The 121,896-nt window shown below is 46.3% G+C and overlaps 4 protein-coding genes and 1 non-coding gene across 7 annotated transcripts in view; 2 read left to right on the plus strand and 3 right to left on the minus strand.

Annotated features, from left to right (window-relative positions):
• SOWAHD (sosondowah ankyrin repeat domain family member D) overlaps positions 1-327 on the plus strand; it is a 4,599-nt gene extending 4,272 nt beyond the window's left edge. For all 3 annotated transcript variants that reach the window (XM_029607826.1, XM_029607824.1, XM_029607825.1), the window contains exon 2: positions 1-327. This exon is cut by the window's left edge and continues 3,204 nt beyond it. The gene's annotated coding sequence lies outside the window, so the exon portion shown is untranslated.
• A 20,928-nt stretch (positions 328-21,255) lies between these two features.
• RPL39 (ribosomal protein L39) lies at positions 21,256-37,436 on the minus strand. Its single transcript, XM_029607827.1, has 3 exons — positions 37,283-37,436; positions 36,745-36,848; positions 21,256-21,463 (listed from the first exon to the last, which is right to left on the minus strand). Exons 1-3 carry the CDS (start codon positions 37,283-37,285, stop codon positions 21,415-21,417), a joined length of 156 nt encoding a protein of 51 aa, XP_029463687.1. The 5' UTR covers positions 37,286-37,436; the 3' UTR covers positions 21,256-21,414.
• On the minus strand, positions 30,521-30,647 carry LOC115094758. Its single transcript, XR_003857612.1, has one exon. It is a non-coding gene; the product is annotated as a small nucleolar RNA SNORA69 (small nucleolar RNA).
• Positions 37,437-43,861: 6,425 nt separating the features above from the next.
• Positions 43,862-96,894, minus strand: UPF3B (UPF3B regulator of nonsense mediated mRNA decay). The gene is made up of 10 exons (XM_029607828.1): positions 96,370-96,894; positions 85,292-85,398; positions 84,346-84,452; positions 84,153-84,251; positions 82,434-82,544; positions 77,640-77,683; positions 77,217-77,405; positions 63,804-63,961; positions 62,248-62,548; positions 43,862-45,156 (listed from the first exon to the last, which is right to left on the minus strand). The coding sequence occupies exons 1-10, from the start codon at positions 96,478-96,480 to the stop codon at positions 45,010-45,012; spliced, it is 1,374 nt and encodes a 457-aa protein (XP_029463688.1). The 5' UTR covers positions 96,481-96,894; the 3' UTR covers positions 43,862-45,009.
• An 878-nt stretch (positions 96,895-97,772) lies between these two features.
• NDUFA1 (NADH:ubiquinone oxidoreductase subunit A1) lies at positions 97,773-121,056 on the plus strand. The gene is made up of 3 exons (XM_029607829.1): positions 97,773-98,039; positions 106,303-106,392; positions 120,940-121,056. The coding sequence occupies exons 1-3, from the start codon at positions 97,938-97,940 to the stop codon at positions 120,958-120,960; spliced, it is 213 nt and encodes a 70-aa protein (XP_029463689.1). The 5' UTR covers positions 97,773-97,937; the 3' UTR covers positions 120,961-121,056.
• Positions 121,057-121,896: the final 840 nt, after the last annotated feature.

Consider the following 121,896-nt stretch of genomic DNA (forward strand, 5'->3'; position numbering starts at 1 on the left):
CAAATCTATGCTAGTTAATGAAAAGCTATTCTTCAAAGGAAACTTCCATTTCAGGAAAGCTGTGAAATAAAAGGCACTCAAAGATAACTGAGCTGCTTTATATGTGGGCATCTTATGAATATGTAGTTTGTTGTGCTGAAAATAGTAATTCTATGTGATATGGTAAAGGGTGTATGTTCTGCTTTAACAGCGTGGGCTTGTAGGACAAGAAGCAGAGACTGCATCAAAGTGAGGAATCAAGGAACTATGTTTTTGTATTTTTGTACCAATTTCTTCATCTACCTTTACTGTACTGTTTTGGATTAAAAGGAAAACTTTAGTTCAGTGCAGCCGTATTCATGTTTTATTTGACATCTACTGCAGTTCTGATATGGTTTGCAGGAAACTAGGGCTCCTGCTATTTTGCTGGGCTACTGCTGTCAAATCTTGCTCCTTCCTATGGCATTGCAGGAGGGGGGGGGGGGTTCTGTCACAGCCCCCTGCCACTGCCAGGTGCTGGCATGCATTCCTCTTCCAGCCCCTGGGCCACCGAACCAGGCAGTGCGCATTACCAGTGTCACAGGATGCGACGGTGTCGGAAAGTGGGAGCGCAATGGGAGGTGAGATTAGGTAAGCAGGAGCGAGGGAGGGGGTCAGTAAGGTGGGGAGGGATAAGATAGGATGAAGATGGCTGGAGACGAGTGAGAAAAAGAAACATAAAAAGGGGGGGAAAAACAGGTGGTAGTGAGAGCAGGATCCTCAAGAGTCAGAAGAGCAAGGCATGAAAAAGTGAGAAAACAACTGGTAAAGGGGAAAACATTCTGGCAGAGTGGAAAATATTTAATTAAAAAGGAACATTGGTTTTGCATATAGAGCTTGCAATTTACTGAAAAATAGCTTCCCCCGCCCCCCTCCCCCCTCATTGGTGCCAAGAGCAGTTGTTCTGTGAAACAATCATTCATGGCAGCTAGGAACTTAACTTCCCTCATGAGACATTCACCAAATTGATTTTGGGGTAATTAAAATCGCCCATTATTCGCGGGGGCGATGCAGTAAGGTCTTGGATTGAGTGCCCGTTTCCCAGACGTGCTCATAGCCACCTTTCCTGGGCGCCCATGTAATATTTTAATGAGCTGCCGCATTAAGGAAGAATTATGCGCCCCTAATGCTCAGATTCATCGGGGTCCCAGGAGAGGTGGCTGTGCGCCCACACCTGCAACGGATGCTCAATACAAGCATCCACTTTTTCCCCGCTTCCGGTCCGTTTCACCCAATATACACACAATAGCAAGAGGCGAAATCGGCCTGGAGCCTGGCTGTTGCACATTCAGAATTAAAAAGAAAAAAAAAAAATCTACAGCCTGCAGTAGATTTAAGTATTGCAACGATAGTAAGTAGGAGGAACCACAGCGGACAGTATCTTTTTAAATTTGTAATGAGCCCTTGACTTGCAGATTAACTTAACGCCAGCGCTGGAGTTAATTTTGCCGTGTTAAAAAATACGTTGGGCGCCCAGTGATTTTCTGCATGGGGGGTAATAGCTCATAGCCTCCTCTACATGGAATTTACAGGTGGTGAGCGTTATCAGCTACGTGTTTAGCGTGCCCAATCCCCTTATTGCATCGGGTGCTGGTCTAGCACATCCAAAACGTGTCCAAACACCCACAAACCTGTGTGCTAGGCTGGGCACCCTTTAATGCATTGGCCCCTCTGTGTGTAGTAGCCTGACTAATATATCTTACATTATTTTAGCCTGCAAGAATCAGCTTGAATTTTGCATTTAGCTATAATGAATTTTTTTTCCATCAATCTGCCCCCTTTAAAAATATTTCTATACAATCTGTTTTGTAGCATAGGTTCCTCAGGTGGTGCTTAGCATGGGGAAGGCTTCCAGCTTTGTTTTAAGGCCCCTGCTTTCCTATAATAAAGGGTTTTAAAAAAAAAACCCAACCCTCTATAGCACAAATTGAAGATTTCGCTGTACGCTTGCAGGTTAATATGTAGATCGGATACTTGGCAATAGTAATCATAATGCAATCTAAATTGAAATAATACCGGTGGGAGAAAATAAAACTACTATAATAGCATTTACCTTCAAAAGGGGAAACTATGAGAAAACTAGATAGGACACTAAAAGGAGCAGATGCAATGGCTGTGGATGTGGGATGGAGACTGTCTAAAAATACTCTGGTAGAAGTTCAGATACATGCCACACGTTTAAAAAGAGGTTAAAACAAGAAAATATGTCTACCAGAGTGGCTAAACGGTGCTGTGAATGAGGCAATCTAAAACCCAAAATTTACCTTTAATAAATAGAGAGCAGGGCCATTGGTGAATTAGATGTTAAACTTTTAAGAAAACAGATCAAGAGAGAATTTGAAAAGACTTGCCAAAGACACACAAGCTAGGAATAAATAAGTGTCAGGTCCATTAGAAACCTGCAAGGGAGCCAGTTGGACCATTAGAAAATGGGGGAAGAGGGAGGGGGTAAAAAGTGCTGATGAAGGATAAAGCCACAGCAGAAAAACTACATGCATCCTTTGCTTCAGTCTTTACCGGGGGGGGGAGATACGCTGGAACTGTTTGTTTTTGTTTTTTTTTGGTGTGTGGCGGGGGGGGGGGGGGGGGGTAATGCGGAGAAACTGAAACACATGCGTGTGAATCTGGAAGATTTGCTAGACCAAACTGATGGTATTCACCCCCACCTGCTACTGGTTCCAATTGATCTGCACCTGGGGACGGGAGGGGTAGGCAGTATAGTGCTACCTTTCAGAAAGGGCTTCAAGGGTGACCCAAGCTTAGTTTAGTTTGGCTTCTTAACTCTTTCCTCATTAATGAAGCACTCACATGGGTTACAATGTTTAAACGTGGAATATAAAACCTCAGCCCACTCTACACAGGCAGCACCTCTACAAGAAGTTTTTTTTTTTTGCTTTAAACCCTCTGTGAGGGCTTCACCAGGTCAGCATCGACTTAGACCACTTTAATCAAAATCACCTCTACTAACATTTACTTTATCCTTGACTCTACTTCAAAATAAGCAGGTCTTCAGAGCCGTTTCAGAGGTTGCCAGATCACTAGCTACAGCCTGGTGAGCCTGACATCAGGCAATGGTAAAATGGCTACAGGCACTTGGTGAGAACAAGATGACTAGCCATAGGAATGGGGAAGAGCCAGCATGCATGTAGCAAAGAGAAGTCATGCATGGAGTAACGTGCTGGTGTTGGGGTTATGATCCTCTAACCAATAAGACTTTATACTGTTGATGCAACTCTAGCATGGCTCTCTGCTTCAATGACAGTGGGAAAAAGGAGAATTAAATTCGTGCAGTGACCAATAAAGGCACCGACTTATATGATGTGGGAAAACAAGTATGAGGGTAACTTGCTGAGGCAGTGGTTACTGCCCTTAACCAATAAGCTTTGATGCTGTTAATGCAATTCTGACATTGCTTTCTGCTTCAAGGGCAAGGCATAGTGTGAGATTTGGATTCACAAACCAATCAACAAGGACCCTGGCTTTTACAGTATGGGAAACAGATAAGCATGGGGATATCCTGCATAGCAGATACTACCCTAAGAAGCTTGCGAGGCAGACTGGATGGACCATTTGGTTCTTTTCTGCCATCATTTCTATGTTTCTATTATATTTAGACAAAGCTGAAGGTGTGAATAAGCAGCTGCATAAAGGTGAGCCAGTTAATGAGTGTATTTAGATTTTCAGAAGCCATTGCATAAAGTCCCTCAGGAGCTTAATGAGTCATGGGCCAGGCGGTTATGTCATAGCGTGGCTAGGTATCAAAAAGTAGGACTACATAGTCAGCTCCTGCAGTGGACTCAGTGGAAAAGGGAGGGGCTGAGGACTCTGTACTGTTGAACTTGTTTATTAATGATCTGGAGAAGGGAGTGACCAGTGAAGTAATCACACTTGTAGATAAGGGAAAGGAGCTTGCCAACATGCTTATCTGAAATTGAATGGGGACAAGTGCAAAAATAATCATAATTAGTATGTTGGCAATGCTATATTCATGATACAGACAAAAGGGTTTTGGAGACATTGTGAACAATATGTTGAAATTCTCAGCTCAGTGGGCAGAGGCAGTTTTAAAAAAAAGCAAATAGAATGTTAGGAATTATTCTGAAAGGAATGGAGAAGAAAACTGAAAATATTTATTTATTCATTTAATGGTGCAACCATGGCTTGAACAATGTGGGCCCTTCTGGTCACTGCATCTCTAAAATGATAGAGTAGCACTAGAAAAGGTGCAGAGAAGGTTAACAAAAATGCTGAAAGGGATTGAACGGCTCCCTGCTGAAGCACTAGTAGCAAAAGCCCATAGGAGGCCAGGGAAGTACTGCGAAGGGTAGGAAGTGCGTGATTGGGACGTGTGGTAGCAGGAGGTGCACCCAGAGCTCGGGTGGAGCGTGTGCTGCTAGAGGGGGACTTGAGTGGGGAGGAGCTTAATTTGCATATGTGGTAGGAGAGAGTGGATTGGACGCTCCAGAGCGAAGGGTGGAGCTGGAGCATACAGGGAAAGAGGGGCAGAGTTCAAGTCCCACACAGAGCGAGGCCAGCGCTACACGGGTGGGGCAACTTTCTTCTGTTATTGGTAGAAAATAGCGCTAAGGTTAAACCTAGAGGTGCATTTCTCCTGCTGTGCCATGAAAAAAAGCCTGAGAAGAGGTTGAGGCATAGCTGCAGCCTTCATTTTCTTCTAGTCCTTCAGGATTCCCTCTCACCGCAGGGAGGTCAGAGAGCAGGGCTTGGTTGTTGCTGGCTCTCCTAGGATCCTGTAGTAAGGGGAGACCTGCGGGTCCCCTGCAGTACCAGTTTTTAAGGGAAGGTGGCAGAGGATGCAGCAGCACCAACAGGTCAATACAGTAAAGTGCGGCCGCGGTTACCCCGCTCCTAACCCGCTTTCTACTCACTTTCCAGCCGCGTTAGTCCAACCCGCAATACACTATCCCCTTTAACCCATTCTTACCGCCTCTTTAAATCACCGGGTAACCCCTTCCGCCCGCGGCATGTATATTAGATGTAAACGATCAAATTAGCTATTCCCTCCCATACAGTAACGCGCGCCCCGACTCGCTTTTTTAACCTGCAGTTTTGCCGCGCATTTAACCTACCTTACCGCCTACCCTTACCCCTGCGTGAGAGGTAAGGGTAGGCGGCAAACCTTCCCCCAGCCCCCTCTCACCTGCCCTGGCTGTGTCCATAGGTGCTGGTCTCCGGGGCAGCCCCAGTCCTCTCTCCCCTCCTCCCGAAGCAACGAAAGCAGAAAAAATAAAAAAAAAGTAGCAACGAAGCGACTTACTTTTCTTGCAGCCCTCCTCCGGAGACGGACATCGGCGGAGATGGACCGCGGCTCCCCTGCCTCCCGGAGGCAGCTGCCGGCGAAGATGGATGCCTGCATGCACATAAGCGGCCCCTGTGCGTGCAATTGGGCCGCTCAAGGCGTGACATCATGACATTTGGCGTCACATAGAAACATGTCACGGCATGTGACATCACATCTTGAGCAGCCAAATTGCAAGCACAGAGGCCACTAGTTTTTGTGCCCTATTGTGAACCGTTGTGATGGCACCCGCTTAACAACGGTATAGAAAAGACTTTAAATAAATAAATAAATATTCAGAGATCCTGGCTTCATTTCCTAGGGCAGAGGTTTGAGGCTGCACAAGTAGCAGTCATAGTTCCCGGGGAAGGAGATTTACAGTCTATGAGGGCCAGCGAGGAGCTCTGGTGTGTGGTCTTGTCGCTATATTGCCTGGGCTAAGTGAGTTGGGAGTAAGATATAAAACAGCACTAGTTTAGTAGGGAAAAGCTGTTCCAAGATATGCTGCAGCCACACAAGCCCCATGGGATACAGTGGAACGGGACAGAAAGGAGTCTGCTCCTGCACTAATCAGCCAAATCCACAGGCTTTATTTTTTAATAGCACAGGGGAAAAAGGACTTCACAGTACTAGAAGAAAGAGCTAGAGGGCCACTCCATGAAACAAACCAGTAGCAGATTTAAAATAATTTTACAAAAGTATTTTTATGGTCAGTGCACAATTTCTAGAAGATAAGCCCATTAACAAGCAGTTGGGCTTGGGGAACGGCGGTGAAGAGGGCATGGATCTGCCCATTGGGATCCATTGAGTACTTCTTCCAAGAAACTCAAAGCAGCCAACATAGGAATTAGGCCCTAAGCATCACCACTGTAATCTGGTAAGAGCTCCCCCACACCCTTTCCTCCTCCCATTTTGTTTTGCCCCAGTACTTATCTCCACTTCCTTTGGGCTTTCAGCTCAGTAGGAAGCTATCTTTATCATTCTACAACAGCATGAGACTTCATTCATTACTATCCAGTTTTCCCTTCATGATTTTATAAACCTTCACCTTAAGACAATCATAGCAGTGACAGTCCTTGACCATGCACCACAGCTCTCGTAAGAGCCCATGATACCTGCACCCCGAGGGTGACCACAACTCGGGTGCAATGACCAAGAATCCTTCCATCTCAGCCTTGGCTGGCCTGGAGACAGAAAGAGCTGAGCTGGAAATTGAACCCAACTCCTCCACGTTACTGTCAGGACTAGCCCAGGTCATCCTTAAAGGAGCTGTGTGCTAGAGGAACCAAACAAAATGGAGTCACAGCAACACAATAAAACTGCTTTTGCTCAATAAGCAGGAAATTGCTTGCACAGCTGAAGTTAGCTAGACAAACTTGAAACTACTATGGCCTCGACAGGTATTGCATCCATCTAAGCAACATATTTTCATCAACATCTCTGCCAGCACCCAACCATTGTCATATGTATGATACATGACTATCTCTGCTAAGAAAACAGCTTGTAAAATCCACTACCAATGGACTACACTAGTCCAAGCACATGGTCTTTCTTTGGTTTCTAGAGATTCATGCAAAAGACCCAGCAAGTTCTCTGAAAGTCTTAAGAGACTATAGAATGGGGTCCCTGCTTGCCACATCTTTGGGAATCTGTTGGCAGGTTTTGTCCATTACTGGGGCATGACTGTAAGCTTGCTAGGTCCCTGTCTAAACTTGCAGACAGTAAAGCTATAAGTGCTCCTGGCCTGCCAGGAACCAAGCACCTGCCAAAACCAGGGCTACAATGGGACCACTTTGTGCTGACTGACCCCAGACCAGGTAAAGCATACCAGGAAGGACCCTCTGCAAGATATATACTTTTATTTTTATATTTTATTTTGATGTTTAAAAAAAACAACCAGAATCCATTCCTTAAGAGACAGACAATTAACTTCAGCAGTATGCTGCGAGTTAGGGACACAAACCTCCAGAGCCATTTTCTGCTAGCTCAGATGGTAGAGTCAAAGGCAGGAAACTGATGGAGGGGTGGAAGCTGAGTATAGCTGCTCCAAATATAAAACAAATCCAGCAGGGTAGGATTTGCCAGCATGAAGCAGAGACCCAACACCTGTACAAAATTCCATGAGAAGCTACCCAAACAAGAAACTGCAGCTATAAAACTCAGGAAAGTACTGTGGACATTTTGCTAAACAGACCATGATTACAATTAAGGTCTGACATGTACAGCCTTGCCATCAAAGTAGATCTGAAATGATGTCTAGCTAATTGTTAACTTGCTGACAGGGCAGTGTCCCTCCCATTGTTGTTTTGCTCTGGTGATGACAATAGGAAATGTTTAATTTGTGTGCATTTATATATTAAATGTTTGTCTTCCTGTAATCTACCTAGCACAAATTGTATTGCTATAGGCAGAATATAATTTTGTAAGTAAAAATAAATAAGGCCCATGAGATATGTGGAAGGCCAGTAATTCAGATGGCTATGAATTGGCTAACCAATGAAAAAAGGTCTAACACTAGATATCAGCCACTTGTGATCCAGATATTAAGAACATAAGAAAATGCCATACTGGGTCAGTCCAAGGGTCCATCAAGCCCAACATCCTGTTTCCCACAGAGGCCAATCCAGGCCATAAGAACCTGGCAAGTACCCAAAAACTAAGTCTATTCCATGTTACCATTGCTAATGGCAGTGGCTATTTTCTAAGTGAACTTAATAGCAGGTAAAGGAAAATTAGTTTCTTACCTGATAATTTTCATTCCTGTAGGACCACGGATCAGTCCAGACACCTGGGTTGTGACTCCGCACCAGCAGATGGAGACAGAGCAACACCTGTCGGGCTCAGCCACATATAGCAAGGTGCCACCCACAGCCCCTCAGTCTTACGTAATGTCAAAGCAGAAAAGGAACAATCAGACTATCTAACTAAACCGCCCTCAACAAGGGCCAATTCAAAAACCCCCAACTGGAACAGAACTCCCAGAACCAGAGGCGAGAACAAATATAACCAAATTAAATAACCGAATCCATCGAGCGGACTCTCCATTACTTCAGAGCAGATAACACGGGCGGGCTCCTGGCCTGATCCGTGGTACTATAGGAATGAAAATTATCAGGTAAGAAACTAATTTTCCTTTCCCTGTACGTACCCGGATCAGTCTAGACACCTGGGATGTACCAGAGCCAACTTACCGAGGGTGGAAACCAGAGAGTCCCGCTTGGAGTACTCTCTCCCCAAAACCCCCCAAATCAGCTGCCTGGACATCCAGCCTATAATGTCTAGTAAAAGTGTGCAACGACTTCCAAGTAGCCGCCCTGCAAATTTCCTGAGGCAACACCTGAGAGGATTCCGCCCAAGAAGCAGCATGCGACCGCGTAGAGTGAGCCCGAAGACCCACGGGAACAGGCTTCCCCTTCATAATATATGTCGAGCCAATGGCCTTCTTGAGCCAACGCGCAATCGTGGTCCGGGAAGCCGCACCACCCCTCTTTGGACCGGAACACAAAACAAAGAGCTGGTCTGAGACACAGAAAGGGTTCGTAACCTCCAGATAGCGAAGGAGAACCCTGCGAACATCTAGTTTCCGTAATTCTCTCGCCCCAGGCTCCGTCCGCTCCCCATCAGGAAAAGCGGGAAGCTCAACCGACTGGTTCAAATGAAACACTGACACCACCTTCGGTAGAAAGGAAGGAACCGTCCTTAAGGATACCCCAGAATCTGAGATCCGTAAGAACGGCTCCCTGCATGACAGAGCCTGCAACTCCGAAACTCGCCTCGCCGAAGTGATCGCGACGAGGAAAACCGCCTTTAGTGTAAGATCCTTCAGAGTCGCCCGTTTGATCGGCTCAAAAGGCGACGAACACAAGGCAGAAAGTACCCAATTGAGATTCCAGGATGGACAAGGATGACGCAACAGAGGACATAGATGCTTAGCCCCCCGAAGAAAACAAGCGACATCCAGGTGTAGTGCCAGGTGTAGTGCCTCTGAGACAACCAAGTGCCACCACCTGAACCCGAAGGGTACTACAAGAGAGACCTTTCGAAAGACCTGCCTGAAGAAAAGCTAGGACATCGGAAACGGAAGCCGTCATAGGATCCACGCTGCGATCCCTACACCAGTCCTCAAACACCGCCCAGACCCGAACGTAGGCCAAGGACGTAGACTGTTTCCTAGACCGCAACAAGGTGGCCACAACCGCATCCGAATACCCTTTATTCTTCAAGCGTTGCCTCTCAAAAGCCATGCCGCGAGACAATAGTGATCCGCGTCCTCCAAACAAACGGGGCCTTGATGGAGGAGAGCCGTGGACCCCTGAAAACGAAGGGAAGGCTCTACTGCAAGTGGAGGAGGTCCACGAACCACGGCCGCCGCAGCCATTCCGGCGCCACCAGAATCACGTACGATGAGTGCAGCTCTATGCGCCGAAGTACCTTGCCTATCAGTGGCCAAGGAGGGAACACATACAGCAACACGTCTGTTGGCCAGGGAAGCACTAGCGCATCGACGCCCTCGGCCCCCCTCTCTCTCTCCGCCGGCTGTAAAATCTTGGAGCCTTTGTGTTCTGAAAAGTGGCCATCAGGTCCATGTGTGGCGCTCCCCACCTTTTGCAGATGAGGTGAAAAGCGTCCTCCCCCAGCTCCCATTCTCCTGGATCCAGATGATGACACCTGAGGAAGTCCGCTTGAACATTGTCGACTCCGGCGATGTGAGACGCCGCAATGTTGCTGAGATTTCGCTCCGCCCAGCACATCAAACGTTGAGCCTCCTCCGCGACTAGCTGACTCCTTGTCCCGCCCTGGCGATTGATGTACGCCACGGTAGTTGCATTGTCCGACAACACTCTGACCGCCTTCCCTCGAATCAGCGGAAGGAAGGATTGCAGCGCCAGTTACCGCCCTGGTCTCCAAGCGATTGATGGACCACCGTGATTGAGCTCTGGACCACTGACCCTGCACCGACCGTCCAAGACAGACCGCTCCCCAACCGGAGAGACTGGCGTCCGTGGTGACTACCGTCCAGTCAGGCACGAGCAGGGATACTCCACATGTCAGATGGTCCGATTCGAGCCACCAGTGAAGACTGGCCCTCGCCTGGTCTGTGAGCGGGAGGTGGAATTGTTCTGACACTGGCTTCCAGCGGGAGAGCAACGCTAATTGCAACGGACATAGATGAGCGAAAGCCCAGGGAACCAAAGCTAGTGTTGATGCCATAGAGCCTAAAATCATCAGATAATCGCACACCTGAGGAATCTGTAGGGACAATAAGCATCTCACTTGACTCTGAAGCTTGCAAACAAGCTCCTTGGAGAGAGACACCTTGCCCTGCTTCGTGTTGAATAGCGCTCCCAGATACTCCAAGGACTGGGTGGGGTCCAGACGACTTGGCAAGATTGTCCACCCATCCGAGAGAGCGCAAGAGCTGGAGGACTCTGCCGACACTATATCTCGGACTTCGTGCGAATCAACCAATCGTCCAGGTAGGGGTGCACCAGGAACCCCTCCCTCCTGAGCTGAGCTGCTACCACTACCATCACCTTGGTAAATGTGCAGGGAGTGGTGGCGAGACCGAAGGGGGAGAGCTCTGAATTGGTAGTGCCTGCCGAGAATGCAGAACCTGAGGAACCTCTGATAAAACGGCTGAACGCCTATATGAAGGTACGTTTCCGTGAGGTCCAACGAAGCCAGGAATTCGCCTGGACGAACTGAGGCGACAACCGACCGAATCGTCTCCATTTTGAAGCGTGGAATGTGAAGACACCTGTTGACCCCTTTCAAGTCCAAAATTGGTCTGAACGTGCCCTCCTTTTTTGGCACGATGAAGTAAATTTATTTTATTTATTTATTTATAACTTTTTTTATACCGAAGTTCAGGTAACAGAATTACTTATCACTCCGGTTTACATTATAACAAGTAGAAAACAATGACAACATATGTCTTACAATGAACAAGGGAGTGAACAACTTGGATAATATAACATAACATAACTAGGAACAGTAGCAGTATGCACTATTAGAGCGAAACTAGCGCATGGGGAGGGAGGTTTGCTAATGGGGGGGTCGGGGGAAGGAAGGTTGTTCGTGGAGGGGGGGAGGAGGGAGAAATTTCTTATTGATGAGTAAAAACATGAGCATAGGTTCTCATGTTTTTACTCATGGAGTTTTTACTCATGGAGTAACGGTCCTCGCGTTGCTGCCCGGGAGGCATGGGGGTTATCGCTCCCAAGTCCTCCAGGTGCCAAGAGTTTCCCGCACCGCTACTCGCTTCTCTCTGCACTTGCAGGGTGAAACGAGAAACTTGCCTGCAGGAATCCGTGCAAAATCTAAAGCATAACCTTGACTTATCACGCCGAGGACCCACTGGTCCGACGTTATTCTGGTCCATTCCTCGGTAAAAAGCTCCAACCTGGCTCCTACATTTGGCATGACTGACGGGATCTGCAGAGAGGAATGGACCGCCCGCGTTTCATTGGGAAGCCTTAGACCCATTCCCGACGAGGGTCCACCTTGCTTCCCAAACCTTTTGCCACGAAAGGACTGAGGCCACGAAGACGGCCTGGAGGAGCCTGAACGGTAAGACGAACCTGAAGATCTGAGGTCGTGACCTTCTGTTCCCCCGGAACAGAGTCCTATTGGAGAAAGAGGTCCGAGGCCTAGGCCTGTCCTCAGGCAACTTTAAATGCCTTGTTTTCTCCGAGCGATTGCATCAGGTCATCCAACTGCTTCCCAAACAACACTTTCCCTTTAAACGGCAGCGAGCCAAGGTGAGCATTAGAGGAACCATCTGCTGCCCAGTTGCGTAGCCAAAGGAGACGGCGCGCGGAAACCGCCGAGACCATGGATCTGGCCGACGTACGCAGCAGGTCATACAGTGCATCCACGCTGTAAGCGATCACCGCCTCCAAACGATTCGCCTGAGCAGATTCCTCTTCCGAGAGACATACATTGGCCTGGAGCACCTGGGCCCAGCGCAGGCCCGCCCGCAGGGCAAAATTACTACAGATGGCTGCGCGGACCCCCAGAGCCGAAACCTCATAGACCTTTTTAAGTTGTAGCTCCAGCTTCCTATCCTGTATGTCCTTGAGTGCTGTGGCCCCTGTGACCGGAATCGACCTCTTCGTTACTGCCGACACTGCTGCGTCCACTCTGGGGAGGCGGAGAAGCTCCAGCGCGACCTCTGGCAGTGGATAAAGCTTATCCATGGCCTTACTCACTTTCAGGCCCAACTCCGGAGTGTCCCATTCTCGGAATAGTATGTCTGACGCAGAGAAGTGAAATGGAAAAGCCACTGCCGGACCACCAAGACCCAACAGCACCAGATCCATTTTGGCCCCCGGCCGGGACTCCACCGGTGGAGCCTCCACACCGAGCTCCTGAAGAATGGCCGGAATGAGCGGGGCCAGTTCATCTTTCCTAAACAGCCGTACCACCTTCAGGTCATTACCATCCACCGGAGTGCCTTTGCTGGTACCAGACTGGGCTGGCACCTCTCCTTCCGCCCCGTCGCCCCCCCCCCCCCAAAGGGGCCCTATGGGCGGGTCCGCCTCATCCAGCGACATGGAGTCTGTGTCCGTGTCCTGAGGGACACCCCGTAAAGGGCGCTTCTCCTTAGACGGGTCCGAGTCCCTCTAGGACCTATCCCTGGATTTCCTCTTCCGGAACCTCGACTGCCTGTCCAAGCCCCCCAAGGCCAACTTCTTACCCACCTTCCGCTTGAAAATTTTGTGCTTCAGCACCTTGTGGAGGAGAAGCGCGAAATCAGAGGAAAAAGAGGAATCCGAAAAAGAAGCTGCCTCCTCTAAACTATCTTCCAACACCGGAGATGCAACCCCCCCCCGGAGGGCCGCTGCTGCGGAGAAAGCGCGGGAGGCATGCCGCCATCACCGGCAGCTACCTGCGTGGCTTCCCGAACGGCTCCCAAAATGGCCGCCATTCCCTCGCTGAGCGGGAACAGCTCTGCACTCCCCTTTGCGTTCGGCCCGACATGCGGCGGCGATCGCGCCGGCCGAGACCAACCCCCCCGACCAGCCTCGGACGGCCCCTCGCCGCCCGAAACAGAATTCGAGCAAACCCCATCGCGCGGCAGGAAGACCCCCGCGGCATCTGCCTCACAGCCGAAGTGCCAGAAAACTAACAACAAAATTAAAATTAAAAAAACGGGCGGCAATGAAACGAAGAACGGAGAGTCGGCGTTCGGTAACCAGAAAAAAACAAGTGGGTTTTTTTTTTTTTTTAACTTGCCGCTGCTGTCCCTGGTCCTGACACTCCTGTTCCAGCGGGGGTTAGTGAACCAGGCTCCCAGATGTCACCCCCGACGCTGCTAACCTGAAGGGCCAGGTCCTCAACCCTTAGCAGCGGCCTTAACCAGGGGGGGGGATGGTCCCCTCAGAACCTTCCAACCCCCCTGGGAGGCTCCCAGGACGAGGGACGTCTGCTAGCTCTTCTTGCCTTTTTTTTTTTTTTTTTACTTAATTCCTTACCAAAGAATCCCTGACTAACTAAGCAACAATCAAAATGCTCTCCAGGGATCCCAGAGGCTGTGGTTGCACCTGTCCCATCTGCTGGAGACAGAGTAAGACTGAGGGGCTGTGGGTGGCACCTTGCTATATGTGGCTGAGCCCGACAGGTCTTGCTCTGTCTCCATCTGCTGGTGCGGAGTCACAACCCAGGTGTCTGGACTGATCCGGGTACACACAGGGAATGGACTTCTCCTCCAAGAACTTATCCAATCCTTTTTTAAACACCGCTATACTAACTGCACTAACCACATCCTCTGGCAACAAATTCCAGAGTTTAATTGTGCATTGAGTAAAAAAGAACTTTCTCCGATTAGTTTTAAATGTGCCCCATGCTAACTTCATGGAGTGCCCCCTAGTCTTTCCACTATCCGAAAGAGTAAATAACCGATTCACATCTACCCATTCTAGACCTTTCCTAATTTTAAACATCTCTATCATATCCCCCCCCAGAGCTGTCTTTTCTCCAAGCTGAAAAGTCCTAACCTCTTTAGTCTTTCCTCATAGGGGAGCTGTTCCATTCCCCTTATTTTGGTCGCCCTTCTCCATCGCAATTATATCTTTTTTGAGATGCGGCGACCAGATATGTACACAGTATTCGAGGTGTGGTCTCACCATGGAGCGATACAGAGGCATTATGACATTTTCCGTTTTATTCACCATTCCCTTTCTAATAATTCCCAACATTCTGTTTGCTTTGACTGCCACAGCACACTGAACCGACTATTTCAATGTGTTATCCACTATGACGCCTAGATCTCTTTCTTGGGTTATAGCACTTAATATGGAACCCAACATTGTGTAATTATAGCATGGGTTATTTTTCCCTATATGCATCACCTTGCACTTATCCACATTAAATTTCATCTGCCATTTGGATGCCCAATTTTCCAGTCTCTCAAGGTCTTCCTGCAATTTATCACAATCTGCTTGTGATTTAACTACTCTGAACAATTTTGTGCCATCTGCAAATTTGATTATCTCGCTCGTCGTATTTCTTTCCAGATCATTTATAAATATATTGAAAAGCAAGGGTCCCAATACAGATCCCTGAGGCACTCCACTGTGGAGTTTAGTTTGATAACAAACTAAACTCCTCCTATGAGAACTACATGCATGTCACAACGGACAAAGTGCTGGGAGCTCAGAGAGCCCTGGCCAATCCTGCTACAGATTTTGATTTGGCCAGAGTCCTGAAGCAACTAAACTTCAGGTGATATAAATCTTATATGGAGGTAGTTTAGTAAGGTTTGTTAATACATTTTGGGTGAACTCCTATTTTTAAGTGATAGTGCATAGTGGTTCTTGGGGGGAAAAAAAAAAAGGTGTGGGGGGGGGGGCGGTCACACAGCCTATAATTAATTTGTACATGATTACAGAACCTGGTCCACTATGGGGGGGGGTCCATTACAATTGGGTTGTACGTTACAATTATAGCATAGAGCTTAATTTGGTGCAAAAGGAATCAAAGATTTTGAGATTAGGTTTGTGATTTGCATTCTCTGCATATAGTCAACTTTTTAGAATGGCAGATTTTTAAATGTCTAGAAAAGGGAAAATTAATGGGCAACAACTGGTGAAATTAATGATAAAGAACCCCTTCCAACAAACAACTGAGGAATGAGAATTTTTGCACCTATGAAGTTAAAGAAAGAATATACAAGTTATTAAACTTTCAGAACAATGCTGTGTGTGCCTTTTGTTTAAAGGAGGAAGTGCAGCTTCTGCTATGCACAGCACAACGCTTTACTTGTGCTGTAATAATTACACAGGAAAGTGGTTAAAAATGTACTCTGTTATAGAGCACACCGAGCCCTGGGTCCCAAACGCAATAATCAGCCTAGGGACATCATCATTAAATTTCTTCACTACAAACAAAAAGAAGAAATTGTTAAACTGGCTTGGGCCCATCCCCAATGGAAATGGCACAACTTAGATATTCTCGTCTATAATGATTTGGCGCCTTCAACACTGCAAAAGCGGTTCTTATTACATGAGGCGACAGCTGCCTTGCGCCAGGCCGACATCCGCTATCGCTGGGCATTCCCTTTTGCCCTGATCTTTCAGCATCAAGGCGTCTCATACAGATTTAAAACGCTAGCGGAGGCTGCTGAATGCTTTACTCAGGCCGGTATCAGCTATGCTTTCACACCAGCTCCAAGGCCGGCGCTACCAGCGGTATCGGATGTGGGTATGCAGTGGAGGAGGCAGGGGCCGGGCCGAGGCAGGCTTAGAAGACGACCTGCAGACATCGGAAATTCAACTACTGACAAAGGCTGAGGAGGACTGATAGTTCTCTGGAACCTCCCCACGGGGTTGGGGAGCAGTGAATAACAAAAAGAAGTCCTTGATCCGTTAAGAATCAACAGTTCTTGGGGTTATCTGTAACTGTTTTAATGTTGATGAGTTGATTCAGTTTATGACTATATGTTGGAAGCTATACTTAACTTAAGATAAATGTTGTGTTAGTCTTTGAAGCATAGGGGTCTGGTTGGCGGGGGGGGGGGGGGGGGGGGGGGGGGGGGGGGGAGATGGTGGCCAGGAGGTGGCGGTGCTTGACGAGCGCTCCCCCCCCGAGGGGGTAGATTCGCAGATGAAGGTGAGAGAATCTTCAGTGGTTCAAACGAAGGGGATAAATTTAGGTAGATTCAGCATGTTCTTTTCTCACCATATGGGAGCCTTAGTATGTAGTCATGGTATGTTAAATACCCAATACCATTTAAAGGGAGGTGTTACACAGAATGATCTTAATAAAGACAGAGCGATGATTCAGTTCCCATTAGATAATGGTTAAAATAGTTTCCTTAAACGTTAAGAGTCTCAATACCCCTAGAAAGCGGTTTCTTCTCAGGAAAGAGTTACTACATCAAAAAGCAGATATAGCATTTATTCAGGAAACACACCTAAAGCATAAGCACGAACATCTGTTACAGTTTAAAGAATTTCCACACGTATTCCTGGCGGCCCGAGGGTTGGAGGCTAAATATTCAGGAACAGGGATTTTGATTTCAAAACACTTGGTATTCGAGCTTCTCTCCTGTGTTACCAACCCGCATGGGAGGTTCCTTATCTTGAACATCCAGACAGGCTCGAAAAAATTAACATTAGTAACGGTCTATGCCCCTAACAGGGATGCTGGGACCTTTTGGAAGGAATTACATGGTGTTCTGGCGGCAAGGGCAGAAGGGCCAATTATCTTAGGGGGTGACTTAAATATTGCGCTCAGACCAGAACTAGATATGTCCAAAACGCACTCTCAGACGGCTGGGCACAGTAGAAAGGCAGTGCAGAACCTTATGTACGATTGGAATTTGGTTGACATATGGAGAAACAGATACCCCCAGTCTAGGACATACATGTTTTTTTCTACACCTCATGATAGCTATTCACGCATAGATTATTTTTTGGTGGATAAAACATTAGGAAACCAGGTACAAGGGGCGGAGATAGAAGTTATCACTTGGTCTGATCACGCTCCCATACTATTGAACATAGATTTCGGTGATCAGGATGTGGGAAGTAGATTTTGGAAGCTAAATGAATCTCTATTGCAAGATGTGGGGTTTGTACAGAGTTTGAATACTCAAATGCAGGAATACTTCCATTTGAACTCTGGCGGGGAGGCATCTCCTAGCTCAGTTTGGGAATGCTCTAAGGCTGTGGCGAGGGGGATTCTCATCTCCCGAGCATCGGCGTGCAAACGCCAAGAACAAGAGTCCAGACGGGTATTGCTGAGTAAAATTGCAGCGCTATCGCAGGTACATATGAAGACCCACTCTAAACAATGCTATAGGAAGTTACTTGCCCTCAAAGATGAGCTAGCGCAACTTGATAATAAACGTAGTCTATATGCCCTAGAATCTCTAAAACAGAAATATTACGAAGGGGGGAATAAGGCAGGTCGTCTGTTAGCATGTAAGTTGCGGGCTCGGATCTCTCAAAATAATATTTTAAAAATTAAAAACTCTGAGGGTGAGATGCTCACCGCTTCGGCGGGAATACACAAGGCTTTCTCTGACTTCTTTCAGAATCTGTACAGGTCTGAAAACTCCATATGTCAGATTGATATACATGACTACCTACACCAGCTAGAATTACCGACTTTGACAGATGAGCAACGACAGAGCCTGGATGACCCGATTCAATCTAGTGAAATTGAGATGGTGATTAAATCATTGAAATCTGGTAAAGCGCCAGGACTAGATGGGCTCACTGGGATATATTATAAAAAATGTATTTCTATAGTGGTGGAGCCCCTAGCCCAATATTTTAACAATATTAGAGACGGTAAAGGAATGGGGCCCCATAATAATACGGCGGGTATAACCGTTATCCCAAAACCTGGAAGAGACCCGGCATGCTGTGGCTCCTATAGACCCATCTCGCTCCTTAATGTGGATCTCAAATTCCTGGCTTGGGTCTTAGCTCAGAGTTTAAATAAATTCCTTCCACAGCTGGTACATACTGACCAAGTGGGGTTTATTCCACAGCGCATGGCGGCAGATAATATAAGAAAGGTCATTGATCTCCTTTGGTGGGCTCGTAGAACTCAGACTCCAGCGGTTTTACTGTCTTTGGATGCCGAGAAGGCCTTTGATTTGGTTCATTGGCCTTTTCTGTTTTCAACTTTAAGGCATATGGCGTTTGGACCTTTCTTTTTACAATGGTTGCAACAACTGTATACTAATCCGACAGCTAGGGTCAAAGTGAATAATGGTTATGGCCCCGCCTTCCCTATAAGGAGGGGCACTAGACAGGGGTGTCCACTGTCACCCCTGTTATTTGCATTATATCTCGAGCCCTTAGTGACGCGGATTCGCAAAGCCAATGATATAAATGGATTTCGACTGGGATCTGCAGAGTACAAGGCATCATTGTTTGCTGACGACATTTTATTAACGCTAACAACTCCAGCCTCGTCGTTGGAAGGGGTTACCCGAGAACTAAATTGCTTTGGTAAAGTAGCAGGCCTTAAAGTGAATTTCGCCAAGTCAGAATTACTTAATGTGACCTTGTGCCCAGATGAAGTGCAAATTATTCGCAGCCGGTTTCCGTATAAATGGGCGAAATCCCACATAAAATATTTAGGGGTCTTTTTAACAGCCCGATTACCTGACCTATATCATCTCAATTACAATCCCTTGATAAATAATATAACCCTGGATATAGTCGTTGGAACAGGTGCAATTTCTCCTGGCTGGGTAGAATAGCCATCACCAAAATGACCATTTTGCCTAAATTTCTTTATCTGTTTTCCTCTTTACCAGTGAGTGTTCCCATGCCTATGATGCGCCGCTGGCAAAAATGGATCTTTGATTTCATATGGCGCAGACGCCCGCCACGTCTAGCACGTCAGGTGTTATATCGACCAAAGCTGCAGGGGGGATTGGGGGTTCCCAACCTCCTTTGGTACTATAGAGCAGCCCAGCTGAGGGCCTTAATGGATATTCACCGTAATACAGAAATTAAGCAATGGGTGGCCATCGAACAAGCAATTCTGGGTCCAATGGCACTACGTGCTATATTTTGGCAACCGCGGAACTCCTGGTGGGCAATTCAGGACATCACATGGTCTCTACGGGTTACCCTGAATATTTGGAAGCAGAGTAGTAAGCAATTAATGGGGGGTTTTCAATATTTTTATCAGTCATCCCTTCTGTATAACAGGCAGGCTCCTCAACCTGCTGTATGGAAGAAAGTGGGTGTAACTACAGTAGGACAGTTGATGTCCCAAGGGTCTATCCTCTCCATGCAGGGACTGATGGATACTTCCTCCTTTAATCCGAACAATTTCTTAGCATATGCCCAAGTAGTTCACTTTATCCGGGAACTACAGCGCACCAAGGTGTTGCGACCAAGTCGCTCATTGTTTGAAGCTTTGATACAATACAGTGACAGAATAAAAGGGCCCATTTCTAAAATTTATCAGGCTTTCTTCCCGGATAAGCAGGAAGCTAGCACGTTTAAAAAACACTGGGACATGGATTTAGGAGAACAACTAAGTACTCAGACATGGGAGGCCATATTATACTGTGCTAGGAAATGTTCGATTTCAGCAGGGTTGCGTGAACACTGTTAGAAAATGATATATAGATGGTATTTTACCCCAGATAAAATTCATAGGATATATCCGGCTGCGTCAGACTTGTGCTGGCGCAGCTGTGGAAATAGGGGAACGTATTTTCATATATGGTGGACATGTCCCAAAATACAGCCCTTTTGGGAGTCTCTGTTCACCTGGTTAAGTGCCCTGCTTCAAGTACCTATTCCGGCCTCTGCTATTGCAGCTTTGCTGCATGTGTATCCCGAGGTTATACATATCCCAGCAGCGCTTCTGTTCTCATGTCTTTATCGCTGCTCGTACGTTGATAGCAGCTAAGTGGAAAACAGCTCAAGTGCCACAGTTGCTGGAGGTCATTGATAAACTCCATACATACTACAGGCTAGCTTCCCTAACAGCCGCCAAATATGGGAGAATGCCTTCAATGATGAAGGCTTGGAAACCGTTATTAGAATATATAGAACAGATGTAAATCTTTTTAGGGCTAGGAGATGGGGACCGGGGGAAAAGTGATGACCTTTAACCATAAAGAATGAGGCTGTTCTTTTCTGCCTTCTAAGGTAGCTCCTTAGACTTTTGTTAAGCATTAGGTATGAAGTTTTGTTATCATTGCTCTGATTGTTCTGTTATTAATGCGGAATGTATTATTGCACTTCATCAATATTTATAGACTCATAGCTGGGAAGCTATAGCTCCTCTAAGATGGTGAGGATGGGGAAGTATTCGGTTTACATATTAATATTGCAATGTCATTGAGATATTACCTGAAAAATTTCAATAAAAGTATTAATTTAAAAAAAATGTACTCTGTTATGTAATAACATTTGTGCACTCTCTTATTTATCTCTGGCTGATGGTGTATATCTCCTCCGTAGTTTACAACCTGACTTGGTAACAGCCAGAATCACTTAAGAGACTGCTCTCGGCTTCTCCTAATATATATCAAATACAAAATTTACCAATGCACTTGCATAAAAAATTAAAAATATGCTGAACTTTCCTACAGTCAAAATATGAAAATCCATTAATTGTGAGCCTATGTACCCCACACCTTGAACCTTGGGATTAGCACAGGTTATAAATCCATGAAATAATCATGAAGACATCTAGGCCCTAAGAGCTTGGGTTGTGTTCAAGATCTAATCAATTTTGGATAGGCTCTGTGGATAAATATCCCCCCACAGCACCACCACTGTGGCACCAGGCTGCCCCACACCTTTGTAAGACAGAAATAGAGTCAATAACTTACTACACCCACAGACCAGACTAAGTGTCCACACACTTTTACACTTAGCACCAGGGGGACAATACCCACAACAGTTTACTAGAGTAGGACGGCCAGCTCTGATACATGCAAGATATCATTAAGCAATTCTTGACACTTTACATTGTCATTTATTTTATCATCTCTAGCAGAGCAGATACATTAAAAATATGAAAACGGTGGCTTTTGAAGCATAACAATGCTTTCAGGTCATATGGAATAAAGGATGAGACTCTTCCACGTGAAACGCTGGATTTTTTTACAAGCCGAGCTTGGTCCTCCTCCAGTGTCTCCTCTTGGAGTTGTACCTAAAAAGGAAAGGAAAAAAAAAAAAGTAGTTTATTACAAGGCATGGATCACGTGTGACTATTTCATTAACTCAAGAGTCACAGTATAAGTGTAACATGTGTGGGGCTGTGGATCTCAACTACAGGGTGGCCCATGGAAAAGTAGCCCGCCTGCGTGGCACTGGTATTATTGGAAGTGGGCTACCCTGTACTAGAGCTACAAGGTGACCTTCTGTTATCACTGCCGACATGTACTTATACTCTCAATCAGTTTGAATAATCCCAATAACAGAGCTGAGTTCTGTAACTTCCCACAGAATTACGAAATGAAACATCTAAAAGAGTGCAGAAGACTACACAATTCATTTTCTGGGACTTTCCTTGAGAAAGTGGATGTTCCACGTCTGTCCCGTGAGTGCTTGCATGCTTCCATTCTGGCTCCTGTAACTTCCACTGAAGTCTGTCCCAGGTGTCCAACCCCCTTCTCAACAAAAGGATTTTCTTATGTGCTTTTTTTTTGTTTCCTTCTCCATACGACACCCCCCTCCCCCATCTTTAAGCTTGTCAATATATGAAAAATGCTACCTGCTAGACATTTGAATGCTTACATCATATTTTCTCTCTTTCTTCTAGAGTGGGCACCTCATGCTCATCCAGTGTATGAGGCTTACAGTGCAGGCCATTCACCATTTTGGAGATCCTCCTTTGAACTGGTTCCACTTTATCAAAGTTCTTTTGGAGATATACTCACCAGAATTGCACACAGTACTCAAAGCAGGGTCTCACCATAGATCTGTACAGAAGTAATATCACTTCCCTCTTGTGGACTAGCCACCTAGTGGTTAGAGCAGCAGGCCATGAGCCAGGGTTCAAATCCCACTGCTGCTCCTTGTGACCTTGGACAACTCACTTTACCCTCCCCATTGCCTCAGGTACAGACAGACTGTAAGCTCCCTGGTGATAGAGAAATACCCAAGATACCTAAAACGTAATCTACTTTGAAGTGTCGAAAAACAGAATTTAACCCCCCCCCCCCCCCCCCCCCCCCCCCCGACTACTAATACACTTTATGCACACAATACTACTAGCTTTCCCAACTGCTGTCACACTTGACTGGCTGCTCTCTCACCACCCTAGATCTCCTTCCTGTTTGGAGATTGCTAGCTCTCTCCACCTCCCATCCAAAAAATTTGTATTTGCCCCTAGAATATCTGCATCCCAGATGGCCAATCTTTTACTTTTTTTTTTTTTTTTTTAATTAAAGCACAGTCACATCTTGCAGCGTTTTGTAACATCTGCAACACACACTCCCCATTATCTCTCAGAGAATGAAGACTGGCCTAGCGTTGTTCCCTGTGGTGCCCCACTGGTCACTATACCTTCAGAATGGACTCCCCCCCCTTTAACAACCAACCCAAATCATGTTCAACAAATCTCTCTCCTAGTTTACAGTTTTCCTTCCAACAACTGAGACTAGCCAAATTGCTCACCAATCTTCTGGGTGAAAGAGTCATAGGTTTTACTAAAAAATGCAGATAGGCCACTTCTGTTGCATTCTGCCTGATCTACTCTTCCTCTGGTAACTTCAGAGAAATAAATCAAGTTTGGCAAGATTTTCCCCTTATTAAAAACTTATCAACCCATGACATGTATTAGTGAGTAGCACCCCTACCGCCAACAATAGAGGGAGCCAGAGTAAATAATGCACAATCAACCATGGTCTGACCAGAACGGCATAGACCACGGAAAGCCATTATTATCCCTGGGAACAGCAAGAAATAGATCAGCTGGGTACTTACAAGCCAGGCTGACCTCTGTCAGGGAAAGTATGCGCAATAGTCCTTGGTATGACCCAGCATGACATCTTCTGTTCTTACAGAACCAGAGGCCCAAGTTGGCTATGATTCTTTCATTTCTTACTAATGTCTTACATTAGTTTAATGTTAGACTGAACAAAGTAACAGATCTATAATTTTCTGTTTCCCCTTTTCCAGTCTCTTAGACCCTCTCCTGTTTCACACGATAAACAGAGCTATGAGGCAGACAACCGTCCTAACCTTCAATTCTGATGACAGTATCTAGAACAGAGATGGGCAAACCACAACCGTAGGAGTTTCATCTGGCCCATGGCAGTGACAGCCTCAGACCTCCTGCCCCTTAGCTGGGAACTCCAGGGTGATCTGCTTGGACTTCGGTGGTAGTGGGATGGGTTTTAAGGAAGGACCCTTGCACTCCTCACCTGGACCACATCTTCAATGGGGGCCTTGGCTCAAAAGTTTACCAGTTCAGCAAATGCCAATTTGTGCCTTGCCTCCTTGCCTTTTGACTGAGCAGTAACCCTCTCCTAGCATGAACATTGAGCAGATGACTTATCTGCTATTTCTGATCCTCCTCTTCTCCTTGCAGGGCCTGATTCCTTATTGCCCCCACCACCACCCATAGACAAAGAACGGGAGAAAAGCCATAGGGAATCAAGCCTTTAGTCTTTACAAGTTTGGAGAAGGAGTGAGACATTGGTATTCAGTAAGAAGCAGCTTTGCACCCAAGGAAGATATTGCCATCTTCTTCTGTTTGAATATTGCTTTAAAACCATCCATAAAAAAAGAGAAAATACTGAATAAATCAAAAAACTGAGAACAGTATAAATCAAACCATTTTCCCAATGCTTCATCAGGATCCTGAAAATAACCCACTCATAGGAGTGTCCTTAGTACCTACATAATCAAACGTCTGCTGCTCCGGAACCACTCGGCCTTTTCCCTCAGCAGGCACAGCCATCCCGACCTTCCCCAGTTTATAAAGTATTTGTTTCAAGACCATTTTCGATCATGCCCCGACGATGCATGGGACCAACTCCCTAGCTCCACCCAGGCTTTTGATTTCAATCCTATTTTATGCACCTGCACTAGGGTAACATCTTATGTAATAAAAGCCAGGGTGGGCTTGTGTCATAGAAGGAGCTGGACAGCAAAGTCTCTCACTGACCAATCAGCTTTTCAAGAGGGTGGCAAGCAACCATGCAGCCACACTGCCAGCCAGCAGCATAAAAGGGAGCTAGCCGACACTGTCAAAGCCCTTCTGAAAATCCAAATAGATTAAGTACTCCGTGAGACTCCTCAGGAAATAGGAGGCAGGGTTCTATTGTGCACTGGTTGAAAGACAGGAAAGAGAGGGTAGGATTAAATGGTCAAGGAACATAAACTGGGACCTGTGCTTTTTAACATTCATAAATTACCCGGAAAAGGGAACAAGCGAGGAGATTAAAATTTGCAGAGGATATACATTTATTCAAAGTTGTTAAAACAGCAGACTGCAAGAAACTGAAGGACCACCTTGTAAGACTAGAGGATTGGGCAAATGAATGGCACATGAAATTTATTGCAGGACAGTGCAATGTGATCAACTAGGGAAAAATGATCCCAACTACAGGAACACAATGCTGGGTTAAAGAGGACCTTGGAATAGTCATGGCCAAGCCATTGAAATCAGATGAGTGTGCAGAAATGGTCAAAAAAGCAGCTAGAATGTTAGGAATGATCGAAGAATGGAGAATCTATTGCCCCCTTGATGCAAGCCTACCTCAAAAAAAGAGGCAGTGGAACTAGAAAATGTGCAGAGGAGCGTTACAAAAAAGCTAAAAGGGATGGAAAGGCTCCCCAGGCTAGGACTCTTCAGCTTGGAAAAGAGATGTCCGAAAGGGATGCATACTAGAAGTTTATACAGCCATGAGTGGGGTGGAACAGGTATAAAGGATGGTTATTTGCCTTCTCAAAAAAATACTAACACTGGCAACCATAAGGTTCAAAATAAATCTTAGAAAGTACTTTTTGATAGGGGAGAAGGGGGAGTAATTGGGAAAACGGGCACTGCAGTAAATGGTTATCGTATTTTGCACAGCAGATTCTTTGTGACCTATTGTATTCATCCTTCTTAATCTGTTATTTTTAGTCAAACTGTTGGTGTATGATTTAGATCATTTATAAGATTCTTTGAGAACATCTACATTCTACAATTTTGTTAATAAAATGTGCATTACAAAAGGAAGAAAGTATTTTTTCACTCCGCACACTTAATAACAAAGTGACTATGGCAGAAAAGAACCAAAACGGCCCATCCAGTTTGCCCAGCAAGCTTCTTCTGGTAGTATCTGCCCCATCACGCGGTTATCCCCTGCACACCGTTATGAACCAGTGATTTTCATGTGAATGACGGTATATAAAGACAAAATATCCCCAAGCCTTATAAGGCTAGTAATACTAATCATAACCAAGCAAATGTCAAATACATTAAAAACAATTACTGCTAGCAACAATTTGACAGAGTGAGAGCTGCCTTCATGAAAATTCAGACAACGCTGCTTGACAAGCTTTGCTTTTGGACCTGGCCATAGAAGCAGGCCGAAAGCACCAGGATCTTCCGAAAGGACGTGATTTACGATTTGCTGCACATCTAGTCCCTGAAGCGGCCGCTTGCTGCAAAAGGAACATGACACCGCTTCTTATCCTCTGGCAAGTGCAGAATCTTGGATGCACCCCATCCATGCACCATCTTCTCCAACTCACTCCCAAACAAGAGAACCTTTAAAAGGTAAACTTGTCAAATCAGACTTAGAAGTCGTATCCACCGACCGGTTCTGCAGCTACAGGAGTCTTGCCACTGTCACGGAAGCAACACCTCTAGCGGCCATGTGTACCAAGTTGCATGCCCGTATCAGCTAAAAATGTGATTCCTGGTTCCATCGCTGGCCTGTTATTGGCTCCCACTCCTCAAGGCTCCTGAGAGAGAGACACAAACCTGCTTGTGCCACCAAGCAGCAGCAAGAAGCTATTTGCAAACGTATTGCCACTGCTTCAAAATGGTTTGCTTGCTGACAGCACACACAAAGGCATCAACCTTCAGGAATCACAACTACTCCCTTGCCTTCAGATCCAAGGGGTACAGGCCCACCAAGGAAGGCCCACCTTTAAACTCGCCTCAAGCCTACCCTACCTCACCCCCCATCACATAAACTTCTTCTGAAATGGATAACCCCAATCCACAATTGTGAACTCGGCCTGAATATGGATTACGATATACCTCTGATTTTGGTACTTTGAACTGTTATAATTTTATGTTTATAGTTATATATACACACACACATATATATATATATATATATATATATATATATATATATATATATATATACACACACATATATATAGGTTATAGTATGTAAATCAATACCCCCCTCCAGTGTATTGCTTCCCTGGTTTTGTTAAGGGCTACGCCCTAAAGTTAACTGTATTTATCTGTTCTTTGTAAGGGCTTCGCCCATAAAGTTCATGTTTTACTGTGAACCGATGCGATGTGCGAACGGACATCGGTATATAAGAGACATTAAATAAATAAATAAATAAGAGCGTTCCACTCACGGTCAATTAACTGATGGAAAGAAACAGATGCCTTGCACAAGGTACTCAAGATGGGATCGATCTTTTGTAATCCCATAGCATCACCCCATCTATTCGGAGCTTTTTCTGGGTCTGAGTCAACAGACCTGCCAATTCGTTCTTATTAAAGAAACGGAGTAGAATCATGTGTGACTCCAAGTCAAGCAGAATTTCCCCTCTTCCAGGTGTGGAATTTGAGTCACTGGAATCATCTTAGAGGTTATGATCCTCACCCTCTTCTACCTCACCAGGGACTGCCTCTCTACAGCATTTGCCCAACTTAGATACCAAGTGGGAAGACCTACAACATGACCTCTCCTTACGGGGCTGCTTAGCCTCCACTGGACGCTTTTTCAGAAAGACCTTTAACCCCTGGAAAAAAGCTACCCAGGAGGAGGAAGAATCCATACCAGGGCCCTTGGGACTGAACATGGCACTCCCTGAACCCTCCCCCAGGGATATCCCTCCCATCGGGAACAAGGGAGGAGGGGGGAACAGTCCATTGTATCACCTCCTGTACCCTCCTCCACACAATCCTCAGTCAGTAGTGGGGATGCCCCAACAGGCAGCAAAATCCTTGGGAGAAAAATAGTCTTTGGCCTCCAGACAGTGCTGGCATAGGCGAAGTGAGAGTGAAGGCTGGATGGTCCTTATATGGCAAGCTGCACAAACAGAAATGCATTTAGACTTTTTTGCCCCAGCACCAATATCAGTCATGAAAAGGCCACTCTTTCTACACAGTCTCCTGCACGCACAACAATGCAAGCGCAGACGTACCCATGCAAGTATGCGCTCAAATCTAGGCCATAGACTTGCGTGCATACATGCACACGTATGAGTGCGCCAACTCTAAGCCACAGCCGAACTGCACCTGAGCGTACTGGGAAAAACACCTGCTGTGGCCTAAGCGTGCTTCGCTGCAGCTGACCTATGACGCAGGGCCTAGAAGAACGCCCCCAGAAGTGTGTGTGGGGGGAGGGGCTTAGCGCTGAGAGAGAGTAACGACACACAGGCCGATACAGAAAAAGTCACGGGAGAGCACAGGCCACTCTCCAGGGCGCGTGATTCAGGAGGGTGGCCTATGCAAATTAGGGCCCGCGGTAAAAAGAGACGCTAGGGACTCTAGCGGGTCCCTAGCGCCTCTTTTTGGACAGGAGCAGCGGCTGTCAGCGAGTTTGACAGCAGACGCTCAATTTTGCCAGCGTCTGTTCTCAAACCTGCTGACAGCCACGGGTTTGGAAACCGGCAAAATTGAGCGTCCGGTTTTCAACTTGCGAGCCACGGGCCGATTTTTTTTTTAATTTTTTGACTATTTTTAACTTTTGGGACCTCCGACTTAATATCGCCATGATATTAAGTCGGAGGGTGCACAAAAAAAGCAGTTTTTACTGCTTTTCTGTGCACTTTCCCGGTGCTGGCAGAAATTAGCGCCTACCTTTGGGTAGGCGCTAATTTCTGAACGTAAAGTGTGCGGCTTGGCTGCACATTTACTTTCTGTATCGCGCGGGAATGACTAATAGGGCCAACAAAATGCATTTGCCCTCAACACGCATTTGCATGTTGTGGGCGCTATTAGTCTCGGGGGGGGGGGGGGGGGGGCCGTTGGACCCGCGTTTGACGCACTATTACCCCTTATTAAATAAGGGGTAAAGCTAGTGCGTCGGAAACGCGCGTCCAAATGCAGGTTAACAGTGCGCTCTACCAGAGCACACTGTACTGTATCGGCCTGATAGTAAGGAAAGGGGGCCTATGACTTTTTCCCTTACCTAGTTGAAAGCACGATCAGGCCAGCAGCTATGAGGGGAAAGAGGGCACAAACCTTCATCGCCGAGCACTCTCTTGCCTCAATCTTTTTTTTCCGAGCCTAAGACTGGCCTGGTACAGAGGCTCAACTGCTCAACTGAGGGAGGGACCCAGCCTGGTGTCACACCAAGTGCACAATCTTTTTTTTTTTTTTCTGAAACACAGGCCAATCCTTACTAGGGAGTTGGATGTCCACCATCTCCTTGAGATGAAAAATACTGGCAGGCTGATGTCAGGGCATGGCTATATGTCAGCGAGCCAGTTTACTCTGTCTCCATCTGCTGGTAGGAATGCAAAACCCAGCTCTGCCTAAATGCAGAGGAAGTAAAGAACGCCTTTGGAAATTGTCTGTACTCTGCTGAATACACCTTTCCGGTCTTGGGAGGAAATGGACAACGTGTGCACTACATCTACTCCATGAATTTTTCAAACTCTCAAATCCCATCATTTATGATGGGCTCTCTCCTAGTTAATTATAAAAAATAGGATGTAAGAAAAAGATGTTAGAGTAAGAAAAAGGGGGACTTGCAAGCCCTTGAGAAATAGGTACAGCAAGGTATGCCTTGAGCATATGCCAAGGTTACTCCTGGGGGAATTCTGCGCACAAAAACTTAAAATGCTATATACTTTATATTGGACAAAATAACAATTTACATGACCATCCTTAAGTAATTACATTTTAAATTAATACAACTTAGGGATCTCTGAAATCGCCTCAGGAATTCTCAACCGGGGGAGGGACCATTAGGTATCACTGCAGAAGAGCAGGGCTTGATCTTTCTCCAATTTAAAGGTAAAATTTCCTCTTCTAAAGAGTACTGTGTTCCCAATAGGGAAGGCACAATCCACATCTGCTAGGAGACGGAGAGATACTGGGGGCCCGAGGTCACTGCAGGGGTATATCCAGGGTGAAGTCAGCTTTGAAACCTGACTCCATCTGCTAGCAGGGGAGCATATAACCCATTAGTCCTGAGTCCATCTGGCTACACGCTAGGAAATAATTTACATGACAGTCTTTGTAATTACATTTTAAGTTAATACAGAAAGTTATTTCTTAGATGCAGAATTTTAAATATTTTGAGCAGAATTTCCCTACAAATTCACTGTAAGAGTGTCCCTTCCACTCACTCTCCCTATTCCTCTGGCCACTTTGCCCTCTCAGGCCCCATCTCCTCCACCTGCCAGTATCTCTTCCCTCCATCTCAACCCCTTCCACTCTATCGCCAGTCCCAGAGTTTAACCCCGTTCTCAGTACTGCCCCTCACACAGGCTCCCTCTGTCCCTCCCTCTCTCACACACAGATGCTCCCTCTCTCTAATACACATCCCCTCATACAGGCTCCCTCTCTCTTCCATCACACACATAAGTTCCCTATGTCTCTTATACAGCCCGTTACACAGGCTCTCTCACACATACACAATCCCTTCACACAGGCTAGCACCCTCACATACACACTAGCACCCAATCTCACACACATACACACTCCTTCACAATCTCCTCATATAGGCTCCCTCTCTCTGGCACCCACACTCAAGCATCCCCATGCTCACACCCCCTCCCCCCCACACATACACAAACTCTCACCGGGCCTTCATCTTCGCCGCGAGTGGAGTGTGTCCCACTGGGGCCTTCATCTTCGCAGCAAACAGTACGCACGCCGTTCGCGGCATACTGGTGTCTCCTCTGCCATTTTCTGCACAGAATTTGGCAATTTTGCACGGGGTGGGGGATTCTGTGCTCTGTAATAGCACAGAATTTCCCCAGGACTACAAGGTATGTCTCTCTCTGACACAGTCCCTGATCAAGAACATACCAGACAAAGTACCTCCTACACAAAGTTTCTAGTTGTAGATGCCAACAATCGATTTCACCCATGCAAAAGTGAAATCAGAATGTTTGGATAGCTTTACTCTTAGCAGGATAATGGCAGTGCTCCCACAAAATGAAGCACTGTAATTGCAGCCTGCTTTCCAGGATTCCCAAACCTCCTTCTCTCAACTACCCAGCATCTTATCTATATAAATCCTGCCTCTCTTTCCCAGCCATTAAAATCTAGAAAGCAAGGCACAGAGGAGACCGATGTCAAGCTTTTGGAATAGTAAAGGGACCATTTGTAAGATGTAAAGCCATTGGGGCCATATAATTATTTTAAAAAAAGGTTCACCCTGCCAGTTATGGAGAGCAGTAGTCCCTGCTATGCTAAAAATTTGGTTTTCAAGTTGTTAAGCAACGGCAATACATTCAAATCATGTAAAGTATCTGGACCCACTGGAAGGCCCACTCTCAAATATGTAAAGGAATCCCCCGCCCAACATAGTAGAAGCCCTGCTCCCCAATGTGCTTTGACAGAAGCCTGAGACACCTTTGCTTCCAATTTGTGGAAACTCAATTTAAATCCACTGAAGGATCCAAAAGTGGAGAACGCCTCCATCCATGCAAGATGTACATAATTGACCTATATGGATGAGCAGATCATCTGCAAAGGCCACAACTTCAAATTTTCTGGTAACCATCTTGATCCCTTCAATATTAGTATTTTAGTAAATTGCTTTTAGCAAAGGATCCAGAGATAAGATGAAAAGAAGCGCTGAAAGGGGACAACCTTGGCACTTGCCTCTCTGTAGAGAAAACTTTTGTGAAAAAAAGTCATTTACCAAAATCTGCGCCACAGGTTTTCTGTATAAAACAATCAAAATACATTCAGCCATAGGCTTGTAAAACTGAATCACTCAAATACAAAAAAAAAGAGAATCCCATGCGACCGATCAAAGGCCTTTTCAACATCGAAACTAAGCAATGAGGGAATTTTATGCCTGAACTCCAATATAAAAAGATGACAAAAAAAACTTTCCTAACATTCAAAAAAGAATGCCTTTCCTCAAACAAACCCTACCTGGTGTCCTGCTATTAAATCCGGCATAAAAAGTGATAGATGGTCTGCAAAACTCTTTTCTAAAAGCTTGAGATCAAAATTGAATAGAGATATAGGCTGGTATGATTCCAGCAGAAGCTGATCCTCACCTTTCTTAGGCAATATAGTGATCAGGGCTTTATTAGTCTTACGGGGAAAACTCAGTTTCAATAACATTCAAACACAGCACGTAATGGCAGTGTCACCGTTATGTATCATTTTATAGACTTCCCCTCCAAACCCATTAGGTCCCGGGGTCTTATAGAAAGGAACCCTCTGAATCTCTTGTACACTAATCGGTGCATTCAGCCTTGCAAGTTGTGGAAGTGTGAATCTCTGAAAAGGGCTGCTCAAGCTGCCTTGACTCCCCTAGCTTCCCTGGAGACGGGAGCAGATGTCCGATTGGTGTGCCAAGCTCGGAGACCAGCAGGAAAGATGGAATCCCTAAAATTAACCCCCCTTTTCCTTTTTAACTCTTTATCTGAGCTCAGCCTGTCCTGGCCCACTAGAGTCGGTCTGCAGCTGCAGGGGGTGAGGGCAAGGCCTTCCCTGTTGCGCTCAGCTTCCTGCACCTGCTAGCCTCAGGTTGTTGGGTTTTTTTTTCAGCTAAGTCCACGCCAGAAAAAACAGCTACTGGACCGAGGCACCCACAGATATCACCTCAGGAAAACTCGACTGAGGGAGGGACCATAGGGTATCGCCACAGGAGAGCGGAGCAATTAGCTTCCTTCTTTTCTCTTTTTTTTTTTAATCCCCAGTAGGGAGATGCACGCCCACCATCTGCTGGAGACAGAACTACTGGCGGGCTGTCAGTTCATGGGTGTAAATACTGTGATGTCAGCTTTCCTCCATCTCCATCTGCTGGTAGAGGTGCACAACCCACTGGTGTGGATTAACCTGAATGCTAAGAAATAATTGTTAAAATATTTAAGGAATGTATTTGTAACTTCTCGGTGAAATTAATCTTATGCCCATTGTCCTGTACCGCAGCAATACATTTGGCTCCTAACTTACGCTTAACCAAGGAGGCTGGTAATTTCCCTGCCTTAATACCATATAGAATAATTGATACTTATACCAGAACACAGACTTCTGCTCTTTGATGAAGGAGTGTATTGAGGGCTGTCAAAGATAATTTGTCTGACTCCTCTGTACGCTGTCTCACCAACTGTGACCTCTTTTTGCACTTGGTCTAATGTTACGATTTTTGAATCTATAACCTTTCCCTGTGTTTTAAAAAGTCAAGTACTTCCCCCTTGCAAAACTACCTTTGCAGACTTCCAAAACAACCCTGACTGCTATATGATTATTTCTTGAAATTCAAGCCAATTTTTGTGCTAAAGAAATTTTGGAAGTTAGTGTCTCGGACTAGATATGCTGGAAACCGCCACTGTCTAATCCCCGACCAACAGAGATCTACCCAAATGCGAGCATGGTTTGAGACCTCAAGAGGTCCAATCCTAGTGTTGGTTACTTTAGAAAAAAAGAGTGGTAAAAAAATAAGACAGTCAAGATGGGACTGAGAGGCATGCGCTTGTGAGACATGTGTGTAATCATGCTCTGTAGAATGGAGGACATGCCACACGCCCAGAAGATCCATTTGTTTATACAGAGAGCATACCAAGGGGACCAACTATTCTTTAGGAAGGACTTGGATAAACTGTGGGTCATGTACCATATTTAAATGTCCCCCAAGGAGGATGTGATTATAGTATGTAACTTTACCATTACTTAAAAAATGCAGTTTGTGCAGTGACTGTGAAGAAACCAGAACATAAGAAAATGCCATACTGGGTCAGACCAAGGGTCCATCAAGCCCAGCATCCTGTTTCCAACAGTGGCCAATCCAAGTCACAAGAACCTGGCAATTACCCAAACACTAAGAAGATCCCATGCTACTGATGCAATTAATAGCAGTAGCTATTCCCTAAGTAAACTTGATTAATAGCCGTTAATGGACTTCTCCTCCAAGAACTTATCCAATCCTTTTTTAAACACAGCTATACTAACTGCACTAACCACGTCCTCTGGCAACAAATTCCGGAGTTTAATTGTGCGTTGAGTGAAAAAGAACTTTCTCTGATTAGTTTTAAAATGTGCCACATGCTAACTTCATGGAGGGCCCCCTAGTCTTTCTATTATCCGAAAGAGTAAATAAACGATTCACATCTACCCATTCTAGACCTCTCATGATTTTAAACATCTCTATCATATCCCCCCCTCAGCCATCTCTTCTCCAAGCTGAAAAGTCCTAACCTCTTTAGTCTTTCCTCATAGGGGAGCTGTTCCATTCCCTTTATCATTTTGGTTGCCCTTCTCTGTACCTTCTCCATTGCAATTATATCTTTTTTGAGATGCAGCGACCAGAATTGTACACAGTATTCAAGGTGCAGTCTCACCATGGAGCGATACAGAGGCATTATGACATTTTCCGTTTTATTCACCATTCCCTTTCTAATAATTCCCAACATTCTGTTTGCTTTTTTTGACTGCTGCAGCACACTGAACCGACGATTTCAATGTGTTATCCACTATGACACCTAGATCTCTTTCTTGGATTGTAGCACCTAATATGGAACCTAACATTGTGTAACTATAGCATGGGTTATTTTTCCCTATATGCATCACCTTGCACTTATCCACATTAAATTTCATCTGCCATTTTGATGCCCAAATTTCCAGTCTCACAAGGTCTTCCTGCAATTTATCACAATCTGCTTGTGATTTAACTACTCTGAACAATTTTGTATCATCTGCAAATTTATCTCACTCGTCATATTTCTTTCCAGATCATTTATAAATATATTGAAAAGTAAGGGTCCCAATACAGATCCCTGAGGCACTCCACTGTCCACTCCCTTCCACTGAGAAAATTGTCCATTTAATCCTACTCTCTGTTTCCTGTCTTTTAGCCAGTTTGCAATCCACGAAAGGACATTGCCACCTATCCCATGACTTTTTACTTTTCCTAGAAGCCTTTTTCTCCCCATGATTAATAAAATATGCTATGAGGATATCTTCCAGAGGGAGAAAAGTCTGACAAATGTGCAAAGGATGATTAACAGAGAAACAGGCTTTATTGATAAAAATGTTTTTAAAGAGCAGAAAATGGTAATACCTTTCAGGCTGATACAGTACAGTGCGCACTGTTAACCCGCATTTTTGACGCACTAGCTTTACCCCTTATTCAATAAGGGGTAATAGCACGTTGAAAACGCGCGTCCAACCCCCCTGAAACTAATAGCGCCCACAAATGCATGTTGATGGCCCTATTAGTTATTCCTGTGCAATTCAGTAAGTAAAATGTGCAGCCAAGCCGCACATTTTACTTTCAGAAATTAGCGCCTACCCAAAGGTAGGCGTTAATTTCTGCCAGCACCAGGAAAGTGCAAAGAAAAGCAATAAAAACTGCTTTTCTGTACACCCTCCGACTTAATATCATGGCGATATTAAGTCGGAGGTCTCAAAAGTTAAAAATAATTAAAAATAAAAAAAAAATTTTAAATCAGCCCGCGGGTTGAAAAATGGATACAAACTCGCTGACAGCCGCTGCTCCTGTCAAATAAGAGGCGCTAGGGACATGCTTGTGTCCCTAGCGCCTCTTTTTACCGCAGGCCCTAATTTGAATTTTTTTTTAATGAACTGCGCGCACAGGAGAGTGACCTGTGCACTCGCCCGCTCTCCCACGACTTTTACTGTATCGGCCCGTTTGTAAAAAAAGTCCAATTTTACTATTATTTCAATGCAGTTCAATAAAGTAAGGAATGCAGATGAAATGACTTGCTCAGATACACTCAGCAGGATATTCCATCTAGCATGCATGCACTGGTCGATACTGGTGGAAAATAAACTTTTAAAAAAAATAAAATAATCCCAGACACTACAGTCTCTTAATTCTGTACTCCAAGCACCGAGCACATCACTCTACATGCTTAGTGATTAGAACAGGCTGGGAACCAGGGGGCCGATGCAATAATCTTCGCGGAAAGCGGGCGCTGACTTTTCAGCACCCGCTTTCTTAATGTATGCATGGCACCCGCAAGGGTGCGCCATGCAATATGTAAATTAGGGGGTCGCATTAGGAAGCAGGCGCTAAGGTCGCTTGCTAAGCTGCCGGTTATGAAGACCGATGCTGGTAAACTCTGCCTTGGTTTTCATAACCGGGCCGCCTGCCAGTAATGAAAATGGCCACCAGTCTTCATAAGGACTCTGTGGTCTGCAGAGTTATTTTATTTACTTTAAAAAAAGAAGTACAGAAAAGCAGTTTTTTCCTGCTTTTCTGTACTTCTTTTCAATGCACTCAGCTATTAACGCCTGCCCCAGACAGGCTTTAATATCTGAGCGATAAATGTGTGTCTGAGATGCACATTTATGTTTGCATTTGGAGTGAATGCAAACAGATAAATGTTCACATACATTTGCATGTGATGAGCACTAATCCATTCATTCCGCTTCGGATGCACGTTAAATAGGCACTAATTCCCCTACTGCATTGGGGGGGGGGGGGGGGGGGGTGAATTAGCACCTATTTAACCCACCCCAGTGAGTTAAACAGTGTGCTCGGCCCCCAGGGAAGCTAGGGTTCAAATCCAGTTGATATTCCTTGTGATTTTGGACAAGTCATTTTACCCTCCATTGCCTCAGGTACAAACTTGAGGACCCAATTTATTAAGCATTTTTCCCATAAACAAAAAAGGGAGAAAACCTTTTTAGTAAATAACCCCATTAGGTTGTAAACCCTCTGGGGATAGGGAAATGCCAACAGTACCTAAATAATCTGCTTTAAAAACAGAAACTTGATAGCAGAAAAAAAACCCATAAGGCCTACCTAGTTTTGTTTGATTTTATACACTGCTTTTCAATCACTTCAAAGTAGATTACATTCAAGTGCTGTAGGTATTGTCAATTTAGTCTGTCCAACTTTTAATATAAATTAAAAAAAAAACAAACAAAAAAAACTTTGCTCCCTCATCATCCAATTTACAGTTTCTGACTCTCTACTCAAGAGTGTCCTACAACAAGCAATACAAGATAAGTTGTATCCTCTCGGCACTGATGAAGGTCTACAGAAAAGAAGGAATTGTTGCAGGTGCCTGAATTACAAGGCAGGGAAGCAATAGTAGACCGCAAGAAACGCTTTGTAGCAAGTCAGTTACCTGATTTTGTTGCCGGTTTTCATGCGGATCCACTGTGGAATTGGTCTATTCTGTTTCTGCTTCTTAGCCAGGAACCGCTTGATTTTGAAGGTTTTGTGGGACGACTGAAGAAGAATTAAAAACAGAGAGGGGGTCAGGGCTCGGCGGGGCACTTGAGACGCTGCCAGAGGCGCCCCTGCAGTGGGGGAGAAGGCCACAATGGGATCCCCCTTCCCCCGGCACAGGAAAACGTTTCCGCTCCTCGCCCCCGGGGACGGCCCGCAGCCAGGCGACCGTGTACGCTCAAGCGAAGCAAACGAAAGCGGCTCCCCAGCTGCCGGAAGCAACCATTAAAGCGGGGATCGTTCATGCCACGGTCGCCGCATCTCCTTCCCACAAGACTCCCTCCCCCCATCCCATCCCATTCTTTCTCGCGCGTGCTGGCCTGAGCCGCCATTAAAACCGGGCCCGAGCTGTGCCTCAACGCGGGCTGCCCATAGGCCCTCGCAATGCGGCTCTCCGGGTCACCAGCACGCAGGATGGAAGCGGATTCGCTCACCATAGCGAACAGCACCCAGTCGCACACCTCGATGGCGGGGATTGAAGAGAGAGAACGTCAGTGGAGGGCAAAGGTTACAGAGACGTTCTACCATAGAGCTTTCCCCCCGAAGGGTGCGAGCCGCCAAGGAGCGCGCCACCCAGAGGCTCCTCCCGGAATATAGCGGCGTATGCAGAGCCCAAGCAGGCAAGGCGTAGTTTGAGGTATCTTCGCTTTATCCTAACGTTAGCAGACTGACGCCTCCAGCCTTGGGTTTGCAACGCATGAAACGTACATTGAGTTCTGGGCTCAGGTACCCTGGTTCTAGGGCTAGGGATATGAAACATGAGTACGATACTGGGTCACAGCAAGGTCCATCGAGCCCAGCTTTTTTTTTCTGTCACTGAGACTGGCCAGTCTCGGTTACAAATAGCTGTCAGATCCTCCATAGGTGATCTACTTCTTGTATAGCACGCCCAGGTCTAAGCACTGGCTTTGCCCAGTCTACCTGGCTAACGCGCTGTTATTGGACGCGCGTTTTCCCTTACCCCTTATTCAGTAAGGGGCCGAAAACACGCGTCCAACGCGCCGAACCTAATAGCGCCCTCAGCATGAAAATGTATGTTGATGGACCTATTAGGTATACCCGCACAATTCACAAAGCAAAATGTGCAGCCAAGCCGCACATTTTGCTTTCAGAAATTAGCGCCTACCCAAAAGGTAGGCGCTAATTTCTTCGGGCACCGGGAAAGTGCACAGAAAAGCAGTAAAAACTGCTTTTCTGTGCACCCTCCGACTTAATATCATGGCGATATTAAGTCGGAGGTCCCGAAAGGTAAAAAAAAATTTGAAGTCGGCCCGCGGCTGTCAGGTCGAAAACCGGACGCTCAATTTTGCCGGCGTCCGGTTTCCAAGTCCATGGCTGTCAGCGGGCTCGAGAACCTACACAGGCAAAATTGAGCGTCAGCTGACAGCCGCCGCTGCGGGCTAAAAGGAGGCGGTAGGGACGCGCTAGTGTCCCTAGTGCCTCCTTTTGCCTGTTTCTACCGCCGGGCCTCATTTAAATACTGAATCGCACGCACAGGCGAGCGGGCGTTTGCCTGCCCTCCCGCAGACTTTACTGAATCGACCCCTAAGTTTGTGGGCTTTTCTTTCAGGAACTTGTCCAATCCTCTTTTGAAGCCCAGTATGTTAGTGGTTTTGACCACAGCTTCTGGCAACAGATTCCATAGCTTGATTGTGCACTGAATGAAAAAAATCCTTCCTACTGTTTTAAACCTGCCCGTTGCTAGTTTCATGATGTGTCCCCTAGTCTTAATGTTATTTGAAAGGATAAATAACCATTCCCCCGCATACATGATTTCATAAAATTTCAATATCTCCTCTTAGTCATCTCTTTCCAAGCTAAAGAGCTCTAATCTGCTTATCCTTTTTCCATAAGGGAACTTTGGAACTCTTTTTTTCTATGTCCGCAATGTCTTTTTTTGAGATGGAGTGACTACACAGTACTGAAGATGCGGGCGCACCATGGATCTATACACCAAATATGAACTGGCTCACCTTTATCCACATGTTTGTTTACACCCTCAAACACTCTTAGTAAATTGGTAATGGATTGCAAAATCCACATTGATACTCCCCCATTAAACTACGTCGTAAGAACATAAGACTTGCCATATTGGATGAGACCAAAGGTCCATCGAGCTCAGTATCCTGTTTCCAACAGTGGCCAAGCCAGGTCACATTACCTGGCTGGATCCCAAGAGGTAGATAAAATTCCAAGCTGCTTATCCCAAGAATGAGCAGTGGATTTCTGCAACTCCACCTTAATAATGGTTAATAGACCTTCCCTCCAGGAACTTGTCCTAACCTTTTTTTTTTTTTTTTTAAACGCAGCAATACTAATAGCTTTCACCACATCCTCTGCCAACAAACTCCAGAGCTTAATTATGCATCAAGTAAAACAAATATTTTCTATTTTTAGTTTAAATGTGTTGGCCAGTAACTTCATTGTGTCCCCTTGTCTTTGTACTTTTTGAAAGAGTAAACTGATTGTTTACTTGTTCCATTCCACTCATGCCTATTTATGAGATCAGTAATTTTGGTTTTAATAATAGCTTTGATCATTATGCACAGCCCATATGTTAGGCTCACCAGTGCTTTGTTTCCCAGATCACTCCGGAGCCCTTTTGGCATCGCATGGGCCACCCCCCAGGCTTCAGGTACTGTGGCTGTTTTAAATGATAGGTTGCATATTACCAGAAAAAGGTCTGCAATTTCATTTTTTAGTTCTTTCAGAACTCTGGGGTGAATACCATCCAATTCCGGTGATTTGTTAATCGTCAGTTCACAGGTGCACAAACTGGTTCTTAAGGCCACCCCAGCCAGTTGGGTTTTCAGGATATCTCTAATAAATATGCATGAAATTTGCATGCACTACCTCCTATGTATGCAAATAGTTCAAATGCATATTCATTAGGGATACCCTGAAAACCCAACTGCTTGGGGGGGAAGGGCTCAAACACCCCGACTTTAGTTCGTTGAAGTTGAGTCCTCTAGTTTCACAGCGATTCCATCTATTTGCTCAGAGTCATCACAATCAAAAAATGTTTCCAGTGTGGTCACGATCCTGTCATCTTCCTCATTAAAGAAAGGCAAAGAATTGATTCAGTTTTTCTGCTATTTCCATCTCCTCGCTGAGCACCCCTTTTACCCCTCAATCATCTAGCAGCTCAACTGACTCCCTCACAGGCTTTTTGCTTCAAAATGTACTTGAAAAAAAACATTTTTTTGTTACTTGTTTTTACCTCTATGGCAAAATTCTTTTTAAATTCTCTCTTAGCCTGCGTAATTATTTTTTAACCTCTAACTTGCCAGTTCTTATACTCTTCCCTATTTTCTTCAGTTGGGTCTGCTTTCCATATTTGGAATGATGCCCTTTGGCTTTATTTGCCTCTTTCACCTCAGTATTAAACCACACCGGCAGTTCTTTGGTTTTCCTTTGATCTTTTTTAATGCATGAAATATACTGTATTTTATCTGAGCCTCAAGGATGGTAATTTTAAAACATCGCGTTGGGGATTGCTCCTGTTTTTTTTCTAATAAAATTTAACAGTCTCTCTTTATATTTAAGTGCTTCTGCAGTAGTTTTCCTTAGCATTCACCCTCTCTATGATTGTCAAATTTTATTACATTATACTACTACTTCACATTTCTATAGCACTACACTACATACGCAGAGCTGTACAAACATACAATAGAGTTTGAGGAGGGAATTGATGATCACATTCAAGTACATTTTCAAAACAAGGCGCACGGAAATCCTGGGAGATACGTGCGTAGCTGCACCGAGCGTATTTTCAAAATGGCCTGTTCATGCAGGTATCTCGAGGTAGAGGGTTAGGGAACTGGGGAAAGGCCCTGTGCTGTCAGTGCGCATGGTAAAAAATTGCCCCCTGCGCATGCGAGTCCACACAGGTGCACCGATGCAAAATCAGGCATGCAAGTGCACGTGGGTATCTGATTTTATAACATGCGTACATTGCCGTGCGCATGTTATAAAATTGGTGTGTCCATGTGCACGTGCCAGGAACCGCACGCGGCTTTGAAAATTTACCGTATTGTGATCTCTGTTGCTAAGTGTTTCCACCACTTTATCTCTTGCACCAAGTCCTGAGTTCCACTAAGAACTAGATATAATATATTTCCCCTCTCGTTGGTTCCATGACTAACTGCTGCATGAAGCAGTCATTGATGGCATCTAGAAACTTTAAATCCCTTGCATATCCTGATGTAACATTTACCCAATTAATACTTGGAAAATTGTCTCCTATTATTATGGTGTTACACATTTTACTAACCAGTCTAATCTCTGTTAGCATTTTGCAGTCTGTTCCTTATCTTGGCCAGGTGGGTGGTAACATATCCCTACTACTATACTCTTCCCTTTTATTCTTGGAATTTCTGTTTATAAGTATTCCAGAGTACAGTTTGTCTCCTGCAAAACTTTTATCCTGCTTGATTCATTTTTATGTGCCTGCTCTGTAATTAAATTGTTTTTGGGGTTTTTTTTTTCAGTTTTTACAACTTTCTAACTTACTTGCAGGGTCATTTTTCAAATCACATTAGGGCGTTATTTATAGCATTGCGAGGTGTATGCAAATTTTTAAATTTTAGTCAAACGGGAGGAGTCTGGGCAGTTTATGAAAATGAGGGGTGTTTAACATTGGGTTTATGAAAATGAGGGGTGTTTAACATTGTGTGCGATAGCATTACGCATGTCATCGCATGTTTTAATGTTGGAAATAACTACACCGTTTTTCCTGGCATTATGCTGTGTGATATGCCCAAAACAGGGTTTGCGATAGAGAGAGTGGAGAGAGTACATTGTACAAATCTCATCTTTGTGTACCTTTCTTCACTCCGTATCACATCAAATCTTCACCGTGTTTTTCGTACCTCTGACTGCATGTAAAACTGTCCCAAACTCTAGACCACCACCAAAACCTCACCTCAAGTTACTAGTTGACCCTCCTACAGTGGTATAAATAGTTTACTAATATGGGAACCTTATAAAAAATCTCTCTTATGTGAAGTGGTAAAATAGTGCACCTTACCCTAACCATGCCCCCTTTTTTTTTTTTTTTATTATCGCAGGCACTATTCATGCAAAATTTATAGCAAAATGATGAATCTAGGTCTTAGTTTGGCAGTACCCTTTGAAGATAAATCCCTCTAACTCATTTATTGCTGAGCAACTGTTGCCTTTCCCCCCTGTTCTACTTTAAAAGCTTCTTTATCTTCTTTTAAATTTTTGAAGCAAGGCTGCTGACGCTTTCTGGTTAAGGTGGAGCACATTCTGTCGGAATAGGCTCCCTCTTCCCCAGAATGTTCCCCAGTCCCTCACAAATCCTCTTCCCTGCACCATCGTCTCAGTCATGGGTCCTGTGCTTGGAAAGGGAAGTATTTCTGAGAATGCAACCTTGGAGCTTCTAGATTTCAATTTCCTACTTAAAAGCCTAAATTTAGCCTCCAGAACCTCCCTCTTGTACCTTCCTATGTCATTGGTACTTGGTACCAATGACAGTCAGCTCCTGCCCAGCACTCTCTAAAATCTTATCTAGGTGATGCATGAGGTCTGCTACCTTCACACCAGGCAGGTGAGTTACCAAGCGATTCTCACACCCACCAGCTATCCAACTATCTACATTTCTGATGATCAAATCAGTCATTATAATTGCAGTCCTAACCCTTTCCTCTTAGGCACACAGCCCTGGAGACACATCCTTGATGCAAGAATAAGGCATCACCTGGAGAGCAGGTCCTAGCTAAGAATCACTTCCTGCCACATCAAGGTGATTGTCTCCTGCCAGGTGACCTTGCTCCTGGAAAGCAGCACAAGGACTGCTATCTGGAGTTGGGTTCGCCCTACTATGTTCCTGAAGGTCTCTCCTCTATGTAGCTCTCTGCCTGCCTCACTCCTCCAGAAATCGGACTTGTGCTCAGACAGCCAGGAGCTCGTTGCACTAGGTGCAATAGGAAAGTGTGCATTGTTGACTTCCTAGGGGAGCCAACTAAAAATTAGAGGTAAAAACATCCTCCGATTTTCAGTAAACTCAGTTTGCAAACTATTAACAAGCATAGCAGTAACTGAGGAAGAAGCTGGAACCAGTTTTTCCTTCTGTGCACAATAATCCTCCCCGCTCTGCTCTCCTTCTCTTTTATGTTTTCCTGCCCCAACAAAACACAAAACTGGGCTCCATTATATGGGACAATACACAGGGCTCTGGTCAGATAAATATGAGCGAGAGGACGGGCTTTTGGAGGATGAAGGGGGGAATCATGCCACATCCCCTAGTTTTCTGAAGCAGTGCAAGGGTAGATTTTGTGGCAAGAGTCAGAAAATTCTGCAGCATACTTTCTGAAATCGGTAGCAATTATGTGGCACATTTATATTGCATATTAAATAAATTTGCATGTTTACTTTATAAAAATAAAATCATTTTGACATGTGCACTGAGAAAGGAGGGGAGGACAGGGAAGGAGAGCAAATCCACCCCCTCCCTTGACCCTCTCACTCAACTCATTAAACCCCTCCATCTCCCCCTATTCCTACCTCTACCACTCACTACTTGATGATCTGCCCTCCCCTCCAAACTGGGCTAGGTGATCAGCAAGGGACAGAGATGTCATTGTAGCTAGGGCTACTTCTTCCTCTGCTGCCTGGAGCCAGAGCTTTTGAATTATGTTGTTCAAACTGCAACTCTCAAGCCCCAGGGGGGGCAAAGAAAGTAGCGGGAGGAACAGTGCCATCACTGATCCCTCTCCAATCACCACATCCATATAAGCAGAGGGCTAGAAGGGGGAAGAGATGCATAGGCTGCTGCTGCCTTTGGCTCACCCATGATGATTTCACAGCAAGGGCTATATTTTGCAGCCCTTCCCATGGCATTGTGGGAGACTGAGGGCACTGGATATAGACATAGGAACCTTATTTAAAAATGACTTTTTCCTATTTTCTGCCTACATCTTATTCAATAAAGCTATTTTCTATAAAGAACTGTTCAGGTTTGTCAAGTGTAAATAATGAGCAACTTCCAGTTTTTTTTTAAATTATAGATAACTTTTATTGTATTTAGTACAAAATTATTAAAGCTAGTACGTGATAAAGTAAAGGCGTTCAATACTAGTAACATTTCCCTGGGCTGTGAAGTAAGCAAGGAGGATAAGCTGGAAACAGAACTGTCATCCTACCCAACAGCGAACCACCTTTAAAAACAAAAAATGCAATGTACAATAATGGAAAAAGGAAACGTTAAACAGAGAAATATCAGACCTGGTTAATCTCCTAGGAAGCGAAATGCATTGTTATCTGGATTTTAAAAAAATAATAATAATAAAGGACATCAGGAGAAGCTAATTGCTTGCATGGTTATTCTATCCAGATGTCTGGATTCATAAGCAGGTATGACATGAACATTCAGGCAAAGAATAATCATCTCAGAATGGAAGAAACGGATACAAGAAAGAGCTTTCTCAAAAGGGATCCAACACTGCCAAGCACAGCTGTTATTAAGGAGTGATCCCACATGTTGATTACATGTTCATTTGGTAACATTGTAATGGCTGTAAAAAAATGAAATCCACACCGAGGGCTCAATTCAGATAGTTTGACCTGGCTCGTTTCCCTGCAGGGAGGGGATTTCCACATTGTTAAAAGGCTGAACTGGTCAGAGTGGCAGATTCAGTTCTTTCTGGCACATATATATATATCTGTGGACATGGGTCAACCCAAAAGGGCTGCACAGGACCCAAATGCACAGCACTCTGCTGAGCACTGCAAAACTCGCTTTTCAGTGCACTGAGCACTGACCCACAGTGCAGTAGTGCAAGCAGCCTGCTGTCAGATCCCAGAGCCAGGGTTGGGGATGGAGGACTGGCATTTCTTGTTAAGGCCACATAAGATCTGTGTTGCATCCTGGGAAATGTGTCTTTTGTTTGTTTTTTTTTCTTACAGCATCAAAGCCCAGAAGTTCTGAGAACTGAAAATGCTGACTTTTACAGTAAGAACCCACATTACTCCCACGCCATCTCTAGGAACAGTTTACGCTTTCTTCTGCTGGGCTCCAAGCAGCAAGACATCGTTACCTGCCTCCTTCCCCCTTCTCCTTTCTTTGAAGGCACTTCTGGCTTGCTGTGTCCATGGTGTGGCTGTGCGAACCTGTGGAACAAGCCACGTTCTCAGGTCCTCACTCCTCCTCTTTTATCTCGTGTGTCTCACACTCCTGCTTTTTGTCTGCACCCTGCTCTGCTGACTTCGGGGTGCCGTCTTCACAGTGCGCTATCCGAGTCCGACTCCGGACCCCAGGCTGGTAAAGCTGCATTGCCGGGCGGTCCTAAAGGGAAAACAGATCAGTCTGTGTAAAACCACACCTTCCATTAATGACTAGATGGATGCTAAGACAAGGAAATAGAGAGCCAATTCCAAGCCTTTTCCCACAATGCATGCTCACACCACCACCAAATACAGAAATCAGTTTCATTTTTCCTCCTAAGAATAGAAGAGCTTCAATCATGCAGGGTGTGGCTGGGCTGGATGGCAAGTGAAAGCCAGCAGAATAAGCAGCTGCTAAAGTTCAGAACTGTCAACATGGTTATTTCTTTTTGTTTCTTAAATGGTACCATGAGTTTTATAGAGAGGGATACATAAAGCTAAAGTGACCAAAAAGCTGCCTGTACCGCCCACAGCTGATTTGTCAACGTAAGTTGCAATTGGAGAGAGAAAAAAAAGCTGGCATTTGGGAAAAGACTGATGGCTTGGATCTACTTTTTGCTGGGTACTTGTGACCCGGACTGCCAAGGTCTCAGAGAAGCTGATGGGCTCAATGGAGCTTTGGTCTGATCCAGTATGGCATTTTTGCTCTTATGAAAATGCCGTGTCACACAGGCCTGTCCATGAGTTACAATAATGCCAGAACATGCTGTGCTCAGTGTGTCTCTCACGCACTCATTAAACCCCTCCATCACCCCCTATCTCCATCGCTACCACTCACTACATGATGATCCGCCCTTCCCCCTCAAACTGGGCTAGGTGATCAGCAAGGAACAGAGATGACATGGTACCTAGGGATACCTCATCCTCTGCTAGGTTCGATGGACACAGAGAGACACACTGAACAGCACTATCCAATGCAGGCGAGTCTTCCCTCACACCCTGGCAATGCAGAGGCCACACACAGGGCCAGTGCTGAAGCCAGAAACCACAGCAGCACTACCTGGCCTAACAATTCATTCAGCAAAACAAAAAAAAAAAAAAAAAGTTACTCTCCACCCCACCTCCCTTTTTTTTTTTTTTTTTTTATTAGGAGCCCAAAAAACTAGATGAGGTGAGCTAGTCAAAAAAAAAAAAAATTGTATGTTTACTTCCCCCAAAATAAATTGATTTAAGGTTTTGTAAGCATGTCCTGCTCAGTATGTCCTACTATGAACCTGTATTACTGTACCATGCTACCTGATGCAAAAAATATGTGCTAGTCACTGCTGAGGTATAGCTAGATCACTACCTGCTAAAATCTGAAAAGACATTTGAAAACCAAGGATGTGCTTATAATAGAGAAACTATTTACCTCAATTTCATTTTCCTCAGGACCAATGGGTTATGTGCTTTCCTGCTAACAGATGGAGACGGAGTTAGATTTCAAAGCTGTCGTCACCCTAGAAACACCCCTGCAGTGTCCTCTGCCCTTCAGTATTCTCTTCAAAAGCCAATGTGGACACATTATTGAAAAAACTTGATTTAAAATATGATTAAAAAAACAGATAACCATAACTGTACTCAAGCAATCAAACACTGAACCCCAGTAAGAAAACAAATGCCCTGATATAAAGATTGGACGACGGTTTACCCGTAATCTCTTGGACTCATTCAATGTAATTACCAGGATCAGTCCAGACTCCTGGGTTTATGCATTCCTGCCAGCAGATGGAGACAGAGAAAGTGTCACTGACATTGATTCAGAATTCCTGGTGCCACCTGGAGTTTTTCAGTATTTCTCTGTCTCCATCAGAAGGAAGCAGGGTGCCGATACTGCCACGGTTGCTAAGTCTGTGTGCCCGGCCTTCGGTCTCTATCGGCATGGGAACAGCAGTCATTTTGGGTGCTCAAGTGCTTTTACCCGCGCCGGAGAGAGAGGTGGATTTTCCCCCGAGACTTTCCCCAGTCCACCTGGGTCTCGTGGAGGGGCAGGGGCAGATGAGGCAGCTAGTTTAGATCTGCCTACTTCTGGGTGCACTAGGGCTCAGGCCACGCATTTTCCAATTGCTGCTTGCTCTTTTTCACCTGATTTTGTCCTGCTGCTCCATGAGGCTTATTTGGTACAGCAGGCAGGGCTGGGGTCCCAGTCTCCATCCCTGGTGGGTCAGGACTTGGCTCCTAGACCCAAATTGGTCACGTGGTAACCGGCCTTCCATGGTGCATCATTGACTTGGTCCTATTCAGGTTGGTGAGGTCTCAGATGACTCGGTTGGGTCGCAGGAGGCCTCCAAGGATTTGGGGGTGGTGGTGTTGGGGGATCAGGGTGCTAATCCTGATGCTGTGAACATGATTCCAGGAGATGATATGGAGCATATTCCGATCTCGGAGAGAGGTGACCCCAAGATACTCCGCTTGTTCCGGAGGGAGGAATTAGGTCCTTTGATTCCTCAGGTTCTGGAGGAGCTGGGGCTAAAGGTCCCTCAGGAAGACTTAGACATGAAAGAGGCAGATCCGTTCCTGGATAGGCTTTGGGGGGCCCCCCTCCCCCGAGAGCTTTTCCCTAAGTCTGTGAAAAAGATGGCGGATTGGGAGTGGGGTGCTCCTAATTCCGGCTTGAGAATGGGAAGGGCAATGGCAAAACTTTATCCCTTGTTTAAACAGATGTTGGAGCTTTTTTCTCTTTCAAAAGTGGACATGGTGGTTTCAGCGGTCACAAAGACGACGACTATCCCTGTCGCTAGCTCCGCGGCTTTGAAAAATGTTCAGGATCGGAAACTGGTGATCCACCTCAAAAGGATCTTTGAGGTGTTGGCCCTGAGTCTGCGGGCCGCCATCTGCTCCAGCTTCATGCAAAGAGCATGCCTGTGCTGGGTACAACAACTTCAGGACAGGCAGTCGAAGTCTGGTGACGAGGCAGTTAAGGCTGAATGCTTACAAGCATCGGTTGCGTACATGGCGGATACTTTGTCTCGTATCATGGGATCCGTTATGCCAGCCAGGCAGTTATTGTGGCTGCATAACTGGTTGGTGGATGTGTCGTATAAGTCCCAACTGGGTTCGTTGCCTTTCAAGGGACATCTTTTGTTTGGGGAGGACCTGGAAAACTTGATGAAGCAGCTGGGTGAGAATAAGGTACACGAGTTGCCAGAGGACAAGCCTAAGAGCAAGCGGTCCTATCAGTCTCGTTTGCAGTTTCAGGAAGGCAGAATGTCTCTTCATGTGAGAGGAGCCCCAGCTTCGCAGAAGCAGTTTTCTCCTTGAGGTCAGGCCTGGGGGGCAGTCCTTTCGAGGCAGTCGAAGGCCCTTCAGAGCTTCCACAGGAGGTGGGGCTACAGGGGCTAAATCCTCACAATGAAGCAAGGCCGGTCCACTCAGTCATTCCCTTTATAGGGGGTCGTCTAGCACGATTTTATTGGGAGTGGGCCAAGATCACTCAGGATCAGTGGGTTCTTAGTGTAATGAGAGACGGTTATGCATTAGAATTTGCGCATCACATTCACAACCTGTTTCTGGTCTCCCCCTGTGGGTCAAAAGAAAAGTGTTGGGCGATTCAGGAGATTTTAGACAGGTTGCAGAGATTAGGGGCTGTGGTTCTGGTTCCTCTGCACTAACGGGGCAAAGTTTGATATTCCATTTACTTCGTGGTTCCAAAGAAAGAAGGCACCTGTCACCAGATTCTGGACTTGAAATGGGTAAATGCGGAGTTAAAGGTTAAGAGATTTCAAATGGACACCATGTGGTCTGTAATTGCAGTGGTGCGCAAACAAGAGTTCCTGGCTTCTTTGACCTGATGGAGGCATACCTACTTATCCCCATTCGTCAGGATCACCAGCATTTTCTGAGATTTATGGTACTGGATCAGCATTTCTAGTTTGGGCTCTCCCTTTTGGGCTGGCCATGGCGCAACACACCTTCAACAAGGTTATGGTGGTGGCAAAGGGCAAGGGGGTGTTGGTACACCCTTATCTAGACAACTGACTCATCAGGGCAAAGTCTGAGGACGATTGTCACACCACGGTGCAGAAGATGATTCCTACTCTGGAATCTCTAGGCTGGGTGTTGAATATGGCAAAGAGCCACCTAATTCCATCTCAGACTCGCAACTATCTGGGAGCTTGGTTTGACCCAATGAAAGGCAAAATCTTCCTGAAGGAGGAGAGTGTGCACGTTACAGAAGCAAGTTCGGCACTTATTGACATTGCAAGTGCCGAGAGCCTGGGATTTTTTGCAGGTTCTGGGTTCGATGGCTTCAACGCTGGAGTTGGTACTATAGGCCTTTGCACATATGAGACCGCTATAGAGGGATCTGTTGGCACAGCGGAATCCGTTATCGGAGGAATTTCATCAGCCCTTGTCTCTCAATGGTCATGCACGGGATAATCTGTCTTGGTGGTTGCTGACGTCCAATCTAATAAGTGATGTCAATCTGGAGGTCCCAAATTGGATAATTCTTACTACCGATGCCAGTCTTTCTGGATGGGGAGCAGTATGCTAAAGACAGTCAGCCCAGGGCACTTGGTCAGTGGAAGAAGCCTCTTAGTCTATCAATCGCTTAGAGACCAGCGTTACTTGCTTTTCTACCTTTGGTTCAAGGTAGAGGGTCGGTGAGGGTCTTGTCGGACAATGCAATGACTGTAGCATACATCAATCAGCAGGGAGGAACCACGAATCAAACGGAAACCCAGGAGGCTTAGGAGTTAATTCTTTAGGCAGAACAGCACTTGTTCAGATAGTGGTGTCACACACTGCAGGGGTTGAAAACATTCAAGCGGATTTTCTAAGTCTCAGAATGCTAGATCCAGGGGAGTGGGAGTTATTCGAGACAGCGATGCAGCTCATCCAAGAGAGGTGGGCTGTCCCCACGTGGATCTAATGGCGACTCGTCTCAATGCAAAGGTATCTTGCTTTTACAGCCAAAGACGGGAATACGGGGCCGAGGGAGTAGACGCTCTGGTGCTACCCTGGCCTCTGGTAGGCAAGGTATGGCGTCAGATAGAGAGACATCCGTGAGAAGTGGTGTTGGTAGCCCCGGAGTGGCCATGTTGGCTGTGGTTCGTGGATCTGGTCAACATGGTAGTGGACAGACCATTATGCTTCAGTCATTTTCCACACCTGCTTCCACAGGGCCCCATATTTTCAGACCAGGCAGATTGCTTTTGTCTAGCGGCTTGGCTTTTGAGAGGCGGTGTTTGAGATGAAGAGAGTACCCAGAGGCAGTCATTGCTATTCCTCTGCAGGCTAGACGAACATCTACTTTGTTGTTGTATGTCAGAGTCTGGAAGGTTTTTGAGGCATGGTGTATAACTAAAGGCGCCAAGGAATGTCCAAGTTAAATCTTTATTTGAGAGCAGACGTATATTTTGTACTTGTGCACAAGTACAAAATATACGTCTGCTCTCAAATAAAGATTTAACTTGGACATTCCTTGGTGTCTGATCTACATCATTGCCTAAACGGCTTTCTTAGACAACCTACCCTCCTGTTTTATTGGTATAACTAAAGGCGTACAGACCTTACGGTCTTCGGTATCTCAGATTTTGTCTTTCCTTCAAGAAGGTTTGATGAAGGGCCTGGCTTTCAATTCTTTCAGAGTTCAGGCAGCGGCTCTTGCTCGTCTATGAGGTATGAAGGTTGCCCGTTGTCTTCCCATCCAGATGTGGTTAGGTTTCTTCGGGGGGGGGGGGGGGGGGGGGGGGGGTGTTTAAGAATTTGCATCCTCCGGTGAGGAGAGTTTGTCTATCCTGGAATCTTAATCTCATTATCAGAGGTTTGTGAGGCACCTTTTGAACCTCTCCACAGAGCAACGCTTAAAGATTTGACTCTAAAGATGGTCTTTTTAGTGGCCATTTGTTCTGTGAGGAGAATCTCCGAGTTGCAGGCTTTATCTTGCCGCGATCCATTCCTTCAGATCTTGGACTCAGGAGAGTCCTTGCGGACAGTACCCTCATTTCTTCTGAAGGTCGTATCGGCTATTCATGTTAATCAGATAGTGGAGCTTCCAGCTTTTCTGGAATTGGATGCTTCTGCGCCTCATGTGCGGGAGCTTTGGCTGTTGGACGTCCATAGGGCTTTGTTGAAATATCTCAAGGTAATGATTTGAAGAAATGTACTCATGCTTCCAAGGCTACAATTGTGAGGTGGCTCGGCATACATTCTCAAGGGCCATCAGGCACCTGAAGGTTTGAGGACTCACTCTACATGGTCTCAGGCAGCCTTGTGGACGGAGGCCCAGTTGGTTTCACCACAGGAAATTTGTAGAGCGGCGACTTAGAAGTCACTGCATACTTTTGCAAGGCACTATCATCTGGATGTAGGGGATCCGGAATCTCGGTCGTTTGGCGAAAGTATCTTGCGAGCAGGACTTTCCAGGTCCCACCCTCAGTAGAAAGCTTTGGTACATCCCAGGAGTCTGGACTGATCTGGGTATGTACAGAGAAAGGACAATTGGTTCTTACCTGCTAGTTTTCATTCCTGTAGTACCACGGATCAGTCCAGAATCCGCCCGCCCTATGGAGGTGGAGAGTCATCCGCTCAGTTGTACGTTTTGATACAATCTACAAATTTTTCAGGATTTGAAATAGTTTTTATAAGTTTTACAGGTTTTTGCAAGTGTTTTGTGCTTAGGTACAGATTAATACTGAGGAACCGCAAGTGGCACCAGGGATTATGAAGCAGTGTCAGTAAAACTTTTTCTGTCTCCATCTCCTGGCAGGTATGCATAAACCCAGTTGACTGTACTAATCTGTGGTATTACAGGAACGAAAATTAGCAGGAAAGAACCAATTTCCCTATATCCACTCCTCGGGTGAATCCTTGGCACTGTTCTTGGGCAGCCGTGGGCAGGATGCTGAGTCCATTTATCTACACTAAGGAAAACAAAATTATCAGGTGTGTAATTTCTCCATTTCTTAAGGTTTCTTCGGGGAGATGGACTCAGGACTAATGGGATATACAAAAGCTACTCCCAATTGGAGCGAGAGGTTTCCCGCGGTCCAGTTGACACTGCCCTTGCAAAGGCTGAATTCTCTCTGCCTGTACATCCAAGCGATAAAACCTGACCCTCTCTTGGGCTGCCAACTGAGACCTCTGAAATGTTGAGTTTCTGTAGGGGCGAAAGCATTGACAGCCTCTGGATCAAACCCTCATGGGTGAGGGGCACTACAACTGCTTTCTTTTATCTTTTGGTAGCCGGGAAACTGGAGACTCTCCCGATTTACTGGCCAGCTTTTCCAATTCGCTTCCAAAAAGGAGTGATCCTTTAAAGGGCATCTTTGTAAGATTTGCCTTGGAGGTTTCATCTGCTGACCAATTCCACAGCCATAGCTGTCTTCTGGCCGCCACTCACAATGTGAAGGTTCCCAGATTCTTCAGTTGCAGAAGAAATCCGTGGTCTCTGGGGATCGATGCTCTCGTTCAACCTGGCTGGAAGAAGAGTTGCTATATGCCTTCCCTCCATGGCCCCTGCTGGGCAGGGTCATTCGCAGAATCGAGTCCTATTAGTAGCTCCAGATTGGCCCAAGTGTCCGTGGTATGCGGATATGTGGAGATTCCTAGTGGAGACCCCCCATGTGCCTCCCACTGCACAGGGACCTGCTACAGCAGGGACCAGTCCTTTATGAAGATCCGACGATTCTGTCTTAGAGACTGGCCCTTGAGAGGGCTCACTTGATGCAGCAAGGATATTCTAGGGCAGTAATTGCCACCTTACTCCACGCGCGGAAGTTCACTACATCCCTAACGTATGTCTGGAGAGTATTTGAGGCTTGGTGCAAGGAATGCGGTATCCCCCCTCAGACGATCAAAATCCCACTACTTCTAGCCCACTTGGGGGCCCGCTCAACTCGCTCAGAAGCCCACTTCCTCTTACCCCAATGGGATTGGGAACGACATCGGTATGGCGCACCGAGAAAGTAAGACCGGAGGAAGTCTTACCGAAACCCCTCAAAATGTCTCTGATCAGAAGGTAAATCTTCTCTTTTTTTTTTTTTTTTTTTTACACTTACCTGGGCCTCAGCCCTTACCAGCTGAGTACAGAGAGTCTCCGGCTGCGGGGAGGGGTTTAGCCATAACTGATGCGCTTGGCTTGCTGCACCTGCTGCCTTTCAGCTGCTTAAGCAGTAAAGTCGACGTCGGGAACCGGCTACCAGACCAAGACATACCTCTGAGAGATCTCAGAAATCGCCTCAGGAATTCTCAACTGGGGGAGGGACCTTTAGGTATCATCGCAGGAGAGCAGGACTCAATATTTTCTCCAATTTAAATGTAGAATTTCTCCTTCTCAAAAGTACAGCAATCCCCATAAGGAGAGGTATGTCCACCATTTGCTAGTGATGGAGAAATACTGAAGGGCTAAAGTCACTGCAGGAGTATATCTAGGGTGACATCAGCTTTGAAATCTGACTCTGCCTCCATCTGCTGGCAGGGGAATATAGCCCATCTGGCTTCACGCTAGGAAATAAAAAAATGCATCTAAATATACAAAAATACAAAGAATAAAATATCACTGGAGGGCCTTAATTGGGGGGCGGGGTTTCAAGGAAGCTGCTCAGAAGTGTGTTCTAAAGCCGAGTGGAGAAGCCTGTAGTACAAAGCTACAGCTACAAAATATTTGCAGATTTAAAAAAAGAAAAAAATACTACAACTAGAATTAATTTAGAAAAAGTAATCCAGCCTAGAAGTTCTGGTCATCTTGCTTGTTGGAGAGAAGCTCAGGCTTGTAGAACTTAGCAGGTATCAGAGGGATCAGACAGCCACCAGGGGTAGAATGATGGAGAAGAGCTCAAAAAAGCAAGTTTGTTACCATAAACTGTGTTTTCTGTAGATAGCAGGATGAATTAGCCATGCTGTCTGGGACGTCTCCCGGCAGCCCGAGACTGGAACTTCTCTTAGAATGTTCAGAGCTGTGCATCTGTGCGGTCCATTCCCGCGCAACTGCCTGCATCGCCTCAGTTGGTTAGAAAGCACAGATAAGCAACAAACCGCAAGAAAGAATAAGTGCTGGCAGAAGAATAGAGACCGTCTGGGGAGGAGGGTGGGGGACACATGGTTAATTCATTCTGCTATCTACTGAAAACAGTTTATGGTAAGCAAACTTGCTTTTTCCCCTCACAGATAAGTAGGCTGAATTAGCCATGCTTTCTGGTAGTTCCCAGCTAGGGAAGACGAAGCACAGGGTTTGTTATGTCTACAAATGGTGCATTTTGCAGACATCTTAAGAATAGTCTGTGTGCAGAGGATCACTGCGAGTGGTGGACAATCTTAAGAGCTAGTAACGTAATGTTGAATTTCTTGTTCCATAGATGCATCTGAACTCTTGCTGTCGGAGAGAGCAATGAGATGTGAAGGTAAGCAGCAAGGAACAAGTAGCTGCTTTACATATGTCCTGAACCAGCAGATTACATAGGTGGGCAATTGAGGTTGCTACAGCCCTCAGCTGATGTGCCTTGACTTTTGATTCTAGACATTCTGATCTAGAAGAGAAGCAGAAGTGAATACATTGAGTAAGCAAATTGGCTAGCGTTTGGATACTAGTAAACCTGGAGCATTTGGGTTGAAGAAGAGGAATAGTTGCGAATGCCTGTAAATGAATGAGTCCTTTGCTTATAGTATGCTAAGGCTCTCTTGCAATCCAGCTTAGACTTTCCCGCCTGGAGGCATGTGGCCTGGGAAAGAAGGTTGGAACTTTATTGTCTGATTCAGATGAAAGGATGAAACCACCTTTGGAAGGAAGGACAGATGGGTCTGTAAAGTAACCTTGTCATGGTAGAATTTCAAATAAGGCAGGTAGTGTACTAGTGCTTGAAGCTCGCTGACGCGTCTTGCTGAGGTTATTGCTATTAGGAATAATACTTTCCATGTGATGAACTTCAGTGAAGCGTTTTGTATTGGCTCAAAAGGTGGAAGCATGAGTGATTCTAAAACCAGGTGTATGTCCCACGGGATTGCAGAGCATGAGATCGGAGGGCGGAGTCTCAATGCACCCCTCATGAAACAAGATACTAAGGGTTGCGTTGATATTGAATCCCCCTGAACTGCTATATCACCGAGGTGTACTCTGATGGATGAAACTGCCAGGCCAGATGCGTACAGTAAATGCAGGTATTTGAGTAATTGTTCCAGTGAGGATCCAAAGGGATTGAGCGATACAAACATGCACCAATGATGATATCTGTGCTATTTACCTGCATAATTCCTTCTTGTGGACAGCTTCCTGGAAGAGATGAGAATATCCTGAATTTCCATCAGAACAGGAAGATGACCTAGTACTCCCCCTTTCAATCTCCATGCTGTTAAATGAAGCGAGTCTTGTATGGGATGAAGTAGTGTATCATCTTCCTGTGTTAGGAGGTCCTCCCTGTCTTGAAGGGGGACCGTTGACTGTATGAAGAGATGCACGAGGTAGGCATACCACGGCTGTGTGGGCCACGCCGGCGCTACAAGGATGAGATCTGACTTCTCCGTGATGCACTTTTGAAACACTCAACTTATTAGCGGGGTCGGGAGGGAATACGAAGCAGAAAGGCATCCTGAGCTATTCTCTGATCGCACAGGTACAGAGAGCAAAAACTCCGGCAGCTTCATGTTGCATTCGGTTGCGAAAATATCTATGCGGGGCGTCCCCCATCTCCAGAAGAGGGAGTGCGCCACATCCTGGTGGAGTTCCATCTCATGGGGATGAAAGATTCTGCTGAGCCTGTTGGCTTCTGTGTTCTTTATCTCTGGCAGGTAGGTCGCTTGCAACCATATGGAGTGCATCAACACCCACTTCAATATGAGGACCAATTCCCTGTAAAGAATCTTGGAACCGGACGCGCCTTCTTTGTTCTATATAAACATGGACACTTGATTGTCTGTATAGACCATGACTGTCTTTCCCTCTAGACGAAGTGAGAAGATGTAGATGGCGTTCCTTATAGCTTGCAGCTCCAGCAGATTTGGAAAGTTTTCTCACTGGGGGATCAAAGACCTTGTGTCTTGTAGTGTAGAACAAGTTCATGCCATCCCCTTGTGGATACATCCATTGTCAGGACAACCTGATGCGCTAGGTTCCGGAAAGGCGCTCCCGACTGCAGGTGTTAGCCACCAATCCAAGTCCAAGATCATCGGTTGAGTCAGGACCACCTTCCGTGATATAGGATGGTTGAGCTGAGACCACTGAGATTTGAGACCCCATTGAATTCGGAACATGTGAAGGCGAGTATGGGGAAATACATACATCGCTGCAGCCATGTGCCCCAAAACCATGACAATTTGCTGAGCTGTGGGATTCGATAGGTTTCTCAATATTGAGGCTAGATCCCAAAAGGTTTGAATATTGTCTGCGGGTAGAAAGGCTTTGCAAAGTTCAGTGTTTATGACTGCACCTATGAATTGTAGAGTTTGAGAGGGGTCAAGATTGGACTTCTCGTAATTTATGATGAATCCCAGATTTTCGAGACAGGTTATGGTTTGAGTCCAATGGGTGTGAAGTAGTTTTTCATTCGGGGCAACGAGCAGCCAATTGTTTAGGTAGGGAAAAACCTTTATTCCCTTCTTGCGAAGGTGGGCCACAGCTACTGCTAAGCATTTTGTGAACACTCTGGGCGCTGATGATAGGCCAAACGGCAGGACCCTGTACTGGTAGTGCTGGGGGTTCACTTGGAAACAAAGGTAGTGCCAGGAAGAAGGGTGCATTGGAATGTGGGAGTAGGAATCCTTGATCTCCAAGGAGCACATCCAGTTGCTGGGTTGCAGAAAAGGCAGAATGGATTTGAGAGAAGTCATCTAGAATTTCTCCCAAAGGAGAAATAAATTGAGGGCTTGAAGATCCAAAATGGGCCACAACCCCCTGCTCTTTTTAGGAATGAGGGAGTATTGAGAATAAAATCCCCGATGGTGCTGACATTGATGCACAACCTGGATTGCCCATTGTTGAAGCAATGACTGGACTTCCTGCTGGAGAAGGATTTTGTTCCTTTCCCCCAAAGGGTGGAGTAAGGTGGGGTAACGTCAGAACTTTCTGAAAGTTCAGGCAGTAACCACTTTGCACTACACTGAGAACCAAACGATCTGATGTTATTTGTTCCAAGCTTGTGACAAAGAAGTGAGGTGGCAGAGTCAAGTTCAAAAAGGCTACTGCAATTTTTGGCTGTCATTTTGAGATGGCTTCTAAGTGCGTTGGGTTCTGCCACATCCCATGATTGAGTTTGCTGTGGTTATTGCCTCTGCTGCTGGTAGGGCAGGGACCATTAGGATGAGAATGGTCTGTACGTCTCAGATAGAAGCGCTTTTTGTATAATGGATAACAACATCTAATGGATGCCTGTTCCATGGATGACATGAGCGAGGAAACTGAGGCGCTTTGCTCCTTGAGTTGAGAAACAGTCTCACGAAGCTTGTCCTCGACAGGTTGTCACCTTTGCACAGGAGATCCACCAGCTTTTCACATACATCATCATGAATCACACTTGCCCTGAGCCAGGCTATTCTTCTGGCTGCAATGGATGCCGCTGAAGTACAAGCCGATGTCTCAAAGGCCTCATAGATAGTATGGAGTAAGTGACATAAGCCTTCTTCCATGTCCACTATTACTTGATTTCGCAATTGATTTATTTATTTTATTTATTTATTTAAAATCTTTTAATACACCGATACTCAAGACAAATATCTTATCGTACCGGTTCACAGCAAAACAAAGGGTAACCAGCGATATAGGAGAAAGTTACAAAAAAACAGGGTGATCAAATTCAGGACAATTAAGATAGGAAGAATTAGCTTAACATAGTGCTACTATAGAAAAGAGTAAATAACAATCAACGTATAATAGAAACAAAGGCTAATGGTCTAATAGGTATTCAAACAGAACAGTTTTTCAGGTGAGGGGGACATCTGTCAGGGGCGACAGAGGCACGGAGAGGTGTAGAGACAGGGGAGAGGGGTTCTAGAGGAGGGGGAGGCCTAAGGTGGGGGGGGGGGCAGGGCTTGAAAATTAACGGGGAGGCTTGCATTATTACCGGGACGGAGCTGGTTTGAGGCGGGAGAACGGTCAGTGTTCTAAAAGTTATTATTGGAACCGGGTGGTATTTGAATGGAAGTTATGAGAGATGAAGTAGTGTGCCATCCCTTATTGTGATGTGGCCCATTAAGGGAAGGCTTGTTTGAAAAGCCAAGTTTTCAGTTTCTTTCTGAAGGTGTAAGGGCATTGTTCCTGGCGGAGCTCTGGGGTTGGTGAGTTCCATTGAGAGGGTCCTGCTGTGGACAAAGCACGTTTCTGAATGGAGGGGTGAACTGAGGATTTAGTAGGGGGAGCCTGGAGAGATCCTTTATATGCCATTCTGATCGGTCTCATAGAGGCGTGAAATTCGAGTGGAATTTTGAGTTGGATTGATGGTAAATGGTTTTGTGGATAATGGTCAAGATCTTTAACAAGATTCTATAGTTGATGGGGGGCCAGTGTAAGTTTTTGAGGATCGGTGTGATATGGTCTTTTCGTCTTGAATTTGTTAGGATCCTAGCTGCGGCATTTTGGAGCATCTGTAATGGTTTAGTTGTGGAGGCGGGAAGTCCGAGCAGTAATGCGTTACAGTAATCAATTTTTGAAAACAGTTTGGCCTGAAGGACTGAGCGATAATCATGAATGAGTAGGAGGGTCTAAGCTGTTTTAGAACATGTAGCTTATAGAAGCATTCCTTTGTGGTGGTGTTTATGAACTTTTTGAAGTTCATTCTGGTGTCTAGAATAGCTCAGAGGTCTCTCACCTGGTTCACTACTGGTATGATTGGGTTGCTGATGAGGGGGTTGCAGTCATTAGGAGAGATGACGAGGAGTTCCGTTTTGGAAGTGTTGAGGACAAGGTTGAGGCTAGAGAGGAGGAGATTGATGGAGTGAAGGCAGCTGTTCCAGAAATTCAGGGTATTGGAGATGGGAATCAAGATCTGCACGTCGACAGCGTAAATGAAGTGTGTCAGGTTAAGACTTTCTAGGAGCTGGCATAGGGGTAGTAGATAAATATTAAATAGAGTGGGGGAGAGAGACGAACCCTGGGGTACTCCATGATTGGAAGAGATGGGGTGGGATTCTTTATCATTTATTCTGACCTTGTAGTTCCTGTTATTGAGGAAGGATTTAAACCAATTGAGAGCAGAGCCAGATATGCCGATTTCCGAAAGACGGTTGATGAGGATTGAGTGGTTCACTGTGTCGAACGCTGCTGATATGTCGGGTAGAGCTAGTAGAAAGGATTGGCCTTTCTAGGCCCATTAGGATGTTGTCTATTAGCAAGATTAGGAGGGATTCCATGTTTAGGCGTTTCCGAAATCCGAACTGGGAAGGGTAGAGAATGTTGTGGGAGTGTAGGTAATCTGTGAGTTGGTTGTTGACTAATTTTTCCATTAGTTTGGCGATAGGACGAAAGTTTGCTGAGTTGGCTGGATCCAGATTGGGTTTCTTTAGAAGAGGTTTTATTGAAGCAATTTTCCAGGAGTCAGGGACAGTTCCTTGAGAGAGGGAGCAATTTATAATGTCAGCCAAAGGCTTTGCTATGGTGTTTGGGATGGTAAGTAGGAGTTTAGTAGGTAGTTGGTCGGATGGATGGGACGAAGGTTTCATGTTCTTGAGTATGGATTCAATTTCCAGGGAAGATGTGAGTTCAAAGGATTCGAGTAGGGGTTTCTGGATAGATGGGGGAGGGTTGTACACGGAAGGAGGCTGGTTGTTTGATGGGGTCAGAGGTGCAAGTAAGTTGTTGATTTTCTTTTCGAAGAATAGAGCCAATTGATCACCTCTGGTCTGGTCCCCCTCCGATTTCAGTCCCTGAAGGCATTTATAAAGATAAAAATTGATGCTGCTGAATTTTTGCATTAAGCATCGCACCTTGGAATACCTTCTTACCAAAACTGTCGAGGTATCAGGCATCTTTGCCCAGAGGCATGTTGGAGTATAGTCTGGTACATTTGGCCCACGTCTTGGCAGATTCCACTATCACGGACACATGGGCTAACTGGACTGGTCCATAATGCAGGGATTTTCTCATTCTAAACTTCAGGTCCAATTTTCTGGACATGCAGGGTGCAGAAAAAGTCAACTCCCATGCTTTATTCATGACAGAGTGTGAAGGGAGTGCTATTGGCTCTGAAGGGGCATCAAATGTTTTTAGGATCCCGTGAACCTCCAATCTTGGATCTGGTAACTTTTTGGTCTCAATTTTCAAGAAGGTTCCCACCTTTTCAATAAACCTAGAATATGAAAGGTCCTCAGGAGGTGAAGATAGTTCAGGTGGGTCCTCTGGGGGGGGGGGGGGGTCTGAGGGTATGCCTGTGAAGGAACTCAGAGAACGCCGGTTCACATTCCGGTCTGGAGCTTATTGGACTCAGTCACCGGCAGCATCGTCACCTCCTGGGGGGTGGGGGAGGAAGAGGAATGGAATGGACAGAGGCTTCTTCTGATGGGCTAGAAGCACTCGCAGGCCATGTCACAAATTACAGGAATCATGCAACTTTTTTCAACACTTGAGAATTGGGTCAACAACTGCTAGCAGTTGTTGACCCAATTCTCAAGTGTTGAAAAAAGTTGCATGATTCCTGTAATTTGTGACATGGCCTGCGAGGCCGCACCCTGCATGTAATGTGGGGAGGGTGAAGCTCTTTTCCTCTTCTTTGTAGGTGGTGAGACACCACGGACGGTCTCAAGATTCTCATACCTCTTAGTCCCATAGGTAGGAACCGGTGGTCTGATGATAAAAAGGGTCCAGATGCTTCATATCCCTATCATGGGATTTATGACATTTTCCTAACAGTTCCTGGGGCAAACTTCTTTTCCATCTTGAGAAGGTTGAGAGTTCTGTGTTAACACTGCTCCTGTCCAAGGATGAAGAAGAATGCCCAGGGATGTGAAGAATATCTACGTCAAAAGCCCCCGAGTCCTCCAACTCACTTGGGGTGAAGACCATTTTGGGGTCTTGTCTAGTTGGATCCTGGGAGCCCTCAATGAAAGACAGCTGCGATGCCTTACACTTTTGCGTTGAGTGCGTCAATTGAATATGGCGGGACTTATCTTTCGCCTTACTTCCCGATGTGGGTTTTTCCATTGATGCATGTTTGAACATTGACTGTGTTGATGCAACGCCAGTTGATGTCCGCTTTGGATGCTTCATTGATGCGGTCTGTCGACGCTCTGCATCAGGAACTGTGCGCCAGTCCACACTATGCTTCATGCATCAACTGTGCGCCAGCTCCCCTGCATTGATAATGAATGGGTCGACATACTCAGCGCAGGGTCGCTCCCCTTCTGCGTCGCAACACTTATCGCACTAGGGCCTTGTTAGAGTTTGTCACCTGTGCCCTTACCTCCTGACTTCTTGGGGTGTTTCACTCCCTGAGCCTTTTTGGAGGACAGCTCCAATGATCCTCCAGCCTTCTGGGCTCCCTGCCCGAAGAAGAGTGTGTGGAATGGTAAATGGGGGCATAAGAGCCCGAATAGGCTCCCTCCATCTCCCAGAGCTTGGTTATTTTGGTGGCCCACTGTTGCTGGGCCTGCGGAAACATCCTGCCACAGTTACAGCAGGATGTCTGATCATGGTCCGGCCCCAGGCATAAGTAGCAGTAATTATTTCTGTTGATGACGGACATAATGTTGCCACATTTGACAACATTTGAAGCCTGGGGTCTTCGGAGCCATGATAGTACTGAAAAGTGCTGCTTGGGGTTCACAGAGGTGAAGAGAGAAAAAGAAAGAAAAGAACTTGAAGAAAACTTGAGAGGCGTGCGAGAGAGAGAAGACCCACGTCCAGTAGCTGCACAGGAAAAAAATCAGAATTGAGGTGATGCAGGCAGTTGCGCGGGAATGGGCCGCGCAGGTGCACAGTTCTGAACATTCTAGAAGTTCCTGCCTCAGGCCGCCGGGGGACATCCCAGACAGCATGGCTAATTCAGCCTGCTTATCTGTGGGAAAACATATAGCACCAATTACTTGCATCAATTCCTTTATTACTCTCCAACAGTACCGAGACTCCTCAGGCATGTAAGCACAGGAACTCGTTTCTCCTGGCAACGCTAAAGGGCTGCCATAGGGATGATCTGTGCAGATAAGGGGCTGCTTTACCAGGGCAAGATCAGCTCTACTACCATTAGCAAAAGCCTACCCCTACCATCTTCCACAGAATTACTGGCACACAGCGTGAGGCAACTGAAGCCTTCAGCTTCACTGTGTTCTTCCCACCCCACCCCACTCACACGATAACAGGTAAGAGCCACAGTACCTTGTTCCTTATGCGATCCCTTTTAGTCGCATCCTCTTTCTTGTCCTCTTTGTTGGCTCTCTCACTTTTATCGCTGTTCACTGAATAATCCGCCAGCTCCTCTTTCTTTGGCCTTTCCTTGTAGAACTCCCTCCCCTTTCTGAATTCTTCCTCTCTTCGCCGGAATGTCTTTTCTCTCTCAAATCGCTCCCTCTGCTTGTGCCGATCTTCCTCCAAGCGCCTCAGTTTCTCCTTCTCTCTCAGTCTTCGCTCCCGCTCATAATCCTTCTCCCGGAAGTCTCTCCCGCACTCATCTTCAGATCTGCGGATACAACAGGATGAGTGGGCTTGGGAAGACGGTCTTGTCCTGCTGCCAGGGACTCAGGACTGGCTCTCCTGGCTAGGACAGCTGGTGAGGGGGGTGGGGAAGGCAAATGACGCACACCTCAGATATTCTCAGCTGGTGCAGGAGTTTCCGTTCCTCCACCAGCTGAGAACTCGGGTGTCTTCCATGTCATCAACAGTGCCTGGTAGCTAGAAGCACGATACTGAAGATAAAATCATTTTTAAAATCCTAGACTGCTATACCCGCACTTTATGTCTCTATTTTAAAACTTTAAATGTTATCTTTCGCTGGTCAAATAAAAGCAAATAAGCAGCACTAGCAGACTTCCACTGAAGACATCGGCAAGTGCTTTGCCTTTAATAAAAACCTTCTGGTACTTCACTCTAAACCAGGGCTTCCCAAACTGGTCCTGATGACCCCTCAGTCAGTCAGCTGTTCAAGGTATACATACTCAAACAGTTATGAGATAAATTTGAATACACTGGAGAGCCAGTACATAATACATCTCTCATGCATATTCATTATGGCCATCTTGAAAACCTGACTGACTGTGAGAGCAGCAGGACAGACGCGGGATGCCCTGCATGAAAAGATATGTTGGATGGAAACCCTACAAAGCAAAATGCTTGTTGCAGACGCCCACTGACCTAACAGCAGTAGCCTGGGGAGGGCAACCCGTGAGTGCTGACACCACCTGCAGGAGGAGCGAAGTCTTTGCCATGTGATAAAAGTAGCACCTCAGGCAAATAAAACCACAAAAAAGCAGCAAATTCTAAGGATGGGAGCACTCTATGAGGTGTGATGCATGACAACAAACATTTTGTACTATGTGCAGAAATGAACAGGGAAGACCAGGGCTGGATTTAGGCATCATAAGACACGTGACTGGGGCGTCCCATACTGAAGTACCCAGAAACTGAGTGGGAACTCTACCCCACGGTCTGCAATCTCCAAGAGCATCCCTCTTGTCTATGGGTGCCATAATCTTAAATCCAGCCATTCGACAAGGGCCACTCTACTTTCCCTCAACATGAGATTGCACTGTTGGTGTTACAAAGTCCCCACTTTGAAGTGCACTGGAAAAATTTATTAGAATAAAACCAGATTCTGATTCTAATCTTGAGATGCTTTAAAATCTCTCTCTCTGGGATATTCCCTGTCCTGCTGAGCAGGCTCATTCCTGCGATGCCGTACAGCCTGCTCAGAACATTAACAAGTGCAGGATATTCACTTCTTTATCTTCTCGTCCTTTGTTTCACCGTCTGATCGTTTCGATGTTGCACTTTGCCCACTGGTGATCTTTTCCTCTTTCAGATTCTCCTTTTCTGACTTTCTTGATTTAAATTTTTTTTCTGAATCCCTTTCATCGTTTTCTGGCTTCTTCAGCAGCTGTAAGGGAAGTAAACTTTCTAAGTACAACTATATCAACAATGTTCTTTTACCACCTCTATCCCTAGGGTGCACTATGAATCTCTCAAAAAAAATGTTAGGACAGTGTAGAACTACACCTTATACCGACCAGCAGGCCCAGTGCAGCCAAAAAGGCTCCATTAGAGCAGATCCTGCCCTAGAGTTAGTGGCACTAGGGGACAGAAGTCTGCCAAAAGGTTCCTGTTCCAGGCCAAGTCAGTAGCATGTATTAAGAGCCTTATTTGGTATTAGTGGCACAAAAAACCAGTCTGATTCTTCAATCCGGCGTGTCATAGAAGTGCCTAGGCCCAGGGGGGTGACAGGGCAGAGATCACTGCACAGATCAACTTCCTTTGCAACTCTCTGCCTGCAGCAGGTCATGGCAGATGGAGGTGTGGCAGTACAATCAGAGAGTGTTTTCTGTCTTTGAAAATCCTAAAAATATGACAGCAGAAAAAGACCGTTACGGCCTATCCAGTTTGCCCATCCACACCGACTTAGTAACATAGTAATAAAACAGCTGAAAAAGACCAAATGGTCCATTCAGTCTGCCCAGCAAGTTTCTTATGGAAGTAATTGCCACTCCACGCAGGTTACCCCGAAGTCTTATGCTACGGGTAGCAATATTTACAAAACTACCTTTAGCAACAGTATTCAGTTCTCCTTATTCAGCTTTACAATCCTACCACTTCCTCAGAGATCCTCTGCATTTATCCCATGCCTTCCTGAATTCAGATACTGACCTTGTCTCCATCACCTCCATGGGGAGGCCATTCTATGCATCCACCACCCTTCTCTGTAAAGGAATATTTCTTCAGATTACTCTTGAATCTACCACTTTCACCCTCATTCTAGAGCCTCTTTTCCTTTGAAAGAGGTCTGCCTACCATGTATGGAAGACAGTCCTTATTATCTCACCTATTCCAGGGTATGCATGTTTATATCTTTAAGCCTCTCCTGATATGCTTTAGAACGAAGACCACTGACCATTTTAGTATCCGCCCTCTGGACTGCCTCCATCCTGTTTATATCCTTTTGAAGGTGCAGTCTCCAGAATTGTACACAGTATTCAAAGTGAGGTCTCACCAGGGACCTATACAGGGGCAACATCACTTCCCTTTTTCTGCTGTCCAGTCCTCTCTCTGTGCAGCCAAGCATCTTTCTCTGGCTTTTGTCATTGCGTTATCCACCTGTTTATATCAGATGATTTTAAGGTGGCCAATCACCTCCAGATCCCGCTTTTCTTTCATGCTTACAATTCCACCCCTGTACTGTACCTCTCCCTTGAGTTTTTGCAGCCTAAGTGCATAACTGCATTTTTTTTTGCGTTAAATCGTAGCTGCCAGGCCTTAGACCATTCCTCAAGCATTGTTAGATCCTGCCTCATGTTTTCCATACCTTCCTTGCTATCATTTTTCTAATCAATTCCTGTTCTTGAAAGTTGGGGCTTTTTTTTTTTCTTAAACAGAATTACTAGCACCAGAATAATTTTGTGCTACCTTAGTCAGTGTTCTCTAAAACTGAATACTGCTTTTGTACTTCTGGTAAGAGCTCAAAAACTACAGGGTTAGTCCTCTGGATGCACAGATTTTGAGCATTTGCCATGTTCTAAGACGCTCCACCTGGCTGACCAGCCTAAGCAGCATAGTAATACTGGTACCTGTTTCAGTAATATCAATTGATAAAAGCCCAAATCGCTCCTCACTTAAAAAATAAAAAAATAGGAAAATTGGTTCTTACCTGCTAATTTTCGTTCCTGTAGTACTATGGATCAGTCCAGACAGTGGGTTGAGCCTCCTGTCCAGCAGATGGAGACAGAGAAAAACTGAAAGGGTATCTATATCAGGACAGTGCTCACCCTGCGTCCCTTCAGTATAAACTTTATCAAAGCAGAAACATGTAAAATTTAACTAGAGAAAGATCAAGCAAGTAGCAAAAAACCTGCAACCGCAAACTTGAAATTTGAAATGCAAAACAGTGTTAAGAAAACCGCTCTTACATATGTATCTATCTGGCAGATTCTTCCGGTGCCTTATAGTTCTGATATGACATAAATGTGCAGAAAAAATCTGTGAAAGAGAAAACTTCGAGTGGACGTATCAAAGGCAGAAGTAGCCCGGGCAGGACTCCGTGGTACTACAGGAACGAAAATTAGATAAGAACCAATTTTCCTTTCCCTGTACATTACCCGGATCAGTCCAGACAGTGGGATGTACAAAAGCTTCCCTAAGTAGGGTGAGACAGAGATAGTCCTGCTTGAAGCACTTGTCTGCCAAAGGAGCCAAAGACTGGCGCCTGAACATAGAGACGATAATGCCGAGCAAAGGTATGCAGAGATTTCCAGATCTCTTGCAGAGAAAATAACTGGCTCTCCGCCCACGAGGTCACCTGCGAACGCAAAGAATGGGCTTTTAAACCCTCCGGGACCGTCTGACCCCAACAGATATATGCCGAAGCAATCGCCTCCTTTAGCCATCGAGCGATAGTAGCCTTAGAAGCTTTGTCCCCTTACTTGGTCCGCTCTAAAGAACAAACAGATGATCAGAGACTCAAAACTCATTAATAACTTGTAAATATTGCAGTAGGACTCTCTTGACACATCAAGTCGCTGCAGTTTTCTGCCAGGCGTGCTGGCAATGTCTTCTGGAGAAAAAGCTGGAAGCTCCACTGACTGATTTATGTGAAAGGAGGACATCACCTTAGGTAAAAAAGAGGGAAACGTTTTAAGAGAAACCCCTGAATCAAATGCGAAGTAAGGGTTCCCTACATGACAACTCGGCACACATGTTCTCAAACCCTCTCCAAACATGAATGTAAGCAAGAGAGGTAGAAGTCTTACGTGCCCGCAGCAGCGTGGATATCACTTCCTCCTTGAACCCTTCTTCCTCAGTCGCCGCTGCTCAAAAGCCAGGCCACTAGATAAAAGGGATCCACCTGATCGAAACATTCGGGGCCTTGACACAGTAGATAAGAGAGATGACAGAGTCGAAGAGGACCGTCTGTTGCAAGGTTCATCAGGTCCGCGAACCAAGGCCTCCGAGGCCATTCTGGCGCTACAAGAATGACCAGCTCTCTGTGGAGTTCTATTCTTCAGAGTACCTTGCCGACCAGAGGCCAGGGTGGAAACACGTAAACGAGGACGTTGCGAGGCCAGGAGAGAACCAGGGAATCCACCCCCTCCAAGCAGTGCTCCCGCCTGCGACTAAAGAATCTGGGAGCTTTCGCATTCCTCAAAGTGGCCATTAGGTCTAAGTGGGGAGTTCCCCATCTGCGCAAGATCAGCTCCATCACCTCTTCGGACAACTCCCACTCTCCTGGGTCTAGGTGCTGTCGACTGAGAAAGTCGGCCTGAATATTCTCTTTCCCCGCAATGTGGGAGGCCACAAGTCATCCAGATGGTGCTCCACCCAGGAGAGCAGCTTGCTGGCTTCCAGGGCCATCAGGTGACTCCTGTTGCCTCCCTGGCGATTGAGGTAAGAGACTGTCGTGGCATTGTCTGAGAGGACTCGCACAGCTCTGCGATGAATCAAGGACAGGAAGATCTTGAGTGCCAGACGGACTGCTCAGGTCTCCAGATGATTGATGTGCCATCAAGATTGGACTAGAGACCATTGTCTCTGGGTAGACCGAGTCTGACACACCGCTCCCCAGCCGGAGAGACTGGCGTCTGGGTAACAATGACCCACTGGGGTATTTCCAGGCGCATCCTCTTCCACAGCTGAGCGAGAGAGAGCCACCACTGCAAGCTGGCGATGGTAGAGTCGGAGAGCGGTAGAAGTGTCCGGAACTCCTCCGAAACCGGCTTCCAGCAGGAGAGCAAGGCTTTTTGTAAAGGATGCATATGCGCAAAAGCCCAAGGAACCAAGTCTATAGTGGAAGCCATAGAGCCCAGGACTTGAAAGTAGTCTCAGGCCGTGGGCACAGAGAGGGATAACAGATGTTGCACTTGATCCATAAGCTTGAGCGCCCAGGCCTCTGGCAACAAAACTTTGCCCACGTGGGTGCTGAAGTGTGCTCCTAGGATTTCCAGGGACCTGAGAGGGCTTGAGGTTGCTCTTGGAGAAATTGACTATCCCCCCAAGGGAGGTGAGAGGGACAAGACCTTGTTGACAGCTATCGCACAGAGTTTCTCCGACTTTGCCCAAATGAGCCAGTTGTCCAGGTAAGGATGGACTAGGACTCCCTCTCGGTGGAGGAAGGCTGCTACAACCACCATGACCTTGGTGAAAGTGCGAGGGGCGGTGGCAAGACCGAACGGGAGCGCCTGAAACTGGAAGTGCCGACTCAGGATGTTGAAACGAAGATACTTCTGGTGTTCTTGGCAGATCGAGCTGGGTAAGTAGGCCTCCGTTAAGTCGAGAGAGGCAAGAAAGTCGCCTGAGTGAACCGCCGCAATTACCGCCCTCAGGGTCTCCATCCAGAAATGGGGGACCTTCAGGGCCTTGACGACCCACTTGAGATCCAGGATCGGCCGAAGAAGCCATCCTTTTTGGGGACGACAAAGTAGATTGAATACTGGCTGGACCCCTGCTCCACCAGGGGGACAGGGACCATGGCCCCGAGCTCTTGTAGCCTGTCTAGAGTCTGGCATACCGCCGGGCGCTTTCGACTGCCACAGGGAGATATTAAGTAGCGGTTTGGGAGATCCCGAGCAAATTCTAACGTGTAGCCTTTTTCGATGACTTCGAGGACCCACTGATCCGAGGTAATTTTGACCCATTCCTCGTAAAAGAGGGACAACATCCACCTAAATTGGGAATGGAGGAATGGGCCGGCTGCATCTCATTGTGATGACTTTGTGGCAGCGCCTTGGTGGTTACCATCTCGGAAGGGGTGTCGCCCACGAAAGGAATGAGAACACGATTGAGATCTTGTGGAAGTATTTCTTTGAAAAATCCCACATGGTTTGTTGTATCTGCGCTGACTCCTGAAACGAGAGGGAAGGAAAGAATGACTTGGACTGTTTAGGGCGGTCCTCAGGCAGTTTATGAATCTTGTTGTCGCCCAAAGATTTAATAAGCTGGTCCAGGTCCTTTCCAAAAAGCAACTTACCCTTGAAAGGTAGAATACCCAGCTACCATGGTTCTGGCCTGCACCCTGAGGAGATCATAAAGAGCATCAGCGCCATAAGCCACCGCAGCTTCGAGCCACTCCACCTGTTCCGCCTCTGCAGACGGGAGGTCCTGGGTGCTGAGTAATTGTTGAACCCACCTGAGACTTGCCTGCTGCATGAGACCGCTACAGACTGTCGCCCGGACCCCTAAAGCCAGGACTTCAAAAATCCTCTTAAGATAGAGTTCCAACTTACGGTCCTGAAGATCTTTTAATGCAGTTGCCCCCACAACCAGGATGGTGGTCCGTTTAGTGACAGTGGACACCGATGCGTCAACTTTAGGGATCTTGAGCATCTCGAGGCATTTGTCTGGTAGAGGATAGAGCTTGTCCATCGCCCTACCCACCTGGAGACTGGATTCAGAGGACTCCCACTCCCGAAGCAGTAGCTGCATTAGCATGGGATGGAATGCAAAAGTACGTGGAGGAGCCCTAAGCCCCACCAGGACCGGGTCCACTGTCTGAGAAGTGGAGGCACTCGTGGACTCCTCAGGAGGGACCTCCATACCCAGCTCATGCAGAACAAAAGGAATGAGCGGGTCAAGTTCTTCCAGGTGGAATAATCGCAAAACCCGCGGGTCGTCCCCCTCGACGGGAGGATTTGGGAGCAGCAAGTCGGCATCCTGATCTGGGTCTGGCAGCGGAGAGGGCTGAGGCAGGTTAGGGGGATCTGGTATGCCTGGTATAATCCTGACCCTGACGGACTCCTGTGAATCCGGGGCTTGAGGAGCCTGCCCAGCGGACACCCGAGGGAGGATCGTCCTGCTCTTCCAGACTGGCTAGAAAAGATTTGTGCAGCAAGAGAACAAACTCCGGGAAAAATGGTGAGGGGTTAGGGACTGGCCCCGGAGAGTCCAAGGGGCTGAGATCCGGCGGTGAATTGCAAAAATCAGGCTCCCTTCCCCCCTCCGGCCCTGAATCTGCTGCAAGCCCTGAAGATAAAATGGCTGCCGTTCCCGCAGTTTTTTGTGAGGGGGCCAGCCTGGGAGCACGTTTGGTGGTCCGACCACGGACCACTGACTTCGCTACCATGGCTGAGGAACCCTCCCCGCCAGGCAAACAAAGGGAACACAGTCCATCGTGGGAGAGCCGTGAAGCAGGCTCCCCACAGGCTAGGCAGGCAGCTGAGCACAGCATGAACAAACAAGCTGCCGCGGAGAAAAAAAATGAAATCAGCTGAGCCGGGCTGAGTGTGCGAGTGGGAGCAGGCGAATCAGCCCTGCTATGCTCCTCTTCCCACTGCACTTCAAATCAATCGCGGGTGCCTGCAAAAGTGCTTTTTAAAAATATTTTCTTCTTAATTTCAACAGAGCAGAGGTATGGAGTCAGCTCTGCAGTGGGACCCAAGGCATGAGTCTTCTCCGGGGTCACCCAAGCACAAGGGGGGGGGGTGACTGGACCACCAGTAGTACCCCAGCTAGGCAGAAGGCATTGGGAATAAGGGCTCCTAGGCTGAACAATCAAGGGGAAAATCCCCCTTAGGACCCTGTAAGAGCTGTGAGACAGAACTGTCTCACTTAAGGACAAAACCTGGTTTCCTTTTTTTTTTTTTTTTTTTTAAATTGTAAATTATGTAACCAATACTTGCTTGATCCTAAAGAAAAAAGAACCCAAAAGGTAGGAAGAAATTCCCACAGAGAGAGAAAAAAAAACATCTACAGAGGGGGATCCGCAGGTTCAACTGCCTTCATCTGCTGGAGACAGAGAAATACTGAAGGGATGCAGGGTGAGCACTGTCCTGATATAGGTTACCCTTTCAGTTTTTCTCTGTCTCCATCTGCTGGACAGGAGGCTCAACCCACTGTCTGGACTGATCCAGGTACATACAGGGAACTAGATTATAAAAGAAAATTATTCCTTACCTGCAAATTTTCGTTCCTGTAGTACCACGGATCAGTTCAGACAGTGGGATATGTACCCCTTCCAGCAGATGGAGTCAAAGAAAACTTCAAAGGATGCTCCCTTATAAGCTAGTGCACCCTCTGTTACCCTTCAGTATTAAGAATTATCAAAGCCTGAAGAGACAAGATGGATGGATCATGGTATAAACTCTTTCAACTTGAACAAATGTACATTGTGTACCAAACTTTGAGAGTCAACTAAACTTGCAAAAGGAACCATGAAACAGCCACTGAACATGTGGTATACGGAAAACAATTTGAGCAGAGAGGCAATCCCAATCCCATAAATCTTTAGGGTGGGTGTCTGGACTGATCCATGGTACTATAGGAACGAAAATTAGCAGGTAAGGAATAATTTTCTTTTCCTTGTACGTACCTGGATCAGTCCAGACAGTGGGATGTACCAAAGCTTCCCTATGTAGGGTGGGCCCTGGATAGCCATGCTCAAATGACCCGATTGCCAAAGGAGCAGACGACCGGTGGCTGTAGATTCAAACGATAGTGTCGAGCAAAGGTATGTAAAGACTTTAGTGGCTGCTCGGCATATCTCTTAAGGCGAGACAGATTGACTCTCCGCCCAGGAAGCCGCTTGAGCTCAGAGGGAATAGGCCTTGATGCCCACCGGAGGCTGTCGACCGGCACTAATATATGCTGAGGAGATAGCTTCTTTCAGCCAGCGAGCAATGGTGGGTTTCGAAGCCTTGGTCCCTTTCTTTGGACCACTCCAAAGGATAAAAAGATGATCCGACAAGCGAAAGTCATTAGTAGCCTCCAGATAGTGAATGAGGATGTACTTAACATCAAGCTTTCGTAGCTCCTGGGAATCGTCAGCTGAGAAAGACGGGAGTTCCACCGTCTGATTCATATGAAACGCGGAAACAACCTTGGGTAGGAAAGAGGGCACCGTGCGCAAGGAAACTCCTGAATCCATGAAAAGGAGATAGGGTTCTCTGCACGATAGCGCCTGAAGCTCCGAAATCCTGCGAGCAAAACAAATAGCTACCAAGACGACTGTCTTGAGCGTAAGATCCTTGAGGGAAGAGGATTGTAGTGATTCGAAAGGTGGCCCGCCTAGAATATGAAGAACTAAGTTGAGGCTCCATGAGGGACACAGAGCGTCACCCTGTCACTCCCTTGAGAAATCGGATGATGCCCGGGTGAGAGGGAAGGGGGGGGGGGGGGGGGGGGGGGGGGGGGAGTCCCTCCCAGTACTGGATCAGGGAACAGAGGGCAGCCACCTGCACCCTTCTCCAGGCCCTGCTGCAGGAACGACAGTATCTGAGCCACTGAGGCGCTCCACGGCGAGACAGGTATGGAGCCACACCAGGTCTCAAAGACCTTCCAAACTCGAACATAGGATAGGGATGTAGAGGTCTTCCTAGCCTTAAGGAGGGTCGAAATCACGGCCTCCGGGTATCCTCACCTTCTCAGCCAGCGTCTCTCAAAACGTCCCTTAGTGGAAGCGATCTGCTTGGTCAAAAAATACCGGACCCTGGCGCAGTAAGCATGGTAGATGGCCCAGGCAAAGAGGGCCGTCCACTGTGAGGTTAACCAAGTCCATGAACCATGGCCGACGTGGCCATTCTGGCGCCACCAGCATTACTGAATCGTGGTGATTCTCTATTCTTCGGATTACCTTTCCCACCAGGGGCCATGGCAGAAACACAGAGGAGAATGTGCTGCGGCCAGGGAAGGACTAAGGCATCCACTCCCTCTGCGCCATGCTCTCTTCTGCGACTGAAGAATCGCGGAGCTTTGGCATTCCGTAGAGTGGCCATCAGGTCCAAGTGAGGAGACCCCCACCAACTGAATAGAAGTGCCACTGCTTCCTCAGAAAGTTCCTACTCCCCGGGATCTATGCATGGACGACTCAAGAAGTAGGCTTTAACGTTGTCTGCTCCAGTGATGTGAGATGCCGCTAGGCGGGAAAGGTGGGCCTCCACCCAGGCCAGCAACTTGTCTATCTCCCGAGAAACGTGATGACTCTTTGTTTCCCCTTGATGATTGACGTACGCTACTGTAGTTGCGATGTCGGATAGTATCCGAACCGCCCGACACTGGACTAGGGGAAGGAAATGCTTCAACGCCAGGCGTACCATTCTGGTCTCCAAGTGATTGATCGGCCAGGATGCTTGTAACTCCGTCCACGTTCTCTGTGCCGATGTCGTCTGATAAACCGTTCCCCAGCCGGAGAGACTGGCGTCCGTGATGACAATCACCCACTGAGGGACTTCCAAGGATACTCCCTTTAAAAAATGATCCAGGTTGAGCCATCAGGCCAGACTGTCCTTGGTCCTCTCTGGCAATGGGAGGATGGCCTAAAACTCCCGAGAAACCAGTTTCCAGCGGGAGAGTAAGGCTCTCTGTAGAGGACGCATATGCGCAAAGGCCCAAGGTACCAGATCGATAGTGGAAACCATAGTGCCCAGAACCTGAAGATAATCCTAAGCTGTGGGACGAGGGAGAGAGAGAGATGAATCGCTGTACCTGGGAGATGAGAGCCTGGGCACAGCAGTACCTTGCCCACAGCGGTATCGAAGCGTGCTCCTGGGAAGTCCAGGGACTGAGATGGAGTAAAGCTGATCTTGGAGAAATTGACCACCCATCCGAGGGACTAAAGGAGATGCAACACCCTGTCTATCGCTCGCTGACACTGGACCAGGGACTTTGCCAGTCGTCCAAATAGGGGTGGACAAGGATTCCCTCCCTTCTGAGGGCTGCCGCCACTACTACCATTACTTTGGTGAAGGTACAAGGAGCCGTCACCAGCCCAAAGGGCAGGGCTTTAAATTGAAAATGATGTCCCAGGATCTTGAAGCGAAGGAAGCGCTGATGCTCCTTGAGGATGGGAATGTGCAGATAAGCCTCTGTCAGATCCAAGGAGGCCAGAAACTCTCCGCTGTGTACCGCTGCTATCACTGAGCGCAAGGTCTCCATCCTGAAGTGTGGGACCCTGAGGGTTTTGTTGACTGTCTTGAGATCCAAGATCGGGCGGAAGGAGCCCTCCTTCTTGGGGACTACAAAGTAGACTGAATAATAGCCGGCTCCCACTTCCGTCGGGGGAACCAGGAGAATTGGTCCGAGGGCCAGGAGCCTGTCGAGTGTCTGGCGTACTATGAGTTGTTTCTGTAGCGGTCCGCAGGGAGAGAAGAGGAACCTGTCTCTTAGAGGACGAGCAAATTCTAAAGCGTAGCCGTGGTTTAGAATATCCAGAATCCACTGATCCGAGGCAATCTTGACCCACTCCTCGTGGAAGAGGGAGAGCTGCCCCCCTATCCTGGGGACCGAGGAGTGGGCCGGCACAGCCTCATTGTGAAGATTTGGGAGCTGCCCCCTGGGGAAGACTATCCCGGGCCGGTCTTCGTCCATGAAAGGAATGAGACCAGGCCTGGGAGCGCGAAGAGGGCGGACGAGAGGTAGCTGGTCTTAGTTGACGACGTCGTCTTTGGCTCCTGAAACAGCTTCTAGTGGAAATGAAGGTCCTAGCAGCCCGCAGACGATCCTCTGGTAGCTTGTGAACCTTATTCTCGCTGAGGGACTTGATAATCTGGTCCAGATCATCTCCAAAGAGTAATTTCCCTTTGAAGGGTAAGGATCCCAATTGTGTCTTGGAGGAGGAATCTGCCGACCAGTTGCGGAGCCAAAGGAGGCATCTGGCCAAGACCACCGAAACCATAGACCTGGCCAGAACTCTGAGAAGGTCATATAGACCATCTACCCCATATGCTATCATGGCCTCCAGGCGGTCAGCCTTCTGCGCTTCTGCAAGAGACAGCTCTTGTGTACTGAGAAGCTGTTGGACCCATCGGAGTCCTTCCCCTTGCGTGAGGGAACTACAGATCACCGCTCTGATGCCCAGAGCCGACATCTCGAACACTCTCTTGAGATACACTTCGAGCTTTCTATCCTGCATATCTTGTAGGGCAGCACCTCCCGACACCGGAATGGTAGTTCGTTTCGTCACTGCAGATACCGCCGCGTCCACTTTGGGTACATTGAGGAGCTCCAGAAAATCGTCAGGGAGGGGGTATAGCTTATTCATAGCTCTACCCACCGTGAGGGAGGCTTCAGGGGAATCCCATTCCCTGGACAATAATTGCAGTAGCGTAGGATGAGAAGGAAAAGACCTCGACGGTGGACGTAGAACTGCGAGCACAGGGTCCCCCTTCCTAGCTGGTGGAGAAGGCCCTGGAGGGTCTTGTTGATCCTCAATATCCAATTCCTACACGACATATGGGATGAGAGGGTCCAACTCATCCCTCTGGAAGAGACGCGGTACTCTGGGATCATCCCCTTCCATCTGAGCCATCAGAGAGGGTTCATCCAGATCCAGGTCCGGAAGGGGGCCTTGAGGCAGAGGAGCCGAGCCCCCCGGAGGATGATGGACCACACAGACCCTGGAAGGACCTTTGTGAATCCCAGGTCCTGAGGCCCCCACTCCCTCAGGACTCCTGAAGGGCCCGGGGGATCAGCCATCCTGCACACCTTAGGAGGAGGAGGTCCTGCTGCTGCCTCAATCTGGCTAGGTAGGCATTGTGCATTAACAGCACAAAATCTGCCGAAAATGGGGGTGGATCAGAAGAAGGCACCGAGGGGGGGGGGGGGTTTGACAGGTGCCAGGATCGGCGGCAGCACTGAAAAACCGGCGTCCAAATCGTCCCCTGGCTGCTCCGGAGCAATCGGCTCAGAATCAAAGATGGCCGCCATTCCTGCGCTGGGCAGGATTGGGGCCGGCCTCCGTGCATCACGATGCGCCATTGCGTGCGAACCTGCTCATCCTGCCGGCCGCGAGGAACCCTCCCCACCAGTGAGGCATCTTGCGCAGATCCCCTTGCAGGAGAGCCGGGAACCGGGCTCTCCGCAAGCACAGCACCTCGAGGACCGCGGCATGGAAATGTGGGCTGAGCCGCCGCCGAATCGCTGGTGAGTGGCTGCGAGGAGCAGAGAAAACCTCTTCTGCAGCACTACTCCTTCTCCCCGACCTGCAATGAATTATTATTTAAACCACACAGAGGAATCTCGCGTCTCTGTGGAGGCTGCCCAGAGGCAAACGACTTCTTGGGGCAGTGGGTCGGCTCGGAGGAAAAGGGGGAGAGCGTGGACCACCAACTTGCACCCCGGAGCTTACAAATCTAACCTGCAAAGTAAGAAAAGTACAAACACTTACCCACACAAAGCAAATACAGCAATGGGGACTGAAAACAGCTCTTCCTGCAAGTTGGATTGCTTGACCCTAACCAAGCGTCTGAGCTTTCCTTGTCTTTTTTTTTTTTTTTTTTACTATCCTCTGTTAACCTTGATCCATCTTGATAGGAAGGAAGCTAAGAAATAGAGCACTAAAATTTAGCTTTCCAAAGTGTTAGTGGGGAACTAGAGTTCAGCCACTCTCACCTGCTGGAGTCAGAAGAATACTGAAGGGTAACAGAGGGTGCGCACTAGCTTATAAGGGAGCACTCTTTGAAGTTTTCTCTGATTCCATCTGCTGGAAGGGGGACATAACCTACTGTCTGGACTGATCCGGGTACATACAGGGAAATTAAATTTTGTTCCTTGCCTAGCAATTGCCTGATGCTCAGTGTAGGCATCTGTTTCAAGCAGTCCTATTGGGCACTGTACACCTTCATACATAGGGGGAAAGCACCCGTGGCCTAATTAACTACCCCGCCTGCTCCCCCCACCCCCCAGCGTTCCTCTGGCTCAGAGCAAGGCAAGGACTATGACATCTATTGGGGCCCACTTCCATAAATTCCTATAACTTGCCAGCAGATGTCACTGTAGAGCAAGTCAGGCACTATCCCTCTCTTCTTGGGGACTATGGTCACTGTGGAGGCTGCGTCCCCAGTTCCAGCCACTCCCAGGATCAGGAGCTTGAGCATCAAACATGGCTAGCATCCCTGCTTCTCTTCAAACAGGTATGTGTCTTAACTATCTGTCTTGATTAGATTGCATGTTCTACAGGGCATATATGCAGTATATGCAGTGCTACAGAAATTAATTATATTTATTTTAAATATTTATTACCCACCCTTCTTAAGTTCAGAGCAGGCATAAGAAAACACACATAATAAAGTTACATAAGAATCAATCAACAATGATAAAAATCAAAACAAAATCACAGACACTGACAGCACTGATAGACCAAACTATTCTAGTAGCAGAAATGCATGAACACATTTAGACACTTTACCGAATGACCTCCCAGAAATGGAAATGCTGCTGACCTTAATCTTGGGTTCATCCTTCAGCTTGTCTCTCTCTGTTTCTGGGCCTCTCTCTACTTTTTTCAGCTTCTCTGCTTCTTTCCTTTTCCTTCTTTCTTCGTCCTTCCATTTCCTCCTCTCCTCTTCCCGCTGTCGTTTTCTTTCCAGTTCTCTTCTCCTCCTCTCTTCTCTCTTTTCCTCTCTTATTCTCTTAAAATATTAAACACAAAAAAAAAAAATAAATAAAATGCCCATTGTCATGGACATGCAAATAGAGAGCTTAGAAAAATTATTTCATGCAGGCTTGTGGCAAAGCGGTGACTATATGCCATGCCACAAATGGAGCTCAACATACACACCATTTGACACAGATAAGCTATGCAAGAATACATTAGAACTAATGCAAATCTGAAAGTCATTACACCATAGGATTAGAAATCTTACCTGTCTGTTCTTCAAGAAGTTCAAAAGAGGAGTTGTCTTTTTAGCTACAAAACAGCAAAATAAATTAGATCAGTCACTGGCTATCTTAACATCATCTTTATGCCCAGGCAAGCATTCAGGAAAGAGGAGTACTGTGGGGTAAAAAAAAAAAAAAGCTAAGCACACAATTTGCAAGACAGGTACTGTATCTTCTCTGCTCCTGCTCTAGTTTAAAAATGATCCTGTATGGATTTATCCTGATTTGGCTAGAACGACGCAAGAGAGGAGAAAGAAATTTCTTGCATTGAAAACAGAAGTGGAAGCTTTAGGGGCTAGATACTTACTTAAATTTCCCTGTAAATGTGAGATTAAGTACTCTAACCATAAATATGGTTTTTTTTTTAAGCGTCCCAACTCCAGATGTTCTCGTATTCTCATCCCCTAGAGACTACAGTACTTGGATAGGAGAATTAGAATGTAACCAGATATTGCCTAAGAACATAAGAAAATGCCATACTGGGTCAGACCAAGGGTCCATCAAGCCCAGCATCCTGCTTCCAACAGTGGCCAATCCAGGCCACAAGAACCTGGCAAGTACCCAAAAACTAAGTCTATTCCATGTTACCATTGCTAATGGCAGTGGCTATTCTCTAGGTGAACTTAATAGCAGGTAATGGACTTCTCCTCCAAGAACTTATCCAATCCTTTTTTAAACACAGCTATACTAACTGCACTAACCGCATCCTCTGGCAACAAATTCCAGAGTTTAATTGTGCGTTGAGTAAAAAATAACTCTCTCAGATTAGTTTTAAATGTGCCCCATGCTAACTTCATGGAGTGCCCCCTAGTCTTTCTACTATCCGAAAGAGTAAATAACCGATTCACATCTACCCGTTCTAGACCTCTCATGATTTTAAACACCTCTATCATATCCCCCCTCAGTCGTCTCTTCTCCAAGCTGAAAAGTCCTAACCTCTTTAGTCTTTCCTCATAGGGGAGTTGTTCCATTCCCTTTATCATTTTGGTAGCCCTTCTCTGTACCTTCTCCATCGCAATTATATCTTTTTTGAGATGCGGCGACCAGAATTATACACAGTATTCAAGGTGCTGTCTCACCATGGAGCAATACAGAAGCATTATGATATTTTCCGTTTTATTCACTATTCCCTTTCTAATAATTCCCAACATTCTGTTTGCTTTTTTGACTGCCGCAGCACACTGAACTGACGATTTGTATTAATGATAATAATGGGATACTAGGGATCCTCTATTCCTTTTTTCCGCTTTATTTTGTATTAACTCTCCCTAAATTTCCTGAGGTAACAGATATTGAGATTAGTTATATTTAAAAAAATTCATTGAGGAGGTGGAGGAGAGAGAAAGCGCCGAAGTAGAGGACTCCTCTCAGTATACCAACTTGCCTTATTCCGGGTAAGGAATCCCCTGCCCGTAGAAGGACTTCCGCATGTGGCTGACGCCATCACGCCCAGCACGAAGAGGGGAATAAAACCTGACTCCTTCCGGCGCGTACGGCTTTGTGAAAATATTGCTGGAATTAATTCTTGAAAATCGCAAAAGTAAGTACTTTAAATATAATTTCGAATATCTCTCCGAAGCCTCCATTTACTCATAAAGGCATTAAAATAAGAGACTTGAGGAAAGAGGTTTAGAAGTTAATCTGCTTGAGATCATAAATTTTTTTCCTGAGAATATGCCTCATTCCAAGCGGAAGGCTAAAATCAGGGAGATGGTGGCATCTACCCCTGAATTGGAGCCTACACAATCTCGGATCTCAGCATTCTTCTCCCCTACAACAGGATTGGTACCGGAGGATTTGGCCGCAGTAAGTCCTGGTGGAGAGCAAACACCAGCCTTAATGGCCGAAATATCTTTGAGCCCCGGAGCACCAAATACCCCTCCTCCACCTCTGAATATTGCCCCTGATTTTTTAAAGATTTCATCCATGGTGCAAGAGGGAGGAGAAGAGGGACCTGCTACATTGGGGAAATATGAATCGGAATCAGCAGGAAGTATTTACCCTGCTCTGACCAAGCCGTCAGTAATAACAATGGACACTTTATGGGGGGGCCATAAAATCTTTAGAGGAAGCTGTGATAAATTTAAAATCACAACAGATTCAAACTTGTGTTTTAATACTATTGAATCTTCTATTGTAAATACTGATGCTAAAGTGGAACATTTAGAAAAGAGAATGGATAAGATAGAGAAATACCAGCAGAAATATGTAAAGGCAGAGATTGTATATGAGAAAAAGTTTGAAATGTTAGAAAACTCATTGAAATACCTAAATCTTAGGGTATTAAACTTTCCGAAACAAGATTTGGTAGCCCCCTATGTTCAAAGAATATTTAGTTGAAATTTTGAAATTTCCTCAACAATCATTACCAACTATTTCAAAGATCTATTATGTGCCATCAAGAAGAAATTCTACAGAAAGAAAAACATCTGCAGAAAATGCATTAAATTTAACTGCAATAATTGAATCTGATATTGATTCCATAATAACGAGAAGATCTGATTTATATGTGTCGCTATCTTTTGCAGTAGATAGAGATGCAAGTTTTAGGGCATATATGCGTAACCGTTTAGTTAATTTTCATGGTGAGAAGATTTGGATCTATCCGGATCTCTCAAAAATGACTCAGGTTAGGAGGAAAAAATTTCTAGGTCTGAGATCGGAGACAGAGGCAAAAGGAGGAAAGATCAGTTGAGATACCCTTGTAAATGCGAGGTTGTCTATCAACAACAGAAATATGTATTCTTTGAAACATCACAACTTCGTGTGTTTCTTGATTCAATAACCCCAGAGAATGTAGCGGAAGAATCAGTGCAGTAATTAGAGATCCAGTCGTACTCAAGAATTCAATGGTTATATCAGTGGGTAAGCCCAAAGATTTGCCTCTTTGATTGCTCAATTTCATTTGTCTTTATGAGATATTACGTGATGTATATTATTCCTTTTGAATATATAGATGTGATCTTATTCGGTTAAAAGATTGTAATAATTTATTTTTACACATCTATATTTTGTATGTTATACTAATGTTTGAAATGCAAAATAAAAAATAAAAAAAAAATAAAAAAAATTCATTGTTTTGGATTATGTTATATCTGTATTCTATTATTATTTCTTGTAATACTTGAAAATGCATAAATTAAAAAAAAGATCCTGTACTGGTTTTTACCCAGAAAAGTAACAGGAGCAGTTAGCCCCTATCATTCTGTGTGCAAGCCCTCTGCAATTAGGCATTTCATAGAAGAGAGGCTTTGCCAGATCATACTATTTCATGATTGCATAAATTAAAATGAGATAGTGTAAATGGAGTACACGGGAATGGATAGAGCATCGGGGATCAGAGCAGGCTTCAAAGTGCCTCTTAAGTCAGCGGCTCTCAATTGTTTCCATAAAAGCCTCTTCCTTCAGCTGTAAACCAAACAGGACCTATATAAGAACTGCTAAGCTGGGTCAGACCAAGGTCCATCAAGCCCAGCATCCTTTCTCCAACAGTGACCAGTCCAGGTCACAAGTTCCCTGCAGATCCCAAAACGTACGCACTTACAGGGAGAGCAATAGCTTTCTTTAATCTACCTGTCTAATAATCTGTTATGGACTTTTCCTCCAGGAACTTGTCAAAACCTCTAAATCCTGCTATACTAGTCCCCTTGACCACATTCTCTGGCAACGAATTCCAGTTTAATTGCGCATAGTGTGAAAAAATAATACTTCCTAGGATTGGTTTTAAAGTTAGTGTATCCCCTTGTTTTAGTATTAATTTGAAATCCTTTTTTAACCTGTTCCACCCCATTCATGATGTTAAATGTCTATCATATCCCCTTCTCAGCTCTCTCTTTTCCAAGCCGAAGAGCCCTGACCCTACATAGGCTACACAGGTTAGAACAAATTAAATGTGGCATCAAGCTTCCAGTGCAGTGCGTGGTTTTCCTCCGGCTCTGATGCTGCAGACTGGCATCTCGATATCCTGCTCTGTAACTCTGATTATCCTGGCTGAGTGACCAGACTGAGGTTCTCTCTCTTCACCTGTGGTTTGGGAACCTCCTGGAGATGCGCTGATCTGAAACCCCACCTGTAATCCGTAAACATCTGGAGCAGGATTTGAGCGAGTCGGTAAAATCAGAATATGAAAATCCTGATCTTAGAGGGTGACTCAAACGCCTGGATTACCGCCTGATTCACTAAGGCTTTTCTCCCATTCTGTGTCTAGGGGAAAACACCTTGATGAATCAGGCCCTTAATTAGAAGGGACTTGGACTGTGATTTTTCAGCCCACCCCCAAAAATCTAAAATTTGCATCCAGTTGGATCCTTAATGTCAAGTAAATACAACAGAGTGTTGCTAGAAAAACAGAATAGTATTCAAAACTTTGGAATTTCACTGTTCTGAGAGATTTCCACCCTGCCTCCAAAGAACTAAGGTCACAGTAGAAACAGGGAAAACCATCTCCAAGGGCCATTCTACCTGTTTACTCTCTGCAGATGTACAAGCTTGCATACACAGCTGCCACCATGAGAATAAAACCTGCTTTGTAAGTCCTGTCCCACGTGGCAGCACGTTCGAGAACACATGCTTGTTACAGTGATTTAGTCAGAACCAGGCATACCAAGGGATTCCTCCTGTTTTTGTATCCATGGGGGAAATACACTGGTTAGCTGGCCCTACCTACTTCATACAAAGAGTGGCAGCCCCAAAGACAGCGTGAGAAATGCAAACATATAATAGAAAGAAACCACGTATTTACCCCCTTCTACATGTTTTATGGGCTCATTTTAAAATACCTATTAATTCTTTGTTTCGTGCCTCTATTTCTTCCAGTAGGGTTTCAGGGGTGCAGGCCAATTTCTCATCATCTGCACTGTAGTTTTCCAAAAACTTCCTGTATTCAGGATCTGAATGTAAGCACAAGAAACGACAGTTTGCTGTGAGAACAAGGCAGCGACCTATAAGAGGAGGAGGAGGCAGTGTGAGTCACCAAAATCAGGATGTCTCAGTGGTGGAATGGCGAATGCTGGGGCAACTTAACATAAAAATGAACTCTTATTGGTTTGAATCGGGCCATAGCCTTATGACAAAATGCTTCATTCTAGTTGACATTTTCAGCTATGTGGAATTCAAAGTCGAGTCTCCCTCTTCTGTATTATCCAGAATGGCTCTCAAGCTGGGTCACTGGCCACTAGGTTTCTAACAGTCCCTCTCAAACCTGCTGGTCACTGGCCACATGATGAAAACTGCTGGCCAACTCAGAGATTATGGATTTCTACCACACTGGTCATTTTTAGTTGTCCTCTCCACCACCCACCTTTATATGCCCCATTTTCCAGTCCTCAGTGCAGTCTCCTGTCCCCTACCGAGACTCAAACCTGTAACCCCAGCAATGGACCCAGAACTTTCACAGTCCTGTTTGCAGAGCAGGGTCTTCCGTCCTGCCCCTCCCCAAAGGTCTCTTCGGCTCCCTACCCTAGTCTTGCATTATTTTAAAATAATATTGTATTGCAAATGGCTGCAATTACTGCAATATTCCAGCACAGTCTAATCCAAACCTCTACCCTCTGAGAGCTTCTCTTCAACTGAACTCTGAACATAAGAACATAAGAACATGCCATGCTGGGTCAGACCAAGGGTCCATCAAGCCCAGCATCCTGTTTCCAACAGTGGCCAATCCAGGCAATAAGAACCTGGCAAGTACCCAAACACTAAGAACACTCTGCAGGGGGTGATGCACCATTACACAAGGTAACTGCTATGCACTGGATTTTAAGAACACTACTGCAAATCGGCACTAATCCCCTATCATGGCAGACAGTGTCCAAGTAAAAACCAGTCCTCCCTTCTGTATATCTTTCAGCTTAGTGCCTGCAACCGATTCCAAATAGTCCTGCTGCAGCCAGAACTGGGCTGCTGATGTCCCTGCTGGAATTTCATGCCTGCTGTAACATTACAAATAGCGAGAGGACTACATATTAAAAACAGATGTGGTTTCCACGCTAACAGCTTCCTATATGAAGCAATTTTATATAATTTACATTAGAGCTCTTAAATTAAAAATATGTTTAATTTATATTTTAGTCCTCTTAATGCAGGAAAAACCACACTGGCTGTGCTGATAGTTTCTTTAGCTCTCTGCATGTGTATATTTCTTATCATTTCTGAATCACAGCATTACTTATGCTAAGCACCTGGAAAAACATTTGTCACAACGAAATTCTGAGTCAGAACAGGGAAAGAAGTGTTATATTTCCTGAATAGCGCTGGGTTATAACCTTCCATCTCCTAGATTACCTGTTATTGTTATAAGACAAAAATATGGAGAGATGACCTGTCTTTAATTATGTTAAGGAAATATTTGTATGTATGTATACTCTGTTTTATTGCTGGAACAAGTTCTGCTTGTGAGTTAAATGAAAATGTAATAAATAAAAAAAATAAAAAAAAGAACAGGTAAAGAAGCTATTTCCAGGTGCCAGGCTAACAGTAAGCCCCGTCCAAGAACATCGTACCGTCCTCAATGGTCCCACATTTGGCGTCCTTTTTCTTACTCTTCTTTTTGGCAACTTTCTGGAAAGGTGCAAATTCTACTATGGCAGCATACTCCTGACCTGTTAGACAAATACACAAAACCAGATCACATTCCAGCAGCTTGCACAACCCTCCCAGGTTCACAGTGGTCACATTCTGGGGCTCAAGGCTCACCTTTGTGATCAATAAAAACATATCCATCAAAACGATCCCGAAACAAGACAACATCATCTTGATTCTTAAAGTTGATATATGCTCTGGAAAACATGTGAGGGAACAAACTGCGGAGAGAAATAAAACAATATCAGTATGATGTCAGAACAGTTATATTTATGGTGGGCTACCCACAAGCTGAAAAGGCAACATTGAATTTCTTATGGAGCAGTCAGGGGTGCTCGGTTGAATGTTCCAGAACCTTCTTTCCAAAGACAAACAGAATAATGCAACACAACAGCAAGGGTTTGCTCCACTTAACCTGAGTGGGGAGGTTTTGCAATTTTTTATTTCATTTCTTTGTAAAAACCAGAAGACGTGCTTTATACAATTGACTGCACTGCCCAATTTAATAAGTACATCACTTTATAAGCTGAAGAGCACAAGAGAGAGGAGGTGGATGGGGCATGCATAAGTGCTCTCTTCTCAAGCTCAAATTACTTGGTCACTAATGAGTCAGATTCTGGCAACTTCCCATAAGTTACAGCAGTTGTAACTGTCAACAGATCAGGACTTCTTCTTGGCTTACTCAGTTGCTCCTGTAATCATAGACCCTCTCTGTCTCTGGTCATCTCCCTCCTTTCCTCTTAGCACTGCCCGTTCTTTGTATCTGCTCTACACGTTTGAATTTGTTGATACTACCTCTGCTGCTAGGCTATATCAGATGGCCACCACCCTCACTGTATAGACATATTTCCTCTAAATTTCCTCCACACTGACCTCCTAACTTGATATCATTACTCCAGATCCTCTGGCTTCTTCTTAGCGATTTATTTATATTTAAGAGGGTGATATCACTGAATCTTCTAAAGGTGACATCTTTGCAGTGAGGGCGAGTTCAGGGTACAGAACATGCAATCCTTATATGGAATGGAAATATATGAAAACCAAGAGACCAACTGCTTACCTAGAATCATTGGAAAAAAATTCAAAGTAATCATGGTCAGGTAAAGGCTGGAGGTGTTCTTCAAGCTGTTCCCTAGTCAGACTGGGAGGGAGGCGTCGAATCACCACCTTCACACATGAGAGAAATAAAACGCAGGGGTAAAGAAGAAGGAAGGATTTTTTCAAATAACTGCTATTACCACAGCTGCACAAGCAGGAGAACGCCCTAGCAATGACTTCATGCTTCCCAGGAATGTAACCGGGACCTGCTCACAAAAAGTAGAGCAGTTCCTCCTTTGCAACATCTCCTCTCTTAACAAATTGCAGTGTTAATCGCCACCATAAAGTAATTCTGGTCTGGCCAGGTCAACTGAGGAGCAGGAAGAATCAAAGAGGTGCAAGAAGAGAATATAATTATGTAAGGTGGAGGAGAGAATTGAGAGGAGGTGCTTCTGTCTATATCAAATAAGATATCTGATGATCTTCGTATCAAACTTGTGTAACTTCTTCTTTTGCTGCTATTTATCCTTATCCAAATTACAGCGAGAGGAGAAGAAAAATTACAATCCGACCGATAAGGATACAATTTTGTCCTGTAAATCTATTAGGGTAGGGACTCACCTGTGCACCAGGTGATCATCAGACAATATGTATTGATATCTCAGATAGGATACTCAGAAGTCACACGAAGACCTGAGTTTTGAATTTCAAAAATACGGACTTTGTCAAAATGGGGATGTTCATGGAGCTATAACTAGCAGCCTGTGAGAAAATGGGGGAAGTGGAACAACAGTGGGCCAAATTAAGAGGAGCTGTTACAAAGGCAACAAATCTATATGATAGAAAAGTAAACAAAAGTAAGAGCAAAACGAAACCGATTTGGTTCTCTAAGGAAGTGCCTGAAAAAAATAAAAGGCAAAATGAACAGACTTCAAGTAGTATAAATGATCCCAAAAAGAGGAACACAGGGAAGAATATCTAATGAAGTTGAGGGAGATGAAGAAAGAAATCAGGAAAGCAAAAGATCAAGCGGAAGAAAGGATTGCCAAAGAGGTAAAGAGGTGACCAAACCTTTATCAGAGAAAGAAGGGAGGCCAGAAATGGTCTAGTGAAATTGAAAGGTGATAAGGAGCAATGTGTGGAAAGAGAAGAAATGGCAAAAGGTGAAATTAAAAACTTACCAATTGCTGGTTAATTTCCTTTCCTTTAGTACTGCTAGACCAGTCCAGATACATAGGTTATGTCTTCCTACCAACAGATTGAAGCAGAGACCACGCGCCTGGTCTGGTCTGGCATGTACAATAAGGAAATATTAAATACGTCACAGTTCGGTGTTCACTAAAAAAGACCTTGGAGAAGGCCATTGCTGGTTGACAAGACCATGGAGAGGGTTAGGGTAGATGAAACGTTTACAGAACAGAATGTATGGGAAGAACTAGGCAAACTGAAAGGGAATATGGCCATGGGGCTGGATGAGGTACATCCCAGGTTATTGAGGGAGCTCAGAGAAGTGCTGGCGTGTCCACTGAAGGAGCTGTTCAACAGATCCCTGGAAACAGCAGTGGTGCCATGGGATTGGAGAAGAGCGGTTGTGTTCCCCTTCTTCACAAGGGTGGTAGCACAGAGGAGAATGGAAACTACAGGCCGGTTAGCCTTATCTCGGTGGTGGGAAAATTAATGGAGACTCTGCTGAAGGAAAGGAGAGTGAACTATCTACAATCTGGTGGGTTGCTAGACCCGAGGCAGCATGGGGAAGGTCCAGTCAGAGCAGTTGATGTGATCTACTTGTATTTCAGAAAAGCTTTTGACACAGTCCTGCACAGGAGGCTTGTGAATAAAATGAGAAGCTTGGGAGTAAGCGCCAAGATGGTGAAAGGAAAATTTGTTTTTACCTGCTAATTTTCATTCCTGGAATACCACGGATCAGACCAGACTCCTAGAAATTATGCCTCCCTTCCAGCAGATGGAGACAGAGAAAGTTTCACTGGCACATATCCTGGAATGCCACCTTCAGTTGCTCAGTATTGACCTGTACCCAAGCTAAGATTATTTTCACAACAATGCTAATAAACATACAAATTATTTAGAACCAAACAAGCAAGGGGAAAGAGGATAAACCCCGCCTTGAAAGAAAAACTGTTTCGTAACTCCCAACCAGGAGAACAAATTTGAACTCTGTAGTAGCTCTGCAGCCTATATACAATAGACCCATGACAGAAGAATGAGCGGACTCTCCCCCACAGGCAGGGTGGGTGTCTGGACTGATCTGTGGTATTCCAGGAACAAAAGCAGGTAAGAACCTATTTTCCTTTTCTATTCATACCCAAATCAGTCCAGACTCCTAAGATGTACCCAAGTTTCCCTAAATAGGGTGAGACTGCGAGAGTCCCAATTGAAGAACACTCTCACCAAAGCCCATGGCCTCTGGAGCCTGGACATCCAACTGATAATGTCTGGCGAAAGTGTGCAGTGATTTTCAAGTAGCCGCCCGACAAATTTCCTGTGGCGATACCAGCTGGCACTCGGCCCAAGAAGTCACCTGAGATCGAACTGAATGAGCCCTTAATCCCACTGGAACAGGGCATCCTTTACAGATATAAGCCAAGCTTATTGCTTCCTTCAACCAGTGTGCTATTGTAGTCTTTGAAGCCTTCTGCCCCTTCTTCGGACCACTCCACAACAGAAAAAGATGGTCAGAAACCCTAAAGTCATTAGTAACCTTGAGGTAACACAACAAAGCTAGTTTCACATCCAAGCACTGCAGATCTTTAGCGTGTGGAGCCGATGTATCCAAATCTGGGAAAGCTGAAAACTCCATGGTCTGGTTCACATGAAACGCAGATACAACCTTCGGGAGAAAGGAAGGCACCATTCTCAAAGAAACCCCAGAAACTGAAATCCTCAGGAAAGGCTGTCTACACAACAGTGCCTGCAGCTCCGAAATCCTGCGGGCTGAACAAATGGCCACCATAAACACTACTTTTAACGTGAGATCCTTCACTGTTGCCTTTCTCAAAGGTTCAAAAGGAGCCCTACACATCCCCCTGAGGACTAAATTTAGGTTCCATGAAGGACATATTTTCTGCAATGATGCTTCACCCACAGAGGAAGCGAACCACATCCGGGTGAGCAGCCAACGACACTCCATGCACCTTGCCTCGAAGACAGTCTAAGGCCGCAACTTGCATCTTAAGAGAGCTAAATGTCAAAACCTTCTTCAAACTCTCCTGCAAGAAAGCCAAGACGTGAGATATCGAGACTTGAGTGGAAACCACTCCCTGGCCAGTGCACCAAGACTCAGAAACCTTCCAGACTCTGACATAAGATAAAGACTTGGAAGTCTTCCTAGCCTGCATCAAAGTGGAAATGACATCCTCTGGATATCCTCTCTCTCTCAATCACTGCTTCCCAAAAGCCAGGCCACAAGACAAAAGTGATCGGCCCGATCTGAAAATAATTGGGCCCTGCCACAGAAGGTTCTGCAAATGATGGAGCTGCAGCGAGCCATTAACTGCCAAGTTGACCAGATCTGCAAACCAAGAGCACCTTGGCCACTCTGGTGCCACCAGAATTACTTCTCCAAGGAAATTTTCTATTCACCTTATCAGCTTCCCCACTAGGGGCCACAGATGAAAAATGTACAGCTGAATTCCCCAGAGCCACAATAGAACCAAAGCATCTATGTCCTCTGCTCCGTGCTCTCTTCTGCAGCTGAAAAACTGGGGTGCCTTGGCATTCGTCCGCAACACCATCAGGTCCAAGCTGGGAGTGTCCCACCGGCGACATATCGGAGCCATCACCTCTTCCGACAGCTTCCACTCCTTGGGAACCAGTTTCTGCTGGCTGAGGAAATCCGCCTGTACATTGTCCACTCCGGCAATGTGAGACACTGCGAGCATCCCTAAATGCTGCTCCACTCAGAGAAACAAGTCGTGAGCTTCCTGGGCTACTGCCGACTCCTGGTTTCCCCTTGTCAGTTGACATAAGCTACAGTGGTCGCATTGTCTGAAATATGCGCACTGAATGGCCGCTCAAGAGAGGCAGAAAAGCAAGCAATGCATACCACACTGCCCTAGTCTCTAGACGATTGATAGACCAGGATTTCTCTTCCGTAGACCAGTGCCCTTGGGCTGACTGATTCTGGCACACTGCACCCCAGCCGGAGAGACTGACATCTGTGGTAACTACCACCCATTCTGGAACCTTCAAGTCCACTCCATGGCGGAGATGTTCCTAAACAAGCCACCATGAAAGATTGTTGCTCGAGGAGCCTGCAGGGCCAAAGAAAGGTAAAACTGCTCTGACATCGGATTCCAACACGAGAGGAGGGACCACTGCAGAGGCCTCATATGAGCAAAGGCCCAAGGGACCAGCTCCAATGTTGAGGCCATAGAGCCCAACACCTGAAGATAATCCAAGACTTGGTGGGAATTGCTGCATCCGACAGATTGCACACTTGCTACTGTAGTTTGAGAATACGAGCATCAGTAAGGAATACCTTTCTCACTCTGGTGTTGAAACGTGCTCCCCAGAACTTGAGACGGGTTGAGATAACTCTTCGTCAAATTCACTACCTAGCCCAGAGACCGCAGCTACTCCAAGACCTGAGAGACCACTTGAACCCCTAAGGCTTCCGACTTTGCTTGAATAAGCCAGTCGTCCAGATATGGATGAACTAAGATGCCTTCTTCCTGAACGCTGCTGCCACCACAATCAACACCTTGGTAAAAGTGTGCGGCGCTTTGGCCAGCCCGAATGGAAGGGCACAAAACTGAAAATGTTTCCAGAGGACCATGAAGCGCAGAAACCGCTGGTGATCTGGGCATTTTGGAATGTGCAGATACGCTTTGGTCAAGTCTAGAGAAGCCAGGAATTCTCCCTTGCGCCCTGCTGCAATCACCGACTGCAGAGTCTCCATGCAGAAACAAGGAACTGGAGAGCCACAGTTACCTTTTTCAGTTCTAAAACTGGATGGAAGGACCTTTCCTTCTTCGGGACCACAAAGTAAATGGAATACCTTCCCATCCTTTTTTCTCCCACAAACAGGAAGTATGGCTCTCACCTCGTAACCGATCCATGTTTCCTTGAACCACCTTTCTCTTGCAGCCTGGGGTAGAGGGGGAAACCATAAACAAGACTCGGAGTGGACGAGAGAATTTTAACACGTAGCCGTCTCTTATCACAGTGAGGACCCACTTGTCTGTTGTGATTTTGGTCCACTCCTCGTAAAACAATGTCAGACGTCCTCCCACACATGGGAGAGAGGAATGGACCAGCGTTGCTTCATTGTGAGGACTTTGCTCTGCCAGAACCCTGGCCGAGACCTTCTTTGCCTGACTTCCTACCCCCTCAAAAGGACTGATTCCAAGAATGCTACCTCCTGGCGCCTTGCTGCTGAGCTCCTGCCGAGGACCTACTGGGATGAAATTGCCTGCTCGACCAATAACAGGAGCGCCCAGGAAAGGAACAACTGTTCCCTCTTGGTTTATCCTCTGGCAGTCTATGATCCCTGGACTCTCCAAGCCACTTCACGAGCTCCTCTAAGTCTTCTCCAAACAGAAGTTTCCCCTTGAATGGTAGAGCTCCCAAATAAGACAGACCAAACATCCGCTGACCAGTTCCTCAACCAGAGGAGTCTTCTGGCTGACATTGCAGACATCATGATCCTGGAGGAAGTTCTGATAAGGTCATACAATACATCCGCAACATAGGCTGCTGCTGCCTCCAGGCAGTCTGCTTGCTTAGCCTTGGACGGAGATAGCAGTCTAGTAGTCTGTAACTGCTGTACCCAGCGTAAACTGGCCCTCTGCATGAAACTATTGCACACCGCAGCATGAATGCCAAGGACAGACATCTCAAAAATTTTAAGGTGAACCTCCAATTTCCTGTCTTCCATATCTTTCAGTGCGGCTGAGCCTGCTAAAGGAGCCCAATGCATCCACCTCAGGAAGCGCCAACAATTTGAATATGTCCTCCAGCAATGGCTACAGTTTAACTATCACCCACCCGACCTTAAGGCCTGTCTACGGAGTATCCCACTCCCGGACCACCAGCTTTTTAACTGACTTGTGAAAAAGGGAAGGCCTTCATTGGACCCCTAAGGCCATCCATGACTGGGTCCACACCCAGCTCCCTGAGAACCTGAGGAATCAAGGGCCACAACTTTTCCTTCCGAAAAGGCGCACCACCTTCTGATTGTCCCCTTCTGTCACCGGCACCTGGTCCAAAAGTTCATCTGGATTTTGACCATCTGGGCTGTGATCAGGCCCCGCTGGGCCCTTGTCAGCCCCAGCCGGGCCTGGGAAAACAGGCCCCTGCGGAGCTCCGCCCTCCAAATCATCGGAGTCGACCTCTGGACCACCTGAAGGAATCCTCAACCTGAGGACCCTGGACACCTTCCGCTGCACCGGACCACCCGACTCCCAGGTCTCTTGCCCAGCTGCAGCTCGCCAGGCCTCTCTGAGACCTTCACAGCATTCTGGCATGCCAAATATGCCTCATGCATAAGCAAAATAAATTCAGAAGAGAATAGGGGCCACCAACCCTTGACCGGGAGAGCCCCCCCTCGCCTTCTGAATCCGCCTCCCTACAGGGAACGGAGTCTCATCCCAGTGGAGACAATGAGGGAGGAAGGTCCTCACTCCCCCAAAACAGCCCTGGCAAGCCATAGGTGCCCAAAATACATGGCCGCCTTTCCCACGCTCAGCAGGGCAGGGGCGTTGAGTTCAAAGGCACTCCTGCGCCCGAGCACTGTTTCAGTTGCCACTCTGATGCGACGCTTGACGGCCCCAACCCGCCCTCTCCATCAGAGAGGCAGAAGGAACAAAGTCCAGCACACGCCATTATGAGCCGAAGACCGCTCCACTTGCGACAAGGCCTGACCACATGTCCCAAAGCAGCACTGCCGCCCTGTGCGGGGAACTAAAGTATTGCCTGCCGCCCGAGAACTCACCTCCGAGCAGCCCAAACACAGCCTTCCTGGCTGCTAGTACCCGTGCTGCACAGCACCTCTTCCCATGCTTGCAAATAAACCACTGCTTTTTTTTTTTTTTTTTACTTTTTGATTTTTAAACTTTAATCAGATAGAGGAAGGACAGACAAAAAGGGGTACTTCCCTGCCGTAGAGCTGCCGGATTCCACCTGTTCTCCTGGGGGGAGCTGGCCACGCCAGCTAATCACCCCCCTGCGGCAAAAAGCAGAGGCAGAGAAGGGTCCCTGATTCCCTGCTTGTTTCCCTCACCTCCGAGGGAGAGCCCCACTAGAGGCTAACAACCTCCAGGGAGGGGATGTACAAAAAAACTTCTCTTTGACCTTTCTTTTTCCCCCAGACTGCAGGGATTGCACCTCTACCATCTGCTGGAAACAGAGAAATACTGAGCAACTACAGGTGGCACTCTGTATTATATGCCAGTGCAACTTTCTCTGTCTATCTGCTAGAGGGGAGGCATAATTCCCAAGAGTCTGGACTGATCTGGGTATGAAGAGGAAGTGGATTACAAACTGGTTGACTGATAAGAGACTCTGAAGAGAGATCGGTGTTGGGACTGATTCTGTTCAATATCTTTGTGAGTGACATTGCAGAAGGGATAGAAGGTAAAGTTAGTCTATTGCGGATGATACTAAAATCTGCAACAGAGTGGACATGCCTGAAGGAGTAGACAGAATGAAAAGTGAGTTAAGAAAGTCTGAAGAATGGTTGAAGATTTGGAAGCTGGGATTCAGTGCCAAGAAGTGCAGAGTCATGCATCTGGGATGTGGTAATCCAAAAGAGCTGTATGTGATAGAGGTGAAAGACTAATGTGCACAGACCAAGAGAGGGATCTTGGGTTAATAGTATCTGGTGTTCTACAGATGGCGGAGCAATGTGACAAGGTAATAGCTAAAGCCAGAAGAATGCTGGGCTGCATAGGGAGAGGAATAAACAGTAAGAAAAAGGAGGTGATATGCCCTTGTACAGGTCCTTGGTGAGACCTCACCTGGAGTACTGTGTTCAGCTCTGAAGCCCATATCTCAAAAAGGACAGAAACAGGATGGAGGCAGTCTAGAGAAGGCTGACAAAATGTGGGAGGTCTGTATTGGAAAACTATGAGGAGAGGCTGAAGGATCTGAATATTTATACCCTAGAAGAGAGGAGGTGCAGGGAGGATTTGAGACCTCCAGATACTTAAAAGGTTTTAATGATGCATGAACTTTGAACCTTTTCCGTTGGAAAGAAAACATAACTAGACATCACATATTGAAACTCCCAGGGGGGGACGACTCAGAACCAACATCAGAAATATTTCTTCATGGTGGATGCCTGAAATGCCCTTCCAGAGGAGGTGGTGAAGACGAAAACAGTCAAAGAATTCAAAGGGGCACAGGTTATACATGTGGATCTCTAAAGGCTAGAGGACAGAAAGGAGAAAAGCGTGCAGGGGGTAAGTTGCTGATGCGGCAGTTACTACCCTTAGCAGAAGGCATGGAGATTACTACCTTTAACCAATAAGCCTTGATGATTTTAATGCAACTACAACATTGCTCCCCACTTACAGGCCGATTCAGAAAAACGCGCGGGAGAGCTGGCGAGCGGCCACTCTCCTGGGCGCGCGATTCAGGAGGGTGGCCTATGCAAATTAGGACCCACGGTACAAGGAGGCGCTAGGGACACTAGCGCATCCCTAGCACCTCCTTTTTGACAGGAGCGGCGGCTGTCAGCAGGTTTGACAGCCGACGCTCAATTTTGCCGGTGTTGGTTCTCAAACCCGTTGACAGCCACGGGTTCGGAAAACGGACACGGGCAAAATTGAGCGTCAGTCTTGCGTGAGCCGATTTTTAAATTTTTTTTTTAAATTTTTACTTTGTTTTTTTTACTTTTGGGGCCTCCGACTTAATATCGCCATGATATTAAGTCGGAGGGTGCACAGAAAAGCAGTTTTTACTGATTTTTTGTGCACTTCCCCGGTGCCGGCAGGCGTTAATTTCTGAAAGTAAAATGTGTGGCTTGGCTGCACATTTTACTTTCTGTATCGCGTGGGAATAACTAATAGGGCCATCAACATGCATTTGCATGTTGCAAGCGCTATTAGTTTTTTTTTTTGGGGGGGGGGGGGGGGGTTTGGACGCGCTATCACCCCTTACTGAATAAGGGGTAAAGCTAGCGCGTTGAAAATGCGCATCCAAATGCGGGGTAACAGTGCGCTCTGAGTACTGATACTCAAGAATAAGGGAAAAAGCACAGGACTGCTTCTACCTCAAAGTCCATAAGCAATGCATGTCAAGCAGCACTATCTGAATTTTCAAGAAAGCTCATCACCCAGTAAAAAATGTTGCTAGCTGCAGTTTGTATGGGTTATCATAAGGCTTGGGGATAATATAACTGCATGGAACGGCACTTACTACCTTAAGAAGCTTGCTAGGTAGACTGGATGGACCATTTGGTCCTTTTCTGCTACTATTTCTACATTTCTATTAACAGCAATATTTGCCCACATTATAAGATCCTTAGTTTTATAAAATTCCTCATTTTTTGCCCTGGAAGTTTACTCCTGCTTCATTGGACTTACAGTGAATTGGAGCTGTCCTTTTTGAGGCTGCTTTTAAATCTTAACCCCTGATTATCCTGTTTACAACCACATTAATTAGTAACCATTTTTTTAATACATGAAATTCCCAAAGTCTCTTTTGCCCTGTATTTTTGCTTTGATTCTATTGTAAGCTCTACTTAGCAGGGACTTTTATTATTTTTTTTTTTTTTACAGTACTACTATAGAAGTGTTAAATAGTGGTAATTACAGTGCCATGAGCCTTCATTCACAACTACCTGGGGATTTTTTCCTTATTAGATATCCCCTCACAATTCACTCAGCTCAGTCACTGTAGTGACAATCCTCAGCTGGGGACCACATACCACTCCCTGAACCTTGCAATCTTGGGCGCCTAAATCTGGCCCCTAGGTATCATCACTACACACTGACTAGAACTCCCTTTCTTCCAAGAGACTGTGAACACTATCACTGCAGCATCTCCAGCTCAGAAAACAGAACATTGAGAATTGAACCCAGTTTGTCTACATGCAAGCGCATAACATTGCTACTGAGCTACTTGACCAACCTTTAAAGCGCACCAGACACTGTTTATACCCTGACACTATATATAAAATTTAGAAACATCTGGAAAATATTCCACATATCACAACTCATCTCTAAATCACTTGACAGAGTTTCATTGTGATCCAAAACTATGATGAATGACTGTCTCTTGTGTGTGTATATTGAGCACCCTGACTTTGGTGGTTTTTTTTTTTTTACCTGGATCTGCTTTCTGTGGTTCCTCCTACTTAATCTGACAATACTAAGAGGAGGAATCACGGAAAACAAGATTTTTTGGTTTTTTTTCCCAATGAGCCCTTGAGCTTGGCAGACCTTTATGACAGCCCTGGGCTGGTGTAAAATTTGCCACATTGCGATGGGTGCATTGGATACGCTGGAAATGTTTTGAATCGTAGGAATTAGCTAATAGCCTCATCTACATATACTTTACATGTGATGCGTGCTATTACCCAGTTGTTTGGATACGTCAATCCTTGTATTGCATCGGGGTTATGAATGTACGTCGAAAATGCACATCCAATCGTATGCTCAGCTGAGCGCACTATATAGCATCGACCTGTATGAGACTTGTAGTGCTAAGATCATTCCAATGGAGCTGGCCTACAAATATTACAATTGCTTGGAAATTCGAAAATCCAGGTTTAGCCAAAAAGTTTCTCTCCAAGCACTGGATTACGTCACATCCCCAAAATACAGGCTTATCTCCTGCTAAACTGAAACAAAAGTTTTAAAAGGTGGCTTTAGTGAAATCACCTGTTTGTCTTTAGTAAGCTAGGTGCAAGTGAATACCTAAACGCAAAATGGCCAAAATTTAGCACTGAAAAAACTCAGATGAGCCTATTTGTTATTGCTTTCATTTCTAAGAACGGGCTCTTGGCTGTTTAACCTCATTTACTACTTGCAATAGAAACAACCAGAGAGACTCTTCCGCCTGCCTAGGACCCGCCCCGCCTGTGACGTCACCCAGACACGGCCTGTTCTTGCCGGAGCCCTCCTGCTCGCCGCTCACCTTGCTCAGGGTTTCCTTCTTCTCCTTCGCCCTCTCCGTCTTCTCAGGGTCCTCGCCCCGCACCTCCGCTCGCCTCTCCTTGGGTTTCGCGTTCTCCTTGTCCTCCTTCATGGCTGCGCCGCGAGCAACAGGCAGTCTCCCCGCCGCCGAAGCAAGTTCTGCGGCGGACTCAGGCGCCAGCCCCAGTCTTCCGAGCCGCCATTGCGCTGGCCTGGCAGGACAAGATCGCGCGAGACTTGACTCTTAAAGGGACATGAACATCCCCAAAAGAGGGGAGTTTCCTGGAGTATGAGTGCAGTGAGCACCGAGCAGAGGAGACCAAGCCAAGGGGCTTCGATTAACTTTTCAATGTTCAATGCTTTTGTTTCCAAATAGTAAGAAAGTGCAAGTAATTCCCCTCCAAAAGTTGATCTTGCAGGAATATTTACCAGTGAACTACTAGACTGGGTAGCAGTTTGTGGGGGTGGGCTGGGAGGAGGGGTAGGATATGTCTAGCTTTGCTGTTCGCTTACCCCCAGAAAAGATCCCCACTCTCACCGGCCTTCCGGGTCTCAGACTGATGAATTCTAACAGGTATCTCTTACCTTCACTCGCCGCTGAACCGGCCAATAATGATTAGCAGGGTTTGGATCTCAGGCAGCAGTCTGCCCCATAGTGGATATGCAGCAGAGGAACGGGAAGCTTGGACACCTGTTCACCTTCAACACAGACTCGCCTACTGACCTGATTTGTTTATTTAGATTTAGCTTGTGCCTGTTGATCAGTAGCTCAAGCCGAGGTACATTCAGGTACAGTAGACATTTCCCTGTCCCCAGAGGGCTTTTGGTTTTGTACTTTAGACATGGGGGTAGGAGAGAAGCAACTTGCCAAAAGGTGACAATGAGCATCGGGATTTGAACCCCAGCTTCCTTGTTTGGCAGCCCCGCTGTTCTAACCACTAAGATACTCTCACATAGCTCTAGGAGTGGGAACAGAAGCAGCAGGAAGATAGGAATCTGTTAAAAATTAAAAGTAGTTACTCCATTGGATGCCCAGAAATGACGTTCTGTAAGACTTTTAAGACATAGCAGTTTCCTGGCTGTAGGGTAATTTTTATAGTTTGTTTACTCTGAAAATCAAAATTGTGGTTTTACAAGATAGGAGTATGTACCAAAATATTTTATTTTGCTGTGCTTCTTTTCTTTTATTCGTTTTGCTCATTTGAACCGAAAAACAGCATTGGCGGTACTTGTAGTCTTGCTTCTTTCATTTGCACTCAGTTGTAGAGAAATCAACCTGCAGCAGAGAGAAATATAAAAACATCCTGGAGTCTCCCTCGAGACTCCATCGCTTGGCAACGTCTGCATTATTTCCCAATATAAGCACTGGCGGGGGGGGGGACCGCGTAAGAGCGATCAGCTGCTCGGGCTGGTCCCAGAGCAGGTCGCCAAGTCGAGCGTCCCCCCGCCCCACCTGGGCACTTGGTTCAGGCTCGGGACCTCTCGCGAGAGCTGGAGCCCGCGAGCCTGCGCAAGGCAGTGTGGACCGGACGGTGACCCTGGAAGTGAGCCGGAGCCGGAGACGCCAAAATGTGGTACGAGATCCTGCCCGGGTTTGCTATTATGACCGTTTGCTTGATGATCCCCGGGTTATCCACCATTTACATCCACCGCTGGACCAACGGCGGCAAGGTGAGAACCGGACGCTGAGGCCTGGAGCCGCCTTCGCCCGCAGTGTTGGTAGCTAGATGCCAACAGTATACAAATTGTCAAAAAAAAAAATCCATTTTTGCCTCCAACGCATGCTCCAGGAGGGCACCCTGTCCCCGAGAAAGTTTCCTGACTGTGCTCCCGAATTTCCCTTAGAGTCCTATACCATGAACTCCTATATTCTAGAACTTCTTTCTGCTGCAAAAGGTGTTGTACACTATTAATGCATTTCGGGTATTTGATGGGCTGGAATGTGCAAACTTGCCTAGGTGACTAAAATTCGGCGCCTGTTCTTGGAGCCATGTCTGGATGGAGGATATCTGTTTATGTACAAAACTATAGTGCAGTTGCTTGCTAGTTATCACACACAGTATTTAATAAATAAAATACATTGCTCATTTATTACTTTGGTTTAGAAATCTTTTAAATATTGTAAGAAGCAGTTATGATTTTTGATTTCTCTCCAGTATTAGGTGCCATCACAGCACCAGACTTGTTTTAAACATTTGTCAGTACCAGCTATTTTACACTTACAAAGCCACACACAAATCTAAATTCCCAGCTGATAGGATCACAGAAAATATCATATTTTGCTTTTCCCATTGATAGCAGGGCTGAATTAGCCATGTTGTCATGGGGATCTGTCAATCAGGTCCGGGAGGCGGAGCCTTACCGAGCAGAGGCCAGAGTTTTGCCCTCTGCGGCTGCGCAGGAAAGTAACAGATTCTCCTCAGTCTGTTCTTTCTCCTCAGCGTTTTTTGTTTTTTTCAAAAAATGTCTAAAAAATTGGGCTTTAAGCACTGCAAATGTGGGAAGGTGATGTTGGTCATGGATGGCCATGACCGATGTTACCGGTGCCTCGGGCCAAATCATAGTCAGAGACTGTGAATTTTGTGCCCGAATGTCACCTAGGGCCCAAAGACAACGGGCCTATAGGATGAAAGAGCTATTAAACTTGTCGGAGCCTTTGGAGGCTCACTCTTCACCAGGGCCCTCGACAATACCGGCTCCATTGCTAAAAAGAGCAGCGTTGTGGGATCCTCGACCCTCCAGACCTGGAGGTAAGGACTTGCCATGACGCCCTAGGCTATCGGATCAGGGACTGGGATTCGGCCTCACTATTAAAGGTGGCGCCGTCCTCAAAACACCGTCCGCACAAGACACCAGGAACGGCGCAAGTGGCGCAGACGGCATCGACAATGACGCAAGCAACGCATATGGCGCCCAAGACACCTGCGCGCACGGCACCACAGACATTGGCGCATACGGCGCAGAAACACACAAAGCACCGACGTATAGTGTGTCGAGGAGCCCGGTGCCACGGGAACACACTATGACGCCGACTGCGCAGAAGATTACGGCGCCACAAGATACGGAGCATGGGGCACAAATAACGACACCAACGACGCAAATATCTGCGCATACGGCACAAAAGGCAACACATAAGGCCAAACCCTCATCTCACCCAATACAACATGGGTTAAAGAGAGGAAATGAGTTTCCAGCGGTATCTCATTCCACCTCTAATGATTCAACACCAAATCGCTCTTTTACTTCATGGTCCTCAAAATCCACTTCTAAAGGATACAGATCAAAACATAGAAGACTATCACCATCTGGAAGCAGGATCCGCACATGAACATCGTCGGGCCATCACCATAGGCATTCACATCACTCACACCATAAAAAGGCTTCACAAACAAGTAGAGCGTGGGAAGTAAGCCCTTCTACTTCTATTTCTTCTCATACACAGGGTACCAAAACCTTATACAAATCAAACAGGGAAGTAATACAAGTTACTTCCTCCAATGCATCTACATCCTCAAACAATTCTACTAGGACTACAGAAGGCAATAGAGGGAAGAAGCATGATGTCCCACATACTCTACCTCAACCACCCCGGTGGAGTCTAAAGCACGTGAGATACTTAAGCAGACCGGTCATTCAGCAATGCCTCCTCAAACAAAAGAGGCATTTTTTCAATTATCTCATTCATTAGCAGGGTTTTATGAAACCCTTGAATCATCCTCTAAGATGTCTAACGACCCATCTGCAAGTTCCCCGGAACCGAGTATACATATTTCCAGGGAACCATTGGTGGAGCCTCAGTCATCTCCAGTAAGATATCGCCCAACTTCACCAATTCAAAATCCAGATACGCCAATGGATTCCATGTCTCCACAAACATCACCATCCGCACTACCGGATTCCCATCGGACCCACAAGAACAACCGCAGGAACCGTATTCCCCTCCAGAGGACCTTGCATACCCGAAATTTTTAGAAAAACTGGGTACGATATTACACCTGGAGGTCCAAAAGGAGACTGATCCTAGAACAGAGACCTTGGGTCTCCTGAAGATTTTTGATGCTCCAGGAGAACCCACGTCTCTTCCACCGCAAGACGTCCTACATAGCGTCTTACAGAAATCCTGGGAAACACCATACTCTCTGTCAGCGGTTTCAAGAAAGACAGATATAAAATTCCATATGCAAAAAACATCACCCTGTTCTATGCCACAATTACCGCACACATCAATTGTGGTTGAGTCTGCGATGCAAAGATTTAAGAAAGCAAAGACACATACCTCCTATCCACCAGGCAAAGACAACCGATGTCTAGATGAGTTTGGCAGAAAGATGTACCACAATGCAATGTTAAACGCCTGCATTATGCACCATCAATTCTATATGGTACAATATCTATATGAGTGCATACAAGCCACAAAAGGTATGCTCTCCTCAACGGTAGACCAGGTTACCACCACCTCTCCATGATATGGAAGAGTGTTCTAGACACCTTCTGAGGGTGATATATGAAGGATTTGAAACATCTTCCAGGGCGTCTGCAACAGCCATTGCAGCCCGCAGGATGGTATGGCTGCATCCCAGTACTATACGGGAAGATTTGCATGAAAAACTAGCTAACCTCCCGTGTACGGGAGACAACTTATTTGGAGAACGATTTCAGGAAACAGGCAAATTAAAGGATGAAGCTCTAGCGGTTCAGTCCTTGACATCACAACCTCAATACTCAGCTACGCGTCGGTATTACGGAACTAATCGTCGACAATTGTATGCCCGTAGACCCTACAGGGCTTACCAGTCATTTCGCACACCGTCGTACCCATCTTACCAGCATCCTCAAACTCAACAACAGACCCCAAATCAACGTAGGGTAAGCCACGAAACCAGAGACAGCCGACCCAACAACTGGCAGCCACGGTAAAATCGACACCATCTTTTTAATACCTCAGGCACCACCACAGCATCGAGCACCATCTGGCAGAATCCATTCTCGCCTAGCAGCCTGGGAGAGGATAACATCCGATCAATGGGTTTTAGAGACCGTACGACACGGTTTCCAACTTCAATTTACCACAAAGCCCACATTACCTCACCTTTCCACTCCAAAGCCTCAAAGGTCCCAACCACAACTCTGGGAGGAAATTGCTTTACTTCACTAACAACAAGCCATTCAACTGATTTCCCCGAGAGCCCAAAACTTAGGGTTTTATTCCCCATATTTCCTCATTCCCAAGAAGTCGGGTGGCCTTTGTCCCATACTGGATCTTCGAGAGTTGAACAAATTTCTGACCAAAGAAAAATTCGAGATGGTATAGTTGAAATCGATCCTACCTCTGATTCAACCCAACGATTGGATGTGTTCCATCAATCTGAAGGATGCTTACACACATTCCAATCCATCCATCTTCTTGGTGTTACCTATGCTTTCGTTACAGGCGTCAACATTACCAGTACAAGGTTCTCCCCTTTGGACTATCGGCTGCACCCAGGGTTTTCACCAAATGCATGGTAGTGGTGGTGGCTCATCTCAGACAACAGGGTATGACCATCTTTCCATATCTGGATGATTGGTTGATCACCTCAGCCGAGTCATAGAGTGCTTACAGGAATTGGGGCTGGTGATCAATTTTCAGAAATCAAATCTACAGCCAACACAAAAGCTACAATTCATAGGAGCATGCCTGGACACCACTCACAACCGGGCATACCTACCAAACTACAGGATAACACAAATTCGTCAACTTCTCCATTTGTTGAACCACACTCAAACCTTCGGCGAGACAAGTTTTAGTAGTCCTAGGCCACATGGCGGCAGCTATTTTCACGGTTCCAAACACCAGGCTACGCTTGAGACACCTGCAATGGGGCTTAAAACGTCAATGGAAACCACACTCACAACCATTGACACACAGACTATCGCTAACATCCGAGATGAGAAAGGACATAGCATGGTGGTTCCTGGACTCCACCCTTTCCAAGGGAGCATTATTCAGCCCCCCTCCTCACAATGCAGTCTTAACAACAGATGTGTCTCGCAAGGGATGGGGAGCACATCTCGAGATTTACAAAACGCAAGGTTTATGGACAATCTCAGAGCAGACCCTGCAAATAAATTTATTGGAACTCAGAGCGATTCGAAATGCTCTACAAGTGTTTCAAGACCACCTGAAGGGCTGCAAGGTCATGATCTACACGGACAATCAAGTGGCGATGTTTTACATCAACAAACAAGGAGGGTCCGGATCATGGTCCCTTTGCAAGGAAACCCTGATAATCTTCGAACACGCTCACCGACATTGCATACATTTGCAAGCAACTTATCTACCGGGAGTAGCAAATACAAGAGCGGACAGGCTAAATCACATCTTTCATCCTCACGAATGGGCACTTAATTCAGACGTAGCCCACAACATCTTCGTACAATGGGGGACACCATCGATAGATCTCTTTGCAACGGAAATCAATGCTCAAGTTTCCAAATTCTGCTCAATAAGACCCAGCCCGCTCAGAGTCGCTCAGGATGCCTTCCTCATCCCGTGGACAACAGGCCTCCTTTATGCCTTTCCTCCCATACAACTCATTACCAGGACAATTCAAAAGTTCATAGCAGACAGAGCTCAACTGATACTCATAGCCCCAGCCTGGCCCAGGCAACCGTGGTACAGTTTCCTTCTCCGACTGTCCATCAATGACCCAATTCGACTACCGAATTGCTCAGATCTACTGTTCCAAGAACACGCTCCTGCACCCGCTACGCTCATCTCTCCATTTGACAGCATGGAGATTGAGAGGCTCCTTTTAACAGAACAGGGGGGTTTCCACTTCAACACAGTTCATCTTGTTAGAATCCAGGAAACTCTCAATGAGGAAAAATTATAGCTATAAATGGAAGCGCTACCCTACCTGGTGCATTTCCAAGGGCATAACACCATTGGACTGCTCACCTGAGCTACTCATGGATTGAGAGGGGGAAAATTTAAAAAAAAAAAATATTGTGTGCTAAACCGGCTCTGTCCCCGGGGGTCTGTGCGTCTTATGGAGCAAATTAGGGGAGTGCATGACACTTTTTGGATCTGGGGAGGGCCATTTCGGTCCACTCCCCAGATCAGAAAACTTTTATCTTTCTCTTTCTGTGGGAACCCCATCCCAACCTTTAAATTAACAACCCCTCCCCCCCCCCCCACCCCAAGACCTGCCAAAAGCCCCTGGTGGTGGAGCCATCTCCTGCACTTGGGCCATCGGTTGCCAGTAATCAAAATGGCGCCGATGGCCCTTTGCCCTTACTATGTCACAGGGGCTACCGGTGCCATTGGTCTTCATACACTATACACAGCTGGTCTGGCAACATCATCCATTAGAGTTCATGTTAGTGCCATAGGGGCATATCATAGACCAGTTAACAATATTCCTATATCCAATCACCCCTTACTCTCTCGTTTCATTAAGGGGTTAACTCACCATCATCCTCCGATCTCTAAGCCTCCAGTTCCGTGGAACCTTAACATAGTTCTTGAACAGCTCATGCTTTCCCCGTTTGAACCCATGGCGCCATTTTGATTACTGGCAGCCGATGGCTCAAGTGCAGGAGATCACTCCCGGACTGCTCCTGGACCCCCGCTGGGCCACCAGGGACTTTTGGCAGGTCTTGGGGGGGGGGGGTCAGGAGGGTGGGGGGTTGTAGTTAGTTGTTTGTTTTTTTTTGTTTTCTTTTTTTATATTCGCTCCATAAGACGCATAGACATTTTCCCCTCACTTTTGGGGGGAAAAAAGTGCATCTTATGGAGCAAAAAATACGGTAGTTTTATTAGATTAGACTGTTCTAGGTTGGTTTGTTTTGCTATTGTATAGAACAGTGTTAGTGATCTTTTGGTTTATACTAGGTTGGTTTATTTTCATTTTCTCTTATGTAAGAAGCAAGCACATACAAAACAGGGATTGCCAAAACATGAAAATGTCACACTCATAGAATAAAGGACGATCAATGTGTAAATGAGCATACATGCTTAGTAATTTGTTAACTTGCAGATAGCTTCCAACTCTTGGGTTAGAATCCCTGCAGAGAACTGGCATGAAGAGTTGATGGGCGAAGGGGGAGGAAAGGAGATTTTGAGTATCAGAAGATTAAAAAAAAAATAAAAAATGCAGAATTAGAAAAACTATTTCTGATACAGTTTGGTGGCACTGGGCAAACAATTTGCTGCTTCTCACCCAAGTCAAGAATACTGGAAAGTGAATTTTAATTTGTGTTAATTACTGTTTTTCAATCTACCAGACAATAATGTAGGTGTTAGAATGAATAATATATCGCCCTCTAAGTGAGATTTTCTCCACTCCCTCTCGGCCTTGTGGATCAACTTCCTCTGCTCTACTAGATGCTGAGAGAACCAGGGGTTCCATTTAGAAAAATTGCACAACCATTTTTCCTTAAGTGGTGCAAATCGGTCATATACTTTGGATAAACAGTTACCATTTCTCTATTGAGTCTTCAATGGGAGCTACATCCCAGGTTGGGTCTGCAATTTCAGATACCAGTTGTGAAGCAAAATCTTTTGCATTCACTTTGTGTTGCTTAACCGCTTAATATGGAAGTTACCTTTGCTTTGTATGGAGCATTGTATTCTGAACACAAAACGATCTGTAATCTTCTGGACCCATAACTGGGGACATACTACAAGATCCAATACATAGCCAGCCCTATGTCTAGGAACAAATAGCGGATGTGCACAACCTATAGCTGACAAAACAGATAAACATGTTTGAGTACAACTTGAGAAAACATCATCCATATAAATATTAACATCTCCAATAAATATTTGCAAAAATGCAAGGTTAATGACATGATAAATTCCAGTAAATTATTTGTCTTCAACTAAAGGACATGGGGGTAAGTAAAATAAAACACCCATTCCTCAGTCCTGATCAAGAGGATTTCCACACCGGGGGGAGAATCAAATTGCACTCACTGGACTTTCAAGGTCCTCTTACATTTTATTTTGATTTATATTCTGCCTTTTAAGTGACACTTCAAAGTGGATTACATTCAGGTACTGTATGTATTTCCCTGTCCTGAGAGGGCTCACAATCTGTTGTGGTCCTAACCAAAAATCCTCCACCCTGATTGTGTGACTTGCTGAATATAAGAATAACTGGATGGGCATGCCACATTAAGCAAAATATAGTCAGTCATGGTGCTGCAGTATAACATCCACTACATATTCATCCTTGTTACAAATTGATCTTGCGTTAAAGCCAGTGTGCAAATGTGTTTCCTCTGTGGATTTGACTAACATTCATCAAATCAGGGGCAACCCTGGTTAAAAACTGCTGTGCTGGAAGATCCCTATGCCAGGTGGAAATCTTGCATACCTCCCCTTCCCTCCAATTACCAGGATAACATGCTCCATACAAGAGAAAAATGACAGAAATAAATATACTAGCATCATAGCCTTTCTCTCGATAGGTTAAACTTACGGTGACTAGCACCAACAATAGAAGCTAATAAGTAAAACTCACAATCCAAGTTAAAAACCAAGCAGCCAAGGTCTCGGGTCCCACAAAGAGACAGAGGCCTGCCTAAGCAGGCTGCCTTTTTTATACAGATCCCGGGGTCCTTTAATGATGACATCAAAAGCAGGCGACGCCTCTTGGTAGCTTTTGGTAACTGCTGGAATTCTGCCACCCTGCTGACTGTTATAAAATGTTGTACTTCCTTTCTGTTTTTCAAGTGATGACTTGATTCCACCACGATTCATATCAATGTATTGATCCTTCCTTACATCCATATCAAATAATGTTTTTTTCTGTTTTTGTTTAATTAGCTGCTAAATTCCTGTTAATTTCTTGTAGTTTCTTAATTGTATTTCCCTTTTGCTGTGAATGAGCAAAAGTGTATTTTAATCCAAATGCGGTTGGGTTTTGGTTTTTTTTTCCCCATGCAGGAGAAAAGAATTGCACGATTTAAGTACCAGTGGTATCTAATGGAAAGAGATAGGCGAGTATCTGGTGTTAATCGGTATTACAAATCAAAGGTAAGTTTGTCCTTGTTTGGGCATTCGGTCAATTTGTAAACCTAGGTTTTCAAAATGCAAAACTTGCACAGTTTTGTGTACCAAAGTTGTATAATCTTACATTTCTGTACTAAAAATATATTTGAATAGACCAAATAATTTCACAATTAAAAAAAAAAAAAAAAAAAAGCTAATTGAGCAAAAAATATATATCTTTATGTAACAGATATTAATGGCGTTTGTTTGTAAAGCACAAACGATGTATTTGAACGTGAGTTTAGCAAACATAGCAAAGGAAGATAAAAATCAGTGTGTTTTGTAATCCAGACTGAGATGGGCTTGGATTCTTAGTAATGTACATACATATTTTGGGTGCCGATAGGGAGAGGTCATTTACTATGTTACTGTGAGCGCAGTCCAAAAGATATGTCCTCTTTAAATTTAGGTATCCAGTTCTTGGACTTTCGCCAGGCTCTGGTTTGCTCAGCACTCCACTCCAAAAAAAACAAAAACCCAATAGAAAAATGGCTGAGAAAATTCAGCCAAATGGGACAAGTGATGTCATGGGATTGTGCATTAGTCATTTTATGTATAATCAATGTATAATGGTGCACTTGAGCATCACTGAAAGTTTAGCATACTTGAAATATAAGAAGACAGTTGTGTCAAAAGTATGTGCAGGGTTTATGATCGCTAGACAAAAATTACTGGTGACCAACTCATTGAAATCAAATCACTTGAATTATTTCATTTGTTAAATCTGGGACAAAATAAGGTATTAGCGTTTTCACAGTCCGTTACAATTCTGTTAAAGAACAAGGTGCTGGACTGCCTCCATCGCTTGACTGCAGTGCAGAGGATTCTTGTTTCCATTGCCTGTCCTGCAGGATTCAGGTAGATCAGAAGTAATGCGAACTTGGGCTAGGGTTAACACCTGGCCTCAGGTTAATCGAACAGGCCCGTACAGTCCAGGTCTAAGGGAAGTCGGTGGGGAAAATCGGAACGAAAAATCCATGAATTCAGTGGGGCAAAAGAGTGGCTGGATTAGCCTGTTGATCTGAGATGAGCTTGGTCTCCAAGTGGGAGGGAAGACAGCTGCTATTACTGGATTGACACCTGCTGGCAGAGGAAAGATGTTGAACAGTTACAGTCTCAGAGGAGACTTCTCTTCCAGCCCTTGACCAGCAAGGGATCCTGAGATGCACTGGCTCAGCCATTTGGTGTAGATGTGGGGGAATGAAGGAGGAGAATTTGCAATTGGTCTGTTGCAATAAGCATTGCAAGTCTAAAATCCTGCAATACAATTGAGAGGTACATTCAAACAAGATACCATATAAACATGATTTGCCATACTGAAACAGACCAAAAGTCCATCGAGCCCAGGATCCTGTTTCCAGCAGTGGCCAATCCAGGTCACAAGTACCTGGCAGGATCCTAAGGGATAGATAGATACCAAGCTGCTTATTCTAGGGATAAGTAGTGGATTTCCCAAGTCCACCTTAATTATTTATGGACTTTTCTTCCAGGAACTTGTTCAAACCTTTTTTTAAATCCAGCAAATGCCCAACAAAAATAAGAATAAGTAGAGTCTAAGAAAAGATATTGTGGAATAATGATGTCTTGAGGCAGATAAACATTGACTCGGTGCTCATTCAGAATAGTGGACTTCTCTATTACATTAGGTTAGCTCTGTAATTGTATGGGGCCCATCACATTGATTCTAGTATTATTCCTATAAGCCTGATCAGGGAAACACCAGTTTACTAGAAACAATCCAACACAATACCAGTGGAAATATTGCTTACTCTTGCTACAAAAATATAATCTTTCAGGTTTTTCAATTCTTGAACATAAACTATTTTTTGTTGTTGGAGGAAGACCTCAGTACTGGAGGAAAACACCACAGACTGAATCCCAAGCCAGTTGGTGCAATCACTGGTCTATATTTTTGGTTTATAAAAATAAAGGAGAGGTTTTTCTAGACTGAGCAGAATTTGAGTTGCCTGTCTGTGCTGATGAGAGAGAGAGCAGCACAAAGGGAACTGCTGGGGTCCTCCAACATACATGCCAGTTTCTCTCCTATCCTGCTCCCCACCATTCTGTCAGTTCCTCCTTACCTCTTACTCCAAATACCCCAGAACAGCTGCTGTCTTTTGGAACCATTTGACTGTCGGTGAGCTTGAGTCACACGATGCCCAAACCCTCATTCTGTTGTCATTGGAATACAGGCAACATACAGCTTAAATTCACCGAGAACCACATGGTGCCAGAAGGCAGTAATTATTCTTGAAGGCAGTGATTGTGGGGGGATTGACAGACTAGTGGGGATGGGGGAGAGAGACTTGTACCCTGGTCTCTCTATGTGTTAGGATGAGCTGGGGAGGTGGGAGAGAGAGTGGGTGGATGAGATGAATTGGGGTGGCTGAAATGGTATTCTTCATAATGCCTTCCGGTTAGGGCTTCTGGTTTTCAGGGATTTACTGCGGATCCTGAGAGGACCTGAAGACAGGCTAAGAGAGAATTTGAAAAGAAGTTAGCCATAGAGGTAAAAACGTTTTAAAATATATCCGAAGCAGAAAGCCTGCAAGGGAGTCGGTTGGACTGTTAGATGATCAAGGGATTAAAGGGGCACTTAGAGAAGATAAGACCATCGCGGAAAAGATTAAACAATTTCTTTGCTTTGGTGTTTACTGAAGAGGATGTTCGGGAGATACCTGTTCCGGAGAAGGTTTTCATGGATAATGATTCAGATGGACTGAACCAAATCACTGTGAACCTGGAAGATTTGCTAGGCCTGATTGACAAACTGAAGAGTAGTAAATCACCTGGACCAGATGGTATACACCCCAGGGTTCTGAAGGAACTAAAAAATGAAATTTCAGACCTATTTCAATTAATTTGTATCCTATTATTAGAATCATCCATTGTACCTGATGATTGGAAGGTGACCAATGTAACCCCCATATTTAAAAATGGCTCAGAGGTGATCCAGGAAACTAGACCACTTAGCCTGACTTTGGTGCCGGAAAATTGTTATAAAGAATAAAATCACAAAACATAAAGATAGACATGGTTTAATGGGATACAACCAGCATGGCTTTACTCATGCCTCACAAATCTACATTTTTTTTTTTTTGAAGGGGTTAATAAACATGTTGACAAAGGTGAACCAGTAGATGTGGTATGTTTGGATTCATAGGACAAGGTCCCTCATGAGAGGCTTCTAAGAAAACTAAAAAGTCATGGGATAGGAGGTGATGTCCTTTTGTGGATTGCAAATTGGATAAAAGACAGGAAACAGAGAGTAGGATTAAATGGTCTGTTTTCACAGTGGAGAGCGGTAAACACTGGTGTGCCTTAGAGTTCTGTACTTGGATCAGTGCTTTTTGATATATTTATAAATGATCTGGAAAGGGGTACCACGAGTGAGGTGATCAGATTTGTGGATGACACAATTATGCAGAATAGTTAAATCTGAAGTGGATTGTGGTAAATTGCAGGAGGTCCTTGTGAAAGTAGAAGATCGGGCTTCCAAATCGCAGATGAAATTTCATGTGGACAAGTGCAAGGTGATTCATATAGGGAAAAATAACCCTTGCTGTAGTTAAACAATGTTAGGTTTTATCTTAGAAGTTACCACTCAGGAAAGAGATCTTGGTGTCACAGCTCAGTGTGCTGTGGTGGTCAAAAAAGCAAACAGAATGTTAGAAAATTATTAGCAAGGGAATGGAAAATAAAACGGTAGATGTCATGATGCCTCTGTATCACTCCATGATGAGACTGCACCTCCTGTGTAATTCTGGTCGCCACATCTCAAAAAGATATAGTTGCGCTGGAGAAAGTGCAGAGAAGGGCATGGAACGGCTGCCCTATGAGGAAAGGCTAAAGAAGTTAGGGCTGTTTAATTTGGAGGGGGGGAATATGATAGAAGTCTACAAAATCATGAAAGGACTTGAACAAGTTAATGTAAATCTGTTATTTACTCCCTCAGATAATAGAAGGACCAGAAGTTAGCAAGTAGTTCATTGAAAACAATTCGAAGAAAATTCATTTTCACTCCGCGCATAGTTAAGCTCTGGAATTCACTGCCAGAGAATGCGGTTACAGCAGTTAGTGTAACTGGGTTTAAAAAAGGTTTGGATAAGTTCCTAGAGGAAAAATCCATAAACTAATTCCTAGCGTGTAGCCAGATGGACTCGGGACCAATGGGTCCCGGGACCTGCTAGCAGATAGAGACTGAGTCAGATTTCAAAGCTGATGTCATCCTAGGTGAACTCCTGCAGTGACTTCAGTCATTCAGTATCTTTCCTTCTCCTAGCAGATGTGGCCTGTCTCCCTATCGGGAACACAATAGTCCTTAGAATCAAAAACGTTTTACTTCTAAATTGGAGCATATCTAGCCCCGCTCTCCTGCGGTGATACGTAATGGTCCCTCCCCCAGTTGAGATTTCCTGAGGTGATTTCCGAGATCCCTCAGAAGTTTGCCTTGGTCTGATAGCCGGTACCAGGCGTGGACTTGCAGCGGGTGCAGGAAGCCGAGCGCAGCAGTGACAGCCTATGCCCTCTTCCCTCGCACACGCAGGTATGCATGTCCCAGAGCACCTAAAGCGCCTGTGCACCTTTTGTGCCCATAGAAGGTGCACAGGACCGCGCACCAACGCGCTCGGAGGTGTGTCGTCCTACGTGCCTAGCGTGCCCCAAGCTTGCGCGCTCCTGTGCACATAGCTGAGCACATAACTGTGCACTCAACTGGATGCTTAACTGAGTACATAACAGAGTGCTCCATGGAGCACTCAGCTGAGCGCATAACCGTGGGCAGGCACCCACGCACAAACTGTCTCCCTACTTGCACGGGTCAGGACAGAATTGTGTGCACTTGAGCTCAGGCACTACCCAACTGAATGCACAAGTTGCAGGAACTATGACTCCGGCAGCTAAGAAGCACAAGCACCACTCTTTGTGCCACCTGCCATATTGGGCCGCACAGCTTGACCTTGAATCAGCACTGTGAGGAGGCCTGGGGGGGCTGGACTCTCAGAGCTTCTTCAGGTCCGGCCCCTCCGTGTTCAAGGACGGGTCGGCCACGGCCTCTGGTAGCGCCCCAGACCTGAGCAACCCCAGGCCTGTGTCATCTTTAGGAGAGGGTGGTTCAGCATCCTCTACCCCAGCTCTCCCTGGGCTAAGTATGGACCCAGTGACCTTTTTTCTTGGTTGGAATTATTTCAGGGCCTTCAAGCCTTTGTTCAGGTGCAGTCGACTGCTGCCCTTACTCGGTCTGAGCCCCAGCTGGGAGGGCCTCGTCTTCTCCCCCCCCCCCCCCCCCCCCCCCACCAGCCCTACCAGCATACCTCGGGACATGCCTAGTCACACCAAGGACATCCCTGACAAGGACCCAGACACCACGGACAACGATGGGGATGCAGATTCATTGGAGGATGGGGAAATCCCGCCAAGCCTGGAACCTTACCGGACCATGCTAAGGTTCTTCCACAGAGATGAATTGCTGGCCCTTGTGTCCCAGAATCTTGTTCTGGGAGTGTCTGGCACGGATTCTATGTTGGAACCAAAAAGGAACCCCATCTTGGTGTCTCTATGGAAATCCTCTTACTATTTACCAATGCTGAAAGCCATCCAGGAGTTGATTGACTTGGAGTGGGACGCCCCAGAGGCCAGTTTTAAAGGAGGTTGAGCCTTAGAGGCCCCATACCCACTGGACCCGGCAGCCAAGTAACACCTGCGCTTCCCGAAAATAGATGCCCTGGTCTGCGCTGTCTCGAAGCAGACAACTATCCCAGTAGAGGGAGGAGCAGCATTGAAGGATGCACACGACAGGAGGTTGGAGTCCATTCTTAAGCAAGCCTTTGAGTCAACAGCAATGATACTGCAGATCGCCTCCTGTTGTGCCCTGGTGGCCTGTTCATGTCTGCTTCTCTCGGGAGAGGCTGATAGCTCTGGGGTTGCTACCAGGAAGGCGATGGAACCCGCCACAGCCTTTCTAGCTGATGCAAGTTCTGACCTGGTGTGCACCTCAGCCAGAGGAGTAGCCTTAGTGGTGGCAGCCAGAAGACCGCTATGGCTGAGAAATTGGTCAGCTGACGCAACCTCTAAAGCAAACATCACAGAGATGCCCTTTAAGGGACTCCTTCTATTCGGAAGTGAGTTGGAAAAGCTTGCCAGTAAGTGGGGAGAATCTCCGGTGCCTCGGCTACCGGAAGATAGGAAGAAGAGGTCATAAGGCCCCCCCCCCACCCAGGAGAAGTCGGGCTAGAGGCTCCCAGCGCTTCTGGCCCTACAGAAACCCACCATTCCACACTTCTCGAACTTCGGGAAGATTCCAGCCCTTTCAAAGCAGACAACCAAAAAGAGGAACCGGCTCGGGCTCCAGTTTGGCATGAAGCTGGGCCGACCCATCCATGGGGGCCGGCTATCCCTCTTCTATCAGAGGTGGGTTGAGATTGCGTCGGACAATTGGGTTCTGGACATCATACGAAAAGGATACGCCCTAGAATTTTGCAGCATCCCTCTAGACACATTCATGATGTCAACTTGCCATTCCCAGCACAAAAGACTGGCTGTGGAATCCACGCTAGTAAGGCTTCTCAGTTTGAGGACTATAATCATGGTGCCCACACCCCAGGAAAACGTGGGGTGTTATTCCATCTATTTAATTGTACCTAAGAAGGAGGGGGTCATTTCACCTCATCCTGGACCTCAAGAGCGTCAACTGTCATCTGCGGATAACCCACTTCCGCATGGAAACTCTTCGCTCCGTCATAATGGCTGTTCAGCCGGGAAAGTTCTTAACATCCCTGGACCTCTTGGAGGCCTATCTTCATATCCCAATTCATCAAGACCACCAGCGTTTTCTGCGCTTTGCGGTACTCGGTTGCCATTATCCGTTCCGGGCCTTTCCACCTGGCAACTGCCCCCCCCCCCCCCCCCCGGAACTTTCTTGAAAATTATGGTGGTTGTGGCAGCGGCACTAAGGAAAGAAGGTATCCTGCTATACCCTTACTTAGACAACTGATTGATCTGGGCAAAGTCTTCAGAAGAGAGTCTCCAGGCAACCAGCAGGGTCATGTCTCTACTCCAGGAACTTAGTTGGAGTACCTGGGAGTCTGGTTCGACACCAAACAAGGCAAAGTCTTCCTTCCTCGATAAGGAAGCTGACGCACCAAGTGTGCCGACTCACTAACGCAATACGCCTCAAGCTGTGGAGCTATCTCCAGGTCCTCAGCCTGATGGCGTCAACACTGGAGGTAGTGCCATGGGCGAGGGCACACATGAGACCACTCTAACACTCCTGATGTCAAGTTGGAACCCTCTATCTCAAGACTATTCGATTCGCCTCCACCTATCGATGGAAGTATGTTCTCTGCTCCAGTGGTGGCTACTGGAAGCAAACCTAAGCAAAGGGGTAAGCCTGTCCCACCAAACTGGCTAGTTCTCACGACGGATGCAAGCCTTCAGAGTTGGGGAGCCCACTGTCAGGAATTGACAACACAGGGCCGATGGACCAAGGAAGAGGCATGCTGGAACATAAACCCTCTAGAGACCAGAGCGGTCAGATTGGCGTGTCTACACTTCAGCCACAGGCTCCGGGGTCAAGCAGTCCGTATGATGTCTGACAACATGACAACAGTAACTTTTATCAACCGCCAGGGAGGAACCAAAAGCAACTAAGTATCTCTGGCGATAGACCCCCTTATGGAATGGGCGGAACTAAATCTGTAAGGGATTTCAGCCTACCACATAGCAGGACATGACAACGTCAGGGCATATTTCCTCATCAGGGAGAGTCTGGATCCAGGAGAATGAACGCTGTCACAGAGCCTTCCAACGCCTAGTAGATCGCTGGGGCCTTCCATCCATAAATCTGTTGGCCACATCCCTCAATATGAAGGTTCCCCCGATTCTTCAGTCGCAGAAGAGATCAACACTCCCAAGGAATCTATGCCCTAGTTCAAACCTGGTCAGAGGGGGGCCTACTGTACGCTTTCCCTCCATGGCCTCTGCTGGGCAAGGTCATCCCCAAGATCGAACGACACAGAGGGCTAGTCTTCTTGGTGGCCCTGGACTGGCCCAGATGCCCGTGGTATGCGGACCTGTGGAGGCTTCTGCTGCAGAGCTCCCTACATCTCTTCCAACAAGGGCCGATCCTCCACGAGGACCCGACTCGATTTTGTCTTACGGTCTGGCCCTTGAGAGGGCTCACCTGAAGAAGCATGAATACTCCTCAGGTTTTATTGCCACCTTGCTCCGTGCGCGAAAATTCTTGACGTCCCTGGGGTACATGAGGATCTGGAGAGTTTTTGAGGCCTGGTGTGACGATTGCGGGGTGCCCGCTCGGATGAACAAGATCCCCCATGATACTGGAATTCTTACAGGACGGTCTAAACAAAGGGCTGTCTCTCAACTCCTTGAAGGTTCAGGTTGCCTGTTTCAGAGGCGAGGTGAACGGAGCCCGCTTAGTTATGCATCTGGACTTTAACCAATGCCTGAAAGAGGTTAGACACCTCCGACCGCCCTTAAGGTGGCCGGTCTCCCCTATGGACCCTCAACCTTGTATTGGACTTCCTGGCAGGGACTTCATTCCGGCCATTGCGAGCTTTGTCCCTCACCTTCTAATGCTGAAGACCATGTTTTTGGTGGCGACATGCTCTGCTTGTTGCATCTCTGAACTACAGGCACTGTCATGTTGGGAGCCGTTCCTCCGGCTGACTCCAGGAACGTTGCAGCTCCGCACCGTTCCTTCCATTTTACCAAAGGTACTCTCTGAGTTCCACCTGAATCAGTCCATTTCCTTACCATCCCTGAATGGACTCGGAAGACTACTGCCTCCTACGCCACTTAAACGTCTGCAAGCTGTTGGTACGGTACCTAGAACACACTGAACCGGTGCGCAAGACGGACCACCTATTTGTCCTTCACACTGGAAAGAAACAAGGCGAGGCAGCTTAGCGAGCTACATAGCCCACTGAATCAAGGAAGTAATCACGGGAGCCTACGTAGGGGCAGGGAAGCCTCTACCCCTTCAGATGAAAGCTCACTCCACTAGGGCTCAGGTGGTATCTTGAGCGGAAGCTAAGCTACTATCTCCCGGCAACATGGTCTTTGCACAACTTCTCCAGGTTTTACCACTTGGGCGTCCAAGCCCAAGAGGACGCAGCCTTTGCAAGGGTGGTGCTAACTGGACCACTGGCAACCTCCCACCCCGTCCAGGAGTAGCTTTTGTACATCCCATTGGTCCTGAGTCCATCTGCTACACAAAAGGAAATGAAGAAATTACTTACCTGATAATTTTGTTTTCCTTAGTGTAGACAGACTCAGCTTCCCGCCCACGGCTGCCCACAAATAGTGCCAAGGGAGCGCACATGACCCTTATCCTCAAGGGACTATGGGTAAGCCATCTCCCTATCCCTGGATCGGGATTTCTACGGGTTGGCTGGGATTCAGCACTTATGTCTGCGTGTGGCTATGGTCTCCGGCCTTCAAGTTTTTTTAATCAAGTCTTAATCAAGTTTCTCAATGCTTAGTCCACAATGGGTTTTGAAAAGAATACTGAATGGCTGAGGTCATGGCAGGGGTATATCTAGAGTGACGTCAGCTTTGAAATCTGACTCCATCTCCATCTGCTAGCAGGGGAGCACATAATCCATTGGTCCTGAGTCCATCTGTCTACATTAAGGAAAACTAAATTATCAGGTAAGTAATTTCTCCATTAATTAATAAGCAATAGTAGCTTGAAATCTGTTTAATGTTTGTGTTCTTGCCAGGTAGTTGTGACTTGGAAACAGGATACTGGGTTTGATGTCCCTTGGTCTGACCCAATATGGCATATCTTATGTTCTTATGGCTGCTTGCATCTGCTGGGATTTGTAGCAAGAGCTGTAGATGCTACTGTGCTACTACAGCTTAGAGAGCTCACTTCAGGCACCAGAAAATGCCAAATCCATGAAAACTAGAATCTCTAGTTTTATTTCCTGGGGAAATTCTGTACCAGACACTTAAGAATTCTGCATCTAAGTAAGACCTTTTTTTCTGTCTGTATTGTAGTTTAAGGTGCTGATGTAATAAATGTGTGGAAAGCGGGCGCTCACTGAGGGGTAGATTTTTAAAAACGGCGCGTTCGCGTACTTTTGTTGGCGCACCAGTCGCAAACAAAAGTACGCTGGATTTTAGTAGATATGCGCGTAGCTGCTAAAATCCAGGATCGGCGCGCACAAGGCTGCCGATTTTGTGCAGCCGGCGCGTGCCGAGCCGCGCAGCCTGCCTCCGTTCCCTCCAAGGCCGCTCCGAAATCGGAGTGGCCTCGGAGGGAACTCGCTTTCGCCCCCCCCCCCTACCTTTCTCCGGGGATTTACGCCTCCCGGAGGGAGAAGTAAATCCCCGCGCGCCGAGACGCAACCTGGGGGCGGTTCCGGAGGGCGCGGCCCCGCCCCCGACACACCCCCCTTGAAAAACACCGGGACTTACGCGAGTCCCGGGGCTCTGCGCGCGCCGGCAGGCCTATGGAAAATAGGCGCGCCGGCTCACAAGGCCCTGCTCGCATAAATCCGGGCGGATTTACGCGAGCAGGGCTTTTAAAATCCGCCCCTGAGCGCGTACTTTCCTAATATGCGCCCAGGCAGCTCTCCTGGGTGCGCAATGCAATATTTAAATGAGGGGTCATGCTGCCAAGGAGGCGCGAGGGATAATTGCGTGGCTCCTTGGCAGCAGGCGCCCAGGAGAGGTGGCTGTCAGCGGGTTAGGAAAACGGACGCTCAGTTTTACGAGTATCCGTTTCCCTAACCTGACCACCAGCACTTTTTACTTTTTTTGGTTCCTCCAACTTAATATCACCACGATATTAAGTTGGAGGATGTACAGAAAAGCAATATTTTCTGCTTTTCTGTGCAACTTTTTGGGCTGCTGAGAAATTAACACCTGATCTGGGCACGCATTCATTTCCAAGCGTAAAAGTGTACGGGTCGGGCTCACACATTTTTTTTTTTTTTTGATCAGGGAAGAATAACTAATAGCTTCCTCATCATGCATTTGTATGTAATGAGCACTGAGTTTTGCTGGGGATTGGAGGTGCATTTTGGATACGCTAATCCCCTTATTGTATAAGGGGCTTTGGACGTGTGTCCAACCAGGGGTTAAACAGTGCGCTCGGCTGAGTGCACTCTTTTTTTTTTTTTTTTTTTTGTATCGGCCCCTAAGTTTTTAATCAGACTGTGAATCTTGTATTATTTTAACAATGGGTGCAGAATTTTGGAGACTGTAAAATGCACAGAATATTTAATTATTTGGTGCAGAATTCTGCCAGGGATATAGTAAATGAGGCCATACAGTCATCGTGCTGCACACAGGAGCAGTGTGAGTGTTGGAGGTAATTGTGCAGGGCTAGCATTGATGCCAGTTTGAACTCCTTTGCCCCTTGAGGCTCTGGTTCATGCCGTTTTTTCTGGTAGACCCAGAATGAGAGATGAGCCTTAGCAAAGCTTTATTCTTGAAAGATTTGCCCAACAGACAGAAAATGGACATCACCCCCTTACCACTGAATAGGACCCGCATAAACCACTTAGTTTCTTGCTTCTGCAGCAGTGTACTCATGTTGCATTGAGTTGATTTTGCATGGAGAGATAATGTCTTTAAAGTTCATGAGAAAAACATTTTATTTCCTAGCGTGTAGCAGATGGACTCAGGACCAATGGGTATAGTGTGCTCCTGATAGCAGTTGGAGAAGGAGTCAGATTTCAATCTGACATCAGCACTACATATACCAGTGCAGGCAGCTCTGCTCTTCAATATTTCTCGGACTCCTTAGCAGTTCGGGACTATACACATGCTTGCACAGCGCTGGAAAATCCAGACCAAAGAAGAAAATTCCAAAACAAAGAAGAAATAATCTTACTACAGACGAGCCCCGCTCTCCTGCGGTGATACCTAAGGGTCCCTCTCCCAGTCGAGAGTTCCTGAGGTGATTTCCGAGATCCCTCAGAGGTAATCCTCAGTCTGGTAGCTGGTTCCCGGCGTGGACTTAGCCCCCAGGAACGGGAGTGGCTGAGAGGCAGCGGGTGCAATACTGAGCGCGGCGGTGAAGGTAACTTTCCCTCTTCCCCCCACAGCCGGAGACCGCCTGGCCCGAGACCGGGAAACACAAAGACGAGGTAAGGTAGAAAACTTTCTTAAAGTCTCCGGTCTCAGAGGCTCGGATAGCCGCACAGATCACCAGCCGGCATCTGTCCTATCGGGTTGATCAGCCCCGTACGGGCTAGACTCTAATCCGGTACGAGGGTCCTCCCACGTGGACATCCTTCAGGGGGGGGGGGGGGGCGTTTTCGCCATCTTGCCCGCGTGGTCATCGGTGCCATTCCCTCCCCCTCCTCGATCACCGTACTGTCCGCTTAACTGAGCCATGCGCACAGCGGCGAGCCAAGCGCATAACCTACTTGTGCGTTTAGCGGCGTGTGCATCTCTGTAAGCGTACATAGTGGCCTGCATGCATATCTTCGCAGTTTGCACACACATCTTCGATGCCCTGGAGCGCATATCTAAGCCACCTGGTGCACGCATCTAAAAGCACAGACCAGTCTTGAATTACCCTACGAGTCCAAACCATGGCACCACTGGCCAAGAAAGCCAAGACACAAGTCCTCTGCCCAGCCTGCCACCTAAGATTTGCGCAACACGAGGAGGACTCTGCCCTGGGCCTACAGTGCGAGGCAGCCCTGGGGGGAACCAGGACAAGGCCCCCCTCGGCCAGTAGAGGAATCCGGCTCCACCAACAATAGAACCCTGGACCTCTCAAACCCCGGCTCGGCCCCTTCTCAGTTGGGCCCCTCCGGGAACGCTGCTGGCTTCAGTATGGACCCAGGAACCTTTTCCTGGGTAGAATTCTTCAAAGGGCTGCAAACCTTTGTCCAGGCACAATCGGTGCCACCGGTGACACAGCCACAGCCTCCACCAGAAGATCAAAACCTTCCAGGCCCCTCTCAGCCTCCCCGAGACGTGCCCTCTCAGGACAAAAGCCTCCTCAAAGGGGACAAGGATACCTCTGAGGAAGAACCAGACTACCTGGAGGAAGGAGAAATCCCTCCAGGAATGTAACCATACCGTACCATGATGCGTTTCTTCTCCAGAGATGAGTTACCAGACCTCATGTCTCTGAGCCTGAAGGAGCTGGCCATCCCAAGCACAAGCGCCTCAGTGGAACCAAAGACGAACCCTCTTCTGGTCAGTCTGTCAGGCCTCACGCCATTTCCCATTGCTGCAGGCCATACAACAACTGATCGACCTGGAATGGAATGCTCTGGAGGCCAGTTTCAAAGGAGGACTGGCCCTAGAAGCCCTATATCCACTGGAACCCTCAGCCAAAGAACTCCTGGTGTTTCCCAAAGTGGACGCCATGGTCTGCGCTGTCACGAAGCACACTACCATTCCAGTCTAAGGAGGAGCGGCACTCGAGGATGCCCAGGACAGATGTCAGGAATCCATCCTTAAACAGTCATTTGATGCAGCAGCTATGTCACTACAGATCGCTGCCTGCTGTGCCGTGGTGACACGTGCCTGCTTATCACTTGCCAGGAACGCTACCACTAAGTGGGCCATGGGCAGCCTCCCACCCGGTTCGGGAGTAGCTTTTGTACATCCCATTGGTCCTGAGTCCATCTGCTCTACACGCTAGGAAATGGAGAAATTACTTACCTGATAATTTCGTTTTCCTTAGTGTAGACAGGTGGACTCAGTTTCCCGCCCACGGCTGCCTCAAAATACGGAAAATCTCGGGTGACAATCCCCGAGAGCAAGACAAGCACGGGTAAGCCAGACTTAGACCCATAGTTACCGGGTGTCGGCGTTTCTCGGTTGACGACATTGGCGGTCTCCAGCTACAAATCATGTCAACTAGTTCAAGTTAATAAAGTTATCCAAACACTCATATATCCACTATTGCTTTTTGAGGAGAATACTGAAGAGCAGAGCTGCCTGCACGGGTATATGTAGGCTGACATCAGATTGAAATCTGATCAGTCTCCAACTGCTATCATGAGCACACTATAACCATTGGTCTTGAGTCCATCTGTCTACACTAAGGAAAACGAAATTATCAGGTAAGTAATTTCTCCATTCCACAATTTAACCAAGGTACATCTGTGCACGGCCATGCGAAGAACCTGAGTTCAGTTCTGCTCCCTGTGTTGGCCAGGGCTGGAGATGCTGCAGAAGTAGCATTCACAGCCTCTGGGGGGGCAGGGTCATAGTCTTGGCCAGATTCAAGGCCCATGGTTTCAGGGTCCCTGGGAGGAGGAGCCCCAGTGCATGATCTCTGACTGTTGCTGTAATGGCTGCACTCAGTGAGTTGAGAATGGGACTATAGGGGGAGCCCCCAGTTGTTGTAAATGAAGGCTTATGGTGCCAGCTTCCAGTCTTGATTCCAATGGAGCTTCAGAGGAGCCACAGGAAACTCCTAGACCCTGTCCCACCTCGCCAAACAAAAGCAGTCAATGTTTTCCATATGCATGATATATAAGGTAACAGGCAGATATTGAATGTCTCTTTTCATTCTTTCTTCTTGTGTTGCAGGGGTTGGATAACCTTGACTAAGAAGACTGTTTTCTGAATAAAATATTACCTGTTGGAGAACTCAGCTCACTGGTATTCTATAAGTAAAGAAGCTTGGAAAATAAAATGTAAAGATCATTTCAGTTGTGCGACTTAAATGTGATTTTGGGAAGAATGAGTGTGTTTGGACTGAGTTGAGCTTAGCACATGGGATTCCTAGATCTTTGCGTGCTATTCATTTATTTTATTTATATGATACTTTTCAGGTAATTCAAAGCGTATTAAATTCAGGTACTCTAGGTAGCTTCCCTGGCCCTAGAGGAGTCACAATCTAAGTTGGTACCTGAGGCAGTGGAAGGTGACATGACTTGTCCACCATCACTGGTTCTCAGCCCACTGCTCTAGGCTGCTCCTCTGTATTCACCATTTTCTGTTTATTAAGCAGTTGACATCCTCTGTTCATATGGCCATCAGCCATGGATTTGTATGATGTCACACCAGTAAATATGTTCTTCAGGTCTTTCCTCCCATTTGACCCCGTCACACAGTAGTTCTGGTGAGGATCTGACATTTTCATAAAATTTCCTGTTTTGTAACATATCAGTGCTCAGTAAAAGGTGAGCTAATTTAGTAAATGCAGCATCCGTTTCCAGTGTGTTAATTGAAATTTGAAGGAATGTTTGACTTGAAACCAGCCCATTTGTTTCATTAGTTGACTGGAGTTTGAACCTTACAGTGCAGTCTGCAGGGGTTACAGGTAAGAAGGAAAGAGCAAGCCAGGATTTGGAATAAGAATTCAACTTTTTAGCAATAGTGTGCTGGGCAGCAAGCAATATCGACACCATTTCTCTTGCTTATGTTAGTTTGCTGAGCTGAGGCCGTGCTCATGCTAATGCCCACAGTCATAATCCAGTTTCTCCTGTTACATCCATCTGAGAGCAGTGGACAAGATGCAGCGCAATTATTACTGCCTCGTAA

This window comes from Rhinatrema bivittatum, chromosome 6 (assembly GCF_901001135.1).
Source record: "Rhinatrema bivittatum chromosome 6, aRhiBiv1.1, whole genome shotgun sequence".
NCBI lineage: Eukaryota > Metazoa > Chordata > Amphibia > Gymnophiona > Rhinatrematidae > Rhinatrema > Rhinatrema bivittatum.

Bases quoted from the DNA above. Each gene is read 5' to 3' on its own strand.
- RPL39 (XM_029607827.1), bottom strand. The intron at 21,464-36,744 runs GTAACTGACTTG...TTTCCTTTTTAG, and splicing joins AAAACCGGCAACAAAATCAG to GTACAACTCCAAGAGGAGAC.
- UPF3B (XM_029607828.1), bottom strand. From the start codon at position 96,480: ATGAAGGAGGACAAGGAGAACGCGAAACCCAAGGAGAGGCGAGCGGAG. The intron at 84,453-85,291 runs GTAAGCAGTTGG...TTCTCTCCGCAG, and splicing joins TTTTTTTCCAATGATTCTAG to TTTGTTCCCTCACATGTTTT. The intron at 77,406-77,639 runs GTAAGATTTCTA...TAATATTTTAAG, and splicing joins ACTTCTTGAAGAACAGACAG to AGAATAAGAGAGGAAAAGAG.
- NDUFA1 (XM_029607829.1), top strand. From the start codon at position 97,938: ATGTGGTACGAGATCCTGCCCGGGTTTGCTATTATGACCGTTTGCTTG. The intron at 98,040-106,302 runs GTGAGAACCGGA...TTCCCCATGCAG, and splicing joins GCTGGACCAACGGCGGCAAG to GAGAAAAGAATTGCACGATT. The intron at 106,393-120,939 runs GTAAGTTTGTCC...CTTGTGTTGCAG, and splicing joins ATCGGTATTACAAATCAAAG to GGGTTGGATAACCTTGACTA.